We start from the raw sequence: 142,989 nt of genomic DNA, 5'->3' as shown, positions 1-142,989 counted from the left end.
ATGAACTGAAAGCACATCAGCAAGAAATATGTATGATAATAAATTAACAGAGAAGCTTCTATCCTAGTAAAATTAAAATGCATAAGACAAGCCTTCACTTTGAGCTCTGCTGCTTTGACCTATAATGTCCTAGCTCTCCAGCATTTGAGAAACATTAAAATGAATAAATCTATCCTGGCATGAGAAGGGCTGTTAGCTGGGAAACACACTTTTTCCATGGTAAACACTCATGCCCATATTAATGCCAAATAGGGCAGCTCCTTTATGTCCTAGCAAGTCTTGTAGCAATTCAGTTCAGAGGGTGGTCAAGAAAGAGCCTGGAGATGGAGTGAGTTGCTTCCGAAAGGACAGAAAGAACAGCGAGACCACTTGTTTCTTGGAGGCTCTGTATCCTGAGACTGAACATGATTGTAGCACCCCTTCTACAAACAGTGGCAGTGATAAAAAGGATGAGGACTGGTTAACAGTTTATCTTGGGTCAGGTGAAATGGCATTGATCAGCTGTTAGACCCTTCTCCCCTAGATAAGGTTTAAGCATACAGAAATGTGGGTTGATGGCCTTACATCATTCCTAAATAGATTATTCAAGTGGTGTTTGTTGAGTATTCATACCACTAGTGCTGATACTTGGCACACATAAAGCAAACTAGCCCCATCGATCTCCCCTTGCACAAGTGCTTTGCTAACAAAGCAAACATTTGCTCCTAGTAAAGGTGACGCCAGACTTCAGCAGTTCCCTGGAAAGTAATTGTTTGATTTTCTTTCATGCAGGACAACTCTGGTAAATATTCATAGAGCCTGAGTCACTAGAAAACTGTTGCTGTGACAGCTTGATGCATTATTCAATCAGCAGCATTTAATCTCCAGACAACTTTGTTCTTTACACAGCTTTTTCTAAGTAGTATTTCAATTTTAGTACAGAACTCCAAAATTCAAACAGGACATAATACACTCAGCTTAAATATATATTTATTCATTACAGTGTCAGAAAATGCTGAAAATGTGTCAATCCACTGAAACCACAAGACACTCATATCTAAAGGTTTTATCCGTGAAAGACTTCAAGATTTTTCTCATGCAGCGTTCCAGCTTTCATTTTCATAAGACAGATTGAAACAAAGACACAAAGTCTTTCAGAGTCACTTTTTCATCTATATTTAGGTAGCAGTTAACACTTTTAGACTGCTGAGTAACAGGATCCAAAAGCAAGTTATTAGTAATGATTATTACAGTTATGAACATGCACAGGGCTTATATCATTAGAGTTTTCACAAGACTTTGTGTTTAGTGCAGCCACTACAGGCTTTGGTATCTCCCACCAGCTGACTGCATCTGAAAAAGAAATAATACTGCTAACGTCTCCACGCCCTGCTAACACAAGGTAGGGAGGTTTCACTGGCTTCAGCTGAGGTTCCATCCATTGGTTTGCAGATGCAGAGTGACCCCTGCAGATGTCAGACTAGCAGAGTATCAGAAAACCTCATCTGTTACATTCTTCCTATAAAAGATGAGAATAGAACATCTCTATGATGAACCTGAGTTTTATAATGCAAGGCTTTCACGTGCCAGCAGAGGTTGGTTTCCATTTGGTCAAGAGTGCCTGCCTCACTCGCTATGTAAAATTTTGATGTGTGTGCCAAGCTGAAAAGTTCTATTCTTCCAGAGTCTCCTTGTGAAGCTTTGATTAAATAAGGAGGTGGCATCTTGTAAATGCTAACCTTTTTGAGATCTGAAACAAGTGCTTTGGCTTCCAGAATTCAAAGTACTGAATTAATAGCTGTGTCAACCCTGCAGCACAAAGCAGCAGTATAATGAGTCTTACAACATTCATGTTTTCCCTTAGCTCTACAAGGCTCACAAGCAATGACTGGAAAGTCCCCTCAGTACAGCTAATCCAGATATCTGGCTAGGAGAGACAGGCACTCCTGCTCATGGGCCTTCCCTGCTGCATTCCTGGCAGCTTTTGCCAGCATTCCTTGGACTACTTCCTTTTCTCCTCTCCCTGAGACCAGCATTTAAAGCTTCAGATCCCTGTGAGCCCTGGCTTTCAGCCTTAGGAACACAAGACTGCATCAACCCAGGAAGAGGGAAACCAGCCCTCTCTGCATCGTTTTCTCTGGTCCTACTTCAAAGTCATTATTTCTCTTATTAGTCAACACAGTTTAGGTCTGCGCACTCAGGAAGGATAATCCCATGAATGACCTTACACATTACATATAATCTTGTCTACCTCTTTCTGCAGAAGAAATTCACAGGGATTCCAACTGTATCCCAACTATAAATAAGAAAAAAATGAGCAGTTGCCAAAAATACAAAGAAGTAAATTTGGACAGAAGGCACTACTGACGGTCAGTGGTGGAGATGCCACAGTCATTACAGTGCTGAAGAACTCAAACAATCACAAAGATTGTTTCCACAGTGCTCTAACACTCACTGAATTTCTCTGTAGAAGATACACGCAAATGAAGAACCATTAAGTTCTCCCACTGCAATCATTGGAGGTTGTAATTTTTTGACCTGCAGTGAGTTGCACTACTCAGGTATGGGTACATAGATAGATACAAACAGATCTCCATCAGAGACAAGGCTTAAAAGTAATGACAGATTTTCCATCAATGTTGATGCGCAAAATATTCAATTAAAAATATATAATTCATAACATCTGCTGTTATTATCATTGACAAAGTGTAAGGCTTTGATAGTCTGTTTTTCCTCAATGCTGCCATATATAAATGCTTCATACACTACCTGTAGTGCCTCTGTTTTCCTCCCCCAGAGAACAGACACTCCTACTCCCTTTATCCCACATAGCAAGGCACAGCCTAGTATTCCATCCAGTAACTTCTGTAGCCTTCAAACCACCCTGAGAGAAGCAACAAATAAACTATCAGTTGATGATGAAGGCAAAAACCATATGACTCTGTTGGAGGTAAAATGGACCTTCTGCCCCTTCTCAGCGTGGTAACTACAGGGTTAGGTGCCATCCTGCTGTTATGGGAGTGACTGTTGGTAGATCTACATCAAGCTACAGTGTATGTGCTGCCGGGGCCAAATGTTCTTAGAAGCTTGAACTGAATCATTATGAGTTTAATGTGAACCCCAGAGGGCCCTGTCTGCAGAGAAGTGGCAGTAGCAGGCAACAGTATCACAACATACACTATTTTCTGACTATGATGGCACTCTTCTGCTCAATCTAAGTTGCTATGCCAACAGATTCACCTAAGACACTTTCACATTTCAGACTTACTGTAACGAAAAAGCCCTGGCCAATTCTATGTATAGAATGTATAGTCTAAAGTTGGTGCTTTCTTTTCATTTTTTGGGGGGGTTATTTTTTGTTTGCTTGTTTTTAATTAACAGATTATTTTAGTCCATCTCCTTCTTACCTTCTGGGCTTTTATTAAAAGTCATAGAAATGAAAGATTAAATGAGGTAATGGTCCTTAGGATGCTTTGAAAAAGCAGGCTGGCTCTATCATATCTCAGATCAGTTATGAGTTACCTGCTGTGTAGCCCCTTAGATGTGGAATTCCTGGAGGAGGAGAAGAAGGATTTAGTGCAATGTGCACCAGATGATCCAAACCCATGCTTTAAAGTACTGCAAAAACACCAGACCATTTCTCTGCAATTATTTTATCCATGGTCTACAGATTTTCAAACAAGACTTCATTTGAAGTGAGCAGGTACAAATTATTAGCCATTACAGTCAAGAATAAATGCCCAGCTCTGGTAAATTTTCTCTTCTGTATTTCAATAATTATTTCAATTCCCACTGCTCCAGTAAAAGAAAATTAACTGCTGAGGGTTTTGAAGCAATGTTCTTTCAGCTCACAATTGTTTCACAAAAATCACTGCCCTGTGAATATGAAAAACCTAGTCAAACTTTTACTTTGCCTTTTTTTCTCAGTAGTATATCACAGTGAACTGTGGAACTTACAGTGAACTGTGGACTAATTTCCTGTCCATCTCCCGTGGATTTTCTGGTGTTTTAATACTATGGTTCCACACATATTGCAGCCCTTCTGTCATTATGGATGCCCTGTTCTGATATGTAATTTCATAAAATTCAAAGCAACTCAATTACAGGACCTTGGCCTCTCTTTCAATTTTCATGAAAAACATTTAACATCGAGGGTGGAGACAAAATGTGCTCAACACTAGCTTCAATTTCTTAAGAAACCAGAATAGAACTGCCGGGGGGGGGGGGGGGGGGGGAAGCAGCAATCAAAAATACTCCAGGCAATCACTAGATGGTGCTACTTAGAGGAAATATAGTAAGAAGGAACTTTAAGACCCAGGAGCCATCTCTAAGCTGGAGGCCACATCAAAAAGACTCCCCCACGCCCTTTGTAACTTCGTAGGCCACTTTTCCCACACAAACACACTACTTGCAGGACCTGGTGAAACTCCTTAAATGCAAACGCAACTCCCCTTCACTTTCTGAGTTTAATTCAAACTAGCACCTGAAGAGCAGCAGCCACTGAGAGCTCTGTGGTCCAAATGGAGATCAGAGACAGACTGAGGTCCAGGGAGCTCACACAGAACTGAACCTCTTCAATAGGGCACTTCTACCAGCATCCCTCATAACCCTGACTTGAGCTTTCAGTGCATGCAGCCTCATGAGCAGTTTCTGCTTTCCCTCAAGTTCAGCAGCATTTCTTAACATGCACTATCATACAGACTATTCACTAAAGCTACAGAACCTTCACAGTTCTTATAAATGAAGATAACCAAACCTGACTTCACCATTACACGTCACAAAGAATTTGTCAAATCACGTTTCTGTAACCAAAGTTACATCCATGTTGCTGTGTGGCACAAGCTAGAACCCAGCTAGCTCTGAACAAGATTGTAATTCAGCATTTTGCCAGTTAACAGGATTGCAACACCTAATGTCATTTTTCTGCAGTGGGTCAATGCACTCTGTGCTGTCTCAGTCCTCTACCTGGCAATGAATCTGAGTTGGTAAATTTAATCCCCACTGCAAGGCTAAATAATCTGTCTTTCCCCTCCTCTATCCTACCTCTCACTCCCCTGTGCTTCATTCTTGGGGGAATAATATTAGCATTTATGGAAGTAAACACCTCAGGGTTCTGCTAATGTGCTAATGAGCTACAGCCTTCCACCTTCAGATCACAAGCATGAATCATATTCAGCTCAAAGGTAAAAATACTGTTTCTAGCAGAAATTTGATATCAAGATGAATTCTAGTTCCAGCTCCTCCACAAATTCATCTTTATGCTTTTTGTGCAGTTGCATTTTTCAAGTCAGACAGGGCTTTGAGTTCAGCTCTGACCCCCAATTGCAGCAATATCAAAAATAATTTTGATACAGATTGTCAGGATATACAGAACTATTACATTCAGAAAAGAGAAAAACAATTGATTCTTTTTTATGTAAATTCTATGACTCTAATTCACAGAAGTGCCCAAAATACTTAGGTTTTTCAGCAAAGAGCTACAGAAAGCAAAATCTGTATAAATATAGAGCCATAGAATGGTTTGTGTTGGAGGGGACCTTGAAGATCATCTAGCTCCAACCCCTGCCACGGGCAGAACCCCTTCTATTAGACCAGGTTGCTCCAAGCCCTGTCCAACCTGGCCTTGAACACTGCCAGGATTGGGGCAGCCACGGCTTCTCTGGGCAACCTGTGTCAGTGTCTCACAACCTCCACAAAGAAGAATGTTTTCCTCATGTCTAATCTAAATCTCCCCTTTGTCAGTTTCAAGCCATTCCCCCTTGTCCTGTCACTAAAGCACCTTTGTGCTTCAGACACCTTTGACACTAAAGGTTCCACTGTGGCCACATGTTATTTAAATGATCCAATTTTGCTTACAGACCGCAAACAGCTACAACTGATACATATTAGAAATAAGTCATGCAAAATCAGAAGAACTTGCTTTGGGAACAATAACAGGGAACATGCTTTTAAATTCCAGCCTCTGCAAACCCCTACAGGGCTTGTGCTTTTTTTTGTTGCTAATGTAAAATCACAGTCTTAAACGCCCCAACGTTGCTCATAGTCACTGCAGAGGTTCATCTCTTCCACAGGAGGGAGCTTTTCTCTTGCAAAGTTGACTGAATCTTTTGTAGTTCTCATTTTGGAAACGTGTAGGAGCTCTAAACAGTTCTGGAGTGCCCCACGCCTGACAGCTTCCACACAGTATTAGCAAAGTAGATTCAGAAAACGAAGAACACCCCCCAGAAAACAAAAGATCAAGCACTTATAAGATAAACCATTCTTGAACCTTTGTGTTATATCACACTGTTACTCCTCCCCCTCATGCAATTACTTACATAGAAGAAACTGAGAATGTCAAGTCCAACACCGTTTATATCCAGACATATCTGATATATATAAACTTCACTCATGTGACTGAAGGTAACAGCTACCCAGACAGTACTAGAAAAGAAACAATAAACCATGGCAATTCAAAGAACAGAACATCTTGAGAAGAGATCTGGCCTAATAGATGAAACAAATAACTGAATGCAAATTTGAAAATATATTTTAAAGGACACAAATGAAAGCAATCCTCTCTCTGGACAACCATTTATTAATGCAGCAAGTGACATAAGCTTTACACTAGGGTCAGCCTGGATGGCTGCTTTTTCCTGAAGAAACAGATCACTTCCATCATTCAAAGTCCTTAAAGGGCCACACTTGGTCCGCAGCTCTGAGCTGCAATTTCTATCAAGGTAGCACTGTGCTATCATCACATTTCACAGCTGCTACTTCCATTACTATTTCCTTAGCACAGAATTACAAAATGCAGAGGTGACAAGCCAAGTGGGAGCAATGCTGAAGCTGTGCTGTTCTTGCTATCTAATAGCTGGAGGATTTCATACTCCCTACTGTCTAAGTTCTAGTCCAGGGGGTATATCCTCCTCCTGATGTGTACAGCTAATTCCCATCATCAACAGTGGGAATAACACATGCACACAAAGGGGACAAGGAGCCCGTGAGGCCTGTTGTAAGTAGTAATTTCAAAATATCAGGGTAAACATATTTTGCATGTGATAGCTATTAAGCTTGGGCACCAATTTCTGTATTTAAGAACGCATTAAAGGTTTGTACACTCAAAGCACTACAAATACCCTATTTGCCTCATTTCTAGCTTTGTACTAGGCTCAAGAATTGGTTCTGCTATGAGTAACTAACTGCTACATAAACAGATTTATACACATAGATCTAATCACAGATCAAAGCTCTGTGGAGAAAATGAGGTAGAAAGGATTACGCAAAATACATCTGCTCCAAAGATCTTACAATCTTGATGTATGACTAGCCACATAAAAAATAGCACATGCTGAACTCCTTCCTCCTATTAAAGTCATAACTAAAAAGAAATATTACAAGGCTTCCCTGTCTTCAATACTTGCTCTATTACTGCAAAGCCAACTATGGTATAAGCATGCAGGCTGTGTTTTGGCTTACACATGACCAACACTAGTAAAGACAGATTCAGCTGCAGGCCATGGTCAGCTAAACAGAAGGCTAAATGTTGAGTCAGAGAAGTAAGCTCTGCCCTGATAACTTAGTGGTGTTAACTTTTCTTTAATCAAAGCCCAAGCTAATATTTCACTAAAAAAAAAACCTACATCCAAACAACCTGCAGAGAATGTCAGATCACACTCTATGCTCAGGGTAGTTTTGCAGAACAAAACTTTCCCTGTTCACAGATAATTAACCCTGCAAAATGATCATGCTATATGGTAAATGTAAACTGCTAAATATTAATAATGAAACAAAACAGGCCAGCCACAAAGTCTGAGAAAAGACTGCAAGTCCCTACACAAGCAAAGGCAACCAGAGAGTTTTGTTTGTGTAACACTTAATAAGTCCCAGAGGGAAAAGGGACAGCTGTGTAAAGCTGCCTTAGCTGTCCCTTTATTTTTTCATCACGATCATATCTGTTGCTTATGTTTCATAAACTGAAATGTCCAGAGAGTCTTCTGAAAGATCAGTGTGAATAGCGATAAAGCTTGAACACAGAAAGCAGGAAAAAAAGCATCCTCAGCGATACATTTTGGAAGGCAGCCGAGATCATCTTGGAAGGTTAAATCTCCTTAGCTCAAGTAAAAATCTTTACTGAGGAACACTGCATTTCAGCACTCATTTGACTTACTTTAAGTACAAGGACTGAAAGTGACTGACATCAAGTTTCACAGTAGGACTTGGAGCTTCAAAGACAGTGTGTCAATATTTACGCTCATTCCATGACTCCTGTTTCTCTAAGTAGATTTTTCCCCCCTAACATTTGACAAGAAATTATGGACTTTTTAAAGATCCTGAAAATAATCACTCTCTCACAACTGGAAACTGCCACTGAGAAACACAAAACACTGGAGTAGATTATACTTAAGATAAAGAAGTAAAGGGCAGAGTACAAGGCATGTAATTAGAATTCAAGTCGGGGCAACAGGATTACTTGGTTTCACTCCAGTTCCAATAATCACTCTTATAAACTGATCCAGAATGTTTCAAACAAAGCTAGATACCTAGATACATAGCTTGATTTTCAGAACTGCCAAGCATCTATCTGCTTTACTTGCTTTGAAAGAAAAAGGGACATCAGAAGCCTTAAATCTCAGACAATTCTGAAAAGGGAACAATTGCCCCTTGTCATGAAAAGCATTTCCTGATAAAGATTAGAAAAACACGTGCCAACTAAGAACTCACCAAAACCTTTTCATTTTCAAGCATATTTAGCGGCAGTGAAATATTTACACATGAAAAGTTCACTGGAAGTTTTGGATGCTTAATTTGATCTATAGCTGTAAATTTTGTCACAGTGAATTTACGACAAAAACCTGGTTTGGTGAGCAGAGCTTCACAGTTAGTATGTCATTACTAAGACTGTATATAACTAAATTATAGCCTACTTCTGCATCATGCTTGTAAAATTACTATGGATTGTAGACATAAAACTGAAACATCAAGTGTGGGGTTGTTTTCTTTCTAAGTATTGCTTTCTAACAAGATGAAGGGTTAAAATAATTATTTGCCTCCCTAAGGTCCTCTTGGCCTCAACCCTTTCTCTAGAAAAAAGACATGGTAGGGTAGAATCCTTACCAAGCTACATATCTGCTTATCCGGGGAGTACCAGATCTTTTATCCCAACACGGTTCCTTTTTGTGCCACTCCTGCAGAAGAGACATACTACAATTTTAACTAAAGAAAAGGGGATGTGACTGAAGAGTCCAACTGCAGTCTCAAGAGGGCATAATTTAACTCCTGCCTGGCACAGCGAGAACAAGAAGCAAGTGTAGAAAACCAGAACAGTTATCAGGATGTTTCTCCTTCAATTAGACTGCTGTTTGATTGTAAAACTTGAACTTGGGCAACTACAGTGCCTCCAGCTTAGGGGCAAAGGCAATACATTGATATGGACACACACTTTTACGGAACATGGAACATTCACAGGGTGCCTGGATATCATTACAACATGCATGAAGCTTTACAGGAAGCATTTACAGAAAGCATTAAATACTTTTAAAAGAAGTTTTATGATCCAGTGTGGCTTTAAGGTGTTTGACCTACTCGATAAAAGAGAGCATTTGCAACATTCTAGATGACGAACTGCAAATTCTGAGTAATGTGCATCTGTGAAATACCAATGGACATAAAGACGTTCTTGTTTTCCATACTCTGAAGACAACAAAAAAGAGCAGAAGCCTGTAAAAGCACCTGCATTGAAGTGTAAATAGCTAAAAATTAGAATTCTCCACAAAAATATCTGATACTTAAGAAAAAAAAAATTAGAAAGCATATGGACATCTTCACTGAGATTTGAGACATACTGCTCCAAAGTGGAGCAGGTTTGCTGGCAGGACTTTTGACCCTGCAGGGTACTCACACTGGAGCAGTCTGTTCCTGGACTGTGCCCTGTAGAAGCAACCCATGCTGGAGCAGGGAAGAACTGCAGCCTGTGGGAAGAACTCACACTGGAGAAGTTCATCGAAGACTGTTTCCTGTGGGAGGGATCACGTGCTGGAGCAGGGGAAGAGTGTGAGGAGTTCTCCCCTGAGGAGGAAAGTGCATTAGAGACAATTTAGGATGAACTGACCACAACCCCCATTCTCTGTCCCCCTGCACTGGTGGGGTGGAGACAGTACAGAAATCAGGAAACCCATGAAGAAGGGAGGGGTGGGGGAAAGGTGTTTAAAGATTTGATTGGTAATAAATTGAACTGATTTTCCAAAGAGGAGTCTGTTTTGCCCATGGTGGTACTTGGCCCATGATCTTTTCCTGTCTTTGTTTCGACCTACAAGTATTTCATTGTATTTTCTTTCCCCTGTTCAGACGAGGAGGTGGAATGACTGAACAGCTTTGGTGGGCACTTACCATCCACTCAGGATCAATCCACCACAGTAAGTACTGGAATTATTCCAAATTGCTTTTAATCATGTCTACAACAGAAAATAAAACTAAAAAAAGGATGAGCAAAAGTAATTTGCCAGTAGAAAAAAGGGATGAGTCAAGTTGTGGCAAGATTTCAGACCCAATCAGGTTCACACATACCATGCTGAGTCAGGCCATAACTCTACTGTATCTCCCAATTCCAATACTGTACTGTAAACTTCTTGCATGTACTTGCAGCACACCTTTCTCCCAAATACCAGTTGTCCCAACTTTTCAGGAAGTGTAAACCTAGGGGGTGAGATCTGTCTATAATACCAGAAACAAAGAAGTTTGGTTTCCTGGGCCCTAATATTCCATATTTGGTTGACTGGTCTTTAAGAAGCTGAATAGCTGGCGAATGAAGTTGCGAAGCCGCTGTCCATCATATCTGAAAAATCCTGGCAGTCAGGTGAAGTTCCCAATGACTGGAAAAAGGGAAATATAACCCCCATTTTCGAGAAGGGGAAAATGGATGACCCGGGGAATTACAGACCAGTCAGTCTCACCTCTGTGCCTGGCAAAATCTGGGAGCAGATTCTCCCTGAAGGCATGCTAAGGCACATGAAAATCAACAAGGTGCTTGGTGACAGCCAGCATGGCTTCACTAAGGGGAAATCCTGCCTGACCAATTTGGTGGCCTTCTATGATGGGGCTACAGAACTGATGGACAGGGGTAGAGCAGTTGATGTCATCTACCTGGACTTGTGTAAAGCGTTCGACACTGTCCCACACGACATCCTTGTCTCTAAATTGGAGACACAGCAATTTGATGGATGGACCACTCGGTTGATAAAGAACTGGCTGGATGGCAGCACACAGAGAGTTGTGGTCAATGGCTCAATGTCCAGCTGGAGACCAGTAACGAGTGGTGTCCCTCAGGGACTGGTGTTGGTACCAGTCTTGCTCAACATCTTTGTCGCTAACATGGACAGTGGGATTGAGTGTGCCCTCAGCAAGTTTGCCAATGACACCAAGCTGTGTGGTTCAGTTGATAGGCTGGAGGGAAGGAATGCCATCCAGAGGGACCTCGACATGCTTGTGAGGTGGGCTGATGCCAGCCGCATGGAATTTAACCATGCCAAGTGCAAGGTCCTACACCTGGGTCGGAGCAATCCCAGGCACAGCTACAGGTTGGGCAGAGAAGAGATTCAGAGCAGCCCTGCGGAGAAGGACTTGGGGGTGTTGGTCGATGAGAAAATGAACATGAGCCGGCAGCGTGCGCTTGCAGCCCAGAAAGCCAACCGTATCCTGGGCTGCATCAAAAGGAGCATGACCAGCAGGTCGAAGGAGGTGATCCTGCCCCTCTACTCTGCTCTTGTGAGACCTCACCTGGAATATTGTGTGCAGTTCTGGTGTCCTCAACATCAAAAGGACATGGAACTGTTGGAACAAATCCAGAGGAGGCCACAAGGATGATCAGGGGACTGGAGCACCTCCTGTATGAAGACAGGCTGAGAAAGTTGGGGCTGTTCAGCCTGGAGAAGAGAAGGCTGCGTGGAGACCTCATAGCAGCCTTCCAGTATCTGAAGGGGGCCTATAAGGATGCTGGGGAGAGACTCTTCATTAGGGACTGTAGTGATAGAACAAGAGTAACGGGTTAAAACTTAAACAGGGGAAGTTTAGATTGGATATAAGGAGGAAATTCTTTCCTGTTAGGGTGGTGAGGCACTGGAATGGGTTGCCCAGGGAGGTTGTGAATGCTCCATCCCTGGTGGTGTTCAAGGCCAGGCTGGACGAGGCCTTGGGTGACATGGTTTAGTGTGAGGTGTCCCTGCCCATGGCAGGGGGTTGGAACTTGATGATCTTAAGGTCCTTTCCAACCCTAACTATTCTATGATTCCATGAAACCTTTTAACACAATTGAAGCTTTTAATACAAATGGAAAAATAAGGTGCTGGTTCTCTACAACTTTTTGGTGTTTAACAAAAATTAGGTGGATATATCTTCCCTCCTGTAAGGATAATACAGAAATCTTTCTTCTCTGCTCTACAGTCTGTTTTCATACAGGGATCTTACTATTTTGGAAATTCTGCTGGTCAAATGTAGCTGATAATCACTGCATACACCTTGTTCCTTAAAGCTAGCTAAAAAAAGGCTTCTCAAGATGTTAACACAGTAATATTACTTCCCTTGGCCACATTTTTTTAAAGCTCAAGCAGTTACTGGTGTTCACACCAGCAAAAATGCAGCTAAGATTTTAAAACAAAAAGGGGTGTGTGGGTGTGGATGTCCAATCCAAACCAGTTATAATGTAAGCTCCACTGCAGCTCACTATTAACATACCTTAACCCTCATCTGGAAGGACCACATTTACCCTTTGCATCTACTCCTGAAGAAGTAACAGGACTCCAATGTTCCAAAAGCATTCTTTTCCACAACAGTGCCAGAAACGTAACGTGCACAGTCCTTTTAGGAGGCTATCAGATCACTCAACCTGGCTGATAGATGAAAACCTTGCACAGTGCAAACACCACATACTGAAGGCTGCAGACTCCAGTTTTCTTATATCTATAATCTTTTTTAAACAGTACTTGGAACACTCGCAAGATGTTTTTATTAGAACTGCAATCAAGGACACATCAGCTATAATGGAACAGTAAAATTTAACTGCTGCCAACAACATTCTGCTTTGGTCTACAGTCAGTTTGAGCTTCTGCCCAACATCCACTTGCCATCAGACTCCATACAGTGACACTAAGCTGCTTTGTCAAGAGTCTTACGAGTTTATTTTGCTTTTACTGCAACTCTTCACTATGCAGTTGCGCAGTAGTAAACATGCCCTTAACATTGAGTGGAAGTTTGGCAACAACTTGATTGCAAATGTAATCTACAACAGCTACAGAAGTTAACCAAGCCAAAAGCAGAGTTACAGCTCTTAAAAACTCTGACTATAAATGGTTATACAAAAGTCACATTTCATGCTGGAGCTTGCTAGCGTGATTAGTAGTGCTAGCGTGATTAGTGGTACACCTGCAATCATTTCTCTTTTTGCAAATATTGCAGAAGTAATGTGGATACCCCACTACCTGACTATCTTCAGATCAGGTAACAGTGCAAGAAGAGTAATAAATCAGTGGTATCACTTGAAACATGTACTGTTAAACAAGTGAGCACGTCTCCATGGGATCAGGACCTTGGATGGTGAAGTGATGATCTAAAGCGTGCTGCAAAATAAAATGGCACCATAATTTTAAAAGTTCAAACTGAAAGCCTGGTTAATGTAGCAAATAAAAAGTAAAAGCTTCCATCAAGTTTTAAGAGAAATGTTTTAAAAGCTGAGTCAGTAAAGTTTTATAGTTATGAAACACATTCTATTGCAATGTTTTATAAGTCAGAGAGCAGCTGAAAATGGAATACGTCTGAGATTTATTTACAATTAGGCTACAAAAAATAGCCAGCTACTCCCCTTGCTGATATTAAAAGAAAGCTGCAGTAAAAAGATGAGGCTTCTCTGAAAGCAATTATCTAGACAGAGACGAAAAGAAGATAAAACTGAAAATAGAGAGATGCAGTAAGTTGATTGTAACAGAGCTCCTGAAGTGAACATTCTGATAAAGGACTGCAGCCACTTTTCAGAGGTGAGCATATAAGAAGAGACATCAAATTACCACTCTTTTTAGCAGTTTCTTTTCTAGCAACAGCACTTGGTATAAGCAGTAGATAGACTTGCCTCAGGAATATGCTCCTAAAGTCACAAAACCACTTCAAAATTAAAAATTAATACAGGTTAAATAATTTCCTCACTTAAAATGGCTTAACTCCCAACCCAATACCTGGTTTTCAGTGATTTCAGCTACAACATAGTCAGACCCTAAACAAGTAGCTTCAGCAGCAGTTTTGTAATCAGCTTAATTTGTAGCTGTGTCTCCCCACGCTTACACAATCGCACATTATCTACTCTCCCCAGTTCCTCACTAATGTTCATGCAATCACATGGTCAGCCAGATCAGAAGAACGATTTGGTGTACACTCACTGGGGGGGGGGGGGGTGTGTGTGTGTGTGTGTATTTTTTCAGTCACATTAGCTCCCTGTTTCCACACACCTGCAGTCACTGGAATACTGGAGTGGCACAAGGGGGAGGTCAAGAAGGTGTAGCAAGGACGAGCTGTGCCTCAATCATGTGAAGCTGCACTCTGATACAGAAGTTCAGGCCTTGGCTCACTACAGTATTTGCAACCCTCTTCAGCAAAGCACACTGACTTGAGGCCTCAGTTACTATGGTGATGAGCATGAATAAATGTTTATATATAATTTAATTCACCCTTCAAGAAAGCAGTTGTCCTTCTCACAGACAGCTACTCTTTAACTAAACCGATGCAGAAAAAGCATTAAAATTTTAAAGCTTAATATTCACTACTTTTCATTAGCAAGTTAATAATGATTTAAACCTATGGCGAGAACTAAAATAAAAGCACATGAAAAATTAGTGAATAAGAATCCGATCTCTTCTAACATCTAAACTGCTAAACTCCCTAGAGATGAAGTTAATGCTTGGTTTTATACATTTTAAGGCTTGCTTAAGAAAAACAGGAATGATTAATAAAACTCACTCTTTAACAAAGCTTAAGAAATACTTACTGAATAAAAAATTAAAGTGCAAGTCCTTTTCTTCTATGCAATCACTAAACTAAATCACCCCTACTTGTAAAATATAAACAGTATTTCCTAACAATAAGCTTACTGTAAAAGCAGTAAGCCAATATAAACAAGTAAGTTTAGTCAAAATGCTTAGTTCATAAACTCATGAGTAGCTCACTTCCTTTTCAAAAGATTATGAATCACTAATTACTGTAAAACCATCTGCCACAAAGATGAATATTCTGCTTAGGGTTTGGGGAACCCTTTGTCATAACATTTATATATATATATATATATAACTTGGAATTTTTTTTTTGATTAAGCAAATCTAGTCCTAAAATATAATCACTAGCCATGCTCCTTAGCATCTAATTTTGCTTTAAATTTAAGGAATACTAAATTCAGAGTAGACAAGATGATTTCTTAGGATCAATGACTATAAAAAACAATGACAAAAGTTAACCAAAGACTGGATTCCTCCCTGAAGAAAAACAAATAATTGGCAAAATGCAGCAGAAACATTGCCAGATGATGAGCTGCCTCATTCTTTCCACTATGATGCCATCTGTTGCCAGCTCTTTCCTGTCCACATGCACTACACCCCCTCCAACTCTCAGCCTGACCCAGATCCAACCCTGGTCTCAAGTCTGACCATGAAATCCAGCTTTACTCACCCATTGGGTGTCAATAACTACACCTGCGGCTGGAGATGGTGCACTGGGGACAGTGGGAAAGAAAAGAGGCTTCTACTCCCAGCCATCTATTACAGCTCTCTTCACTCACTGAAGTTGTTCTCTCCTCCCCAGCCTACCAACACAACTACACATTATTCACTCCTCAGCCCAACTGCCAGAATAATTAACTTCAGAAAAACTTTAAGTACATGAAACATTTAAGCTAAGAGGGATAATAATTTAAGAACTGAGTTAGGAAGCTGCCACATCCAGATTCATGCAAGTAGATCATATGTGGGAAACTTCCAGTATGAAGGGCAAAGCCAACAGCGTATACCCTTCTTTTACTGCAGCGTGGAAGGAACCAATGTACACACCTGGTATCTACCCACACTCTTAAACCTAATGGTGAATCTTAACCCTAATAAAATCATTAACATTTAGTTATCCTTTACAGTTAGGCTGTAAATTTCCACAAGGCAAAGACTTTCTCTATGCCTTGCACATATTGTTGATAACACAAGTGATAATAGGAAGATGTACAGCTGATCATGAAGAAGCAGAGTGTAATTTTGACTTGCTCTAAGAATAGGCCAAACACCTTCCTACAGTTCGCATGCAAATCTATTACTGAAGACAATGCAGGTATTTGAGGGAAGAAACTCAGTTTATAATCTGAATAGCTATTCAGGGATCATCCAAATCAAACCCAGATCTTCTCAAACACCAAGGTTTACAGCTTTATTATCTTCTATAAAAGGATTTTTAAGTTACAAGCATTTACATATTTATAGAAGTGATCTCAGTTATCTAGTTACTGCAGAAGGCAGTAACTGGATAATTAGGTCAAACTAAATCCCCTTTTATCCTTTAAAAAAAATGCGTCACTATTAATTCACAAAATATTAATTTATATTTACAAGATAATCTGTGGCAAGGGACCAGATGCCCCAACCACTGCAACAAGAGCTATCAGTTGTGCTGAGAGCCACATAAATGGTTTATTGTACAGCTCAAAGTGCATATTTTTATTAATACCTTTAATATTTTGAGTTGTTTTCAAACTTTTATGGTTCAGTCTTAGGGATCCTGTTTAAATGAAAACATGAAACAGTAAAGACTTTAGTTGAGTATTAAACTGAATTCACCATGAATTTAGACCATAGTACTGAAACAAAGAAAATATGCAGCTTGTATTTTTCTCCCTTTTAATACCTGACATTTTATTAATGAACTATTCTGCTTACCTCTTTTATGCAGATAATTAAAAAAAAATAAAAGTCCCCTAACACTGCTGATATTACACTTTGGAATTATTTTCAGTCAAGAAGAACCTGGGGGATTTTCCCCTTCTATGACAAAGTACTTAGGCTGGACATGTCAAGCAATGATGAATTTACCACATTTGAATATCATGTACTTTAAAAAGTAATTATGGATTATACTTCATAAATATAAATGCACACATAAATACACTATGTGTTTGTATAATAACTTCCAAAACTTCCACCTAATAGTGCTATTGCCTTTCAAAAAGAACATTTCAAAAGAGGCCTTGAAGTTTACATGCCCACCTGAGATACTAAGTGTGTAAAGTCACACAGCAAATGAATGACAAATCTGGTGGTAAAAAAATCCTCTATTTAAACTCAGTGACGTGAACAGCGTATTAGTGGAAGTGTTCCCAAAGTGACATCCAGAAAAAGCATGTACACTAGAAAACCTGTCTTAAACTTTAGGGTTAACACCTACCCACCCCACAGATACTAAAGTGATCAATTTGTTAATACTGGTAGCAATGAATCACTGAGGTCCTGATCAAGACTTGTCATCCCCAATTCTACAAGAAGCTTAATACTGAAGTGCTTAGTAATTCCTTAAAACAGAACAGAAATAACAGGGTGTAAGCTAAACCTGATGCAGGCAAGAAAGTCTGGACCTGGTCCGTGGTCTTCATCAGAATAGCATCAGGCAGAAGCACATTGCTACAGATAAGGACACATTTGACCAAAGTGTGGTTCCTGAACAGAACCACACACCATATGTGGACATTAAGGATGCTGGAGAGCCTATATGCTAGCTCTGAGGGAGTGGGCAACTGGAGCTACCCACAGCAACAGTCTTTCACTGATCTGCTCAGGGATTCAGCATGCTTCCACCTCAATCTCATAGCTCAGTGGAACCAGACAATCCCTGGGAAACTATTTTCATCTCGTAACTGGAAGTTATTTGCAGAGTTATTCCAACACAAATTCTCTCAAAATACAGATTTCATAGAATGGTTTGGGTTGGAAGGGACCTTAAAGATCATGTAGTTCCAAACCCCCTGCCACAGGCAGTGATATCTTTCACTACATCAGGCTGCTCAAAGCCCTATCTAACCTGGCCTTAAACTCTTCCAGCGATAGGGTATCCACAGCTTCTCTGGACAACCTGTTCCAGTATCTCACCACCTTCACAATAAAACCCCGAACTGTCATGAAATATACAGGAGAATACTCAAAGCTGGCTACTCATGAATGGAGAAACTGAGCAAACACACTGGCTAATATAATGCCAAGAAGTCAGTATTTTAAGCTTGTTATGTTCTATAGCATACATCTACAGATGTATGCTTTCAGTTAGAGCAAACACCCACATATTCAAAACAGAATACATGTTCACTAACAAATTAACCATTTGAGCAGTAAAATGTGCAGTGACTGTTACTAAAATACCAATAAACTAAAGGACCTGCCACTGGAGAGGCAAATTCTTCCTTAACAATTATACAAACCAGATACCTAATTGAACACTGTACAAACAAGACTCCTCCTTCCTAACAGCAGTCCTTCTCTCTTCCCTGACCTTAAGCTAAACCCAATAATAGCTGCCACTGTATTTGATCAGCAGAAGACTGGGTATGTATTTCCTGGTATTGAGGCATTAGTTAGTCCCTTTTATCCCATGGTATGATTACAGGATGCAGACACAGGGAATGAAAGCCTTCAGCTGCTTGCTACTGAAGTGTTGCTCAAGCTGAAGAGCTCATATCCAGCAGGGCAAGACAGTATTGATGACCTGTATTTATTCTTTACTACATATGCCAAAATCAGCAAGTAGCATGCTGTCTCACCATGCCATGAGGGGTGTTTCTCAGAATAGTTTCTATTTGCAAGAGGGGCAGAACATAAACATTTCCCAGACATGTCCTACGCTTTTAGCTCTGCTGGTTAGCAACAGGAAGGTAGCAAAATACTCCTGTGAGCACAAGTCAGCCAAAAACCTGCAAATTACGTCGACCAAAAAGCCACTACAGTGTTGTTTTTATTCTAGTCCAAAACTGGTGTGAGCTATAACAAGACAGACACTGACTGCAACTACACCAAGGAGGTTTGTTAGACTGCCTGTATTGTCTCATCCACAGGCTCTACAGCTACCTTGGGAATAGTGGGCCCAACAGAACTGTATACACCTCAGTAAATCTTCACCTGCTTTCAACCCATGCAGTTGTAACATTACTCATAACATGCTTATTACAACTCTAAACAAGTTTCCACCTTTTTTTAATGCTGAGATTTACATACATTACAGAGGTCTCGTGACATTGTGAAGTTAATTCACCTATCGGTGCACTAACTCTCCATTGCAATTTTACCAGCTATCCCTAAGTCTGCAGAAAGAGTCACGTAATAGCTTCAGCTGAATGGGAAAAGACATGAAGTTCTTTAAATCATAACATAAATTTTTCAACACAAATAGTTTTGTCTCATTAGTATTAAGAATGAGATAAGAATAAACTGAATATTCTGATAAGACTAATCTGAACTACTCCTTTTTGTGTGATAATGTTTTCTTAAACCTCTGGTTTGGTTATTTATGCATAAGCACATACACGAAAGCCACAAAATGTTGAGTTTCCCACCAGCTGAAAACCATTAGAATCACTACTGGTCTTACTCTTCCTGCATAGACAAGGCTTACAGGAGTGGGTTTTTAAAATTAAATTTCATGTTAAGGACAGGCTGGAGTATCTCTTATACCATATAAATGCTGCCTACCTAAACTAGGGACAGCACATTTAAGTAAATTATCATCCAGTGGAAAAACTGTTTGGGCTGTTGTAGAATTCTAATGGTGGTGGGACATTTTCCAAAGAGCAGAATTCTTCCCTATGGAAAGAGGGAATAAAATTGTACTGTATGACTAAGTCACCCAATATTTGATGGTATTTACTTAGGAATTTAATTTTCATTATGCATGCCTGTCTGCAGGGAGACAGAACTAGTGGGGCGTAAGTCCAGTATGAAAATATGAGCAAATGTCTTTATTCTGATTTTTTGAAATATCCTCTAGGAACTCTGCAAGCCCTTCTTGAAAAGGAAGATCTTTTTTTTTCTTGTGGGAGAATTCAGTAACAGCATGACTGATCAGAAGCTAATGTAAAATCCACTGAAGTTACAAATCCATCCCACACCAGCATGTAGATAGTACTTTGCCAAATAGGTAGGAGGCAGAAGCATCATGACTTACAGCTAACCACAGTTACAAGCTGCACCCCATCCCTGGCAAATGCCCCCTTTAATTACGCAGCCTCTTGCAACATGGAGGCCCAAAGACTTAAATAACACAAGATCATCAGATTAACAGAGATTAACATCAAGTCCAGCCAAGTTATAATTCCTGTAAGGAATTCTTTAACCTCTGTGTAAACCAAGAGCTCCCAGCAGCTGTAATAACTGTAAAAAAAAAAAAAAAGACAGTTGTGGTCTTTTAACTACTCTTTCTCTAAGGAAGAAGAGGATGCCAGTAAACAAAATCCTTTTATGACTCCTTAGGTGACCATACTATGTTAAAAATGCAAAGACCAAGCATTCACTGGCAGAGTCTATCCCTTCCATCATTAGGGTGAAAGGATAAAACCTAGGATGTCAAAACGCTTTGGATTCAGAACCTGAACCTACTTTATGGGAACAAAACACAGAATCCTTATCCAACAGCATGAGAGTATTTTCACTCTTCTACTGAAAGATGTGGAGCAGGACTGAAACTTCACCCACCACCTAACAGCTGAGGTGATTTTCTAGTCCCATGCTGCAGATCCAGAATATCAGAAGACTACCATGGTAAGAAAAAGGCAGGATCCAATGATGATTCTAACACCAACAGACAGGCACAGTTGACAGACCAGGTGCTTTGCCGCTCAAGAAAAGAGCATTACCAAAACCAGTTTCACCATGCAGTTTCACTACAGTAGTAAAACCTGTCACAACTGTAAAAATACAGGCAGTATTCTGTACTAGAATCACATAAGTTCCTTGGGCGTTCCTAGATGCACTTCTGAATTCCTGTGGGAAAAAAAAAAATCACAACCTATGGCAAACTGACCTAGTTGGCAATGGGGTATACTTCCTCCTAGTTCTCAAATTGAAACTTCAAACCAGAGTCCTCAACAGGCAGTCCCAAGAAAGTCTCTGCATGGAACAGATGCACAGAGCGGAGAATCACACATGCATGGTGCTTACCCCAGTGTTGTCTCATCTCCTCAGCTGAGGGGGCTCTGAACATTTATATGAATACACGTGATCATGCTGCATCATGTTTCCTTTGAAAGTCCTAACAAGCAGCTTAATTCTTCACACAGATGATAGCTATAAATTAAAAGAGATTACATGAGCACTGAGATCATGGTAATCAAAGCTATAGAAAAATGCATAGCTAAGATGGATACAATCTACCATATCATAACACAGACAGCATTTTTTAATGCAATTATTGTCTCTTCCATGACAACAGAAAGCGTTAATAGACAGAGGACTTCACACTAAACATATTCATTAAACTCCCCACAACACATAGGGATATGCTAAAAGGTACTCCACATGACAACAACATCTATTTTGATTAGGTTTGAGAGAGTCGGGTTACTTACTGGTATTCAAAATTTGTCCCCAACTCAAACTATTAGAAGATCAACAATCAAGCAATTCCCCATTTTTCTCTCTGCCACAAGTAGAAATTAAGACCTTTTGGCATTGTTAAAGTTCAGACTCTGCTGTTTCACTATTAAATTATCATAGAATGGCTTGGGTTAGAAAAGACTTTAAAGATCATCCACTTCCAACCCCCTGCCATGGGCCCGGACACCTCCCGCTAGACCAGGTTGCTCCAAGCCCCATCCAACCTTGCTTTGAACACTGTCAGAGATGGGGCAGCCACAGCTTCTCTGGGCAACCTATGCCAGTGTCTCACCACCCTCACAGTAAAAAACTTACTGGTCTAGCTTGCTGCCCGAGTCATCACCTTCAGAATTTGTACTGGTCCAAAACCTGAACCAGTCAGCCAACACATGACCAATGATAAACAGGTACCATCTTAAAATTACTCAAGTGATTGTTTCCACAGATTGAAGTTACATACATTAATAGCTCATTAATATCCTGGGCAGGCCAACCTCTTCTGCAGAATCAGCTACTACAAAAGATAAAAATTTCACAAGTCAGATATATGCATATCTCTAGCAAGTTAAACAAAAGCAATAAGCCTTTACAATAGTGGTAGACAAGCACATCAGTGAAAAAATCAAACACTGCACTGGTGCTCACAGCACTTACCTCCAGCTGTTGCAAGGTCTTTGAGCAGTCAGCCCACAGCTCTTATCAGAGTTCCCCAGAACAAATGTCTTCAGAAAGATGCTGCCAATTATACCAACCCTAGCTACAGCTGGATGCCATCAAGAAATCTTATCAGCTGCTAGGCAAATAAGATCACTATATGAAATTATTATGCAAACAGCACAGTCTCAAGAAAAATGTAACCTTTTAGTGTCAATCTTTCTTGCAAATTATTTCCATATATTTGTTCTGCGCAGCACTAGTCGATACAGTGATATGATTACAGGCACAGGGTCAAATATATAGAAAGCATTTTTACCCCGTTTATCCAGTTTATTTTTACTGGTTTATTCTAGCCAGAACTGGTAGTAAGTCCAGGAAATCACAAGACCACTCTTTATAACTCAGTTAAGGGGAAAAAAATAGTGCCATGCAGGGATTTTCAATCTGTGGCTTCCAGTCCTTGTGGGCTGTTAATTACCACAAAGAGTTGAAAAGGGTAACTGAAGAAATAACCCTACTGTCAGGTCATTTAATTCACACCACCTTGGGCAGCAGGATCTACAGATCCAGAAGCATTTACAACCACAGCTTCATTAAATGCACATATGCTAGAGACAACTATACAGTTGCACTTGCTCTAGCAATTTAAAATCCCAGCATTCTGCAGTGATGCAAAATAAACCAATGGGTAGCCAAAGATCACCCTATTAACCTACAGCTTCACAAGACTTCTGTGGCCTGCACCTTTCTTCTGGTCTTAAGGACAGTCCTGTTCTTCATTTTCTAGTTAAAGAGAGCAATGTTCCCCTGTGCCTCTAGCTCTTGCATTTGACCTTTCTTTTGTTCAGCTGAGCATTACTGGGTCTGAGAAGTACCATCTCCTTCCCTCCCAAATGCTGGCAAGTCATACATGCTGTCACAAATACGCAAGAAAATAAGGGCAGACTCCCTTTCATTTCTCTCAACTGAAACGACAGATGTAGGTGTAAGAGAGATAAAATAAGAGGCACTTTATCTTTCCAGTCACTTGGCAGCTCTAGTCAGTATTGTGTATCTTAAGATTTGCTTATTATTCTACCTGTTGTTACAAACGAAATGAAACGAATAAATATAGTGCATCAGTTTTACAGACATTAGAGTTCATTTTACATCATTAGAGTTCAAACATGCTGAGAATGGATGGTTTTCATTTCCATCTAAAAAGGCTTCCTCCTTTGCTCACAAAGTACAGCTTCCCTGCCCACTGCAGCTGAAAGCACTTTACCTCCAGGCCAAAAAAAGGTGGCTTTCCTTTTTTCCTTCTAGAGCATTAAAGAAGAGTTTATTTTTAGGACACACCTACTGGAACCCACATACATATGCTTAAAAACCATGTATTTTCAAGCTTTACTGCACTGTCCCAAGACTTTACCTGCTTTCCTGGGAAAAGCTGCTTACAGCCTGTTAAGGGTCAGGGTGGAAGATTATTTGATTAGGTGGCAGCCCTCACCCTGAGGTTAACAGAGAGATGAATGCTCCATACAAATTGCATCCAGCTATGTTTTTGAGTAAGGGATGTTTACATAAGGACCAGCACAAGGCAAGACAAAGAAGGATACACTCAGGGGATCACAGATTCATGCTGTATTAAAAATAAAGAACTAAAAATTTAGTGACAGATAAGGTATCACAAATAGCACTTTAAAACAGGCATTCTAAGACCTGCAGCTAGAGTCCAGACACATAAGCAGGAGCATGGAAATTGTTTTCCAAACATTAGGTCAAGCCCTATGCAAATCACATCATTATTGTTAATAACACTGAAGAACCCAAACAGGTACAGAGTTTACATATGTTTATTTCTCTGTAGCTAAAACAGCTTCCAATTATATGGGTACAAATATTTATCCTAGTTTGAATGGCTGTAATTATGCTGCAGAGAAACTTTACCAAACCCAGAAACTGACAAAATACAGAGTTGTCTGAAACTTAGTCTAAAAACATATTCAAGTATCAGTATTTCCAAAATTGCTAGCCAGAAAATAATACAAATTGTTAAATGCAAGTCATGGTTTTCAGCAGACTCTAATCTACTCACTAACAAATGCCATCTTACATTTTTAACACCTTTTAGAAGTCAGATATAAAAGAAAAGCTCCTTTGACAAATATGCACAGCAGAAAGGAATTAAAAACTAATTAGCTCATATTTGTACTGCATCTAGAGCTTCAAAACTACTAACAGTGACATATCTGCATTAAAAGACAAAATTTGTATTTTTTTCTAAGTTCTTGGCTGTCTGTACTTGCAACTTAAAAACGTAACAATTATGCTATTATATTCTTCATTTCTGTTTATTTTAGTCCCATTACATTATGCAATAGAAATTCTAGCCATATTCATTTAGCCAACTTCATTTAGCTGATTTTACTCCAAATTTGCATCAGCTAGATAAGCCTGCAGCGACACAGATGTAAGCAGCAAGATTTGTTTATATCAGAATTTATCTGTCTTTTGGAGATTTTAAGTTGTTCATTCTTAGTTTTTATTTTTTTGGCTTGAGGTCCAGTCGGTTTTAATACTAGCTTTCAGTGAAATTTAGGAATGTTTTATTTCTAGACATCCTAGCAACTAGAATTGTTTTTTTGGGGTTTTTTTTTTTTGTTCCCCAAAAAAGAAAAGTTGTCCTAGCCACCTCTACCTGTTAATAAGAAAAGGCAGGAGATCCCTTCCCTGTATCAGGCCATTTCACCATGTACAACCTCCCACTGTGGCCAGGCCCAGATTCTTACAGCAAGGCCTTTTTTGCTGACTTGCTGTTAACTTAAAGCTTACAGTCATGCCTCAGTGTTTGGTTTACTTTTCGCTGGTGCAAATTACCTTCTGTTCTCCACTGCTTCGTTTCACTCATCACCATGTTCTCGATTTACTTATTTTATTGCTAGATTTTTTTCTGCGCAATCTCCTCAGTCCACTCTTCGTTCTTCCTGGTCAAGCTCACTCCTTTCTGCAGGTGTGAAGGCATGCTGGATATCAGCTTCTGAACAGAAGCCTCGTCAGTCACTAACAGTTTCTAAGAACTGCACATTTATTGCTGCACTTTGCTTCAATCTGTTAAATGAGAAATTCTGATCTGTTCTTGAACTTCACAGTCACCCTTTATTATCTACGTTCCGTATCAGGCTTCCATACAGGAGATGCCCCTTTTCTCTTAGCATTTGCACATCAGCAGTTGATGTCAAGATTCCAGGTTTCTCCAGGAAATCTGAAGGTAACTTGTGTTAGCCCTTGACCAGCTCAGACTCCCACAAACAGGGCAACAATGATGCAGCAGCTCCTTTTCCAGAAGGAGCTGAAGGGAAGGAAAATTACGATTTTAAACTGGAAAGCTCATGCTCAGCTATGGTCCTGAAAAAAAATTAACCTGGTTTTAAATCAGTACTTCAGCCCTCCCTTTGCCTACAAATTAGGTTGTCATTCACCTTGAACTTGGAAGAATTGACAGGCATTTCTCTGGCAAAATACGTAGCTATTGTGAGCCAAGGGTCAAATGCCCGAAAAAAAACATCAACATGATACTGAATCTTCTCTTTCGCAGTACTAACACAACAATATTTTATATGCAATTATTATTTTCACATCACCATTTGTCACGGTGTTATGTGCTGTGTCGTGGTGCTCCAAAATAAACACATTCAGCAGAACGAGCACAGAAAGAAGAGCAAAAACAGCTAAAAAGAACATAAAATCAACCAATTTTTACTCAGTATTTTGCTCTGCCCTTCACAGAGGTTTTTGAAGGTGTCATCTGGCCTACTTAAAGCCTTACAATATAGAGAGATCACTCCCTGAGGGGCAGCCTTACTTATGCAAGCGGTTGCATTGCCCTACATCTTGCCTCAAAGGGGTTACTGAGACTGCATCTTTCATCTTCATTTGCGTTCAACTCTATCAGTCCTTTTACTTTGCAAAATACCCAGGGCACAAAGCATTAGCTACCAGCATCAAACCACAAACGTACACATAAACACTTTCATCACAGCACATTTCTTTTAGTTTTATGTAACTCATTATTAACACTCTAGAAACACGATACCCCAAAATCTGTGAAGTACTGAGCATCTTCCAACCTAGATAGCCTTTTATAACGTAACATTAAAACCCTGAGAAAACAGCCAGATGAAGAAAGGAGGCACCACTCACAGCTGTGCTTCCACTGGCCACCTGTGCTGAACATTCTGCATGGGTTATTTTCTTCCACAGACAGCAGAATCCACACAAGAACAAAGAGGGAAGCTCGAGCACCACGGGCTCCAACAACCTAAGCAGGGTGTGCGTGGAGGAACACAGCCAAACAGCAGCTCTGGAGCACCTGAGGGAACCTCTCCCTGGACAGAGACCTCAGCAGTAAACACAGACCTATCTTGTGGCAACACTCAACATGCAAGACCCTCTAAAAGGAACCACCACACCACTTCCTCCGCTCTTACAGAGCCCAGCACAACGACCACCGCTTCCTCGCACCCCGCCCGCCCCGCCGCCATTTTGTCCTCCCCTCCTCTCTCTTCCCTCCCCCGCCTCGCTGGCTGGCGTCACCGTGCGCCCCGCCCCCTCTCGAGGGCGGTGCTCGGCGTGGCTGGTACCCGGATGTGGGAGGCTCCGCCCCCGCCTCCGAGCGTTAGCGCCGCTCGCGCCCCCTCCCTCGCTCCCTGTGCGCCGTTGCGGGTCAGTGCCAGCCTCTGCCGCAGTGAGGGGAGCTCAGCCGAGCCGAGCCGAGCCGAGCCGGGCTGAGCCAGAGCCGGCGGCAGCGTCGGGCCCGGGGCGCGGCGGCGCCAAACACGCAACAGCGAGACCGGGGCTCGGTGGATTCATCTGTGGGGGAGACGCCTGACACCCGCCCGCCGCCATGGTGAGGACCCTCCCTCGTTTCTCCTCCCCGCAGACCCCCCGCTCCCGCCCCGCCGGAATATTCCAGACCCGGCTGTGCCGTGCCTCGGGGGTGAGGGGCGAGGCAATGGCCCCGCGGCCTGGCCCGGTCGCCGCTCCGCTTCGCAGCTGCTGCCCTGCTTCTGACCTGTCTCCTCCGCCTCCCGCCCCCGAGCCATCCACGTCCTCCCTAGGGCGAGAGCCTCGCTGGGCTTCCCCTTCCCGCTCTCCCCGCTGGCCGCCGCTGTGGCCGTCCCGCGCCTCTCCGGGGGGTAGGCACGGCCGCCCGCTTCCCTTCTGCCGCCTACCGCCGCCGCCTCGCCTCCGTGTGCCCCGCCGCCTCCTGCCGCCTCCCCCCGCCCCGGCAGCGCTCATGGCGCTCGGTCCTTCCATTCCCCCCGCCTCGTCCTCCGGCACCCCCTCACCTCACTCCCGCCCCCAAACCCGCTTCTCCACCCCCCCCCCCTTCCCCTCAGTCCGGCCCCCCCTTCCCCTCAGTCCGGGGATCGCCCTCCCCGGCCTGCGCTTCATTTGTTTTCCAGATGTATCGGCGAGCCCGGCATTTTGGTAGCGATGTGCTGTGGGGGTTGTTTTACAGTCTCAATGGGGTTCCCTCCCACCCCCCCGCCCTTGGTGCAGCAGCGTTTCTCTGTTCGTGTGCAGACCGGAAAGCTATAATGCACGTAGCCCATGGCAGGGAGACAGGCTAGATAATGTATACTTTAATTGGGGCGCGTTTAGAAAGCTGACACTTCAAATATGATAGGCATGTGGGTTTTGAGACCGCAGGAAGAAGGTATGCGGTACGTTCAGGTGTGTGTATTTGAGTCGCTCTGTTTTTTAAATCATGACGATTTAAATTTCCCTTTTGCTGCCGTAAAATTAACCCAGAGATACAGTATGGAGTCCTGTAGTATTTTACGTCGACACTAGGGGTGTCTCCTGCTTTTCACCGCTGCCAAGAAATCAACGCCCTTTTTTAATAAACATTTATTTTAGCCTAAATTATCCAGTACCCTGGCTTCAGGAAGACTCTGGCAATATCTTGGTTTTACAGCTGGAGAAATAGAAGTGGTGTAAACTTTTTCGTTCTTAACCCGTTAATAGCAAGGCCAGCTGTTTATCACATTTCACATTAGATCTCACAGAGTCGAAAATGGGTTTCCTTTTGGTTTTAAGCAGGGGCTTGCAGTCTTTCCATTAAAAAATAAAGTTGCAGCAGAAGCTGATGTGCTGTGCTCAGTCTGTCTTTGCATGTGCACTTCAATGTCTGTTAGGCATGTATTTGGAAAAATACTTTGAAATGTATAAAGGTTTGTTTTCAGTTGGACACTAAACCAATGTGTTTGCTGAATGCCTTCATGCAGTCTGGGATTACATTAAGACTGTGAGAAAAGAAAACTTGTATTTTGAGAACAAGGTATTAGTGAAATAAAGACTTGAAAAAAGTTATGATTAAAAATTGTTGCCGTAGTTGCAGTACTGCTAATTACTGTGAATGTATAGATGAACAGTGATCATCTTCCACACAGCAGTTGTGCTCATGCTTTCATTAGTTGGGTCTTCCATGCAAATTTTGTTCTCAAAGACTTGCCTGATACACTAATATGTATAAACGTGAAGAAAATGTTATTTAATCATGATGCCTGTGTTAGTGACCTTTAATGAACCTATGATTTACTTTGTTTTTTCCTCCATTCTGTTGTAACTAAACTTGTCCTAGCATATTTTGGTGGTGCAATAATGTTGACGATTACTTTGCGATTTCTTAAACAGTGTTTGTGTCTGATCAATTGCAGTATGCAAATGCAGATGCTGGGGGAAAAAAGGTATGCTGGATATTATCTCTACCAGTAAAGGTGTTTGCTCATATAAGCAGTAACTACACCAGGAGAGTCTTCACTATAGCTGTATCAGTGTGGTGGGTCTGATAACAGCTGATCCTGGATGCCTCATAGTTTGAAAACCAAGCTTAAAACTAAATAGCTGATAAACATTAAAAAAAAAAACCCTTTTAGCTGTCATTCTTTTTACTGTCACTACACTGTGGATGTTGTCACTGAAAGCATTCACTTGTAATGAGATAGACCTTGTTTCAACCTTTACTTAATTTGCAGAGAGCAGTTCTTTTTCACAGTTTGAAGTAACATTTCTTTTGTATTTGTACAGGACTGGAGAGCTGTCAGTTATAGCGAAGGAATAGGTGAATGTATTGTGTTCATAGTAGGTAGCTTACGATAAAACATAAACATCTAGTGAGTCAAAGAATGTAGTGCTGGATGTTTTGCTGCAGTCAGTTCTAAAATAATCTATTGACAGAGCGTAAGATGATGTGTCCATTACATAATGGTAGAAGTAATGTTGATATGCTATTTCTGTCAGAGTTGACTTGGCAAGTTTTTTCTGTGAGTAGTATTTTCTAGGAAAAGGTAAATAGCACAGATAGGTGCTATTAAACAATCTCAGGTTTGGATAGGTAAATTCTGTTTTCTTTGGGTGGTGTATATTCTGGTTTCATATCCAGCTCTTGAGCTTTCTAATTGTAGGACAGAAGACAGAATTCCTCAGGAGTCACCCCAAACTGTTACATGGTGCACCATCTTAGCTAGACTATTCAGTTGTTTTGACTCACTTGAGTAGCAGTGCTTCTGGTGCATTTTCTCTAATTGAATCTAATCTAACAGTGTTTCTAAACTACTGAAGCCTCCTGTTCCAGCAGAACATTTTTCACAAGAAGCCAGAAAAAACCCAGAAGACTGTCTTAAATCATTGTTTACTGTTTACCAGGGATTGTATTAAGTAGGTTGGTTCTTAGCCGAAGAAAAACCTAGTTACTCCATTACCAAATCATTTCGCAGCTATCATTACAGACATCTGAAACAGTCAGTTCAGTTTTGTGACAGGTAGCAGGAACTCAGAGGCATTCGGGTAGTCCATCTTGTGCCTGACAGCCTACTGGTGGTCTTCCACCACAGGTAGAATAACTGGTCTAGGATTCAAAAAGCACATGTTTAGGTCTGAAGAAGTATTTGGTAGGCTTATTTAAGCCACTTTGTTTAAAAAATATATTTTATTTTGGAAGTAATTTGTAGAGGCACAGAGGCCCAGTTTAAATATGCAAGTTAACCCTGTGATCTACAGATCCTGTTGGTGGAGGAGGAGACATTTTAAAAACTAATTATATTTTTTTCCACTGTTACTGCAATAGAAATAGATTTCTGCCTTTACATGGTTAAACAGTTTAACAGGGAGAAATGAAAATTGAGCAGTTGAGGGGAAAGTGGTTTGTGGTGGACATGAATCAGGATCTTCAGAATATTCATTTTCTAAGGCATCTGACTTAGCACTGAAAGGGAAGGTTTAAAGAAGTGAGTTTAATAACATCCAATTTGTTGTGTTTTTTTTTAATTCATATCTTAAAAGAGATGGGACTGTCTTCTGTCAATCGGTGCCAGAAAGGGAGGTCTTAGTAGTTTTGTTATTTCTGGGGAAACAAATGAGGCAGAAATACCCATTTTAGTGCTAAACCATTTCTTGGTCTCTTGCTGTCTCTTCATTTCACTCATTTTTGTATGTCAGAAAGGTATATAGGAAGTTTTTAAAGTGTAGGCAAGCTACTATAAGAAAATTATTTATCAGTTTTGATTGACATAATACATTCAAGAAGCAATTAATCTACAAGTGAAGATTTTACAGCTTGCTTGTAGCTAGGCTTTGAGACAGTGCTTACCTGGCAACGTTGCAGAAAGAATAGCTTTTTTTAATTGTACTATTAAATATATTGCTTAATAGTATTCTACTGTAATTCATAAATTGCACTGGCATAATATTTTTCAACATTGCTTTGATTTCCCTGCTAGTAAAAGAAATCTTTTACTTTCCTGCCCTCTTTTATTGCCTGTGTTTAGCCGAGTTTAAGAAAATTGTGCCCTCTCCTAAAATGTTACAAGTCTGAATAGGAGTTGAACATGAAACTATTAAGACTTTGGTTTAGTTATATGAAATGGTGACCAGAAAATGTGTTTGTAGGAAAAACTTTCTTGTAATTTGAGCTAATATATGACTTCTTGAAAGCAATTTGGTCTTTATTTCCTTGCCACTCCTCTTTCCTCTCAAGCCTGTTCTCCCTGCTCTGGGTAGTATCATTTGTAAACTTGTAATTGGGAGAAAAATTACACTGCGTTGTTCTTTGTTGATCGGCAGCCAGTTCATTTAGTGACACATTTCCCTATTTTCCATCCTTTTCTTCTTCTGGCCAGGATATTTTTCTCTTTTCCTAAGCTTTATTCCTGTGTGTTCCTTACAGAAAGACCACAGGGGCAAAAAGGGCTGGCTGTTCCCGTGCTTCCTACATGCTTTTGCTTTGCCAGAATCATCAGCAGAAATGGGGAAGGTGCTCCTGTTGAGGCCCTTGTTATGATCATACTCCTCTGCTTCTGGAGGAGCAAGCACTGGGGGAGTCAAGATTGAAGTGATGAGGAAGGAATGATGAAAGGCATAAATCTACATTGAGAGAGGAGTCAATAGTGCTTATGCTTAAAGGTTTCACAGTTGGAACCTTCTGAGTAGGATATAGTAAGAAAATAAATATCTCATTTTACTTGCCGCTGTTAATTAAAACAGAAAAAAAATTTGGAACTCTGGGGAAACTGTAAGAATTTTATTGGCTGACTTGATTATATAAATACTTAAATATGTTCTTTCTTTCCCAAAGACCCATAGGAGCTTACCTTACTGTGCTTACCTTACTGTACTTTCCTGAAGCTGGTAAATGTTGTTCTTGTTTTACATATGAAAAAGTTTGAGGTCTTTGTGAGGTGTAATAACTTATCTAAGGCCCTTTTTATACATGAGTATGTGATGTCAGAAATGAAAATTTGTAGCTCTGAAAATAAGTCTAAATCAAATTAATTGCTAAAGTAAATAAATCTTGAGGTCTTGGGGCTGATGAATTATTGGAGTTAGAATGCAGCCACCAGAAAATATGCTGGCACAGTCCATTTGGCTTAAGGCATGTGGTGGTGCTCAGTAATTGAAAGCTTGGGCATACGCAGCCTTTTTTCAACATCTCTGTAGCAGCGTTACCCACTTCAAGTGATTTCTTTAGAGATTACACCTGGAAATGGGCTTTTTATATCCCGTAAAAGCTTTTGAGTTTCTTAGATGTCAGTGGCCTAAAATAATCTCAACACCAGCAGTTTGAGAAAGATCTGCTACAAAGATTGCTTTAATGTGCTGAATGAAGTGGGACAGACTTGGATATGGACCAACATCTTTTAATCTGGGGAACAGATAAATCTTTCAGTATGTAAGTTCAAGTATTGTAGGAGTATTTTCACTGCTGTTTCCCTGGACCAATGATCAGGAAACTTAAAGTATTTGAAATTCATGATTTCGTAGTGATTTAAATACAGGACTAGAAGCAATATATTCTGCTTGATGTATGATGTAGCTAGATTGTTTTGGTCACTGTGTGAAATTCTGTATTTCCTTAGGAATATTGAATATTGAGATCAGTTTAACCAGGGCTGAACTTAAGCTATGGCTTGTCTTCCTATTTAGGCCTGTTCTATGTAATCTGAACGGGAAAAGTCTGTGGCAAGGTTATTTCTTTGTTAAAGTTTCAGGTGTTTCTAAGAATAAAACCCACATCTCTCAAGTAAAGTAGTTTTTGGGGTGACAGTTCTTTTAAATAGGAAAATTTAATCTTAGCATTTTAATGTAGCTTTCTAAATGTGTAGCTTGAAATTTTTAATTTGGTACCTGCTTTTTTAGGCCTTTTCCACAGAGACCTTTAAAATGTTTTATGTGTTGCTTTTTAGATTGTACCTAGCGCAGCCACAAGCATGTTACTACTTTAACTGCTTGGGAAGCTATGTAGATGGTGCAAAACAGGCTGGAGACTATATCTGACTTGTTTATAACTTGACATTCAGTTGGCTCTGCTATTGATACTCCATTCCACAATTAAGGAAGAATCCCTAGTGATATATATAATCCTTAACTGCATTAAAGAAGTCTCAGAAACCCTTTAAATGCTTTGGATTAAAGGACAGCATTGCTCATGAACTGCCAACAGGAGCAATCTTGGCTTCCAAGCTGTGAACAGGTTGTGTGAGGAAATACTCTCAGGTGAATATGTGTGAAATCTTGTGTTGGTGGACTTTTTTTAAGTAAACTCTTTAAGGCAAAGATCAGAACTCCCTTAGTAAGCTGATACAGTGCCTATTTTAAAAAGCTTATGGAGTTTGAAGTTCGCAGACACTTTGTATCATGGTCCAAATTAGGTAAAGTAAGAATTAAAAAAATGTAGTAAGGCTTTTGCTAAAGAACTTAAGTAACAAATCGGGAAGGATAGGAGAATAGGGGATGGGATAGCAGACAGGAAGCCCAGAAGTGAAGGCCAGGATTAATATATTTTTGTGAAGAAGCCCAGCTACTGGAAAAATGGTTTCAGCTGTGATTCTCACAACAATATAATCATAGGATCATCTTGAAATGCTGTGGAACTTCTTTCTGTGGTGTATTTGTGACAGATACGGAGTTTTTTTTACTGTTTATTTTAAACAGCTAGAAACGTTGGTAAGGAAGACCTCAGCTACAGTGCTTCTCTCTTTTTCTGCCCCTTTTCTGTTGTCACCCTGAGAATAGCTCCCTTTTGTACATTTATCAGGTGTTTGGGGTTTTTTTAATAGGTAGTGAAAGACAAAACTGCTGTTTCACTGCTGACTGCATGGTTTCTGAATAGCATCGCTGAAGTTGAAAGAACTCCCTTGAATTCCCTGTGCTCAGAGATGCTATGGCTGGCAGAGAGGACTTGAAAAGGAGTTTTTTATTTTTTGAAATAAACTTCATGGATATGGCATTAGGCCTGAGCTTACAAAGAACTTCTTGCATGCTTTGTAGACGTAACGACAGAACAGCTCTTTCGGTGTTGTGTATGTAATGATGTTCCCTTGGGGAAGTTGAATTTACTATTGAGCCACTACTTAACAGGCTTAGCACCTTGGTGTCTGAGCAGTCATGGGTCAGCTTTGTTGATAACACTGGAGCAACATGTCACGGATTTTTCTGATAAAAGCTTTACGGCACGTAGATCTGCTAACAAGTCTAGAAAAAAAAAGGATTAATAGAAATTCTAACCAGAAATAACAAAAAATCCCAAATGAATAAACTTGATTTTTGTATTTCATTTAATGAAACTATCTTAGCACTCTAATCGTTATTCTTCATAGAGGTATCTAGTGAAGTATCTGTTCCCTACATATTCTTAAAGTTTTTCAGGGATTCTCATAAAAATGGGGTTAGCTTTCCTGAAATAGTTCATTGAAAACACTAAGGTTTGTTATTTTAGTAATAATATTAAAGCATTTGTATTTGGCACTGCTGGCGTTAATTTTTTATTTCATATAGTGCATTAAAAAATCAGATTAGTGGCAAATATAAAATTGGAGAGATTAGTAAATTTGAATTGTGTGTAGTCTGGAATGTTAAGTTGCAGCCCTCTTGTTGGTGCGAGTTCACTTTTGAAAAGTTTTCTTTTAAGAAGCCAAGAAAAAATGAGCAATGAGCTATAAGGTGGTCAAATTCCCTTTCTTAATGAGAAAACAAAGTCACATGAGTAAAAGGGACTAAAATTGGGAGGAAGTAGTAGATGGTGGTTTAAAGTTTGGCATTATATGTAGTTATGTAGTAGTACTGTAATGCTCGGTAGTAGGGGCAGAGCAGCTAAAGATTCCAGAAGAATTGGGAGGAGTTGGTTTAAGTGAGAGAGTGGGTGTTTTTTAGCAATAGTTAGATTGTGGTTGCTTTCTCAGAGGTATTGTTTAGCATCTGTGCTGTGTCAAAAATGTTTTGTGACGTTAATCCATATTACCCAGCATCTTGCAAGGCGTGGTTAAAACATTAAGATTAGAAGTGTTCCTTGAGTTGCAGTTCATGCCAGACTGGTGTACAAATACATACGTATTATATGGTGCCTTTAAGGTTTTCAAGCAGTAGTTTTGGAACTACAGCGTATGAAGAGAAGATAGGAAGTCGAAGAAAAACAGTAGCCTGTGGTTTTGTGGGCAGATTATATTTACATGTACAGTTGCATCATTCTTTGCGGAGTGGATGCACTTGTGATTTGTGCTGTGCCTTGAATTTGAATGACTATATTCTTGATTGTGAGCTTCCAAAGCAACTGGTAATTGTTACTGAAAGACAGTGGGGCTCTGCAGGGATGCGTCTGCTTGACTTATTTTGGGACTTGTGGACCCTATAAATAGCTGTATTTTTTTCTAATGCTGCTTTGCATGTGCTTTCGTGCTTGCTTTTATGTAGATTTACATCTTAAGGGAATTTACAGCTCTTCAGGACAGCTGTTTTTAATTGTATTGTTAGTTGCAGCAATTAATAAGCTTTGATTTCTAACAGGATGAAGGAATCTTTTCTTCAGCAAGTGCTGTGACTCTTTACCAAAAAAAATTATGCAAACATCATTTACAGTAATGAGTGGTGTCCCTCAAGAGATCGGTGTTGGGACCAGTCTTGTTCAACATCTTTGTCAGCAACATGGACAGTGGGATTGAGTGCACCCTCAACACGTTTGCCCATGGCACCAAGCTGTGTGTTTTGGTTGATACACTGGAGGGAAGGAATGACATCCAGAGGGACCTTGACACTTGTGAGGTGGGCAGATGCCAGCCTTAGGAAGTTCAGCCAAGCCAAGTACAAGGTCCTACACCTGGGTCACAGCAATTCCAGGCACAGCTACAGGTTGGGCAGAGAGTAGATTCAGAGCAGCCCTGCACAGAAGAATTTGGGATTATTGGATGAGAAACTGAACATGAGCCGGCTTCAGTGTGCACCTGCAGCCCAGAAAGCCAACCATATCCTGGGCTGCATCAAATGGAGTGTAACCAGCACATTGAAGGAGGTGATCCTGCCCTTCTGCTCTCGTGAGACCTCACCTGGAGTATTGTGTGCAGTTCTCGTGTCCTCAACATAAAAAGGATATGGAACTGTTGGAACAAGTCCAAAGGAGGCCACAAGGATGATCAGGGGACTGGAGCACCTCCCATATGAAAACAGGCTGAGAAAGTTGGTGCTCTTCAGCTTGGAGAAGAGAAGGCTGCATGGAGACCTCATAGCAGCCTTCCAGTATCTGAAGGGGGCTATAGGGATGCTGGGGAGGAACTCTTCATTAGAGACTGTAATGACAGGACCAAGGGGTAAGGGGTTAAAACTTAAACAAGGGAAGTTTAGATTGGCTATAAGGAAGAAATTCTTTCCTGTAAGGGTGGCAAGGCATTGGAGTGGGTGGCCCAGGGAAGCTGTGAATGCTCCATCCCTGGTGGTGTTCAAGGCCAGTTTGAACAGAGCCTTGGGTGACATGGTTTAGTGTGAGGTGTCCCTGCCCATGGCAGGGGGGGTTGGAACTAGATGATCTTAAGGTTTTTTCCAGCCTGATCTATTCTACTATTCTAACTATTCCAGAGCCTCACCACCCTAACAGTAAAGAATTTCTTCCTTATATCCAATCTAAACTTCCCCTGTTTAAGTTTGAACCCATTACCCTTTGTCCTGTCACTACAGTCCCTAATGAATAGTCTGTCCCCAGCATCCCTATAGCCCCCCTTCAGATACTGGAAGGCTGCTATGAGGTCACCTAGTTCCAACCCCCTGCCATGGGCAGGGACACCTTCCACTAGACCAGGTTGCTCAACGCCTCATCCAACCTGGCCTTGAACACTTCCAGGGATGGGACATCTGTTTATAAGCTATTAAAACTGGGTTGGAATTCTAATTTAATCTTTTTAGTACACTTTTATTAGCTTGTAGCTAAAGTGCTAGATGTCTCTCTTTGATATTGAATATTAAATATTTGCGTTCTTTACATAAATATGATACAAGTTAGTTCCTGCCCTGTTGAACTTGAACTAAAATAATCTATGGTTTTAATTGCATTTGAATACTATTTCAGATGACCAACTCCTGAATGGACGTCGCCTCAATGTTATGATTTAAAAAAACAAGTCAGTATTTTCTCCATGACACAGGTCATATAAAGAAAACCGTTTCAAGAGTTTGGAATATTCCATTGCAGTGAAAACCCTAATTGAAAGCAGTGTGGTATTTTTCTGTGTGACTTAAAATGGAAGCTGGTAATACCTGGCAAACCTGTTTAATGTTTTGTAAAATTCTTGATATTTTAATTACAATGATTTTGATCCCTTTCTATTGGATCACAGTGTTGGTAGGGCCTGTTTTCAAACTGTGTGACTCATCTTTATTCTTTACTGAATTCTTCATGAGTCCCTGAGTGGCATAACCTAAACCAGAGCTTGTTAAAATGTCTCAATTTAATAGCTGACAGCTGTAAGTTCTGATGAAGTTATTTTCCTTTTGAAAAGGGAGGAAAAAAAAAACAAAACCCCAAACCCAAAGTATTAAGATTACTGTTAACTCTTAGAGATGGTTAGTAATACTGGAATACAATCTGTTTTGCACATTCTGTTTCTATGCAACAATTCCCTTTCAGCATAGTCTGCTTCTTCCTTTGACTTGCACATTTTGCCCAGTTCTGCATCTTTGCTTCCTTGATTGTTTTCTGTTCTTGTCAGTTCATGAAGTCAAATGACTTTTTCTGTTTTCAGATATGTGTCCTTCACACAGTTCTTTGCAGTGTTCTTCAGCCTCTTTTGCGATAGATCCTGAATGACAATTCTGTTTATTGTCGTTTTCCATTTGTGATTTTTTTCACTGTACTATTTCCATTTTCTCTCCTCTTGTTGGGCAGCCATAAAACACTTATCCCTTCTTCCAACCTCAGATGGCCCTTTCTAGCACTAAGTGGTATTAAATTCTCCATGATTTTTTTTTAACTGGGAGGGAAGGCTGATGACAGCGTCTATTTATGCAACCTGTTTCTCTGCTCTTAGACCGTTTGATCAAGTAGCCTGCTGATCTGTGTGACTGTCCTGAATCTGTTTTAAGTCCCTGTGGTTACAGCCTGTCTGAATTGATTATATTCTCTGAATTGGCACTTAAACTTTCCTGATCAAGTTGGACTCTTCTAAACTCTTAGTAGACTGTTGTATACAGTACAGCTGCATCAACTTTATTTTTCCTTCATGCCTTCTCAGATCCATTCAAAAAATACCTGTGCAAGTCTTGCCAAAGCCTTAATCTTTGCAGTTAACTCATTACTGAATACATTGTTAAAATCTAAAATTCAGGATAATTGGTTGGTAGAGAAAGATGCACTGATCACATTGGTTTGAGTATTTCTAACCTCTTTCTATGAATAGGGAATTGTATTCCACTGTAGGATAGTCTTTTGCACCAAGGAGTATAATTCAGTTGTATGATGCAGCGTGTTAGCTTCATTTCTAGAATGTCTTTATTTTCTTTCCCCTCTACAAATACTGCTTGTAGTGGAACGATGAATCTATGTCTGAATCTCCTGAAAAACGGAAGCCTTCTAAGCTTACTAACTGATGCTCATCTCCCTTTTTATTTAATTTTATTTATTTTTTTGCTTTCACAAGTTTACAAGCTGCTTGTGTTGAGAGACCTTTATGAGATACATTGGGAACAAATACATTAATTGGTCTGTTTGTCAGTTGCTGTCTAGGGATAACATGCTCCTGTTTCATTTCCAGCTAGGTTCTCATCTTTCATATTTGCCACAGCCTCATACACATGTGAGATATATCTGATCAGGCACAAAGCAGGCCTGTAGCCATTTCTTGCAGAAGCTAGGGAGGAGGTTTATTTTCTCTACTTGGGATTCTGTGACTATTGCTACTCTCTGACTTTTGGAAAACCCTCTCCTATGAAAAGTATTATTCCAGTACCTAAAGGGAGCCTACAAGAATGCTGGAGAGGCCCTTTTTACAAGGGCATGTAGTGACAGGACAAGGGGGAATGGCTTTAAAGTGAAAGAGCGAAGATTTAGATCAGATACTAGGAAGAAATTCTTTACTGTGAGAGTAGTCAAGATACTGAAGTAGGTTGCTCAGTGAAGTTGTGGCTGCCCTATCCCTGGAAGTGCTCTAACCTTGACAGGGCATTGAGCAACGTGGTCTAGTGGAAGATGTTCCACTCAGTGCAGGGGGATTGGAACTCCATGATTTCTCAGGTCCCTCCCAGCCCAAACCAGGCTATGATTCTGTGGTGCTCCTTTTCTAATGCTCATAGCATTGCTGAAGAGCAGTAGATTCTATTAGAATGGAATAGAAAAAAGAAGTGATCTATTCTGCCTGTACAATTAGGGCTTTCGGTGTTATATGTGATCATCTTGGTACAGACAAAATCAGGAATTTCAGAAACTCCTGGAGACTGAGTCACCCTTAGTTTTACTTACTTTTTTCTGTATTTGAAGTGTCGCAAGCCATATTTTTAAGAGGGTAGGGGTTTTGATTCTATAGATGTTGTTAATGCTTGCCTCTAGCTTCTGAAAATTACCCCCTGAAAAAGTTTAAATTTGCAAGCATGGTAATAAGTAGTGAACCTTTAAATGACAATAATTTCCACAACATACTAAAGCATGTTTACAAACCATTGCAGAGGAAAGGAAGCCTGCCTTTCACACCTCTCATGAATCCAGGGGCGAGAGTACCTCACTGGATCTATTACAGAGAATGCAGCTCATTTTTTGACTATTTCTGTTAATTCTGGGGGGATGTATTTGAGCTACCCATTAACTTGGCAGAGTTTTTACTGGGATTGTTCTAGAGAGCTGTTAGCTGAAGCTCCATAGTTCTTTTTGGTTTTATAGTACCTGGAAGCTGGGAATTAAGTTGGTATAATCGAAAGCAGCCGTATGGGAGTGTATCTATATATAGTAAATTATATTTCAATATGGCTTTAGGTGAAGTTAATATCTTCTTGTAAAATAGCTGTTCTGTTCCTGTTTCTATGTGGGGCAGCCAGTTATTAATTCCCAGTTCTGCTGGACTGTTGTTCTATTGCTTTGTATTGGGGTGGAAGTTTTGAACATGGTCTGTTTTCTTGGGGCAGAAACTTTTATCTCCAAATTGTTGCAGAGAAAGGGAGAAGCTGAAAGTGCTTTAATTGCCTACTAAATATTTTACTTGTGAAACAGGTGTTTTGACTCTTTTGGGTAGTTCTGTCTTTATTTCAGAGATTATAAGATGCTAGATAATATCTTGAGTATGATCTGGTGTAACTGCCGGTGAAAACTGTGACTTGGTTCACAGTCCTTCCAGGTTTTCAGGGATACTTCTTATGCTCTGGCTTCATGTTTTGAGCAAAGCTTTGTTTTCTTTGTTCTGTGTTACTTTATTTTTCCAAATCTGGAGCTGTTTTTTTCACACAAGCATAACACAATTTACTGCTTGCAGTTGCTATGTTCGTGTTTGGCGATAAAGGGAAATGCCTTCTTGGAAATGAAGTGATTAAATCTGAGATGATCATAAGTGGCCAATGCCCAGTTTATATCTATCAGTATCTTGAAGAACAAGATCAACATGATATGTTTTTTGTTTCCCTTTAATACCTCATTAAGTGTAAGTTGGTGTAATTTCTTTGTTATGAAGACGTTGACCCTTAGCTCTGATAATCCCATGGCGCCTTAGTCACTGGTATAATCAGTCACATGTTGTGCTTTCTCTCATACTCTTTGTTATAAGCTTTTGCATTATATTCTGACAAAATTGCTGCCTTTGAAATGCTGTCTAGAACTCTTTACAACTCCGCTTTCATTATTCATGGGGATTTATGGTTGGGATTTTTCTATATATATAATTTTTCATTGATATGTCTGTTGCCTTGTGGTCTTCTTTGTATCTTCTAACTTGTGTTGTACTTGGATTCCAGATTTTTTGGTTGGACAGCATAGTTTTGTTTTCATTTTCACTAGTGTGGTCTTTGTGTAACAACGCAGTCATGGGGTGGATAGATTGGGAAACTTCATTGTAATTATCTTTAAAGTTGAGAAAGAAGGCTGCTGTGGTCTTTGCTTTAGCTAAGGGAATTGAATAAACTTCGGTGAAGAGTCTTCTGTAGTAAACCTAGGAAGAGGTTTTGAAGGTGAAACCAATATGTCAACATAAGTGGAACAAGTAAATTAGCATCTTGAAAACTTTTTTGTGACTCCTCCATAAGCAGTGGAGGACTAACTTGTCATGTGAACTCCTAATTGCATCAGAGCATACTCTGATCTAGTGATGGCAGAACTTTATTGTTCCCCTACTAAAGGTTGAGTTGCTCCAGAATCTTTCTGGGAAACTCCTTTTGGAGAGTTCATTATTCATTTATACACTTAAAATTACAGGCTTCTGAGAATTTTCAAAAGTGATGCAAGCTTTAGAAATGCCAGCTCTGTAGTGATTGCATAAGTAGATTGGGTTCTTGCCTCTAAAGAGCAGTAGCTGGGAACTGCCAAAAGTGAAATTGTCTAATACCACAGAGGGAATTGTATGTTAGCTCATAATGTTAACGCTTTTGTTCCTGTGACTGTTTTTCTCATAAGTTGTATTTACAGATTGCAGTGCTTAAGCAAGATTTTGCTGTGAGAGCTCTGAGCTGTTTTGTCATGAGAGCTTATGATTTCTTGTACATAAGAGGTTTTGCTTTTCTCCTCCATATAACAAAATTGGTTAGTTTTCTATAAATGTGTGTCCTGGGTTCAGCAGTCTTTTTTTCTGCCTCACCTTGTTTTAAAAACTGCAGTATGTTTGGTTTTAGTACTGTCAATTATCTACTTGACATATTGCAAACTGAGAGATCATAGAAGAGAACTTTATTATTCACACATTAGAGATGCAACAATCGAATGATGCAAAGTCTAAAGCAGTTCACTTATCCTTTAGATTTTTACGATGTGTACATCAGACTTGTTGGAAAATTATTTGTGCACACAGACTCGTATCTAGTGAATGGTATTACCGGTATATGGTCTGATTTGATGACTTCTTTTCTCCTCCAAATTCAGGACTAGGACTTTGGGGTAAAGTTGCTTTCCATCTTTGATCCTGCTTTCATCTTATGGAGTTTTACGAACTTTTTCTTTCATGTTTCTATTTGGTCCTTATGTCTCATTCTGTTTTGGGAGGCAATTTTTCTTGGAGGCACCATTTATCTGCGGCTAAGTAAATAATGTTGTATGTCTGTATGTGTAGATACACGATTAAAACAAGTACTTCATCGTACCTTCAAGATCAATTAAGTTTAGATTTTTGCTAGAAGCTCTGCAGTTGTAATTGAGTTCAGATAGGAAACGCTATGGCATTTATGTATATGAATAGAAATAATCCCTGCTATAAATGAACACTTTATGGATTGCTTTTCAGTCCTAAACAAATCGAAAACATGAAAATTTAAAAGGACTTTTTATTGCATTTCAGTAGATGCACTTCTTATTTCTGTGTTTCTTTTAATATTAATAAAGCCAAAGTTTTATTAAAGGCTGAATCCTCTTACAGTTACACTTTTGATTCCTTTAGTTTTCCTGCTTAGTAGAAGCTTTGGCAACAGTAGCTATCTCTAATTCCGGGTTTGCTTCTTGGTTTAGGGCTTCCCTGTGATATCCTAGAATAGCTACTGTGATGGCCTTAAGCCATTAATATCTCATGCTGGAGGAGACCTGTGGACAGTGGAGGATTTAAATAAAGCATAGCAGAAGTGACTGGCCAACTGCCAGCTAGAGGACAAGTGGCTTCCCTTAAAATGACTGACAGAGCTTGAGCAGGCTGGATTAGATGGTGACTAAGGAGTAAATTGCAGGCTTTCCCTAAGGCTTTTTATGGTCTTTCTTGCCTCCTGCATCCTGAGGGGGGATGTGGTGGAACCTGATGTACACCCAAGAGAGAATCATATTCTACAGAATCGTCACTTCTTTTGTTAGGAACAGATTGAATAAATACATCCAAAATAAGGGTTTTGTGGTAAGACTTTTTCATTTTTCCTTTTTTTTTTTTTTTTTTTTACATGTGGCAAAGGGAATTATAACACTTTATGTACTTGCAAAGAGCAACAGTGCCAGAATGCTGTAACAGCTTTAACCTGACTTGATCTCTACTGTAATCCCAAATCCAGCAATCCCCTTTGCCTTGGTTCATTATCTCAGATGTTTGCAATGTAAATGCCATGCTGAAGAATTAGGTATTAATCTTTTTTTGAGTTACTTCAGTACTGAAGGTCACAGAGTGTTTTCTTGAGAGGCAGCATTAACAAATCTAGGCTGCTTTGAGGGTAACACATTTAAAACTTGAAATCTTCTCCTTCCAAAGGTAAGTTAAAATAAGCTGGGGGGGGATTTTGATTTTTTTTTTTTTTTTTTTAGCAGTGCCCTTTTTTGGCTACGGAATACTTGCAGATTTCCTTGATATTTACTGTTGATTAGCATTGAGGTGAGGAACTGAGAATATTCACAGCAGCTGTAAGATCTGTCCCTTGTACCTTTGTAGTTTCACCTTTAGAGTTAAGATCACACATCAAAAGTGAACTCTGACACAAGTTCAGTGGTTTATCAGCATTCTAGTAAACCTTCTAAGACGTGTAACTGAAAGCGTTGGACCAGAATTTACCATAGCTTCAAGGGCTGATGATTACACTCATCGGCAGGTACAGAGGAGAGAACAGTTTATGCTGCAGTCACAGAACGAAGGCCGTAACCAAAGAGGAAGGTGGAATAGAAGAGTATGTTGGCAGGCTTATGTCACTAGTCTTAAACAGCTAGCTGGAATTGTAACAGAGGTGCTGAGGAGTTACGGATGTATCATGCTAGATAGTTGTATCCTCTTGAAAATTGCGGCTGCCAGAAAATAAAATGCCTCTGTCTCCTCAAAGGAAGCCATAAATTGGTTGGACAACAATGTGTTAACTAAATATAACTATATTTTTTTTATCCTAAATGAAACCTGTTAATTGTCATGACATCTTTTAGATTATTTTTTTTAATAGAAAATATTCTTAGACCTTTTAAAGCATTTGACATTTCCGTAACTACATTGTCTGGGCCTTTAAAACATGCTTCTCAGTTTCTTCAACTCTTGTATCCAAATCAACATTTGGATAATGTTTGTGTATGTGAATAGAAGGTAGATGAAAACATATTAGCAATCTCTTGGTAAATTTAGAGTTGTAAAATAACAATCTTTCCATAGGGGTCCAAGTATTAGATGATAGCAGTTTCCAGTTTTTCTCTGTGTGTTGGACAAGTTTGGCTTAACGTCTTCAGCTTGAGAAGCTTCAAGTATTGTGTTATAGCTGAGTCAGAGAAATTAAAAATCATTAGAGAAATTCCTACATAAATTGAACTCTTGAACTAGATTAAATAGCCTTCCTGCAAGGCTTTTTTGTTTGTTTTTTTTTTTCCTCTCACAGTTTTATGGGTTTTCCCAATAACCAACAGTCATAGTTGGCAAAGCGATTGTGTCCCCAAAGTACTTGGAATAACTTTAAAAGCAAGTTCAAGCGTGCTTTGTGTGGTATTTTTTTTTTGTTTTATTTATATATATATATATATATATATATATATGCATATATGCGGGGTGCATCTTAAAATTTGGTGCATGTTGAATCCAGTCCTTGTCTCTGCATACACTGGGAACTCTTAACAGGTCATAGGAAGCATTAACCAAGACTTAAGGTCAATATAGAAATTTCATAGTTTACTTCGGCAAATGGATCTTGTGTTCAGAAGTGCAGGAGGAAGTAACTATAATCTGTTGCTGTAATATTCACCTGTTTTCTGGTTGAGTAAAGAATTAAAGAAACATAATGGGTACTCTTCCATAAAAATACTGTAATTTTTTCGATCAGGCACCTTTGCAAGACTTCTTTGGTAAAGACCATGTTTTGCGTTTCTTCCATGACCCATGCCATTCTGTAAATTCAGTACATGAAGCCATTAAAGTTTGGTTAATAATAAAAATTACTGATTTTAATGGGAAGCTTTACTCAGTAAAGAGCAGGAGAGCACAACTCTGAATGAACTAGCTGAATGCCAGACTCCTTTACAAGTCAGATTTGTGGTCTGTGCTACTTACGTGGTACCATTACTGTTGCTTCTGTGTTTTTGTTCCTTGCCTTTTCCCATGTAATCCCTTGCTTTTCTGGATAACCTGCAAGAATTCCTGTTTAATTCCTTCTGTTGAATTTGTGGACAACTAAATATTCACTCCAAAAGATAACAAGGTGCCCAGATTTGACGCTGCAAATGCCAGAAGTGTAATGAGATGGTTTCCAACTTTCAGATACTATATTGGACTTGTGGACAGACAAGGTGATAGCTGTGAAATATGCAATGGGACTCTTGCACGGATTTGGTTACAAGAAGGAGTGGGGCATAGAGCTGAAGCTGTGAAAATTGTAATTGTTGAAGGTTCAGTAAACTGTTGTCTTCTTTGGGTTTGGCTTGCAAGTCTTGCACCTTAAACTGCTCTCATACTATCTCAGCTTCAGGATTAGAGGGACAAAGAATTAAGCTGCCCCTCGGAAGAGTTGTGTGGGTTTGTTGATGGCCTGGGAAAATAACGTAAGATTGGGAAATATAGTACAGCATATTGCTAGAAGATGTTTAATTTTGGAACTTACTGAATGTGAGCTGGGTATCAGGCATTTTTATGTATTTCTTTAATTTTTTCTGTGGGCCATGTTCATAGAACCTAGGTAGACAATATGGAGTCAGCAGTGAAACTGTCACTGCTCTGAAGTTGCTTGAACTTCTACATGCCTTCTAATATAATGCTCTTGAATTTTTTGGCTTTACTTAATTCTTTTGCATCACAATATCTGACTCAACATTAGTATGATTATAAGAACCTCAGGTAGATTTATTCTGTTAGTATTTGAGTAGAAGCGTTGTGCCTAAAAGAGCTGCTAATTCCGAGGAGATAATTTGTGGGAGTTGCACTCTCTATGCTTGGAATACTCTTGTGCAAAGCGAGCACTTAGTAGTTGCTTTGCATGAGAAAATACGACACCAAGCTTGTGGTGGTTTGTTTGGGTTTTTTTTTGGTGTTTTTTTGTTTGGGTTTTGTTTTGTTTTGTTTTTTTTTATTTGTAGATGTTAAATTCTGGGTTTTGGCTGTTAGTCTGCACTATTATCAGTTCATATTTTAAGTCCAGTCTTAGTTTTGGGTAACTGTGTTGTGATAATCCCAGTTGTAAGTAGATTTCTTTTTTTCCAGTGACTGCAATGAAAAACTTAAAAGGTGACTTAATTACTCTGAGTCAAACATAAATGCCAAATTCCCTGATACTATCTATAACATCTCCTTTACAAGTTTCCTTCTGTAATGTACAAATGAGGTATTCCTGTTAAGTGTATTGGAAGATAACTGGTAACATGTTTTCCTTGATTCACATGCTCCTGTTGGGCTAAGACACTGCTTCTCTGTATTGAGTAATTTTTTTGAGGGTGTTACAGTGGTGGTTTTGTTGTTTTAGTTTGCTCCTTTCCCCCCCCCCCCATTTCTGAATGTGGTAGATGAAGGTGTTTCTCTTGCTGCTTTTTTCCAGTCAGACTTTGTTCTTGTTTGTCTTGTTTTAGGCCATGTTTTGTGTGGTGCCTACAGAGACTGTGGGCACATCTTTCATCTGTGCTCTGGTAAACTCCTTTTAGGCTTCAATTGCTCCAGTAAGTCACATATGAAATATACACATTACAGTACATGAGAGCTTGCATGCTTCTGTGACCAACATCTGATTCAGAAATTGAAATACTGAAGTGACTTGCAGCTTCCTGAGCTTCATCTGATATTAATACATATTTAAAGCAGTGTGGATGTACCTGTGGAATGTTCTATTAATGCAAAAGCTTTTAGATCCTTGATAACAAATACCATCCTTTTTAGTTTGCCGACTTGTCTGGTGTTTGAAGAACATGGTGCTGACCCATGACAGTCAAAGCTTTAGTAACTTGTTAAACAGCAGTCACTGTCACCAAACCCAAACTTCTCTTCACCAAGCTGGCAGTTCTTCATTGTTAAAGCTGTATGAAAATGGCAAAGCATGGAAAATGAACTCAAAGGAGGATGAGGAGGAGGAAGAATTCTCTGCAACAGGTAATTTCCACAAGTCCTTGTTAATGAATAAGAATGCAAAAAGATAGAGAAGCATTTTTGTCTGTGGAAGAGGAAGAAAGGTCTTTTGAGTAGGTTTGCCTACCTTCTGCCATCTTTTTTTGTTACTACTCCCATTCCTGTCCAGTTGTAGTAGTGGATGATGCAAAACACCATTTTGTCTAACTTGAGAACTGAAGTTGATTATCTTGATGATCCCTAGTTCTTCCCCCACAGCTGACATGGTTTGGTTAACTGTTTCACTTGCACACTGTAATTTCTTTCTTGTGATAACAAAGATAATAGTGTGGAAGGTTCAGGAGCAAATATAGGAAGCACAACATGTAATGTCTTGGTAACACCCGGTGAGGTGTGCATGCACAAAAACACGAATGCAGAAACATTAGTAATCGTAGAATGATAGAATGATTCGGGTTGGAAGGGACCTTAAAGCTCATCCAGTTCTAATCCCTCTGTCATAAGCAGGGATACCTTCCACTAGACCAGGGTGCTCCAAGCCCTGTCCAACCTGGCCTTGAACATTGACAGGGATTGGGCAGCCACAGCTTCTCTGGGCAACCTGTGCCAGTGTCTCACCACCCTCATAGTGAAGACTTCCTTTCTAACATTTAATCTAAATCTGCCCTCTATTATCTTAAAGCCATTTTGTTTCTATGTGAAGCTTTGGTGCATAGGTCTAACAGCCATGGGTGTAACAGCCAACAGCACTGTCAGGGCAGTTTGCATGTTTGAGACCATTTACAGCAAGGATGAGCTTATTATGCTTTTTTGTATGTTGCTTCAGAAATAGTAAATCTCTGACAACTACTCTTGTACATGTACTAAACAGATCTTAAGAGACCATTCTTGACACTTGTCCCGTTAATTCATTGTCTTGCTATAAAAACAAAAGCTTTGAAACAGTGTAACTTTAAACTGTTCCAAGAGTTCATTTGTATTTATAGTCACTCGCACACCACCTTTTGAGGACTGTGTTAGAGATGAATCCTAAGCTGACATTGTGGCTTGCTGGCCTTTAAACACAGTTTCTGCTTTTATAGAAGCAGAAAACGAACTGAAGGCTGATACTAATTTAAGTGTCAGCTATTTACAAAAAGCTGTAGATCATGCTGAAAGGTAGCATGCAGACAAACTGATTCAGGAGGTGTATTCTTCTAATGTGTGCTGAAGAACTGTTTTGCAGTCTGATGTCTTACTGTGTACAAGCTGTTTTGTAAAACACTTTCAACTAAGAATTTAGATTCTGTTCCTAATTTTGCTAATTGCGGATTTCCTTTTTTATTTTCTATCCACAGCTCTTCATGTCTTTCACTAAGAGGAAACTTGTCAAGATAATTGCACTTAACTATCCTACCTTGGAGGAGCATGTAGAAAACTGATTTTAAGAGATTAGTATTTGAAGTAACTACCAAAGAAAGATAAATCAAGAAACATTACCCATTTTTATGGGTAATTTACAGAAGAAATACAGACTTAAGTCCAGTAAGAGTTTATTCTTACTGGCTTATCCAGTCTTATCAGTAAAAAGGCACAGCTGCTGAAAAGGAGAAAAAGAAGATAATCATAGAATCATAGAACAATAATTGGAGAATAAAATTGAAAAGAACATTTTTTCTTAAAGGAATAAACTACATGTTCTATAAACTGAAATACTTTAGTGACATATTTTAACTTCTCTCTAGTAAAATGGTACTTCTGCAGTATTCAGTGTTTGGTCAGCATTCTGTTGGTAGACTCTGGACTGTTCCTTCATCTGTAATTGCTTCTGTGTATACATGATGATTTTGCTGCTGTTTAACCAGGAATAACTTGAAGGGATCTAGCAGCATTCAGGAAAATGTCAAGGCTTCTAAAATAATAAGGCTATTCAAAGTATTTGTAGTATTCCAGCCACTTGTTCTAATTGTGTAACTCAAGAGAAGCTATTGCCACTCCAGCAGTGTGATAGTACTGCTGTCTAGATGCAGTTGAGGAAAACATGGTTTATACTAGGCTTAGGTGCCAAGTAAATCTGCTGTTGAGTGTTGATGCAGTAAAAGCTATGTTTCTTCAACAAACCATGTGTCAGTCATTTCTAAATGTGCTAATATACTGTATACGTAAAGATACTCTTCATGGTGAGGTGTTCTAAGTATACATCTGGCAGGAAATACTAACGTTATAATCATTTTTTAAAGTTGGCAATATTGTATTAGAACCTTGTTACTTTACAGTCATTTGTATAAATTGACTTCTCTGCATCGGAGGTGAAATGATGTGCTGTTAGGAGATTTTACAGGGACTTTTGTCTGTATAAATTAATATAGTTTGAAAACTATAAATAAATACATCTGTGAAGTGTTACTTTGCTGAACTACTACTTACCTGTTCTTAAACAGCAAGAAAATACTTGACCTATTTAGCACTTGTGTTTCAGGGCTTATATTGTATTTGTATTTCCTAGAGCGTGTACATGTACTGATTGTACTTGGGAACAAACAAGTGACATTTTTGTATTGCTGTTCAGAAGGTGATGGAAAATGCCTTCCCCCCAGACCCAAATCATTAATCTTCATCTTTGAGGATCAGGTCTTTGGCATAGAGGAACACCTTTGTGTTTGTCCAGGTCACAGCTGTGCAAACAGGAATCTTGGCATGAGTAGCTTCGACATTTATTTATACAAAAGGAAGAAAAAAACAGATGAAAATCTTTAAAACTTAGACTTTTGGATTCTCCTGTGAAGATGGACACTTGGCAGATCATAGCAGGTAACTACTTTTTAAAACGCCTTATTTGAATACTGTGTAACAAATACTGAATAATTGTGTGGGTTTTATATTTTTACTTACTAGATTTTTCTGTGTTTTTGTAGATATCCAAGTTCCAGTCCTGGATAGGTAAGTATTCTTAACACTTTTTAGCAGTAATTTACGCAGAAAAATTAAGCTGAGGTTTATTCACTTTTTCTTTGTTCTCCATGTATTTTTGATACGTCCTTTAGATAATTTGATTATGGCATCTAGATGCATAGTAAGACTCCTTATGAACATTACACTTAGTTTGTGAACAGAAAAAAAGTTATTTCTGTGTTTTAATTTTTTGTGCTCAGTTTTCAGAAGCATTTTATGCTTCTAGGCAGATTGCTTCTAGCAGCTTTTACTAGAAATTAACTGTCTGCCAACACTTGAACAAGGATGCAAGTGCCCTGAACAGTCTTCTAATGTAGTTATGATTGTATATTTGTGTGTGCATGTGCATAAGTGCACTGGTTTTAATTCAACTTTCTCCTTTAATTTGCAGCTTTCCAGTCTGGTGTTTTTCTTGCCTCTTCATGACCTCGTGTCTTGAGCAGCCTAGCTGGATCCCCTGGTTCCTGTTTCTTCTTGTTTCAAAATTCTGCTTTCACCCATTTTATACCCCCTACCCTTTTATATCCATATATATACACTAGGCTTTTACTACCTGTTTTGGTCTTCACTGGTTTTTCTAAGACTTTGGGTTCCATCCAATATTTTCCACATGGCACTGTTGTGTTGGATTCGATGCCACAGTGGAATAAGTTTCTCTTGTAAATATCTCAGTTGGAGATTTCAGGAACCTGATGGTCCTCCTCTGCATTCTTATTCTGCTACTTTGTCTTGCTGTAAGCAGACACTGGAGAAGTGAAGGCTGTATCTTCTCCTGCTCCTCTTACAAAGCACATGGTATTAACTTTTTAAAGAAGCAAGAGTGCTTGTGGATTGTGGGGGATAAGTGAAGTGAATGTGTTCTGGAGGTAAAAAAAGCAAACAGTCCCCCCCATCAACACATCTCTTGGACATGTTTGGATTCATGAGATGTTCTGCTCCTTCCTGTCCTTATTAGGAAATGCAGACGCATGCTTCCAGGCTAAATGTAGTTCCTCCTTTTTTTTTTTTTTTAATTCCCCCTTCTATCAAGTAATCTCTGTATTTTTGTTCAATTTTGTATCATTTTTGAGAGGTCCTCCTGTGCAAATGCTCACCTATGGAATCCCTTGCGCTCCACATTGCAAGAGAATCACTGCTGGATAGAATGTGTCTTAGACTCATCTTAAATATGTTTTGCTTTCTTGTATAAAACACTCCCTTAAAAATAATCTTTTGAAGATGTTTGGTTATGAATCTCTTCAGTTACCTGTTCACTTCTTTGCTGACTGATTATGAAAAAACATTAAGCATGTGTGTACTGTGTTCTTCTCTGGTTCAAAGTGAGGCCTTTGGGAAAAATACCACCTTTTAATTTTAGTGTCTTTTGGCGTTTGTGTTGCAGTAGTTGCAGATTTCAGGATGCGTGAATTCAAAGTGACTGTACCCTCAAAGTTTGAACTTTTCTTCCTATGACTGTGTTGTAGTGCAGCAAGGATTTAAACTCTTAGTTTAACTTCCCATTCAGCTACAAAACAGGAACATACTAACATAGTCTATTGCAAAAATAAGCGTAAAGCTGGTATGTCTGAATTTCTGCTCATGTAAACCGCTTTTTTGCATCATTCTTCCTTTGTGAATCTTTTACGGGGGGAATGGGCAGGTGGCTGAGAGGAGAAAACATGCTAGTTTTCTTATCCTTACTGAGTAACATTTGTCATCATGATTCATAAGGATGTGACTCTGTGAATCCAATAAAATGGTAAAGCACATTATGCGAAGTTTTGAAATTAAATATTATTCTGACATGAAAAGTAGCGCTTGCACAACATACAAGCTGTGAGTTTGGGTTTTGGAGCGTAGAATATGGGATTGGAGTTCTTACTGTGTGGACTGCTGATATTTTCATGGGAACTCTCATCAGAGGAGACCTCACAATGCTTTTACATTTCTTTGTATGTTTTGGTAACATAGACCTATCCAAATAAAACACTGACCATGGTTGTTGGATTTAAAATACACATACACATTTAAATAACCGTGTAACTTGTATTGCTTGAGATCTTTACAGTACTGAAACTTAAAATAGTTCCTCTAAGCCAATTCAGGAATAACAGCAACTTTGTTCTTTTTTTGTGTTTCAGGGAAATGAGGCAAGCTACCCCTTGGAAATGTGCTCGCACTGTAAGTGTAATTGCTACTTCATATTCTTAGGTTAATCTTATTTGGAGATAGACATACACAGCTTTCATGTATCAGTTTCCTGCTTGAAGTGTTACTCACTTTATATACTAACCAAAAGAGTAAAATTAAAAGGTGAAATATTATCCCTAGAAATAATACAGCTTGTGCTGTTGGTTTGTAAATCAAAAAACAGTCCATCTTAAAAAAAAACAAACAATGAAGTGTTACAACCAGTAGCAGAACTGGTGGGGCTTCTCCAGCAGCCCCAGTTCCACAGAGATGTTGGTGGTGTGGTGTGTGCTGTGTTAGGAGTGAACTGTATTGCCTGAGCTGTCTTTGCACCCTCAGAGGAAAGAGATGGAGGCTAAACGAGCATTTCTTTCCCTGTGTGTGCTTGCAGCCAGGCATTCAGGTGAGAAGCCCCTTGGTGTTACTTGCTTTTGGCCATGTGAGTCTAAACTTCATTGCTCTGTCTCGTGGGGTTATTCTGCCCTGTAAAAATAACAAAGTATTGCTTGCTTAAAGCTGCCCAAAGAAAGGGCTGTCTTGTGAAATGTCCCTGTGGTGTTATGCTTATTTTTAACTGCTTTTTTAACTTGAATATTTTTCTTCAGCACTAAATCATGTGTAGACCTGTGTATGTGTGTATGGGCTGCCTGATAAGATTTCCTCGTCTTTGGTGAATCAGATCTTGTTTATAAACAAGATAATAAATTCTTCAAGATAAGGAATGTTTTCTAAATAACTTTCACAACATTAATCATAACTGAACTCCAGCTCACAAAAGTCAAATGGTAATAGAAAATAAATGATCACGGAGGAATCTTTTTTCTAAATACGCTTTTCAGGGAAATGAGGCTTCAGTAATTTGCAAGTCCTCTCTGCCAATACACATGTCCACATGAATTATAATTTTGAGTCATCAGTTTGAAAACACTTGAGAATCTTGTCCACAGCACTGCATTGCTGTGTTATGCTCTCAGTGTATGTTTTGATAAATATGGACATGTGGGTGGAAGTTGTGTATTTGATGAAGATTTTGGTAGTCTTTTCCAGAACTGTGTGTATCACAGCTGGGAGACTGCACCATTGGCCAGTTTTTCTTTACGGACAAACTGGCTTCTGAAGATTTTATTTTTTAACTAGATACATCTCTGCCAGAGTTGTAAGCAGTGTGTTGCCATCCTTAACTTCTGATTGTAGGAAAAGCTATGGTCATTGGTACCAACTGCCAACCTAAAGTTTTATTAACTGAGCTTATTTGACCCCTCTTATTGCAAAGAAAGAGGAGATTTCATCATCACTTTCTGTTGTTAAACTATGTAGAGGATATCGTTGTGTAAATCTGAGATTTCACACTTCCAAGCTTTTTCTGCTTCAGTGACCCTTCTCACAGAAAGTGAGCTGCTGCTTTGAGCAACCCAACTGCATACACTAGGGAAGGTGTAGTTACCACAGGCATTTCCTTTGCTTGATTGTGCCTTATCACTGCAGTGATAGGTCGAAGGAGGTGCTCTTGCTCCTCTGCTCTCATGAGACCTCACCTGGAGTATTGTGTGCAGTTCTGGTGTCCTCAACATAAAAAGGACATGGAACCATTGGAACAAGTCCAGAGAAGGGCCACAAGGATGATCAGGGGACTGGAGCACCTCCTGTATGAAGACAGACTGAGGAAGTTGGGGCTGTTCAGCCTGGAGAAGAGAAGGCTGCGTGGAGACCTCATAGCATCCTTCCAGTATCTGAAGGGGGCCTGTAGGGATGCTGGAGAGGGATTCTTCATTAGGGACTGTAGTGATAGGACAAGGGGTAAGGGGTTAAAACTTAAACAGGGGAAGTTTAGATTGGATATAAGGAAAAAGTTCTTTACTGTGAGGGTGGCAAGGCACTGGAATGGGTTGCCCAGGGAAGCTGTGAATGCTCCATCCCTGGTGGTGTTCAAGGCCAGGTTGGACAGAGCTTTGGGTGACATGGTTTAGCGTGAGGTGTCCCTGCCCGTGGTAGGGGGGTTGGTACTAGATTATCGTAAGGTCTTTTCCAACCCTAACTATTCTATGATCACACTGTGCTTAAAAGATTTTGCATGCCTGAAAAGCTTGAAAGAGCTTGTTTGTTTTGGGACACAAATGTGTACAGTAGCATGTCCCTAAGTCCACTCAGTATGTATTCACCTTGTTCTTCAAGTATCAAATGTTTGTGCTGTTTCCAAGTACTTGTTATTGACAAGAAAAATGCTTTCCAGGGCAAGACCAATCAATGTTTAAGACCATTTGATAGAGTCTGAATGGTTAGCCTTTTGGGAAGCTGCCAGTAATAATGTCTTTATGCTGTCAGCACGGTGGCATCAGGTCACAACCTCTGCTTGGTGGTGCAGTCGCTTTTTTGGTATCTTGTTTTATAAGAATAATTTTGTTTTAAATTTGGCAGTTCCAGGAAGCAAATTCAGGATACTATGCAGAGGATGCACACTATTAAATAGTTGAGAATATTATTTTTGCCCTTCATTTTAGAACATTTGTTCTCTTCAGTGGGTGAATTGGGATTGTTGGAGTCCTTAAAGAGTATGGACTTGCTTCTCGGCTGTGCTGCGTCTAAGAAATCACTGAAAATCTAATACTTTTTTACCTGGTGGTAATTTGGCGTCAACCAAGCAATATAAAATTAACCATGAGACAATTTTATCATAGCAGAGAATTGGGAAGAAAACTGTTTCGTAGTAAACAATATTTTACAGTACAGTATCTTGTAATAGAAAACAGTTTATACTATAGTATTTGTAGTATAAAGAGTTTTATAGTATGTTCTGGTTTTAGGATAAGGAGGCTAGTATCTCTTCTTTAACTTAGGAAATTGTAATTGACACATCTGAAGTCATGAAAAGGATCAGGCCAGCTGCATGTAAGCATATACAAGACAAGTGGTCGAGTGTGTTCTCAAGGGCGTCATCTTTTTGAAATCTGATCTCCAAGACTGAAATGGCTGTCTTGGCTGAGCTCTGAAACATTATATTACTGAATCAGACCAGACTCTAGACAGAGGTGAGGGCTTTTGCTGAAGGTCTCTTTTATTTTGAGATCTCTGCAATCCATTTTTATGGAGGGGAGGGAAATACTCATTTTTTAACCTGGGAACATTTAAAACCAATTTCAGAGCATGTTTTATTTACAGAAATCTTCTAATACCTTAGCAATAATCTTGTTTATAATGACCTCATCTTTGAAAAATATGTGGAAACTCAACTATCTGTGACTGCACTTTGGTCTGGTTTTCGTTATTTATAACTTTCAGCCAATAAGCCAGTATTTTAAGACTACCTGAAAACCAGCCTCTTAAATACAGGTTTAAAAGCTTAGGTAACTACTTAGATTTCAGGAGTGCTCAGCACCTCTGCCGAGAAATATCCAGCTCTTTGAAGGTTTGTATGCTTCACAGATACCTGTTAAAGTGTTGTGCATTCTGCAGCAACGGATGTACAGTGCTTCTGAATATATAAGCAATTTTCCTGTTAAATATCACTGCAGTGGATTTCAGAGAGATTTGTATTTTTCAGATCTTCTTTGCTTTGGGTTATCATATTAATGGAAAGATAACCATGTAACTTAACATTGTCTGGAAAATATGATTACATTTTTTGACATCACTTTTTTTTTCAGTGCAGAGCACTTGCTGCACTCCAGAAATTTGTTTTTAATGAAGCTTTTTGAGTTGCCACTTGAATGCTTTTTACAGTACTGAGCATCAGTTGTGTAAATAACAGCTTGAAACAAACAGTTATTTTAAAACATAGCATGGCAGGGGAGTTGGAATTAGATGACTTGTGGTCCTTTCCCACTGCAACTATTCTGTGATTCTATAATGGATCATCCTCTGCTGTTGTGTTGGGGGAAGGAGCAGAGGATTCACTTGTAGGTGTCAATATATTAGTATCCAACTGGAAGGAAATTTTGTGTACTAAAACGGGAGCTAGACAGAGCATTTGCGTGTAATTTCTTGGAAGCATGGAGTCCTTGCATTTAAACCTGATATATGCAAATGAATGACAAAGCAGGTATTGTTTGCTGTAGAATTTTAATACTTGGATGGAAGAGGAGTCTTTTAAAAATATGGATAGTTCTTTAACAAAAGATCCATAATACTGGAAATGCTTAAAACCCTCCATCTTACTGTGTTAGTTACAAGGTGAGTGAAATTCACAATGGATTATGAAATAAAGTGTGCTTTAAAATAGTGAATAATTTGATGTTTCTACAGGGCTGCCAGCAAAGCCTTGTAAAGAAAAACAGTTTGCAGGTGTCATTTCCAGCCAGGTAAATTTGTAAGCTACCATTGGACACCTGATTCTGGTGAAAAGCATAAGGTAGCACAGAGCCTGGTGTCAGCTGGTGGGCAAAGCACAGGAAAGGCTAACTTGAGTTCGAGGCTAGAGGAACGCCCACTGCAGCCAGAGCTGAAGGAAGCTCAGTCCCCTGTCGTGAGTCAGAGGCAAACTCTGCTTCAAATGATGTAAACAAAGCTTGAGCCTCCTTATTTTGCTCAAGGGATGTTACTGCCCTTTTTACACTATTGTGGGCTTGGAACCTCCTAGAGTAGAACTTCCTTGGATTTCCTAGCGTTTTCATCTCTGTCCTGGTCTCCTGAGCTTGTCTTGTAAAATTCTGCTTGTTGCTGCCACCATCAGTCCTTCCAGCTCGGAAACCTTTACTGTATCTGAACTGTCTTGTGCCTGGTGTTTCCCATATAGCTTCAGGGTGTTTGTGTGGACATGAGGTTGTCTGTAAGGAGCCTTCAGAGAAGGAAAAGAAGTGTATTTTGTTCAGGCTCTGAAAATGTTGTTCAGTACTCTGCTTTTCAGTGACATGTTAAGAAAGACTGCTGCTAAACACTGAGTTAAAAGTGCTCTTGTGAGAGGGGCACACCATCATAGATGAGGGCTGTTGTATATGCATATTCAGGGAGGAGACTGAACAAAAAATAAATAGGGTATTATTGAAATCTGCTGTTATACATAAATGTTGGGTTTTTTTTATTAAAAAAAAACCCAAAACCAACAAATAAAACCAAAACCCAAACAAAGCAAATGGAACAAGCCCCAAACCCCAGAAAACCTACATGGTTTTCGGGTAAGCTTATTCCAGGAAGAGAGTCAGTAGAAATTATGGCTGTGACTCGAGGAAAGAATAGACAAAACCAATGCAAATTGAAAGCTTATACTCAAATGCTTTCAGCCCTTATTTTATGTTCTTACTTTGTTTTTAAAGCTATTTCACAATGACGAAGTTGTTACTGAAATACTGATTTATCTTTTCTAAGCTTGTTACATTTCTGCTTGTAGAAAGGATTTTAAAGGTAGGTGAGATGCTCACAGTGTATTTAAGGAAAAAATAATGAAATTGTTCTGATAGGAAATTCTCATAGAGTCAGTTATGAAACACTGATCTGCAGATGTTGTTTTCATCCATATGTTAGTTATGAACGGAGGGTTTTATGCCCATGAACTGTTAAAGGAAATTTTCCTGTTCCTGTAATTACTTTGCTTTTTCCTTATTTCCTCCTCCAAGTACTCTCCTCCAAAGCGTGTCCACTGCCAGAAACAAAACACTGGACTAAATTTGATATTTGGTCAGCTTTTGGCAGAGATACTAAGTTTTTCTTTACTGTTCTTGACTTGCTTTTTCCCCCCAAGAGTAGAACTTCTCTCAGATCACTAGTGTAGGCAGATGCTTTGCTTAAATGTTTCAGGGTTTAAAATGAGAAATTTATAATCCCATTTCTAGTAGGAAATGCTGCTACAGTTCTGTACCTGGACTGTATTGTAGTTGAATGGATTGACTGTATGAGGTATCCTTGTATGTGGGTATATGTGGAGAAAGAGAAATGAACATTTTCAAAGTATGAAGACTCTTAATTTCATAATTCAGGCAGTCATTGCTTTGTTGCCCTTCAGCAAAACATAAAAGAACATTCTTGAGAAATAGTCTTACGTGACCTCTTCTCCTTGCCATCCTCTGATTCTTGTTTTTATTATCTGTAATCTTGGCCTCTTTGAGTACCATCTTTAGCAGAAACAAATCAGCGTTTTAGCTTCTCTTAAGCATTGCTGGTTTGCACATTTTACTATCTGGCTAATTGTGAATGCCAGACTGTTTGAACTGTGGTTCTTGTGCCCAGCCAGATGATGGCAGAGTGTGTGTCTTCATTGTAGCATTCATTTTAACACTGTGGTGGATCAGTTTCAAATGCACCAGTAAACTTTATTTTATTTTGTTAAATTTTATTCCTTACTTAACTCATATTGGTAGGTCCCTGCTAGGGATAGGTCAGCTCGAGATACAAAGTACCTTTCTGGCAAAAGTTTTTGTAGCACATCTTGCATGGAAGATTTTAGCTCTCTGCTTCAGCAGGCAAATGTGATGGCATAGTTGATCTTGTCTGTCTTCTGTGCCAGCTGGAGTAATTTAAAGCTGTGGACCAGTGTTTGACTGACTTGCATGTGTGGTAATTAGCTTCAGTTAATAGCAGAACACTGACAGAACTCTAGGTCTCACTTTCAGTCTTTGCTTATATATTTGTGAGGAAAAGTAGATGGGTTGGAACTAGATGACCTTAAGGTCCTTTCCAACTCTAACCTTTAGCTCCCAAACCAGGAGATGAACTGGAGTTATGAAACAAGACTTTGGTTAATGCTGCTTCTGAGAAAATTATGCTGGTAATGCCGGCTGGTCTTTAGTCCTGGTGTTTTACATCCCGATTTGTAAAAATGGCATTCTTGTGTTCTCGTGTTAGGGTTTTCTTAAGTGTAAGTTAGAAATGTTTCAGAGCTTGCAGTTCCTTAACTCTTTATAGTTTGTGCGGTAAGGTAGAAGAGATGCATCTGTGTTAATGCTGCTTTCATTTTTCTCCGTTCTGATTCTGTGAAATGGTAGAACTATAATGTATTTGAGGTTGCTTAGGTGGCTTAAATTGTTCCGTTTTAGTCAGTGCTAATCTTAATATTGGAAGTGGGAGTTCACTGATCTGGTAGGAGGATGACAGCACGTTATATACACTACAGGTAATACTTTCCATTTGCTGTTTAGTTTTATTAAAGTGAATTTGTTTTTTAAAGAAATAATTCGTGTACCTTTTGTTGCTCTTGTTTTTCCCACTAGGAGATAGTTCTCATGGCTGTCACAGGTCTTATTTCAGGGTTTCTTGGCATGAGATCTAGATGCAATTGCAAACTTCTGATTTCAAAATAGATCATTTGAGGGATTTGTGTTTACGAAATAACGGTGAGTTACGTGAAAGATGTAGTCAGTCTTGATTTCTGAGTCCAGATAGTGAAGCAGGAGAGTTTTGGTTGGACCAGGATAACATGTTAACCATGACTAATAAAAGTCGAGGGAGACTGATGTGCTGGCTGGACAAGTCCTTATATGCGTTATTGTAATATAGGTATAAATTATGTCTATTCAAACATGCATTTTACATTGGAAAATGCATTTACATATGTTGTGTGACAAGCCATGCTTAATGTTTTTGTGCTTTTTCAAATGTTGTGAGGATTTTTTGGGGGGAGGGACATTAACTCCTGTGGGAGTTGCAACTCTGGAGTAGAGCTTGCAGTAGAAATGAGGTTCCCATGTTCACAGCTTGCCAGGGTGCCAGCTTTGTATTAAACTCCAGTGGGTCCAACAGCTTTCTGGCAGCAGGGCAGGGAGTGAAGGCAGACTGAGCCAACCATTTCAAAGTCTGACTCCATTTACTGTTTCAAGATTGTGAGGAAAATGGAAACCCAAGAGTTACTGTGGGCAGAATCAAGAGTTGGCAGATACCTTCAGTATATTGGTAAGAAGCAGCATTTTGTGCTGATGAACTCATAAGCAACTGTAGAGGCTAATTGTCAGCTTTGCTTTGCCATTCTCTTTATACTGTTGCCTTTTAGTCTCATCATTATGTTCTATACACAGCTTACCCTGTAGTGGTATGGCACCTTTTGCATGATCTGGGAGGGAAGCTGGTTCTGTGTAGTTATGCCAACAGTAATGTGCTCCTGATCCTGCAGTGCAGTGTCGTGCTGTTAAGGGCACACCTTCAGTCATGTACTAGGCTACCACGTAAGCTGGTGGACACAAAAGAATGTAGCTTTACTGTAGTTGAGAGCCTAATTAATTGAAATACCAAATTGCAGACTAGAAACCGAGGAAAAAACTTGTAAGCCTCTGCAGATGCTGTTTAGCCTTATTTTTATAGCCCTAGAGGCACAATCAGATCTGTCACTTGCTGGTACAGCAAAGGGGAAGATTGTTCTGGGAGTACTGAACCTTTTTTGCTCTCTGCCTCAGCAGTTGGCAAAGAGTTACCAAGACTGACTAACAGCAGCATGTCAGAATTTACTATTTAGGCAAAAAAAAAAGCCTAACAGAAGATCATCTTGTGCTTCTGGATTTCTTGCGTGTTCTCTGCCTTTCATTGTGAAATAGCACAGTTGTGAACATCTCTGGGTTTGTGTCTAGTTGGTTTTTCAAGAAAGATACCGAGAAGTTTAAGTGGAAGTTCACTACTGCTTTGGTAAAGGATCATGTCTTTGAATAGGCTACAATTTCCAAACGTAAAGCTCTGCATGTTGGCTTGACCTTATGTATTGGAAAGAGTAAGTGCTGTTTGGTTTTATGCTGCACTTTTACAAAAGACAAGGAGGTGTTAATATGATGGAAAGTGGAGCTGGTGGTCTGTATGTGCCTTGTAGAAGTTGAGAAGCAATTTCTGTTACTATTGGAGCAAATGCACTAAATATATCTCAGAAATGTTGAGGAGACTATTCATGTTGCCAAAGGCATTGGTGTAGGGAGTTGGAAAGCTGCAGGTTCTATACGGTGTGTTGTTTACTGTGTGCTGGGTGCTTTCTAGGACTTCGTAGGACTCTTGGTTCCTCCTTCATACCCGAACATGGTAAGCAGTTAATGAACTAACTTTGGCGTTGTAACTGAAGCTGCTGATAGGGAACTTTCTGGTTGTTGTGGGGAAAGCTTTTTCAGCTTTTCAGTAGTAACAGAGTACAAGATTCTTTTTAATCATTTTAATGTATTCACAAACTTAGTCTGTTCCTGGCAAAGTCTGAAATGTAAGGTTGAGATCCTTTATAAATTGCAGAGGATAAATAAGTGGTGCTGCTGCAGGATCTGAAATGGCTTGGAAGTTCTGGAACAGCAAAAATTGATGTGTGCAGGTTGTGGCTACAGGTATGCCTGCTTCGTGCTTGAGATGGATTAAAAAACTTATCTTGGGTCTTGTCTGGGTGATGTTTTGAGTGATAACTGGTCAACAGTGGGACTGTGTTAACCAACTTCACTTGGCTTGCAGCCCAAGAGATCCCATGTTTGGTGTGCTGAAGAATCAGTAGTTTTGCTAATATGCTTACTAATAGATTTTCTGACGTGTTAGCCTCGGTTAGCTGTAGTGCTACAGCCTTCAAAGAAAACTCCCTCTCATCCTTAATTTCTTCATACCTGGTATTTGTAAGAGCTGTCTGACTAAGAACTAGCTAAGCACCCTCAATCCTTAAACATGTTGTGTCAGCATGGGGTATCCAGGGAGTCACGAGGCTAACTGTATTATGGCTGATGCAGGGAGGAAAAAAGGTAAGGCTTATTTAGAACAAAAAATGGAAAGGCTTGTGTTTGTCTTCAGTTTGATTTTATCTTTATAATCTTCCAGGAGTGTTTTAATAGTTGTAGTAAACTAGGAGAAATTCTGGTAGGAAGGCAATGAAATGTGCATTGTGTTTAACTGGCAAAGGGTTTACCGAAGCCTTTCTGAGAATAGGTGTTGGGTTTTTTTTTCCCTTTCAGTTGATGCTGATGAAATCAAACGGCTAGGAAAGAGATTTAAGAAGCTTGATTTGGACAACTCTGGTTCTTTGAGCGTGGAAGAGTTCATGTCTTTACCTGAATTGCAACAGAATCCATTAGTACAGCGAGTAATAGATATATTTGACACAGATGGAAATGGAGAAGTGGACTTCAAAGGTAAGACATGGTGCTTTGTGTCTGTTTATCAGGATTTCTAATAAATGGAATTTCTGGAGCTTAAGAATTCAAATCTTGATTCTGGTGAGAGGAGAGGGGAGGAAAAAAACTTGTTAATCAAAATAAGGTCCTAATTGCTTGTGGAACTGAATTCCAGTACAACTAGTTTCTCTGGCACATTAGAGCGCTCCTGAGCAAAATGCTTAAAAAAGCGTATTGTTTAGTCGTAGCTTTCCAGGGTATACTCGGTTAGGACTGCTCATGAAGTATCCCTTGAAGTGCAGTAATTCAGACTCTTCATTGTGGTGCTAATCTGAAGTATATTCTTACGCTGAAGAGACTGAAAAAGTGGGTAGACTGTGAGTGGTGTGTCTGTCCAGAAGCTGTACTTACCCAAATGTTCGATCTGTCTTTTCTTGGGAGTATTTTGAAAAAGCTTTCAAAATTGAGGAAGTGGTCCAGATTTTTCTGTTGACACTTCCTGTACAGGATTATTTTAGGTAGGCCCTTCAAGTGAAAACTGCAAGTTTTGATTTAGTATGTTCTTCCAAAATTTAGACTTATCTTAAATACTTGCGATTAGACGGGCCAGCAGATTAAAAGTCTTCACTGTTGGTTGGTGTTAAAACAGCCTCTGACCCTTAGAAGTGATGATGTTTGTAACTTCTGTTCAAGGTAATAGTATCTCTTGTTGCCCATGACATAGGAAGACAGGCTGAGAAAGTTGTGGCTGTTCAGCCTGGAGAAGAGGAGGCTGCGTGGAGATCTCAGTATCTGAAGGGGGCCTATAAACATGCTGGGGAGGGACTCTTCATTAGGGAATGTAGTGACAGCACAAGGGGTAATGGGTTAAAACTTAAACAGGGGAAGTTTAGATTGGATATAAGGAAGAAGTTCTTTACTGTGAGGGTGGTGAGGCACTGGAATGGGCTGCCCAAGGAAGTTGTAACTAGGTGATCTTAAGGTCCTTTCCAACCCTAATTATTTTATGATTCTATGACTAGAAAAGGTTAACCAGTTTTTAAGTGTAGAAAGCTCTTCAATCTCACGTCTATTACAGGCTGACATTTTAAATAAAATGTTAAAATATAAAAGCTACTAACCTTTACAAAACCAGTTAAATTTCTGTAGAGAGAACTACAGTGTAACTAGAATATTGAAGTTCTGAGACTTTGTCTTGGTATCCGCTTCCAAAGCAGTAATTGTTGTATATAATTGTTCAAAATCCCCTTGTGAAAAATAAGCAGTGATAAAAGATGATGCTATATTGTATGTGACATTGAGCTGTGATTAATATAATTATTGAGAGCTGTCCCTCTTGGGTGGGAACAGGAAGTTGTCAGAAACAATTTTCCATGGTGAAATGATGCTGTTGCAGTAAGTGGCAGTGAATGCTGCTGTTGTCATCTGGCCAAGTTTGGTTCATTTAATTTATTTATTTCTGTCAGATGGAAGCTTGGAGGAAAAAGACAGTAAAGTGGAATAGGGGAGATTTAGGTTAGATGTAAGGAAGAAATTCTTTACTGTGAGGGTGGTGAGACACTGGCACAGGTTGCCCAGAGAAGCTGTGGCTGCCCCATCCCTGGCAGTGTTCAGAGCCAGGCAGCATGAGGCTTTGAGCAACCTGGTCTAGCGGGAGGTATCCCTGCCCGTGGCAGGGGTTTGGAACTGGATGAGCTTTAAGGGTCCTTTCCAAGCCAAACAATTGTATAATTCAAGAAAAGCAAAATTACATTTTGCTTGTTGAAAGACCTAAACATTTTATTTGTTTTAGGTTAATCTTAAAGCATAATGCTAAAATAGTCCAGTCAGCATTTTATTGATAAATCATACCTGGATTGTTGATTAAATGTCACAAAACTTGTTCAAACTGGAGTAGGCCTTTCAACCTAATGCTGTATTGCTGCACCTCTGTATTCTTTCTGACCACAGTTTAGCTTCTGGTTTTGCTCTGTTGTTACCTTTACTACCCAAAACTCCCAAGAAGTCTACTTACAGGATCTTAACCAGACACAGCACATCCCAGGGTTTTATTTTCTTGGCAACTCAGGGGTTTGCTCCTGGAATGGCATCATTGTTGTACAGTGTTAATTTTCCTTTTTTTCCTATTTTTCAATAGCAAAATAGATTTTTTTTTAAGTTGTTTTAGAACAGTTTTAATTTTTAGTCTAATTCTTGCTTTAATTTGAGAAAATAATCTTGAGCTGTAAAATTAGAATCCCCGTTTGAGTAGCTTTAGTAGAGATCTTAAGAGTTTTAGGTCAGATTCTTACGAAAGTCTGGCAACAAAATTATTTAAATACTGGTGTGAACAAATCTGGTCAGTGAGCACAGTGTTGGATTTGGAGTACTTCCTACTAAAGAACACGTAAGTATCAAAGTATGGACACTTAAATGTCACAAAACTTTAAAGATTTTAGGGTAATTTAGATCCTTCTTACAGTTTCTAAAAAGTTCTGAATGTTTATGTCTTTGGTTTATTAAAAAAAATACACTTTTTGTAAATGTTTTTCTTGTACTCTAGAATTTATAGAGGGAGTCTCCCAGTTCAGTGTCAAAGGAGATAAGGAACAGAAGTTGAGGTGTAAGTATTTTGAATTTTCCTAAACAAAATTTTCTTAGTTCTCCAAAATATGCTTCTGTTGGTCAACATTGAGAAACCGGCAAATCCAGTGGGAAATCATGAAGGTAGATTGTACGTGTTTTGCACACAGCTGTAGAAGAATTCGCCAGTGTTCTGCGGGGAAGGTTTGAGGCTGCCTTCTGAATATCTTCAGTTGCTTCCCATTCTTTTTTACTTCACAGAACTGTGTAATAATGTGCTTTGATGTTAGTCTTACGCTCCTGTAAAGCAGATTTTTTTGCTGCTGTCATAGAACAGCACCAAGTTCTTGTTTTGAGAACTGTGTCTGAGGAACACAACGTGACCCAAGCCTTCGGAGTGTAGAAGGGATGGGTTCATGCATGGATGTAGTTTCCAATAAGTAATAAATTCAGTGTTAATGCCAGATTTGCAGCAAAACAACCAGGTGGGATTTTGATTAATCTATTTCCTGGAAGGCTGTTACTTTTTGTGCTTGTAAATGAGCTGCTACGTGGGTGCTTTACCTTGTGGTGGTAAAGATTTTCCAGTTCAGTGTTTATAAAGTTATTTTACTGCTGATGCTAGAACTATTTCAGCTGACAACTCTCGAGTGAGGTTTTTCGTTTAAATTCCGTAGTAGCATTCATTATATTGTTTCTGATGGTTCCAAGGCTGTCAGAAATCTCACTTAAAACATAGGATTTTTCTCAGTTTGTGCAGGATTGTGTCATTGCTTAGTGCAAAGCACATGAATGTATATTGCTCTTTTCTGACCACGTTTGTTACTTAAAGTTTTACATACATCTGTCTTCTGCAGTTGCTTTTCGCATTTATGATATGGACAAAGATGGGTATATCTCAAATGGAGAGCTCTTCCAGGTGCTGAAGATGATGGTTGGGAACAATCTCAAAGACACTCAGTTACAGCAAATTGTAGATAAAACCATAATTAATGCAGATAAGGATGGTGATGGAAGAATATCCTTTGAAGAATTCTGTGCTGTAAGTAACCTCTAAAGAAAACTTCGATAGCCTTTAATTCTAAAAGGAGGAAAAATGGTAAATAGTATAAAGGGTAAGATTATAAAAGCAGAGTGATTTGGCAATAGTCACTCTTTGACACAGCTTTATTATAGGTGGCATTTTTGTCTTACGGCTTCCAATAGAACAGTGTCTTTAGGGTGGATGAGCCAGTCAAGAATAGGTTTCTTCAGGATGCAGACTTTCCCCTTGAATCCAGCATGCCTGAAGAGATCACTCAGAGCAGAGGAAGTTTTACAGGGTAATTTCTGTGTCATTTTATACCATTCTAAACACAAGACCAATCCTAAACTATTTTTGTATATAGACAAAAATGCCTGACATGAAGACATATTAGATTCTAGTCTCTCTAAAGATGTGACTGGCTTGACGTAGGAAGCTGGTTTTCCTTGTTTTCAACAGTTACTTGATTGAAAAAGAAACGGCACTTTTGGTTGTTTTAAATGGCTGTGGCTGTGTAATGGAATACATGGGGTAAAAAAAAAATCCAGAGCACTGTGGGCAGCATGTCCTGTTCCTGAGGGTAGAGGTGAAGTGCGTCAAACCATCTGAAAACTGTAAAACCAGAGTGCTAAAACCATGAGCACAGCACGTCTCGTTCAAAAAGTGTCCTGTCAGGGGTGCTGTGGGAGGGGAGAAGTGTATTCCACAGAGGTTAACCTGTAGGTTAATCCCCCAGTCTCTAAACTGAGTGTCTGCTCCAAATCACCCTTCAGAAAGGTTTATCTCTGCACAGTGTGGAGAGGTCTGGGGAGATTATCACCATCTGCAGAACACAGGGGTTTTACAAGGGCCAGGGTAGCAGGATTTGGGTCAGTTACAAGCAGGGTAACAGCTCAAGTGCTGCTCTTGAAAGGGACAAACAGTTGAAAGGCACGTTTTAAAAACTTTGGGTTTTACTGAGCAGAGTGCTTGAATGTAAGTAGCACTTGAGGCTTGAACTGGTTGAGTCTCACCCGTGTTGTATGGTTGTTTAATTAGTTGACAACAAGTTTTAAATTTAAATCGAAACACACTAAAACTTGAACACTTGAAAATGGCAATAATGAATGTTTTCATGTTAATTTTAAATGGTGTATCAATGAACGTACACCTGGGTTAGCACTGAGTCAACAGGCACTCAAGCACTGCTTGTTTCCTACTCTTCAAATTTACTTCAGTTCAAACATAACTCGTTCATACTTTCATGATCAGTGCAAGCTTAAAGGAAAAATCCTGCCCTTTCTACAGACTATTAAAATAAAAAGGCTCTGTTGTCTGCATGGTTTTTTTAGTAGTTATTTTTGTGACATCATGTGAAAACCTGGACATTTGCAAAGAACTCAAAGACTTGCAGCCTGCAAATGCCTGCATTAGTGAAATACCTGTTTCTTGCCCTGTTGTCTTCTAACCGTCCATCAGATATAACATAGCCTTTTCTTTTGTCCTCCAGCTTCTGCCCAGACTCCTTGTCTTGTACTACGGCTTGATTTTCCTAGCTTATTGGGATTTTAGTTTCTTCAGTTTTTGTTGACCTCCTGACAAGACGCCTTTCATTCCTATGATCTCTTGTTCTTGCAGTTTAGCTTCTTGAATTTTGTGCCATCTAGCTACAAAAATATTTATGTTTGTCACATCTGGCAATATTATTTGGCCTTTGAAATTTGTCTCCATTACAAGAGCTCCTCTGACCTCGCACCTTTTCCTTTCCTTTCTCTGTGCATGAATCATGTGCCTTTGAACACTGGTAATTCCTTTTTGGGTGCGTGCAGTTTTGTCAGCAATCTTGCTGCCTTTCCTAAGGCCCTGTGCAGAGGCACAGTTTTACAGGATGTTTCAGAAGTCAAGTCAGCGTTTCATTTAACATACAGAAACGTAATACGAAGTCAGAATGAGTTGGAGGGGAAAAGCCAAAATGGTGTAATTTAGACTGTTTTTCAGCCCCCTGAGTGTGTAGATCGTACTAATACAACTACTTTGGTTCATACATAATTTATTCATGTATCTCGCAGTGCTTGAGATGCAAATTATTTTGGGGAGGCCAGGGAAGTACTGTAATTATGATCACCCTGAGTGCATCTTCTGAATAAAGTGTGTTCTTTGTGTGTTGCTGATTTTTCAGTTCTCACCTACTTACAAACAACTTTTCTTCTCCCAGGTTGTAGGAGGCCTAGATATCCACAAAAAGATGGTGGTAGATGTGTGACTCTGTAGGGCACCACCCAACACTTTTGCTTTCTTCTCCATCTCTGAAGATCTGCTCAAGACGTCCAGCAATGCTCTCTGTGTATTTAAATGGAAGTATTTTCTCTGTGAAGCCACATTTTCCAACATGAGCCTCATGAAGCCAACTAAGTGTTATTGAACTTTTATTCTCTCAATAACTCAGTGTAGCACTTTAAAGTCTGAAGGACAGCAAAGATGGAAAGAGCATATCAGTGTGGTGGAGAAAGGGAAGGGGTTGGCTTTTTAATTTATTTTTCTTCATCTTTTATAACAAGGAAATATCTATCTATATATATATATGTGTGTGTGTATTTATATATAGATATATATGTAGCTTTCTATATGTAGTAGCTAGGTGGGCTTTAATTTAATATACTTGATTCAGAAACAAAACTAGAGTACAAAGTGCCAAGCAGAATATTAACAGTTCAATATATGGATATACATCCTTACTTTTATTTCACACAGTTTTATATATATAGTAGAAGAATGTAAAATTTTAACTGGGTGTTAGGTCAGCTCTTTTCCTTTTCCTGTGACTGTTCAGATGTTTCTATATATTGACTGGCTGACAAAGCATTGCTTCTTATTAATTCACCTTAATTACATTTTTTGTAACACAGGAGACTAAGTTTATTTATACCTGTTAATATATTACCAGGGACTGTGTCTCTTTGCTAAATAACTTAGTACAGTTCTACTTAATATGAGAATATAGTTTAATGCTACTGCCAAGAACTAGCCCTCGTGCATATAGTAACTGTGGAATGCTTTGATGGCCGCTAGATTTCGTCATCTAGGAATTGGGAGCAGTTACAGCTGCCCTGAAGCAAAGGCAGATCTGCTGTTCTGGATTCATTTTAGATAACAGCTGCTCAAGGTGTTAGACACATCCATGATTTTTTTCTTGTGCTTAGCTTAATGAAATTAGGATTGATGTAACTCTGCAGGATTCCCATCTACTTATTTTCTACAGCACTTACATTAGAAAATGTTCTTGCCATTTAAATTCTGTTTTTCAACCATGATAGTTTCCCCTCTGCGTTTAAAGAATACTACAGGTAGCATAAATAACTGGTAATATTTTATATATATATATATGTATATAGGATTCATACAGGGGGAAAATCTTGTTAACCTATGCCATAGAGGAGGAAAACTTCACACTATCTAAATTTATACCTCTTGTGGTTCTCCAGTCCTTTGCCTGGGGAATTATTTTCTTTTCTAGATTTGTCCATATCATGATTTGTAACGGATGGTAACTTGATATATTTGTGTGATATAAAAGTAGTGAGCCATGTTTTACAACTTTATATCATCCCTTCCCTTTTCTGCAGTGGTACTATTGGCTGGAAGAAAAACATTTGCTAGATTTTTTTAGGACAGTTCATCTTTCCTGTATAGTAGTTTTTCTATTAAAGAGAAAAAAAATTGTTTTATAATCAGCAGTGGGAAGTGCAGGTTGTCTGAACCTACTTCAGTCGAGCACCTATCTGCCATAGCTGTTCCTTCAACTGAGTGCTGCACATCATGGGCTCTGTCTGTGAGAGAGAAATCCAGGTGCTTGGTGTCCTTGCATGACATAAAGTTTTGCATGTAGATCGATTTGAAATGTTCCTCTTGTTTACATAATTTGCATAATTTAAAAGGTAAATGTTGCCAAACTTTGGTAAATGTTAATGTTCAAAACAAAAATCTCCACTACATGTAACTTTTCTTCCTCTGGATCAGTACGTGGTTTATAATCCCAGCCAGTGGTTGTATCTGTTCCAGTGTCAACTGCCATGTGCTCTGCTTCGAGGGGGAACTAGTCTTTTGTGAATTTTTTGTACATAAGTATTTGTTACAAACATTTAGCAAATGCTTTTGATTTCTCTTACTTGCTTGTGCATATCTTGGCTGGCATTCTAGAAATTAGTGCTTATGTTATTTCCTTAGGGGGGTTGGAAGGGGAGGGATGAGGTTGGTTGGGTTTTGTTTTGGTTTTTTTTTTCAAATTTTTTTTTGTTCTGTTTTTTTCTTCTTTGGGGTTTTTATTTTTGGATTATTTTTTTTTTTTCAGTTTGTGTGGGGAAAACTGATTTATGTTGAATGTTTAGTTTTTCCTCTGCATGCTCCATCATACGTTGTGGGAACTATAAGAACCTTCATACTACATGAATACAAAATAAAATATTTGAACCTTGGCTGAGCTGCTTCAGTATTTACCTGGATCTTCCCTGTTCAACTTGAAGCAGCGCTGCAGCCTGCTCTAAAGAAAACAAAACTGCTGTTTGTAGTTGTTTGTTCCCTCTTCAGTTATAAAGGTTTACTGGAAAACAGCCTCCTGAATAATTCCGGGCTTTATTTCAGTGTTTCAGGACCACTTATGTGTGTGTTTTTACTAAAGGCACATCTGGTTCTTTTTGCTAAATGTCCAAATTAGATAAAATACCTTGGTTTGAATCCTGCTAAATTCAGAATGGTTGGGCTAAGTGGAAAGTGGTTTAAAAAACAAAGCCCTAACCTTGAATGTAGGTGGAGAATTAAAGGCAGCTCCTTTCTCAAGGGAAGGTGTGAGACCTCTGCTGGTGGAATTAATCCTCGCTGTAGTAGGTACATCCCTTACGGAAGCCGTTTGCTATTGCTCTTTGTAATGCAGTTATCTGGGCCCTCCTCTGCGTTTCTCTCTTCCTTTCTGCTGCTTTTGGTATGAGCATGCAGCTGCTTTAGGGTGAAGATCAGGTTACTTTTGTATGTCCTTCCCTCACTCTCCCTTCTTATCTTTTGAGCTAATTGAGATGAAAGGACATAAGCAGCTAATGAACAAACAAAATGTGCTAACCAGGTAGTGCTCTTCTACCTTCAGCTGCTCAATGGACACGATCTCCCCTGTGTAGCTCATACTGCCAGGAGCTGTACATTTAAGTAACATGGCAAGTCTTAAACCTTGTAGCAACTGAAGACTTGAATGAATCTGGCTATAATCAATAGAATGCTTTGGGTTGAAGTGACCTTAAATACTGTCTAGTTTGAACCTTTGTGCCACGGTCAGGGACACCTTCCACTAGACCAGGTTGCTCAAAGCCCTGTCCAGCCAGGCCTTGACCACTGCCAGGGATGGGGCAGCCACAGCTCCTCTGGGCCACCTGTGCCAGTGCCTCAGCACCCTCCTAGTGAAAAAATTCTTCCTAATGAAGTGCTGCACTGGAAACTTGAACACCAAGAGAAATGTTTGCTCGATTTCCTAATGTTTTTGGTAATCTCAAGTAAGCTTTTTCATTCAAAAGCCTGAACTGAAAATGTGCTAACCAGCAAGAGACTTTGGAACAAGTCTGGCTTGTTTAAATTAAATGGGGACGTGACAGGTCTCTTGTCTCTCTACTCTGTTTCATGCACATAGCATTTTAAGAAGGCAGATACTCGGCACTTGCCAGTTCTTTTCCTCTGGTGCACTGGCAGGTTCTTGTACCTAACCAATGGCTCTTGGCTTCACAAGGCTGCCTTATACAGACCATTTTCAAGAGAATTAAAAAAAAAATAAAAAATCTATAGGTGCAGATTCTAGGATTAGGTGTAGATACGGTATTTACCTCTCTCATCTTACCGTTTTCATGTGCTCTTCCATAAGTAGCAGCGATTCGGTGGGTAGCTTGCTTTTGAACTTTGTGTTCCAGTTGACTCCTCTTTCCAGGAGGATAATGAACTGATGTGTGGTTATAAACACTCAACTATGCTGATTCCCTTTAGGCTCAAAACGTTAAAGGCTTTCTGAAGTTCTGACAGCAGTTTCTTGATACTTTGATATTCAGAGTCAGTAATGAAGCATGGTTTTGTTTGAGGATAAGTAAAATCAGGTATTCGTACTTCTGATAGACACAACCACTTTAAAATGACTTTTAATGACTATACAGAAATATCAGGTGTGTTGAAATAGGGCAGCATGTCTGAAGGAAATCAGACTGCAGGAACAGTCCCAGTTTTCTTCTGGGCTTCCAAATCAAGGAGAAGACTGAATGCTTCTGTAGCTCCAGGCCTCTTGTGTGTACAGAAAACGCAACTCTCAGCCCTGGTCCTTGGTGGTGCACCTGTGCTGCAGCTCAGAACCTTTCAGTTGCTCTGCTGGCCACTGCCCTAATATTGCCATAAACTTTTGATGGAGGACTTCCTGCAGAAGAAAGCACGAACTCAGTCAATAAACAAGATAATGTGCGTGTGTTACAGAAATAAATGTTTTGCTGTCACGTCTGTGATAAGCCCACAGCTGAGAAGGATGGTCAAGGTTAGCCACCACCTTGCAGCCTATGGTTGCAAGCGCAGAGTTAAACTACTGGTGCCAGTGTGGGTTGGGTTGTCCCCTTTGGCATCTTCTAGACAGTGCATTCCAAATAGCCTGCAGGGAATGCTACAGGCTGAATCAAAGAGCAGAAAGTCTCTTCCTCCCACACCCCAGACAGGGCTTTGGAGACAACAGAATCAAAGTGCTGGGCTCCCTGATTCTTACCCAAACAAGACAACTCCTAGCAAGCTACCTGCTCCAAATGCAGCTATGGGCCACCAGGGGAGAAAGTTAACACAGCACAGAAAGCAGTTTCTCAAACAGCAAGATATATCTGTATGCAAAGGAGAAGATTAGATAACAGGACTCACCTAAAATTAGATTGCAAATTGCTGTTCGTGCCATTTTAATGTTCTGAAAAGATCCCAAAATGTGAATTTTTCTGTAAAAACCAAAGTAGCAGCAGTTAATGAGGGGAAAAAAACCTTCTGTTACTACATAGTTAATAAAGCTGGAATTTCAGATTAGTGTACTAGTGCCTTTTCTACACTTGTAAATAGAAACAACCTCAAAACCAGAAAACCTGCAGTATAAACCCTGTGCTGTTCTAAATCCTTTTTAAAATAGATTTTTACAATTTGAAAGTTTAGCAGTAGCAGCTTTAGGAGGAAAAGGTTCTAGGGTCAGTGGGTTCAACTTGGATTACTTGTAAGAAGTTGTGCTTTGGGGCATTACTCAATTCTATGTGTACTGGTAACACCCATCATTCTCAGACCAAAAGGTCAAATACTCAAATAGCATTTGTTAAAAATAACACTTAAATGATTTGTCTTCCCACTGCTCTACAGCAGTTGCATAAAATCTAGGTTATCTTTGTTCCTGGAAAAGGACATGGGTTAGTTGGGGGATTGTGCTCTGCCCAGGAGGAAGTCAGTCAATACTTACGCGTCAGCGAGAACGATTCGTGTCCTGGTTACGTTTTCTATAGTGAATTTTGTTTTTCCACCTTTCCCTGCTATTCTCCCTATTGCTCTTGACAGATGATCGCCTTTCAAAGGTTTGACTAAAACAAGAATAACATGCTCAGTGTAACAGCAGTGGTGTGTATTTCTATAATGCTTGCCTTGCTGGAAGCAACTTGGTGTAAGCAGCACAAAAGCAATTTCAAGTGCAATATATAAATATCTATAGTCACTAACGTTACTAGAACTGAAAATTGCATCTGCTGCTAAGTGTAACCATGAGGTCTCTGGCATCAGAGAGAAATTCTGATACAGAACTGCTGCAGAAGGCATTCCCTGTGTTACTGAGCAATTACTATTGAGGAAAAAAATAGCCAAAGTGCACTCAGCTGGCACCATTAGAAATAAAATAGATCAGCTTCAGATGCTCCAAGGAATCCCACAAATACATGAATTAATAGATGTTTCTGCTGTCTACTTCCTACCAGCTGCTGTCAGGATTCTGAGAGTAGCAAAGCCCATTCTAGTTTAAAAATCTAATGGATGCATTCACCAAAATTCTCCCTTTCACCTTTAAAACGTTTACCCTGTGACAAGAAAAATCAAATCTCTCTGATAAAGTGATGTACTTTCAAGGATGGAGGTTTGAGGGGCTTTGTTAAGACATCTTAGAAAAATTACAACCCTTTCAAGCCACCTGTACCCAGACAGTAACTGTGTAATGAAGTTTTTCCTTAACCCTGAGGGTAAGTGACATAACTGGAGCAGGGGGAAAGGAACAAAAACAATGTACTTGCAGATGGTACCCACAGCTACCTGAACACCACAGCACAAACTACTTACCATCTGTAACTTCAAACGACTCTAGAAAAAGATCATCTAATCTGACAAGAGCAAGAGCATCCTAAAATAAAGAGATCTGTTATCAGCATGAGCGTTGCAGTACCACAACGGAGCTGAAAGCTCACATTTCCTTTATATAAAAGGACAGCATCAGTAGTGTTTCTCCACTTAATGTATCAAACAACAGCCAGCACAGGTCTGCAGCAAGGAGCAGCTCATATAATACTGCGAAGAGTGGTTTTGTTTGAGTTTTTAACAGAGCAAAGGTTATGGGCAGCAAAATGGAGAGTCCCTTTACATGCAGAGCACGTCAGGGCCAGATTACTGCTTCATGCTTGCCTCTTGCACACAGCTAAATATGTCCTCCAACTTTGTAATTTTAATTAAGTGATGTTTGAAGGTTACTTTCTTACTCTGCATTAGCTTAAGAAATTAAGACTTCCACTCTAGTCACAGTTTCAAACATTTATGTCTAGAAAACCACCTGAGGATTGTTATTTCTTCCTGTAATTTTCAGGGAAGCCAATGAAGCACTCTCACAACCTGGGAGTTGGGAGACTCACCTCTACTTGAAACCCAAGGATAAATGCTTTCACAAAATCAGCTGCTTTTGTTAGAGCACTGAGATCCTTTGTCTCTTGGCAAGTCTGCAAGACAAGAAGTTACATTTGCAAATGAAGGCTGTGCAAGTAGGGTCAGGACTTGGGAGGAAAAAAAATCTTGGCGATACGTTCTAACCATAAACACCTACATTCAGGTGACAGTGCTGTACCGTGTTTTACTGGCACTAAGGTAACTAGTCATGGTGCTGTTTTATAACAAGAACAAAGCATCAACTACCACAGCCTGTGTTTGGAGGGGAGGGAAGAGAGAAACTGCTGAACGCCCTCCCCACCACACATCTGACTGAGAGCCCTTTTATGGGAGAAAAAACCAAAGAACACAAGCTAAATGCAGCACAGAAGAAAAAGAAGTGGATGGTGGCAGGAAACCCCAAAAGTTGCTCTAATGCCAAGAGCCTAGAGATGTTTCAGCGAAACCCAGACAGGTTCAATAAAACATATGAATTCAGATGATATTTAGAACAGGAACAAATTGACCTGGAGAAGCAGCAAGTATTGGGCTGCTTTAGTTTTTTTTCTTCCCGTGCCAGCACACCACAGGATTTGCTGTTAGGGGCCATTTATTTTCAGTTCATGTTTTAATACTGGGCCATTCCTCTGCCACCGTGGAAGAGTTTGTGTATATCTGCATTTACAGACCGTAACAAGGACAACTTAGGAAAGAGCAGCCTTTGAAGCTGTAACAAAAGCAAACCAAGGAACAATTAAGGAAGACAGTCATGTTGAGAGCTGGAGTATGTAAAAGCTCTTCTGAACTGTCATTTACAGCTTCTGCACCAAGTCAGAGAAATGACAGAAACGGATTTTAAATTCTCAAGCATTTTACATTCCTGACAGATAAGGGCAACACTAAATGGGCTTGAGCAAGAATAAAACCGCCTGGCTTTCTACCATTGATGCATACCAAAAAGCACTGTTGAAATCCCAGGTCTCTTCTTTCACCTGTGCAGTTTCTCAATGGAACTGCAGGAGTTCCTGCTGTTCCCTCCCTTTTCCTTCAAGTCATTTCTCTAGTTGCTACCATCAAACTTGTGGTAAGATTTTAAGGTTCGGAAGAAAAATTACTGTTGGTGTCTCTGTTTTCACTCTTACATTAGAGGATCTCCTACATCAACAGTGCTAACACAGTAAGCTGTACGTCAAAGGCACAGTGTGAGGTTTAGCTACACGCTTGAGAGCTACTATAAACACTCCTGAGAAGGTGTAAGAATAAAGTGAGCAGCTACAAGAGCTACAATTCTATATTGGTGTCTGTATCCTAAGCTACTGCAGTGCAATCTGTAACACAAGCTATTAAACGACCAGCCCTTATCTTCTGCCACAAACAAAAGCCATTAGGTTTGGTGCCCCCCTCAAGACACTGTTAGCTCAAAATTGTGACATAAGTATTTAGTAGCCTTAAAAATCTAAAAAAACATTATAATCCAAAATCACATCTAACACAAGGAGTAAGAGTCTTGGTAATTCTTAAGCATGTCATTTTCTCCTATAAAAACTGACACCCCCCAGTCTTAGGCTGGCCCCTTCTAGAAAGGATTAACACTTTCAAACTACCTGCATTAATAACTTGCTTCTAAGCAGAAACTAACAAATGTGACAAGATTAACCCCCGTGAGGATTTTTTGGTTAAGTGAAACCGTGCAGTTTCCATCTTTCCAAGCATTATCTGGGATTTAGAATGCTTCTCTAGTCTAATACACAGAACAGGAACACCTATGAGAACAGGCACAGTGTTTCCGGTATCGTAGAATCATAGAATAGTTAGGGTTGGAAAGGACCTTAAGATCATCCACTTCCAGTCCCCTCACACTAAACCATGTCACCCAAGGCTTTGTCCAACCTGGCCTTGAACACTGCCAGGGATGGAGCATTCACAACTTCCCTGGGCAACCCATTCCAGTGCCTTGCCACCCTCACAGTAAAGAACTTCTTCCTTATATCCAATCTAAACTTCCCCTGTTTAAGTTTTAACCCGTTACCCCTTGCCCTGTCACTACAGTCCCTAATGAAGAGTCCCTCCCCAGCATCCCTATAGCCCCCCTTCAGATACTGGAAGGCTGCTATGAGGTCTCCACGCAGCCTTCTCTTCTCCAGGCTGATCAGCCCCAGCTGTGGGAAGCAGAAGGAGTTCTCTTTACCTTGATTTCCACGTTCCTCGTTTTCAAGTTAAACCTGATTTGAAGTTGCAAGTGCTCCACGATAGGCGTGTATATTTTCATCCAGTTCTCTTTCAGCGGCGTGTACCTGTTGGCCGGCACGGGAACCTTCCGTATTTCGCCTTTTCCAACCTAGCGGGAAGAGAAGGCCGTGAAGGCCGAGCTCCGCGCACCGCTCCATGTGCCGGAGGGCCGACGGGCTGCCCCGCACGCCCCAGCTCCTCCCGGCCCCGCACAGGCCAGGCCGCGTTTCCACGCCCGGCGCCCCGCGTACCCGGAGCGCTTCAGCAGCCACCGGCGGGAATGCCGGCCTCTTGCTGGGCCGCGGCTCCGCTGTGTCCATGGCGCTCCCCGCCGCCGGCTCCGGCTCCTCCCCGCTCGCCGCCGCCGTCGCCCGCCGCTTCCTCCGGTTCCGCTTGGACACGACGCTGGTGAAGCCTCCGCCATCGCCCGCCGCCTCAGCGTCCGTAACGAGGCACGGAGGGGGAGCCATCGGAGCGGGAGGGGGGGGTCTTGCTCCAACCGCCGCCCCGCGTGCCTCCACACCGCCTCGCCGGAACAGCGCCACCGCTCACTTCCGCTCGCTGCGCCCGCCCCCTCCGGTGCCGGTAGTGGTGCGCGGTGGGGCCGGTGCGCGGTGTGCGAGGATGTCGTCGGGGCTGGAGCGGCCGCAGGTGGTGGCGCACGTCCAGCACCCGCTCAGCTACACCCTGTTCGACTGCAAGTGGGTGCCCCGCAGCGCCCGCCTCCTGTGCCTGGGCAGCGCCGCGCGCGGCACCGGCGTCATCCAGCTGTACGAGCTGCGGGGAGCCCGCGTGGAGCTGCTGCGGGAGGTGAGCGGAGGGGGGGGGTCCCGTGAGGAGACTGCGGGTGTCTGAAAGGGGCCTGTGGGAAGGTGGGAGCGGGTTCGCGGGTGGTGGGTTTAAACAGGGAGAGGGGAGGTACGGGGGGCACCCGAGGGGAAAATGCTTTACCTTGGGACACTGGCGCGGGTTGCCCAGAGAGGTGGTGGATGCGCCATCCCTGGAGGCGTTCAAGGCCGTGGATGTGGTGCCGGGCAACCTGATCTAGTTGAGGATGTCCCTGCTCGTTGCAGGGGGTGGACTGGATGAGCTTAGAAGGTCCCCTCCAACAAAACCGTTCGATCTTTCTCTGCTTCTGTGATCCTATGATCCATGCTGCAGGGATGAGGCCCGCCAGGCCCTGCCGTGGGGCCACAGCGCCGGCCTGATCTCGGCTGGGATGGGGGACACGGGCGCTTGTACAGAGCTAGCTGGTTAAAAAACTGAAGGATAATCGGTACCGGACCCGGTTTGCCTGTTGAATTTGCTGTTCCTGTCAGTCATGTCGCCCTAGGCTGCCGTGCGTTTGTTGCCTTGTTGCCATGGCTTGCGTTAGAGGGAACGCTGGAGGCTCGGCTCCGGTTGTGTTTGGTGTTGGGGGATTTCATTGTTTGGTTTTGTGGGTTTGTTTGGGGTCTTGGGGGAGGAGGGTGGGGTTTGTTGCTTGGTTGGGATTTTGTTGTTGTTGTTATTGTTTTGGGGTTGTTTTTTTTTTGTTTTTTTAACTACAACTGACCTTTTGGATTTGCTGATTTTCGGGGTAACAGTGCCTCAGGTCCATAGAGACCCGCAGGGCACAAGCAAATAAGCTGTGGGTCTGTAGGGCCGAGGCACTGCGGGTACGTACGCGAAGCTGCTACGGATTAACTGCTTAATTCTGCCGTCCTGGTGTACCAGCGGGGCTCTGGTGTCCCTCTCCCGTCCTGGTGTACCAGCGGGGCTCTGGTGTCCCTCCGCGTTGTATTTGCAACTCAGCAGAGACAGCAGCCTCTAATGAGCATCATTATTGAGCTGAAGTGAGATTTGTTCTGTTTTTCTAAGACCGTTAAGCTGAAGTCTGTTCTTTGTGCAAAGAAATAAACACAAAGTGTTTGCCTTTGATAGCGTTTCCATTGCGTATTACCCCGAATAGCCTGCGTACATGTCACCGAAATCTGTCACCCCTGGACTCGCAAGGAAGTGCTCCTGCAGTCTGCAGTTGTGTTGTTTATTAACATGTGCTGACACAGAATGTATCCTTTCTTTACAAGATTGAAAAGGCTAAACCTATAAAATGTGGAACTTTTGGTGCTACATCTCTGCAGCAGCGATACTTAGCTACAGGAGATTTTGGTGGAAACCTTAACATATGGTAAGCACGGGTATTCACTGGAAGCTTTTTCACTTCATGTTGTACTTGTCTGAACCGATATTTCTGTGTGTGGCTTTTATGTAAGATGCTCTCTGTGCTGTGCGTGATTGAGATCCGGTCATAAGCTTTGCTGGCCGCTGTGTTTGGACCATGCCTGTTCTGTAAATCTGCATGAATTCTGCACAGTGGTTTAATTCAGTCTGTTCCATTGGCATCTTCTGTGTGCAGCGACGAACACCTCTTACAGTTCTGCTCGGTCCTCTTCTGAAAAGAGGCTTTGAATGGATGCATGAATACCAATTAAGGTAACCTATACAACAACCTAACCTGTGTAAGAACCTAAATCTGATGTCTAGATTAAATACAGATTTTTAATTTTGAATCTTCAAATGTTTTTTTCAGGTCCCTGAATTATTTGTAAATTTTATTTGATAATCAATTTGCCACAAATTTAAGTTACGTGGTCAAAAAGGGGGTGTTCTCTATATGGTTGTTTTATTGATAATCATAGTAATAATATCTTTCACTTACAAGGAACTGTTGGTTCTGTTTTGTTGGAATAGCAGCACGGATTAGTCCCTAGCTGAAATTTAGAATAAAATTCTGAAGGATTCTCAAAGGATGGGAATCGGCAAAGAACCGTAAAACCCCCGGTTGGATGCAGCTTGCATTTGAAGAGCAGGAGTTAGAGCTAGGTGGGGATCAGTGAACAAAGTCATTTTATATACTTAGAGAGTACAGCTAATTAGAGTGGTTTGATCTGTGGCATGATTCATTTAAAGCCCAGCATAAAAACTGGTTCTTGCTGTGCTGAATCCCACAGCTGCCTTTACAAACAGGGAAGTCCAGAGCCGAGCAAAACCAGTCTAAAGCCATAGCCAAAGAAGGAATCAGAGACTCATGGTTCGTAATGGTGATACCCATATTTTGGTCCCACTGTTAATCTGAGTTTATATAATTTGTGCTCAATTTCCTCTCATTTTTAAACAAATCCCAAGTGTCAAGGAAAATGCTGTGTTATCTGTTCTTTTTCTTTCTTGCCTAGGAATTTAGAAGCTCCTGAAATACCAGTGTATTCTGTGAAAGGTCATAAGGAAATCATAAACAGTATAGATGGTGTAGGTGGCTTAGGAATTGGGGAAGGTGCACCAGAAATTGTCACTGGCAGTCGAGATGGTGAGTCAGTGAACTCTGAAAGTCTTTTCAGTTGGTCTGAGAACTCTGATGGCAGGGCAGAGTCTGCCATCTGAACTAGTTACAAACCTGTTGCAACTAGTTCCTAGCTCTTCCTATGCTGTCCCATGAATCTTGCTTGGGACAAATTTCCTCTTAATTCTTTCAGAAGCTGCAGATAAGCAAAAGAAACTTGTCACTGAGACAGTAAGAATACAAATGTAGAATAAATGCAAAATGATAGCTAGAGAAAATACATGCTGATCAAACACTTTTGCTTTATTACTTTGTTTGCTGGGTTTGGGTTTTGTTTGGTTGTTTTTTTTGTATCCACTAAACGCAGTCAGGCTTTCTTTATGGAGAGAAATGCTCCTGTGTTTTCAATGATCAGGCTCAAAAGCAAAGGCCTTCCCTGGGAAGATTAACACAATGTGTCAGTGTATGCATAACACAAAATCTGTTCTCCTTCTTTCCCAGGAACTGTGAAGGTGTGGGACCCGAGACAGAAAGATATGCCTGTCGCTAATATGGAACCTGTGCAGGGGGAGAGCAAAAGAGACTGCTGGACTGTAGCATTTGGTAATGTATGAGATTATAGCCATTCCTTCCTGTAATATGACTTGCTTTGATGATTATCAGAGCATTTCAGGATGCTATGGAATAGCTTTTTTTTTTTGTATGGGCACATAAGTAGCACATTTTGCTTTTCAGCATTGTCAGATTTATGTATTTTTTACTTTTTCCCAAAAGGAGCTGATTTTGTGATAGTTGGGTTTTGGATTCTTTCTCCTCCCACCTTTGGTCATAGTTTGTGGTTGGACTTGATGATTTTGAAGGTCTTTTCCAACCCAACTGGTTCTATGGTTTCACTGAGAAGCTGTGCAAGCTTTATTTCTATGCCTAGGAATGTTAAAAACAGTATCTTCAGCTGCATGGTCCTGAAGGAGTGTAAATGTTTTGTTGATGAGAGTGTAAGTGTTTTGGTCAATGAGAAACTTAACATGAGCTGGCAGTGTGCGCTTGCTGTCTAGAAAGCCAACCGTATCCTGGGCTGCATCAAAAGGAGTGTGACCAGCAGGTTGAAGGAGGTGATCCTGCCCCTCTACTCTGCTCTTGTGAGACCTCACCTGGAGTATTGTGTGCAGTTCTGGTGTCCTCAACATAAAAAGGACATGGAACTGTTGGAACAAGTCCAGAGGAGGCCACAAGGATGATCAGGGGACTGGAGCACCTCCAGTATGAAGATAGGCTGAGAAAGTTGGGGCTGATCAGCCTGGAAAAGAGAAGGCTGCGTGGAGACCTCATAGCAGCCTTCCAGTATCTGAAGAGGGCCTATAAGGATGCTGGGGAGGGACTCTTCATTAGGGACTGTAGTGATAGGACAAGGGGTAACGGGTTAAACGTTAAACAGGGGAAGTTTAGATTGGATATAAGGAAGAAGTTCTTTACTGTAAGGGTGGTGAGGCACTGGAATGGGTTGCCCAGGGAGGTTGTGAATGCTCCATCCCTGGTGGTGTTCAAGGCCAGGTTGGACAGAGCCTTGGGTGAGATAGTTTAGTGTGAGGTGTCCCTGCCCATGGCAAGGGGGTTGGAACTGGATGATCTTAAGGTCCTTTCCAACCATAACTATTCTATGATTCTGTGATTCTATGAAATGTTGCAGCACACAAGGAACCAGTCGCTGTTGCACTGTAGTTCCAATTATCAAACATTAAAGCATTAATTTAAGAGAAGATCTATGAAGCTAAGAGCTAATAAAAGACAACAGTGATGCTTTATCTGTGCTCTGCATTTTTCTTCTGGAGAGGGCAAGCTGCTTGTGTTCTACACCAGCTGGTGTTTCTGGGTTAGCTCCATTTTTGTCTCCAGAGTAAGTTTTACGAACTGCTAATAAGCGCATGGATTGTAATTACAGAATTGATAGTAAGGACATGACCTTCCCTGGCAAGAAGGTGCAACTCTAATACTCATGGCTGTTGTTATCTTTGTCTTCTGCTTTGATGAATGGGGAAAAAAGTGCCCTCATATTTTCTTCAATTTATTTCAAGTTGCTGAAGCCTGAGCCAAGGCTGGGTTCATCTTGAACTACATGCTCTGGGCTAACTTCTTTCAGACACTGCTATGTTTCCTTGATCCTGTCAGCTGAGAGTTTTTTGCTTGCAGGCTTCTGTGTTTGTCTTGTGATGCCTTGGTAACACCCAGGGCTTCTCGACAAGTCTGTGTCTGCAGTAATAGCTCGTGCTTGAGAGGCTGGCTAAGGAACTGCTGAACCACTTTATGCTCCAGTGCTGCTGTGCTGTCTGGGGAGCATGGTTGAGAGCAGATAAAGTTTTAAGAGAAGGAATGTATTTAATATAGGTTTACAAGTGCAGAACTTTATGTGGTTTAGGCAGTTTTTGGCAAGTGGAATAAGAGTTTTGTTAATATTTTAAAAGAAACAGACTGCCAGGTTTGAAGCTGTATTTTTCTCTACCCGTCAGGTTTGAAAACCAGACAATTCTTTAAATCTTAGTATCCCAATAGTAATATTTTGCTGACGTAACTCTTAAGTTGAAATTGCAGGTTTAGGAGGTCTGAAATTTACAGATTAAAGAAGGTTCGTGCATGCTGATGAATTCTTTCTCTGTGTCCAGGCAATGCTTACAATCAAGAGGAACGCGTTGTATGTGCTGGATATGACAATGGGGACATTAAATTGTTTGACTTAAAAACCATGTCACTAAGATGGGAGACCAATATTAAGAACGGGGTAAGGAAACTATAAAAGTATATTTCACCCCAGGTCCTATGCAGGTTCAGCAAATTGTAGCCCCCAGATTTTTGGTCTGGACAGCACAGGGTATTTTTCAGTGGATTTGTGTTTTCAGGTGATTGTTATTTCCAAATTGGTGATGTTGTCATTGTAAAAAGAACCAATGGTTAATACATATTTACAATTAGCAAAACTTTTCCCCTTTTTTTTTTAGCAGTGGCTAAATTTCAAGGCTGAATGTATTTTTATATATTTCCAGGTTTGCAGTGTGGAGTTTGACAGAAAAGATGTAAATATGAACAAGCTGGTGGCCACGTCACTTGAGGGAAAATTTCATGTTTTCGATATGAGAACTCAGCATCCAACCAAAGGTTTTGCTTCTGTTTCAGAGAAGGTATGGGGAGACAGGATTTCTTAGTAAGAGACAAGCATTTTGAATATCTGCTGTTGAAGAACTACAGGTCTAAAACTATTGTCTTTGATAATGCCCCTGTAATTGGTACAAACTTTGTGGCAGCATGGTTGATGTGGCCCCTGGTGCAGCAGTGAAAGGGCTTGTGTGCATCAGCTGCCAACACTCACCCAGCTTTCCTCCCTTTTATAACCTGATACTTGGGTGTCTCTGGGTTCTGTTGCAGTTGCACCTCTGTGCACTCAGCTCTGCCCTTAATCTGGGAGTCATGTTTATTAGAGGCCATATTAAATTGTGATGAGCATGCAGATTCAAATCTTAAAATATATCCCCCAAAACATGAGCCCTCTGCAAGCACTTTTCTTCCTGCAGTCACCAGACCTCATATGAGACACAGAAGAAATTTATTTTTCTTCAGAACAAAGCATTGTTGGATTGGGATATTGAGGGTGAGTGAAAAAGTCTATTGGAGAGACTTAGTGGCCTGCAGGCTCTTAAATATGGAGAACTCTTATAACCTTTTTCCTCCATCTGTGACCACTGCATTGATTAGTTTCTTTATAAAACAGGTTGTTTTTTCTTTTCTTTTGTTGAGGTGGGCTTTTTTGTTGTTTTGTTTTCGTGAACACGATCTGATGATAATAAATCTGGAGAAAAGGAACTTTTCTGGTGAAGTTCTTCTCTAGGAATGCCTAAATTAGAAAAAAGCTGAATTTCAACATCTTTATTATTTTCCATACCACCATTCAAAACAGATAAGACGTTGGAAGTACTATCATTAGATGACACAAAAGTATTTACTGAATTAGTGTTTGTGATAATCAAAGTGTGAAAATGGCATTCGTTTCACTCACTGCATTTAAGCTTTTCCTTTTGGATACTTGCAGACAGATATGCAGTAAGTCAGAGTATGCATGTTGGGTTTATTTCCCTAAGTGATTTCTGTTGCTATGTGATCTTGCCGTGCCCTGGCTAAGATGTAAATTGGAATTGTAGATTGTTTGCACTATATTCCCTTCCAGTAATGATTTTAAGAGATGTCAGAGAGTGAAATTAATCTTGTGGTGACTGTGTCCCCTAAGAGCCCTTGGCAATCCTGTAGTTCCACAGCAGTTCCAAAAGATGTGCCTACACAGCCACTTCACTTCTCTCTAACCTTGTTCATGTGGCCAGTCCCAAATAAGCTGAAGTATCAGTGAGTGGTGGCCTTGGTAGGGATGCTGCCTTATCCCTGTGGAAGACCAGGGTGTGTTGGAGGCCTGACTTGGCTTCTCCTGTGTGGGAACTGGCCGCTCCTGTGGCAGCAGGTCGGGAGGCATGTTCATGAGAAGGCCAGGTTCTCTTCATGCAAATGATTGCTGTTTTAATTGCATCTGTAAGTGACTTCCATACAACACTGATTTTTCTTTATTAGGTGCAAAAATCTACCATCTGGCAGGTTCGACACCTACCACAGAACAGAGATATATTTATGACAAGTGGAGGAGCTGGGAGCCTTCATCTCTGGAAATAGTAAGTGATCACTCTCCAGTCTGCAACAGGGGCAATAAGAAACCAGCCATTTAATGTTTTAAGAAAGAATCTCCCTAAAAATGATGAGTTAGGGTCCTGCTTCCAACCTCAGAATATCTCGTTAAAATTATTGCTTACAAATGCAGCAGAAAGGGTAATTTTGGGGCCAGTACTTGATCTGGAAGCTGCATTTTTGGGTGACATGGTTTAGTGCGAAGTGTCCCTGCCCATGGCAGGGGGGTTGGAACTGGATGATCTTGAGGTCCTTTACAACCCTAACTATTCTATGATTCTATAATTAATCCATAAAAGAATGTGACAGCTGCACAGGTGAATTTTATCCTTGTCAGTTTTCTTAATATAATCAAGATCTAATTATATCCTTGGTTAACAAGGTGATAAATGGAAGAAAACTGATTTCTTAAAATTCTTTCATGGTACTGGTTATGCCTGAGAAGAGCATTGAAAGCCTGGACTTTCAGTGATTCTTATGTTTGCATCTTCTTATGCTACATGGCAAAATTATTCAGTCATCCTAAATGCAGTGAAATAGGTGTGCTGTTTCAGAGGGATAGCTGAGATAAAATTCTCTTACCTGTGGCAAAAGTCAAACAGTTTAAAAATGAAGTGCTATAGGAAAGAGCTGTCAGGATTCAATTCAAATGAGGCTTCCTGCCCCATTTTTTCTTTCATGAAATATTTACTAAATATGCAGTGTGGATATAGCTGGGTATGACAAACCTGGTCTAGTGGAAGGTGTTCCTGCCCATGGCAAGGGGGTTGGCAGTGGATGAGCTTTAAGGTCCCTTCCAACGCAAACCTTTCTGTGATTCTACGATTATTCATTATTGTTAAGGCATTTGTTTGCATCGCCTACAGAACAGAGAAAACCTTTCTTTTAAAAGTAACGAGGATAATGACGTGTTTGTATCAGTGAATTCTAAGTGCAAGTTTTTGTTTTCCTTATTGCCAGCGAGTACCCAGCTCAGCGCTCGAAGAAGGATTCTGAAGGAGCCGAGATGGGGGTGGCAGGTTCTGTCAGTCTCTTGCAGAATGTGACTCTGTCAACGCAGCCGATTTCTAGCCTAGACTGGAGCCCTGACAAAAAGGGACTGTGTGTTTGTGGTGCCTTTGACCAAACTCTGAGGGTGCTGATAGTCACAAAGCTTAACAAAGTTTGACAGGAAAACTTGAATTTCCGATGAGAGAGCAGAGTAGTCTGCAGCCTGTAAATATGGGAGGGACAGCCCTCCTCTTCCTAATTTAATTTCTCCCTTACTAAAAACTGGATTAAAGAAATAGAAACCAGATCTTTCTATTGAAAGTTGAGATATATGCAGTGAGAGTTGTCTGACTGATCGTGCCTCAATGACATGAAGTTGCCTGGGCACAAAGCTTTTACCTTCTAGAAATGTGAATTTACCTTTAAAATAAAAGGTACCTTTGTATTAGCTCAACCTGTAATTTCAGAAATCACTTTAAATTGTTTGTGTTCGGTTTAATCATAGTGTAAATCTGTTCAGACTTGTTAAATAGTTTGGCTTTTTTATATATAGTATTGTCCATATGCATTCATGCTATGGAAACTGTTATATACTTCCTCACAGAAAGTCTTTATGTTATTGGCTATATTAATTAGAGGATTTGTTAGATGACTTAGTTTCTATACTATGTGAAAGCATCCTATAATGAATGCTGAAATATTCAGGTTCAATAGAGTAAGCTTTTTATTGGAGATCATATTGAAATTAAACTGTTGAGCAAAATGCACCTTTCTGTTATTTTTAGTTTGGTTTTGTGACAAGTTTTTATATTCCGTTGTTTTTATATCTGTTCACAACTTGGTATTTTGCAAATAAAATTATACGAAGTGTTGTCTTAATATGAACAAAAAGTATGTTATTCAAACTTCGAGAGATTTAGAGAAGGAATGTGCTTGTATAGGTTTACAAGAACAGAACTTAGATAAAACTGAACTTATTTTGCAGCAAGTCTCTAAAACTTACCCCCATTGGGAAAAACCAGCCTATCTTTTTTTAATGAACTCAGTATTTCTTCAAAACCTGATGTCCCTGAGTAGCTTTGTTACCATAGTTTTGCCTGAACTTCACTTTGTAATTCCCTGTTATCTCCAGTGTGTTTCTTTCCTGATTTTTACCAGTGTGTGCTGCTGCCAGTTCTTGTTAGCAGGCATGTCCAGTTACTGTCCTCCATTTGTGGGTGTATGGTGAAGGGTTTCCTAATTTCAGTAAACTCTAATGATTTCACTTGTCACATCTTTGGTATTAGCTTTCTGCTGACTTGTATGTGCATATGCAAGTTTCAGGTAAAAGTATTTCACTTTTCCTAAAACCACGTTGTGATGGGAAAATGTTGGCTTTGTCCAGGTTAACAACAAAAAAAGCCCCTGTGGGGCCATTTGCGAAGATGCTCTGTTTTCTTCAATTTTGGAATGAGGAATTCCTGTCTGACAAGTTCAGGTCAGTTGCATTAATCCTAATCTGGGGACTGCTCCTGGAAACTAGAGGCTGGTTTGCAGAGAGGTGCTAAAACCTTATGTTTTTACTGGTCCTGCCACCAACTGCTGTCCAAGCAAGGTGCAGGAGGAAGAGGAAACAGCCAAAGATGAGGCAGTGTGGAAGCCAGAGGCTACTGAGAGTAGAGAGAACCTGGGCTTAAAGGAGAGGTGAGGAACGACACTGTGGCTGGGACGAGATAGTGAGACATGGCAAACATGCAGACCCGGCACCTTTACCAAAGTTTATCTGCCTCTTCAGTGTGCTGGGGAATGCAGAGTCCTCTACTGCAGCGAGTCCCATGTTAGGGGGTGGGCAGGTCTAAAAGGTCCACATGGATCCAAACTGGACCTTGCTATACTTCTGTGCTACTACAGTGTTACAGTTATTTATAATAAGAAATTACAGCTTCCCAAAATCTAGAAGCACAGCCCCTCCAAATAACAGCTTGTGTCAGAATAATTATATTGGGAGAGCTTAATCCCAAATTTGAAAGGGAAATGAAATGCAAATTTGCCTGTTATTGTCGAGCAGCTCTGTTTCGAAGCGTATGAAGGGACAGAGTTTGGGCTGAGAGTCTTTGGACTTTTTCTGTCATCCAGGATTCCAGCTAAATACAAGTGAGAGAAAATTGTCCTTAGTGACTCCTGGGTATCTGAATTGATTAAACCAGCTAAGGACAAAGAGGGAAGGCACCTGTGGGTAGAAAAGGCTCACAGGCTATTAAACCTTAACCCTTGTGGAATGGAGAAATCATTAATGCCTTGTAGCAGAGCAAGGCCAGCAGGAAAATTGCAATAGACCATAAACTCAATGTGTCTGTGGAAGTCCATGGTTTTAATAGGTCACTGATCCTCAGCTCTAGCCTCCCTTCAAATTTAGCCTTCTATCTCAGGTTTAGCAATGACCAGCAGGGATGAAAGCACAGTAACCAATAGTAATAAACTGGAAGGTGCATGAAACTGTTAAAAAGCTCACTTGCAGTAAAGCAGCCTGTAGGTTTGACCAGTGGGAATCTGTCTCCCTGTGAAGGAGGCGTCTTGCTTGGCAGCTTGGCACAGGGAAGGTGCCCCAGCATGGCCAGAGCCATGGGGATGCCCTGGTGAGGGGGGTTCCCAGTGCTGTGAGCTGGCACCAAAGCTGCTGAGCCCAAGATATCAAGATCCCCGAGCAAGGGCTAATGAGAACTGACCATCTGTCAAGAACGTGCCGTGCTAACCTCTGGCGCAGGTGTACGTGCAAGTTACACTTTGGCTTGGCAAGCAAGTGGCAGGTTGTGTAGCATCTTAGATGTATGTAGGTCTGCAAGTGCTCTTCCAAGGGATCTAGGCTACATATTTGGTGGAAGGCAAAGATTTATGAGATCCAGCTGTCCTCCTTAAGACTTGATGCTTTGCTTTCAAGCGTAATATTTAGTATATGTTTTTTTTGACACAAGTAATCCCATCTGCTTGCGTGCATAGCACAATGCTGAGAGCATATTCTGAACTAATTTTAAATGTTGTCCCTCTCCAGGTGCATCCCGGCAGGAGGGAACAGGGGAACTACTGCTCTGCAATCTTGGCTGCAGCTTTGAAAAGCTGGCAGTGCGCAGTTCAAAGAATCAATTCAAGTGCTTTGAGTCTAAAATCACTGTTCAAAGATGGCCTCCGTTAGCTTTGTGCTGTAAATAAAATATACCCACCAAAAGGTATGCTGGGCACCAGAAATCTGTGGAAATAGGGTTTCTGTCTGAATCAAGCAGAGACTAAGGGCAGAAATACAGGTACCTGTGAGGGAAAACAAAATTCCTGAGTGCAGCACTGAGCTCTTGGTGGTATTTCTATTATGTACTTGGCCTGCAGCAAAAATGTCCATTACACCACCAACTCCAGGGGTAGCCCCTATTGAGCCTGCATGATGGTGATCCAAATTAGAGCAAGGATTAATAAACAACACTTCTTAAAGCTCCATAGACCTCAAGAAGCTGAAATGTGTGTTACATCTGGGTACCTAATGTTGGGATTCACACCATTTGTTGTTTTGAATATCAGGGAATGCATTTGCCTCATGAGTAGCTGGTCTGATGAAAATACGTGATGGTTTGCAAAGCAGGAGTTTGCAAAAAGCAAAGAGAGCCGGAGGGAAGCACAGGTGAAGGGTAGTGCTGCCCTTGTTCAGGGAAGGTGGGTGGCTTTATCTGTGTACCTAGGAAATGAAAGACAGTTCCTGGCTGGAGAGGAAAGCTGTTGCTAGTGCCTGTACTATGCTGCGTCTCCTCAGCAGATTGGATTTCTGCTTCTCCCAGGCTAAACAAGAAACTTAATCAGACCAAAAGCTGCCTATGGCAACCTAGCCTGCTCTATTTATAGTCCTTTCCCCTCTTGCTCAAGACTGACACCTTGCCTCTGCAGGCTGAAGAAGCGTGCTCTAAATAAAATCATAATGCACGGGGCCAAATCCTCTGACGCAGCGCTCTGGAAAACCCCTGCCTTGCCCAGGGCCAGGGAGTGGAATGTGCTACTGAGTTTAGTGGCTCTGCCACAAGTGACCACATTCAGACAGTATATCTGCTTGACAGCTACCGCTTGTTTCCTGTGCAGACCATCCCTGTTTATGGGCATGACTGCAGCCAGAATACAGGTACGTGTGACGCAGTTGTGGTGGTTGCCCAAATCCTCAGCTATTACAGATCAGGTGGGTTTTCTTTCTTTCACATCAATATAGTGAAATATTTGGCTCTCACCATTTGTACGGCTCCTTGGAGATGACAGCCCTCCAAGGTTTCTGTGCAGGTGGTCCGTATTTGGCAGTTGTCAGTGAAAAGGCAGGGACCTATAGGGATAGCAGGGGGCCTATAGGGATGCTGGGGAGGGACTCTTCATTAGGGACTGTAGTGACAGGACAAGGGGTAATGGGTTAAAACTTAAACAGGGGAAGTTTAGATTGGATATAAGGAGGAAATTCTTTCCTGTAAGGGTGGTGAGGCACTGGAATGGGTTGCCCAGGGAGGTTGTGAATGCTCCATCCCTGGCGGTGTTCAAGACCAGGCTGGAGGAGGCCTTGGGTGACATGGTTTAGTGTGAGGTGTCCCTGCCCATGGCAGGGGGGTTGGAACTTGATGATCTTAAGGTTTTTTCCAACCCTAATGGTTCTATGATTCTATGAAGTTTTGCAGGATCCTGCAGCAAAGGGGATCATAACAGAGTATCTTTTCCCTGTAATCCTCTTCAGTGTTACACTCTTTACTAGTTGTTCTGGACCAGCTAGCAACTAGCCCAGTAACTTGCTGGTGGGATTCAGGACTATAGCATGAGCAGGAGGTGTTCCTAATAGGCAGCCTGTGTATGGCAGCCCTGCTTTGGAGACCAGCTCCATTGAACAGTGTGATCATGAGCTATGCCATTTGGTCTCTGAGCCAGAGAACAAGCCTGGTTAGATTAGTATTAAAGCTACAGCCTCCAGGACAGATGTGTCTGCTCCAGTTTTCTCTACTCCCAAGAGATCTCCTTCCCTCCTGACTGTACTCCCCTGCCTCCACAGTGGTAGTAAATCTTTAGTCACCATCTCCAGATCTGCGGATGTGGAGAGAGAGCTGGGCTGCAGAACCATGTGGAGGTACCTCTAAGTTCCCTCCTCTATTGAGCATGGCAGTAAAAACAGCCTGTGCAGAAGGCACAAACTGGGGTTCCCATCCCAGACCAATGGCTTCTCGAGCTCTTGTCAGTGTGCAAGAGGCCACCCAAGGCTGCCAGCCTCTCAGGATACTTCCTGATCAGAACATTATGCCCTGACCTTCTTAAACATGGCAGTGAAGCTGAAAGTTTTTCATCGCTCTGAAAAGCCCATCAGCAACATAAATAATGCAAGCACAGGCAAGCTCTACTGAGCTGCTTGGGATTTGAAGGTTATGAAACATTTAAGATATTCTCTGAAGCCAGAGGACGTGTGGGCTGCAGAAGGCATTAAGGCCCTCAGAACTGCAAAGCAATTGAGCCCTAATGGGACATCTTTGTGTGGCAGTGATTCAGAAACAGTAGCTCAGCCTGATTACCAGATTGCATATAGCAGTTGCCCACTCTTTGACTGATCCAGTCTTGCAGTTGAAACTACTTTCAAGTAAATTACTGGTTAAGTCTACAAGTCCCAGCTGCTTCCAGTTCCTTCTCTTACAAGTGCAGGCTGCTTACATGAAAACCCACCATGGGCAATACTTGTGTTTCATAACATACCGAGGACCTGATTTTTTTGTGTGAACATTTCTGTCAGCATAGAAATGCTGCTTTATCCTCACTTAGCACAGATGTGAGGCGCAAAGCCCTGAGCTGTTCTTATTTGTAGATATGCTGGGAGCACTAAAGGAACTGCACCCTCTTGCCCTCTTCCTTGTGTCATGGAGCATAATGGAAACATGCACCTCTTATACTACAGTTGTAGCTGTTTCTGGCTCTGGCTGGAGCACCTCTCCTATAGAGACAGGCTGAGAGAGCTGGGATTGTACAGCCTGGAGAAGAGAAGGTTCCAGGAGACCTTACAGTAGCCTTCCAATACCTAAAGGGGGCCTACAAGAAACCTGAGAGGGACTTCTTACAAGGACATGTGGAGACAGGACAAGGCTGTCCTGGCTTTAAACTGATAGAGAGGAGATTTAGATTAGATATAAGGAAGAAGTTCATTACTGTGAGGGTGCTGAGGCGCTGGCACAGGTTGCCCAGAGAAGCCGTGGCTGCCCCATCCCTGGCAGTGTTCAAGGCCAGGTTGGACGGTGCTTACAACAACTTGGTCTAGTGGAAGGTGTCCCTGCCTATGGCAGGGGGCTGGAACTGGATGAACTTTAAGGTCCCTTTCAACTCAAACCAGTTTGGGATTATGCTGGGATGTTGCTCCAGCCCATCCTGCATCTGTCTGCCAGAAATACTTCAACACTAGTGATGTCCTCTATATACTGAAGGTTTTCCCTCCTAGTCTCTCAATTTTTTGTCTTTTGCTTATTGATTTCTGAGGCAGAGACAATTTTCTTAGGAATATTTCCAGCTTGGAGCACTGTGAGCCTCAGGTTTCTAGGCAGCACTGCAGCAATAATGAAAAATACCAATAAAAGGTAGGTGCAGCTAATGGAATCTGTTCTGTTCAGCTGCATCCCATGCTAAACCTTTCATTTTCTGAGTCATCAATCTTCCTGCAGAGATGACAGAATCTCTCCTTCATGCTTCTTTCTGGCATAGCTCAACCAGGCAGGACTTTCTGGCCTGTTCACCAGATGTGGAAGATAGACCCTGCTGCCTTACAGAAGTACACACTGGCATGGGCCTGTGGCATCTTCATATCCAGTAGTGTTTTCCCTTTCTGACATTCACATTCCCTTCCTCCCACAGCCTGCTGTTGCAGAGTGTATGAGAAACATAAAAGCAGCCATACTGGGTTAGACCAAAGAGCTTTCCAGCTTCATAGCCTGCCTCTTCAGGGGCTATGTCAAGATAAATAAATGTAAAAAAACCCTTTAAGATGACAACTGCAATTTGGGTCCTAAGTTTAATTTACTCCTAAAGTTGTCCTAGGCTTTCCACTAAAATTAAGTTGGAATATGAAATATATGGTTCTATTGAATTCATGCACAGAAGCTAACAAGTAAGAATGGTGGCATTTAGAAATAAACCTCAGCTTCTAATACAATTTACTTCAACAATCTTAGGGAGAGAGACAGCTATAAAAAATTACAGCTTTCCACACTAATTGGAAGAAATGCAATCTTAGAACAGCATCAGAACAAATACTCTACACATGGTAGATTGCTTTCAATTTATTTCTACAGTTTCCATATATAAATGCATATAACCTAATAGATATATCTACATTCAGCAAATAAAGCTTTGTATGTAAAGTAACCAGATATGGTGGCCAGGACTTCACCACATCCTGTCATTTAATCTAGTTGGCATGAACACAAGCTCTTTTGATCTGTACTAACTATCTTTATCTCAGTGTAGATCTCACCCTCCCTATCTGTTATGTCAAAAAAGCTTTAATCAGAGGGTTTAAGCTAGTCTTATTGAATTATATTATTTTTCCTCCCTAAAACAAAGCTACATCAAACTCAGTTTCCTTCTTTCCATGTACTTTCACATCTGTATTTTGATTAGAAATGTTATATTTTCAAAAGGGCAAAGAGTCTGTGTTTAGTAGGTTTAAAGCCCTCTAATTTAATTTGAGTGCAGAAAAAAAAAGAGATTTCCAGAGCACTTTAACTGAGAGGTGAGTCTAAGTTCACTTGGGCTTACGCTGCCACATACGCTGTCCCCAAATCCAGCAAACTGTATCACAAGATGGAAAATTCTGGAGGTTACTCTTCTTTTCCAGTGTCCTAAGTGTCACTGCTATAGGCTTTTAAGTTCCTGAAGATGTGAGACATTCCTGTGAGTTAGCCTCAAGACTCTATTCCCCTTCTTACCCTATCTAGTGGCACGACACAAACCTGGCAGCCAGATATCTTGGGCTCTCATTCTGGACTCACCATCTGCCTTGTAATAAATCACTGTAAAATGTCTATTCCTGACCTGCCTCCCTGCTCCCTGCATATATCTGGTCTCTGTAGAATACAGGCAGAGGCATAACTTACAATGAATATGCCATTGAGCCACGAAGCTGCCTGTAACTGTCCTTTTGTGAATGTCTGTCTTCTGACATACCAAAGGAAACATCAGATACTCACCCCTCTTCCACTGAGTGGCAAGTGCACGTAGGCAAGCAGGTACTGGCCAACAGATGGATATTCATGCTTCAGCTTACTCCTGCTACACCCTCTTCTGGTAACTTCCTGGTCTGCCCACACAGAGCGAAATTTATTACATTACATTGCAAAGAAACAGGCCTCAATCACAAAATGCCTACCTCAGAAATGCCCCATGCGGCTGAGATCCTTCAGAAAAAAAGTGTACTACATATGTCTCCCAAACTGGTCTGCTCACTCCAACCTGGGATTTTAAAAGGTACTGTCTCACACTCTGCTTTTTAATGATTTTGGCCACAACTTGACTTTAAATATGCCTGGTCAGGAACTGTTGTGAAGTGATCTGCAGCTCAGGTAACACCGGTGCAGACTAACTCACTCCTGAAATAGTTTCAAATGTGATGTTGCACAAGTTTAGACGAATACATTTTTAAATGCAAGCTACAGACAGAGGTAACGCAAAATTCCTCAGTTTAGTTTCATCACAGTGTAGCTGTACTTTGACTGACTTGATCTCATTTAAGTCTGCTTTGGTTTAGCATTTTCAGTATGCTTGCTGAATCTCTAGAGGTTTAAGACACAGACTCACAGGATAAAAGGGCAGGTTCTCTGTGCTTGGATGTACTGGCTTTCCAGTAATTGCCAGAAAGGGCTTATGGTGGACTCCTGATAAAAGTGTCTACTTAGAAAGGCTGAATTATTTAATGAAGTAGCTCTGCTGCTCCCATTAAAGCTCACATTAAAAGGCCAAAAAGAGTAATTAGTGTCAGAAGAAGCCGGACTTGCAGACAAAGCAATTCTACTGCCTCATTTTCTCCCTTAGGATGACTATAGATGCCTATTACAACCACCTTTTGCTTTTGGTCTGATTTTAGCGTCTGTATTTTTATTCTGCCGATGATTTATTAACCCTTCTGTTACAAGTAGGTTCTAGCATCCTTGTTTGATTCATAGCAGATTCACAGCAGAAGAACTTAGGCTATTTGTTTTATCTTCTATGTGAGTATCTTCAAAAGCTTTTTCAGGGGCATTGTTTCTGGGAGTTGGAGTTGCCACAGCTCATCTGTAAGTCAGGCTGTGGTGCTTTGCATGACCCAGGCTGTAGGGCATAGTGATTCCATTGAGGTCCAGACTACAGGATTTGGCCTCCACATCTACTCTACAAAGAATACTGACTCTGCAGGAGTCAATATATAGTATGTACAATGAATAAGATACATAATAACAAAGGAGTAATTACATTAAAGATGCCTGTCACTTCGACTACTTTGGAGAAAATACTCAGGATCGTTTTCTGTTGTTTTGGGAATGACAGAGAAAAATCAATAATCATTCATAGGCCTCTCAAATGAAACAGCTTCCATTAAATGCCAGATGGCAATAGAGCTTTTCTTGGATAGATTTTTTTATAGATATCTGTACATAAAATCATAATACATTTTTAGAGTGGCACCAACACAAAACAATTGAATTACATGAACCGTATCTCAATCAGGTTTTGGCTGGGATAAATGTAAATCCTTAACTCCTCACTCTTTGCTCTTGAAAACCAAACAACCAACACAGCCATTTTAAGCAGAAAAGGAAAGCTTCAAGAAATTCCAAGGCTTACAGCTCTCAGTATAGGAACTCCAGTTAACTGAACAGTATAAATCTGTTCTACTTTGCACCCAGAAGCCTATCTATAACAAACGTAAACCACTAGAAGGAGACAGAGAGCCACATTGTACTATCATGAAATTCTCTAAGTACAACCTGTACTGCATTAATGTTCTACGTGGTTACAATCTTCTACAAACAGTTGGCTGATTCTGAACGTTGATCAACATGTGTCACATTTTCCTTTGATCTTGTAACTGAAACAAAATATTTGGTTTAGGAAATAAGACTGGCAGAAACTTCTACCGAACATTTGGTAAATCAATTAGTCTGTTAATCAACTTCCCTCTCTGTATTTCCCAACCTGTGACATGTGAATACCGAGGTAAGAATGAACTAAACATATGTCAAGTGTTCTGAGGTCCTTAATAAACACTTGGCACACTGAAAGTGCAAAGTGGTGCTTTCTTTAGGAGGGCAGGTCTTGCTATTTCTCTGTTTCCCTTCATTTGTTGCATTTATTTTTTGAAAATACAATCTCTCCTAAATTCCCTTTAACCTACAGTAGTTGTTCTAGTAAAAATGAACAAGAAAAAATCATTAAGACTATGGTTTTTGAAAGTAAGAAATGGTTATGAAAATTCAGAGAAACATTTTATTATTACAATGAAATATTAACAGTAAGCATACCACTCCCTACCCAAGTGGTTCTACTATGCATACGTGCATCCCACAGACAGCTGAAAGACTCTTACAGAATCCCCGTGTTTGCTGCTTTCATAAACACTCTGTTAGAAACAAGTATCTGTATTATTTTTGCAGCCATTTTTGGTTGAAACTGAAACCCTAAATCTCTGCATCTCCTGGAGGAAAAGGAGACGACAAGATGTAAACAAGTAACGACTCCATCTGAAGATCTTTAGATATACTTCCAACCGGGAGTAGGGCGACTCTCATTTGCAGCTCATACTGATTTAATTAGAAGAGACATAGTATAGCACTCAGATGTAAACCAAGTTATTAAAAGGAAGCTCACTTTTGCAACTATTTTGAATTGCACAGGGAGGTACACTCAAGCTACATTAAGACCCCACACTTGTAGTCCTGCTCTCCCTATGAGTATATTCTTCCCCCTTCACCACTCTTGACCTTGTCCTTCCTCAGACTGGACCTGTTTTCCTCTAGAAACCCTGATGCTGAGTAAGCCAGCTCTGCACATTCCCCCCAGGCAACAACCAGCCACAGTCTAATCAGCCGCATGCACTCCTGCATAACCTGTAGCTGAGAACAGGCCCTCTTTAACCACACTGAAAAGTTCCCGTGATCCTATCTCGATCTGCCTTGAAGGAGAGAGGCTGCAGGCTTGATTTACAATGATGTTCAGCTGGAGCTCTGAACAGAAAGGAGGCGAAAGAGGTCTTTGGCTAGTAATACCAATACTTTTGATGTGGATGCTGGCTTCTGTTTTACTCTTTATCAGAATGTAAATCTGTAAAACGTGGATCTTATCTTTGGGAGCCACAGCTGTGTTTGTGCAGGCTTCCACTCGGCAAGCTCCTGCAGTGCAGAACTACTAACCCACTGCATTTTGAACCCAGATTTATTTGCTGAAATCTTGAGAAGAAACAGGGTAGAAATCACAACCAATAATGCTGTTAGAAGCCAACCCTCATTTGAGGACTAGGTGAAGACAGGCAACCTGTCAGAAACCGCTGAGATGCCTCCCTGTAAACAAGGGGTCTCCAGCCTTAAGGGACCACCTCTAAAACCATGTTGCGCCTTCCTTTTCCCAGGAAGTACCTGGAAACATTTGGGAACAGCTGGGGCATGCCGGCTGTTTACCCCCTCCACTTAAACGTGCTGCGAGCCGAAAAGCACGTTTTCTGCCTTAAAACAGCGGGCCCGGTTCTCGCTCTTACGCACAACAACCACTCTCATCATCGCGCCCAGCACCACACCGGCGCTCCCCGCACTCCCGCGTAACACCCACCCGTCCCTCCGCTTCCCGGGGCCGCCCCACGGCGCCGGCAGTGGCGTCACCGCTGTGCGCCGCAGGAAGCCCCGCCTACTCGTCGCTCTCCGCGCGCCCGGAGGTAAGAGCGGCTCTTTTACCTGCCCCCACCGCCGGGTGGTACGGCTCGGGGTAATGGCGGCGCAGGGGGTGAAGGCCTGCGTTGGGGTAGGGGCTGTTCGCGGTCCGTAGTGTGGCTCGAGGGGGGGTTCAGAGGCGTTTGGAGAGCGGGGAGTGCGCTGTCGGGAGGCAGGGCCTCTGGTGGCTGTTCCCGGGGGGCTTATCCCCGCTCTTGAGGTTACAGTCTGTTGAGAGCCGCGGAAGTGAGGGTAGGGAACACGGTTCGTGTCGGACCGCGGCAACCGAATGCGTTCGGGGAGTTGGGACAAGTGCTCAAATCCACTATATCGTGGCCCTAAAGGGTCGGTGAGATGCCTCATCTTTCACAGGAGTGTTTTGGTTATAAAGTGTTGAGAAGGCTTCGGTTTGCACACATACCTATTTCACCTTCAAAGCATGGGATCAAGGAACCCATGTGTGACCTGAGAGCCGAGTCAGGCTTCCAGGGGAGACCTAAGTCAATGTGACACAGCCCAAGTTGTTCTGTTGTCACTGCCCCAAACACGTGGATGACCCTCCATGCCTTCCCAGAACTGAGGGTCAAGTTGTGTGCTGTACTAATTTTGCTAGCGAGCATAAAATCAATTTAATGCATCACTTATTTAGTTACCTGTAAAAATGAGATAAAGGCTTTGCAGCTGGGGTCATGGTTTGAGGATGGTTGTAGGTAGGAAGGCTGTACCATAGGCAGTAAGTGGTTAGGTTCCTATTAAAGCTCATTAAAACAGTGTTGCATCTTGAGCACACCAAGAGCTTAGTAATTGTAAGAAGAGTGCTTTTCAAAGACAAGATACAGGTTGTATATATAGGCTGTAGTTAAAATGGTTAGTGTTATTTCCCCTTAACTGAAAGGCAGGTGATGGTTTAGGTTATTAAGCTCAAGTGTTTTGTGAAAAGGTAGCTCTCATTACGGTTCTCTTATATTGCTGCAAAGGCAAAGATGTCCCCTTGCTTATGCTTTGGTCACAGCTGACTGCAAGCTCAGTTGCTGCTAGCAATTTAAAAGGGACTTTCACTTGCAAATTAAACTTTAGATTATGCTAATCTATAGACTTCATTTTTTTAAGCAATAATTGAAAGACTTGATTGTTAAATAAAATTGAGGGGTGCGTGGCACATTTCTTGGCTTTAAAAATATAAAAGAACACTGCCAATCTAAAATACTTGGATATTGCTAATCCTGGCGCAGTATGGCCCTTGCTAAAGAAATCAGAAAGCACTTAACACAAGGCCATACACCAGAATGTGAGAAACTTGGAAGAGATTATGAGAATTCTTAGGCTTCCTATCGGAAATGGGGTGCAGGAGTCACACAAACCTTTTTGCTGAGCATGTTTCTTTTTGAAGTGGTTTAAGATTTTTAAAATGAATTCTTCATTGGTGTAATTGGTTTGCGTGCATTTAGTAAAGATTATTTGTTTGTAATGACAGCAGTAGACAATGGTAGGATGTACATGCAGTGGTGAGCCGAGAAGAACATCAGTGTCTTTAAATAAACAGTGCACTGGGAGCTCCTCCATCTAGGTGTTACAGAACTAAGCTGGAAAAGGCAGCATAGAAAGAAGAAACAGAGGTGACCGAGTGGTAATACAGTGAAGCTTGATTTTGTTAACTTTATAGATGATATGATAACAGACTGTGAAGGCTTTGAGACTGCAGACTTTATTACCTTTGTTTGAGCTGTCTTTCTTCACTTTATTTGCTTTACTCTGTTGCTCGTGCGGGCTTGCTATAAAGCATTCTGCTGGGCCTCAGGATACACCTCATGTTTAGTTACCTCTTCCCACAGGCAGTGCTCCCTACGCCTGCTGTTCTGCATAAACTCCATTTTTCTGTGCTGGGAAATTGCTCAGGCTCCTTTTCCCAGCTGCCTCTATTATCCTGGTGCTTTGTTCTCCCTTCTGTGCCAGGCTGTGGTTACTGCCATACCTCTCTTCCTGTGCCAGGCCAGGGTGCGCTGTTGTTCTCCATCCCACAATGTTTTATTTCATCTCTTTCAATCCCTGTGAAAATGACGTGTCCCCAAATAGTTTTCCCTAGTACTCCCTCACGTCTGTGATTTTGCACATCCTTTTTGTTCGTGGGTAGTAGTTGGTCTCCTTTTTGTCAGGTTATCAGCTGTTAAATTCTCTTTAGGGGATAGGTAGGAGAGACTTTCCCCGTTTTTCTCCTGCATCAGTAAGATTGGTGCTTACAACATCCCACAGTTACTGTTCAACAACAACAACAACAAAAGGATAAATACACTTCTCATAGCTGAACAGAGTCTTGTTAGCACAGTCAAATATAGACTGGGGTTGCTAAAAGTAGAGAAAGGTACTGTTGCATGAGGTACAAAGGAGGTTAGCAGTTTAAAAGGATGAAAAAAACTCCTTGGTTTTAATTCTGGATATTCATAGTGCTGATACGAGTGGAGAGCAGCAGCAGATTTTAGAAGAGGTACTGAACTCCATGATTTAGAGCACACAGGAGCTATAGACTGGAGGTGGATTATTTCGTGTTCCCTGCAAATTTGGTAGGACAGAAGTATTCAGTATTAGTTGCTGTCATGAACAAAAAACCACTGTGTGTGAACTGTTTTGTTCAAGGAGAGAGTATTTTGCTGTACAAGTTCTGGTGAGATTCAGTGCAAACAAAAGTGTATGTTTTAAAGACCAGTTTAGACATACAAATATAAAATCACTTTAAAGCCCAAGTCTTGAACTAAGGTGTGGTGGCATAGTCTGAATGTGAGAGCTTTCATTAAGATGTCTCACTAAGAAGTGTTCTGGACATACCTGAAGAAAGCTGGTTTTATCATTGTAATCACTAATAGGTGTACTCACAGGTTGGAGCTGAACAAGAGCCAGGGGATACTGGATTTGTCCAGAAGAGGAAGTGACTGTCATCAAAGATGTGTAATCTAGGACAGCTGAATACAGAGAATAAAAACGTTTTGCGAATCATGCAGGCTGAGTTGAAGGTTTCCATCAAAGCTGGTTTGTGTGGATATAGATGGGTCTGTAGTGAATCCGGGTGGTTTAAGCCAAGCTGAGATACCTGTTTTCTCACATGATATCCACCATGGGCTGAAGTGTAAATAAGCCTGAAAAATATTATTCCCTCCCTTTAAATTTTAATCTTAGAATCGTAGAATCAGCTAGGTTGGAAAAGACCTTTAAGGATCACCAAGTCTGACCTTACCCCAGGACTTCCCAAGTCCACCACTAAACCATGTCACTAAGGCCCTCTCCTTTTATCAGAATAACTTTGCTAATCCTTTGAGGCTCAAAAGACATCTCAGTGGCATCAGCAGGAGCCTGATGTCTATGAGCTGTGCATGCTGAGATGCTGACAAGCAGAGCTTTGAAAACTGGGTTAAAAATGATTGCTCAGCTGTTGCCCATTTATAATACAGTGCAAATTTGGGTAACTACCATGGCTTAAGTTGCAGTATTTTTAAGGGGATCAAGATAAGCCTGTTGGTGCATACTTGGTATTTCATGGTAGGCTTAATTACTTTTGCTATGGAAATCTTTCTTGCAGACAAAATTGTGAGTTGCAAGCATGCTCTAACTAATTGTAGTAGCTTTGCTCTCCAGTTGCCCCAAGCTGACTTGAGAAGCATTAGTAGCAAAACAGATCTGTGGATGCAGTGATGACTAGTGGGCAGCTAATTATTTATTAAGCAGCAATAATGCTGATGAGTGTCTGTCACAGACTAGAGCCTGTTATATTTAAGCCTTTGTAAATGTGGAATAAAGTGGATTTCTCTGCCCAAAAGAGGTCTGTCATCAAATAATTTAGTCACGAATGCTGCTAGCTTTAAGATGCCTGTTGCTCTGTTGTCCTCTAGCCACAGCAGTGAACTACAGTGTTAGAGCAGAGGGGAGATCTCTGCTGTACACATCAGCTACATTAACTACAGGTTGTGAGTCAGAGCTCAGGAGAAGGACAGCGTCAATTTTCAGGAGCTGACAGAGATGGTTTGTCAAACTGATGTTGTTAGTGCATTTGTTTTGAATTTGAGAGCGTTTTTATATGCTCCAACCAAAAGGGTTTGGGTTTGTTTTGGTTTTCTGTGTATAATCTGTAAAATATGCATGAAAAGAAGGAAAGTCTAATCTGAGTTTTGTTAGATGAATTATATGAAAAAAATCTGAGCTCAGTATAAAGACAAAGACTTCTACTGCTTAAGAAGTAGGTAAGAATTAACATGAGGTGTGAAGAAAGTTGCAATATTAAGCAGAATGAAATTACTTTGTCTCCTGTTTGCATGTACAAAATATTTAGAATACGCTGTATTTATCCTGAACTTGCAGTTTTAATTCCAGTTGAAAGCCATGTGTATAATATTAACACTGAGCACTTTTAAATGATGTCTTTTGGGCTTTCCTGTTGCCTTGTTGATATATGCATGTGGCTTCCATTACTTTCACCATGCATCTTCAGCAAAATCTCTCACAGAGGTACCCAGGGTCTAATTAGAGTTTATATCTTTCAGTATGACAGACATAGTTTTGCTGTGGGGGTGGGCAGGAAAGGAGGTTTGGTTTTGCTTTTTAAGCTGTCTGGCAATTACTTTCTAAGGCTTGTGTTAGAACACCAGATGTATTAAAAAATTATTCATAAAAGCCACCTGCAAATTGTCTGCAGTTTCCCTTTTTCCTTTTCTTACCTTCGTATGCCAGTCATGGGTGTGAGAGGAGTCTGCGGAGTTCTTCTCTTCATTCTCCTGAAAGATAAATGTGAAGATGGAGGATTTTGCAAGTTGTATTGTGCATAATCATCTGCATTTTGTTTGTTTTTATTTAAACGTCCTCTATATAGCATTTAACTCACTTTGATCTTAGATCAAAAGCCAGATTAGCACTATGGCAAATTGCTTCTGATTTGTCACTTGTTTAGACTTTCTACAGTCTGCAGAAGATAATGTATTTTCTCTTGCTTTCTCTTTTTCTATTTGTGTATTTTCTGTGTTTTGTAATGTCTGATATTTACCTCCCCTCTCTGCAGGTTGAGTGTGTTACTTGCTGTAGTTTATACTATGTTGACTGGAGGGAAAACAAGGTGTTCCTTGCTTTCTGTGCAGAAGTTTACATAAATGTAGTTATGTTTCTGAAAGAACAAGTATTTATTCAGAAATTTCGGGATGTTCAGATGTAGAAATTCATAAGACAGTTTTTGATCAGACTTAAATAAGATGAATAAATTTTCCCATGAAAATTGTTTACATTTGTGATTTGAAGTCCTTTTCTTCATCAGAGATACTTCTCTTTTATGCTGTTTTCCCAAAAACTACATGGCAGTTTTTGCAGTTGGGATTAAAAGGGATAATTGTTTCTGGTAGATTGATGTTATGAAGTCACACCACATTTTTCATTGCTATTTGTTTGCCTTGGTGTCCTTAATCAAAGTGGGCCTTTTCTCTTCTGTTTTATGTTTATGGGTTGTGAACTTTGCAGTCTCAAAATTATAGATCTTGTAAAGTATTATCATTGTGCACACCACCACAAATGTGTTCTGCATTGTGTTATTACTTGATAATGAAAATGCTGTCTTATCCTCATTTCCTTTAGCTTTCCCCATTATTCACATGCTTACCCAGCAAGTATTTTTGTAACTTCTCTGAATATTCTTCTGAATGTTTGTACTGTCTTTACTTTTTTAAGTGGGGTCTCTGTGCCAAACAAAATTGGTTGAAAGCAAATTCATCAGAGAAATCTCTTCAGGAACGGAATTATATTTCTGCTTGTTCAAAATATATGAACACTTGCAAAACTTTGAGGAAAAACTTGTTTGTGATTTAATAACTGAGACAGAACTATTGAGGGCAGTATAGCCTTTAGGTATGTTTAGAGAATCACTGATGTGGTCTTAGTTCCTCCCATCCTTGGCTTTGTCATTCTGCAGGTGGACTGTGCAGTCTTATGTGTTGATTTTGGCAGACACAGTTTTGTGGAGTTTCCGGTGTACACGTTTCCTAATGTAGTGTAAGTTTGCTCTTGCTGATTTAATGTTATCAAAACTATTTTAGGCTGTTGACTGCTGCCTTATTGTTGGCATGTGCCAACACTGTAACATATCCTGCTTGGAGATTAGTAATGCTGAAACAACAGTCTAATGAAAAGAGAGAGGTCCCTACGCAGCAGGAGTAGGAACTTGCTAGTTCCTGTTGAAATGAAAACACAAGTTCAACAAATTCTTCCCCCTCCCTGGGCAGAAGGAGCTGACTTATCATTGAAGGACCCTGTACACAGGCTGCTGTGCAGCTTTGTTCCATTGAAGGCTGATGTTCCATTGAAGGGTTTTTTTTTTTCCCTTTCCTTGCCAATTGACAGTGTCAAGTAAATACTTCATGATACAAGGGCAAACTTAATTCTTTCTTGTTCATGAGACAACAATCATAGCAAAATATATTTTGGACTGTATCTGTTATTGTTCTGTCTTCCTATTCTTTCTCTGCCTCATTCTTTAGGTCTAGCTTGGGATACTGGAAAGAATATCATACATGCACTAGTGACTGTTTATCCTTGCAACTGCTGTAAAATAGCTTGAGTTAGTTTTGATTGATAACACATTGCTGCTACAGGTTTTTGTTGTTGTTTTTTCTATTCCTGCTGCAGTTGCTGGTGTTGATTCTCTGATAAAGGGAGAGAGAAAAGCTGGAATTTATCACTATGTTCATGCCTGTCCATCAAATTAAGACCATAGTAGGTTAAGTATTGCAGTGATAGGAAACTCTGTAGAAGACTGGATTGGATTGCACTTCTCTCCCTGTATGTGCGAGTATAGTAAATGTGTATTGACAGACACCTTCTAACCAAGCTTAACTTTATTAACACCAGGGAAAATCTAGTTTCTTCTGTAGCCTTGAATTATTTTTTTATGCTGTGTTATATGACTAAAATTTAACAACATTGTTTCCACACTTTAATCAACCTAAGAAGGGTTGATTATGTCCTGGTTAGGACAGAATGAAACACAAACAATACTATTGTAAATGACAGAAATAATTGTATTGGCTTTTTGCCTTTTTGTGGGTAGCATTTTGTAGGTCCAGCTCAGCTTTCCTGCTTGGGTCCTCTCCGGCTGACTTAAGCAGTATTTACATGTGTGAGTTCCATGCTGGGGTAGTGAAGGGACCTTCAAAATGTCATGGTTAATATTGTCATTCTGTACTTGATCTGAAAAACACCTCTGACCAGGATGAAAAGTCAAGCAGCTGAGTGGGATTATAATTTTTAACTATGCAAACAGCAACAGTGAAATTGGACTTGTTAACTGGCTGATCCTATTTGCATCAAAAGGAGCATGACCAGCAGGTCGAAGGAGGTGATCCTGCCCCTCTACTCTGCTCTCATGAGACCTCACTTGGAGTATTGTGTGCAGTTCTGGTGTCCTCAACATAAAAAGGACATGGAACTGTTGGAACAAGTCCAGAGGAGGCCACAAGGATGATCAGGGGACTGGAGCACCTCCCGTATGAAGACAGGCTGAGGAAGTTTGGGCTGATCAGCCTGGAGAAGAGAAGGCTGCGTGGAGACGTCATAGCAGCCTTCCAGTATCTGAAAGGGGCCTATAGGGATGCTGGGGAGGAACTCTTCATTAGGGACTGTAGTGACAGGACAAGGGGTAAGGGGTTAAAACTTAAACAGGGGAAGTTTAGATTGGATATAAGGAAGAAGTTCTTTACTGTGAGGGTGGTGAGGTACTGGAGTGGGTTGCCTAGGGAAGTTGTGAATGCTCCATCCCTGGCAGTGTTCAAGGCCAGGTTGGACAGAGCCTTGGGTGGCATGGTTTAGTGTGAGGTGTCCCTGCCCATGGCAGGGGCGTTGGAACTAGATGATCTTAAGGTCCTTTCCAACCCTAATGATTCTATGATTCTATTCTATGATTCTATTTCTGGAATCATGCCGGTGTGATTAAAACTGGAGTTGCAGAAAAGCTTAAGTAGCTTCGCATTGGTTTTCCTCCCAGTATTCCCCCTGTTTGACCTCTAGGAGACAATATAAATAAAAAGAAACCTCTTTCACACATACCATGCTCTTGCCAGGAAAAGGGAATGATCAAGTTGTTATCTAGAAGAAACTCCAGTGATGCAACAGTTGTTTGGTCTTTCCTTGGTGTTTGCACTGAGCGTGTGGCTTGGTGTTCATAACTGAAGTGCAAGGTCTCCAACTTAATTCAATTCCCTCTGTAGTCAATGTCTGGGTAGTGGGATTACACTGATGCTAAGTAGGAAGGACTGCAGTGTTCCAGGTGCTGCCACTGTCCTAATGTAGCTCACCAATGGGCATGAAAATTATGCTCTTTTCTGACAACATTTACAAAGTTGTTGCTCAATCAGTAGGAGTTGTAGGAAATAATATATAAGCAACATTGACTCCTCATGATATGGGATTTATGATTTGAGAGGAATTAAAAGTATCAGTTGTAAGCCAGCTGCCAGATGGCTTGGCAGTAGCCATAACATGTTACCATGAATGCTGGGATCAAAAAGGAGTGCTTTGGGATTTTTCACCTCTTTGCTTATCTCACAGTTGCTGTCTCTACAAGATTTCCAGAGTATTCTGAAATCCCCAAATCAACTCATCTTTGTCACCAGTAGAGTTACATTGCAGATTATAATACCCTATTGAGAATTAAGAAAACTGGATGCAGGTTCACAGGAAGAGTTTCTTGGACCAACTCCTAAATTTAGCACTGGAAGATTTTAACTGACCTTGACATAACTGGTGCTGCATAACCGTTTTAAAGCTGAAGTAATGTCTGTTCCTAAGACGGGCTGAAGCCATATCTCTGTTGGTTTTGTCTTTGTTTAGTGTCCTGCCTGTTGCTTGCTATAGCTCTTTATATACTGTGATTTATAACGTGCTTCTTTTAAACAAGCAAATAATTTCTTTCCATCACAGACCATAAAAGCTTAATACTGGTTTGGGACTGTTACAACAGTAGATAATACAGTCATGTCATTTGTAATGCTCCTTCATGCCATTTTGCACAGCAGTTAGGCGATACCCATGAAATTATAGGACCTTTAACTGTGTCACTATTGACATTATCTGCCGGAACTCTTCAGAAGTAGGCATTTCTTACAATGTTTAATGCATGTATAATAACGTTTTGTATTGTAAAATATAGTCTTTTGACTCTGTAGAGACTTAAAGAAAAGGATTATTAGTTTTGTTTCCTCTTTCCAGATGGAGGCGTCAGATTATACCAACCCAGAAGAATACCCTACTGAAATTCATGATTATCTTGCAACATTTGAACAATGTCTTGGTTCTGTAGAAGAGATGCTGAAAGCAATGATGTTGGTTTCTAGGAGTGACCTCCAAAAGGTAGGTAATGTTGCTTTTGACAACCTTTTTGTTACTAATACAAGAATATCTGGGAATCCCAACTGAAATAAAAGAGCCTGTTAGGCCTGGCCACTGCACAGACACATATAAATATGACACTTTCTATGCTTGATACCCAGTATTTGAAAATCTTACCTTTCTAAGATACCCAGACGATCTTACAAACTAAACAGTGAAATACGTGCTCTTACAAGCCGAAAAGCGATGATTCTACCAGTGAGTCATTTAAGTAGAGGACATCCTAGCTTATTCCTGACCTTCCTTAAAGTGCATGCTGAGTGCTCTTTCATAATGGAGAGGTTATTCACACCTTTTTCTGAGACGTTTTCACAACAAACTTAATGGAACTTTGTATATGCAGTAGGATATAAAGGTGAATTGACAGCAGTGAGAATTGATCTGATTCTAGAAGTCTAGACTTGCAGAAGCTGGTGCTTAAAAAACAGCTGTCTCCTTTAGCTGTGTTATAAGCCTAAGTCTGTAAAATGTGTTTTTTGCTCAGGGCATAAAGACAGAGCAAGGTACAGACCGAAGACTTCATACAAGCTTCTCTATCTTTTAACATTTAAAGCCTAATATGTAATTTCTTTCTCTAGGGCAAGAAAAAGCTAGCACATGAGAGAACTTCTTTATCCTCTGAGGATTTCTAACACAAATAAATCATGAAGAAAACAGTCGTTACAACACTGATCTTTTGACAGTATCCATGTTAGAAGTAGTGAGCCTTACAATGATGTTATCAGAGGTTCTGGAAATCCTATAGGACTAAAATAATAAATTGACTTTGACAGTCAAGGAAAAAAACCCCCTCATTACCTTTATTCTTCCTTTGCTTTACAGCCCTAAGTATTCCAGCATGCGTTGAGCACAGTCTACCATGTGTAGTTTTAATGTTCATTGACTGTAGCATAGTATATTCACATTTGGGCTTCAGCAATCTTAAGACTTCTTTTTCCCTTCCACTGATAGTAACAACTATTTTGAGTTAAGTTTCTGTGGAAAAACAGGAACTTATTTCTGACTATGGGAACAGTAGTCTAAGAGCTATGTGCCAACAGATATTTGTGCTTTTGGCCACCTGGGACTGTGGCATCAGACAGGGAAAATTACTGGAGTACTTGGAGAGAATGGTTCTGTGATGGCACAGAAATAGGCACAATGTGGTCTTAGTGAACCTGTGGTGCAAAAATACCTCATTCAGTGTGTACTTCTTTTATGAATACATTCATAATTATAAAATGTGCAAATGTGTTGGGTTTGGTTTTGTTGTTTGGTTTTTTTTTTCATTCTAGTTAGAGCCTCTGGAGCAAGCAAAGCTGGATTTGGTTTCAGTGTACACGTTAAATTCATTGTTCTGGGGTAAGTATGCGGTAGGAGGAAAAAAGTATTTATGATGCCATTTGAACACCTTCTAGACAGCTGCAAACATTAAATAATCATATTTCATAGCAAAATAATTAGAAACCTGTAATTACCCCAAGGATCCAAATTATTGCCATTTGTAGAGTAAATGATGTTGAAACTCCAAAAATAGGAATTTACAAAAGCTGACTTTGTAACTGCATGAAGATGTTTGTTTTTTCCTAGCAACATTAACTATGTTAGATTTTTTTTAAATTTAGCTGCAATATTGATGATAATAGTTTGTCAGATAATTTACACCATTAACTCTAATTGTTACTAATGGGTTTATGTGGAAATTAGTTTTCCTATGTGACTGATTTATGGGGTACTCAGTCATGACAGCCTTCAGATTTAAAAACTTCATGTTTTTTATCTTGTAGTATACTTGACTATCCAGGGAGTCAATCCAAAGGAACATCCAGTGAAACAAGAACTGGTAAGATTCTCACACTGCAAGCACTGCAATATCGTACTTGCCCAGGACAGTTAATTCTTATAGAAGTAAAAAAAAAATTATATCTATGGTTAAAATTGATGTTGCCATAATAGCACGCATATGCTACGTAGTGTTATATAACTGTTCATGTGCCCTGCTGCGCTCTCTAAATTAAGAAAGTCATATTTTTAGTTCCAAATGGTACTGTTTAAAGCAAAATTGTAGAGTCTGCTGAAATTAGAACAAGAAGATAAATGATGTCATCTTTTCTTTTCTCCACCTTTCCTTGAGAATTGGATTCTGAACAGAGCAGCTTTTCACTTGTATCTGCTAAATGGAAAAATGTTACATGTCTGATAATAATTTATAACTTCCAGTACGGCATTTTTTTTATAAATACTTGGAATCATGTTAATCTCTGAGGCTGTCTTTTCTTACTTTTGTATGACTCTGAAAGTGTAGTGTGGTTGATTTACTAGCAAAGACGGGAAAGAGTTCCCCCCCTCTTTCCAAGTCCTCCATTAATTCATTTTCTCAGCAGTAAAGAATTCAGTTCAGCAACAAAGCTAAAAGCTTTTTTGGCACCAGCTGTATGTGTATTGTCCAGTAATTCTGCATTAGTGACATATTTACAACCTACAATAAATCTCTTAGGTTTGTCTTTATATTCCATTTAGATGCATGACTACAGTATAGAAGACCGCTATCTTGAAAATTCTGCTGACTTAAAAAAATCAGATCATTTAGCCTGAAGAAAAAATAGAAATCAAAACTTACAACTCCCCATTTTAATTCCTGTATAAATGAAAATACTAAATCTGGGCAATCATAAAATGCTTCGGTTAAATATAATCCTTGCCTAGGCAGTGGAACAGAAGATGGGACTCAAAAATGCAGAAAGATATCCTGAAAAACAAGAATACTTCTATTTTTAATTAGGTGAGGTTTTCAGTAGCCTAGACTGTATCATATTAAAAAAATTGATCAGTTAGTATTTCATGAGCTTTCAGTCAGTTTCTTGTTCCTCCTGTATTACATAGTGTCTGAATATTGTGTTAATTTAGTGATACTAAAAAATAAATTCTATCTATTTTGCTGTGGATATTTTATGCTGGTATTTTTTTCCCAGTTAACCAGTTGTTTTAAGTCTGAAGAATGAGTGAATTACCACAGCCTAGATTCTTATCCAGTTGTTTTTTTCTTTTACAAGTATCAAGGTGAATGAATGCATGTTCCTTCCTTCCAAGAGCATTGTGATGTTCTCATTCATGTGGAAAGGGAGTAAAAAAAAAAGACTGCTCTGTGGTGATTGTTTTGTTTTTAGAATTGCTCTCCCTGTATACATACATGGAGTACGCAGAGATTAAAACTATATTAATAAACTCACATTCAAGCTATCAGAGTTCATTTCTTTTGTCACGTTGACATTTGTCAGCTCCTTTTTCCCAGGTTGATACATGTAGGTTTGCCATCTGTTCTCATTACTCAGTCACCAAAAAAAATATTACAGCTTATCATGATTTCAGACCCTATAAGTTCTCCTCATTAAAGCTATGGTTTTGATACAGAAAGAGTGGCCAATTTTTTGACAACAGTTGCTTATAATGGTCATTTGAGGAACTGAAAATCAGTTCTGTCATGTAGGTCATGTAACTTGTTCCAGATTCAAGGAGCTGTCAATGGTTGTGTGAGAAATGTGTGAGTTGCATAGTATTAACATTTTTTTAGTTAGCAGTATCCATAAATGTTCTGCTAATGCACATTTATAATTCAGGTATCAGGTAGAGCGCTATATATATATATGTGTATGTATACATATGCTACTGTTGTTTGCATTACAGAAACACCTAGAGTTGAAGGCCGTACTATGTAGTCATGAAATACATTAACCAAACTTACGTATTTTATACAACTACCGTAAGCGTCCCCTCTAGTCAATGAATAGAAGCAGGCACTTAACAGAGGATAATTCCCATGTTAGAGGTTCAGTTATGCAATTTCCTTTACTGGCTGCGGAAGTAGATGAGGAAGAGTAGGTACGTAAATGAGACTGTAAGCTGGGAAGGTATGCGTAGGTGGGGTCAATCCAAGTCATGCTTCGTCCAAAAAATCCTTAGACACCAAATGACTCTGGGGAGGCTAAGATAGCAAGGGAGTATCCACTTTATGGAATGGCAGTGGAAATAGGCATTATTATTATTTATGGTCATAAAAAGAAACTTCTGATACAGCTGGAAATTCATAAGGCTCCTTATATAGGTTTGCTCATAAGCTCCCTTGACCATTTCAGGATCTTAACCACAAGAGTTCGGTGTAGGTGCATATGTAATGCTTGTGACATCTTTTATTTTGAGTTAGATGCTTTGTGGCTTTGCTTGGACATGCTGTTTTGTTTTTTTTTTTATTAGACAGTAGTCAGGCAGTATAATTTATATAATGACATTTCTCTAAGTATGTCAAATCTAAATACTATTTTGCCGTCTTTATGTAGGCCAAATTCCAAATTGAGTTCAGTACTTTGTTTTCTAACTTTGCTTGCAAGAACAATTCTCTCACTGTCAATTAGATGTAGTCTTCATCTCTGTAGGAGTTCATGTTCCTATGACAGTGAATGTCATGCAGATATTAGTATAGTAGGTACCTGTGATGGAAAATCTGCTAAAGGAGAAGCCTCAAGTTTGCAAGAAGGCATTTGCAAAGAAAATCCTTGTACATGTATTTAAATGATTGTATTTTTCTAGATATTATAGAATTGTAAAGTGTGGAGAGCTTCTACTCATTGATTTTCACAGGAATTTTGGGACAATGGTGTGAAATATTCTTCTTCTTTTTTTCTTCTCCCCCAGGAGAGAGTAAGAACATACATGAACAGGGTCAAAGAAATAGCAGAAAAGAAAAAGGCATCCAAACTTGATAAAGGAGCTGCTTCTAGATTTGTAAGAAATGCACTCTGGGAACCAAGCCCTGAAAATGAAAAGAAAAACAAAGGCCCTGGTAAAGGAAAAAAGAGAAAGATGGACTAAATTTATGCCTCTCCGTATATAAATTAGAGACGTCTAGGAACTTACCTTGAAATGTGTTCTGCATACTGCATGCACCTTGTGGAGGTGCTGTACAGCAACATCTTGCTTAAGTTATAGGTAAGAATTTTTATAGGATTGTATTTTGTTCAGAACACTTGTCACACGTGATCACATTGTATGTGTATCTAAAAGTGCCATTTGATGCAAGAGAGGTAACATTTCGTTATTGAAATGACAATGACCTGGCATAGGCTTGCTGGTAATACATACTAGTGATATTTTTACTGTTGGATGAGTAACACTTTTTTTTACATGTCCTTAATGTGAATATTAAAATATTAAATTGAATATTAAAAAGTATTAACCAATGCTATCTAGTCTGTGGTGTTTATGACGGAGCCGTTTTCTTTCTCATTACATCATCACATCATTATGTAAAAGGCTGTATTTGTAGTTTTGTAAGGTTTATTCACTGTGTTAAACTGTTTCAGCTTCTGAACTTGAAGGTTTGCCATATTCCTTTACTTCCTGTTCCCTCTGAGAAAACTGAGTTTCAGGGGCCACACAGTCTGTATTCCACTTTAAGCCACAGTGTCTAGTCAGTGGAAAAGATATCCCCAAAGGGCAATTTGTGGGGTCCAAAAAAAGGAGCAGGCTGGGGACAGCTATTAAAAACCAGCACATGCAGGAACTTCTGACACCGTGAAAGAGAGAAGTATGCTCTGAGGTGGTAGGAGCGTGGTCATCCATTGCTATTTCTGAGATCTTCATCAGGGAAAGCACCCTGTGGTGCGATAAATACTACTACAGTGTCTTACAAGTATTCTGTTATTTTCCTCAATAGGTAAAGTTCAGTCATTTAGGAGAGGAGGCGTGTTAAGTTTCTTCAGAAGACCCTCGGTTATTGTTTTTTTTCAGTATACTGCAAAGCAAAACTCAATGATCTGCCAAAAACTATTTAACAATTAGCAGCAACTCTTTACTTAGGAAATACAGGAAAAGGAAGGAAAAAAAAGGCAATTAATTCACCAAAATGTAGTTTCGGTAGCAGTCTACAAAAGTGGTTGAGAAATATTGTTAGTGTGAAAGACTAAATGACAAGAACAAATGAATCCAGTATATCTATAGCTGAATGATGTACAGTGGATGGTTACAGAGTTGTACTACATCATGCAGTACCGAATGTGGACTAAATTGAATCAGGTGCTAAAATGAAGCTTCTTTTTGAAAGTAAAAGTTCAATACATTGACAAGTTTATTAAATTGAAATAATTGCATATCTCTAGAAACTTTTTTCAGTGACTGGTATGAATTTACTCATTTTCATTTATGATAAACTCTTTGAATAAATACCACTTCTTTCAGTCCAACTAACAAGAATCTGATTGTATTTATGTTCATGTACGTATGGCACTTTTCTGCCCTAGATCTGCAGGACTGCTCATGTAAGTATGCATGTCAAAGACGCATATACATTTGCCAGCTGAAAGCTAAAATTAGAATGCTTTATTTCTACACATTAATGTCATGGTTATGCCAAATGAAAAAGCTGTTGGACTCAGGAGGCTTTTTTTTTTTTGTGCAATTATGATTAAAAATGCAAAAGACTTCAAGTGTGTTCTAGGCCAAAGATAGCAATACACGTGTAAAGCAGTTCTTGGTGTGCTCCACAGGTCTGGACAGAGATTTATTTGGAAGTCTGTGTGTCCTGTCTTGCACCATCTGTGTGTCCTGTCTTGCACCTCTTTGATACTGAAAATGACAGCTATAGGCTATTACAAACAGACTTCTGGACTTTGTGTAGATGTAGAGGTCTGCATGTGCAAAGCATGAGGTTCAAAATGTTAATCTCAAAAACATCAGTGTAAAAAAAGGCCAGGTGTCCTATGAACTAATTGGGAAGACAAAAGGATAGAAGCGATCTGAAGTGGCACAAGCCAGAGCACTTTAATATAGAATTTTTCTGGGAGATAGTGTCTTATGCTTTGAGAAGCATTGTCTTGAGGAAATGAGTAGCTCAGCTTGTATTTACACTGCTGTTAATTAAAAGGGGATTGAAGGACATTTCCATTACATGGTTTTTCTCTTAAGCTTCAATTACAACTTTTGTTTTAAAAGGATAATTTCTAAAAAGGATCATAATTTAGTGTCCAGTAAAGTACACAGGTTTCGTAAGTAAATGTTTAAACAAGAATAATGCAAGTCTATTAGCTAAGACTTACTGAGGTAGAAATCCATCTGGTATAATTAATTATATACAGGTATTTGGCATTTGTCACAGAGCAGTTTAAATAGATGTAACAAATGCAACTTTGTAATTTTTTAATTTTTTTTTTTAAGGTTCGTATCATTCAGTATGGCTGTTCACAGCCTGGGTCTGTGGCTTTGCTTTTCTAGAAAACAACCCAGCCAAATGCCCCACAAACTAAGAAGTGTCACTGCCTGTTATTCACTAACAGCCCTATTAGAAAGAGGCTTGAAATACAAGATCATGAATGCTAAGTGTTTTTTACATCAAGTGTTCTTGGAACATCTAGACTGAGGTCTCCAATGTGAAATGACTGAACATTGTTTATGGAAGTTCCTGCCTCAAAATAGGATGCTGACAAGAATATTTATTGCAGTATCTGTGTGCATTAAATCTATATGAGCCAGTTTATAGAATGGTTCTACAGAGCCTGAAAGGAAAGGAAAACATCTGGGAGACTTCTAGTCCCATTGGTGTAAGTGCTGAATATGGTGCAGAAGTATCAATTCTGCGTTAGTTAATACCAATGTAATGCAAAGAGTTGCTATTAATAGTAAGTTGTTAGTATCACTGAATTAATGAATTCAGATACTTAAAGAAAATAATAAAGTGTGTGTGACACCTCCCTGCTTTGTCTTGCTTTACTCTATTTATTTTGTGGGCTAACTAATATTAGACATACCAGCTAAGAGGAGCACTAAAACTGCTGTTTTTAAGAATGTTTTTAACTAATCAATAAGAAAATGATGTAAAACTCTTAAGTTATGGTAGAAATGTACATGTAGGTGGAAGTCTATGTGGCCTGTCTTGCACCTTGCTAATCAGTGATGCCAAAATTTGAAGGTTTTGGGTTCAGGTTTTCAAGTCAGAAGTTAAAATAGTTTCCATTTTGTTAAAGATTGTAATGTGTTACCTGTTCCTGGAACTTTTCTTGCTTTCTGGTCTTTGCACCAAGAAAGCGATGAGGTTGGGAGGAGCACGTAAAGCTAGCAGCTATTAACTGGAATCTGTTATAAGGCTGCATGAGGAATTTCCCAAGCTTACCAAAAGAATACTTCAGAAAGTAAGTGAAAACACAACTCAAGATTTTAAGCCCCAGTAGTGTAGAAGACCTGACAGATTTTACTGTGGCTGCAAACAAAAGAGGAATCTTACTAGAACTTAAATTTCCACTCTTACAAATGGTAGCCATGAGTTGGGAAGTCAGCACATCACTGGTGCTCATTTCTACTCCTTAAGTACTTTTATTAATGGACAACCTCATCCTCAAAAGTGGATGTTTGATTAAGTCATCTTATTTTTTCCTGGCCTTGAAAATCAATAATAGCATGAAACTTTGTCAAAAAGTATTAGTGTTGCAGATTTATTGGAAATCTTCTCAAAACAGTAATCTGGAATGATAAAAGTTAAACTTAATTCTCACATAATTAAGAATTTTATTGGATTTAAGTAAGTAGACCAAAAGTAACTTTTTAACTGTGGGGTTGGGACCATTACAAACATGAAGGGAAATTCTAGCTTCCATAGTAAATGAACACTTTGCCCAGGAATTGATGAAGACCTGGTTCTTTGGCCCCAGAAGAGACCTTGGTTACTTGGATTAAGGCATCCATCCGCTGTTTGCCACAGGAAAGCTTTTGAGAGTTGTGAACAGCAAACTCCAGTCTATAACTGGAAACACTTATTGGTGTGACATTCTATGGCATAGGGTTCCTTCTGGCAAGATCCCACTGAACTTTTAACTCCATGCAGTTTCTTCTCTACTGCAAATAACTGCACAAACCCCTTATAGCTAGAAGGACACAACTTTCCTGTTTGACACTGCTACAAGCTGGGATATGTGAAACATTAACCCTAAAAAAACCTGAAACAACTTGATTGGAATGTCATTCCTTTCTTCTTTCAGACATGGCTGGCTAGTAATGTATAGCTGCTTTAGAGAGTTGAAGTGTAAGGAAACAACAACAAACTATTGATGCAAATCGTAAATTGGACCAAGAAGTAACTTCAGCTAAACAGTGACATGCAAATCAGGACGTAATAGGAAAATAATGAGACTTTGAAGAAATGTTCTTCAAGAGTAAGTGTGATGCACTTCAAGCCAAAGAAACTTTCCAGCTTAGAGGGCCAAACTAACTGGGTTGCATCCCAAATGTGGGCAGGTTATGCATTTGTCATAAACTAATGTAAAGATGTCAAAACAGGGCGTTAGTTAAAAAGACTACATTTATGTTTCTTAGTTAGAAGTTTACTTGCCAGTAATTAAAAAAAGAAGTGTTAGGTTACAGCAATGTAGGGGACATAATACAGAAAGTAAATAATGCAATTTGTCATTTTAGAATCATATGTGACATATTAGAAAAAAATGCAGTAAAGTTCTGCAGTGACAGTGTAATTTTTCTTTTTGCTAATTTTCTTTAAGTGATATTCCTTGCAGAAAGTTCACTTGAATGCTCTTGTTTTGCAGACCACTCTTAACATCCCTAACATTAGGGCATTAGTGGTAGTTTGGGGTTTTTCTTCTTTCAATTTCTGCTTTTCAAGATGATGTACTACTTGTAATATTTTACTGATAGAACTAACAGTTTGCCTTTTTGCTGACTTTTAACCTTCCCTGTAGGAGAAGACTAAAGATCTATGGAATACTTAGTGCTGGTGATCTAAGAAGCAGACCTTGAACTGCTCGGTTTTCATCAGCTGTACCAAAGGGAAAAGAGCAAAAGCTTGTTTTTACTACTAAGCTGAGTGAATATGGCATGGAAATCTTGTAATGGCAAGGTATCAATTTTGTAAAGTGATATATTTCAGAGGGGATACTAAATTCGACTGTGAATAAAAAGCTTTATAAATGGAACATTTAAGAGGATATCTTTTACTTTTCAGCGTAGGGTTGCCTTGACATGCATCATTTCAATTTGGCAGCCCCAGTAAATGGATGGAAGCAAGTCAGAATGATAATTCAGTATTGCCAAGAGGCTTCTTCTCAGACTAGTGTGGACACATTCCATGGACAAATTTAAAGGCTATATTAAGTGACAGAAAATGGGTCTAATTCAGCACTATGTTATTCCAGCTTAACATCATGACAGTCTTGCTATTTAAGGTACCTAGATGTTATATCCAAAGAGTACATGAACAACTAGATAATTTTCAAGCTAAGGATCACCTCAGATGCATGGTGATGTACCTTATATAGCAATAATCCAGAACAGGCAAAAAAAACACAACAAACTCAGCTGTGCTTGCACATAAACTTTTATAGTAGTAATGCTAGGGGCAAAGGCTTAGCTGCTATTTACTAGCAGTCAGTTAAAGTAAATGAGCAGCTGCTGAGTTATGCGAGTGAAAAAGTTGTCTGAAAACAAAGTAGTGTTGATATTACCTCATTAGATATAAATGTTCATTTATATGAATGTTGTAGCCTTAGTTTCCTAGAATGTTTATTTTTTCTTTGTCACTTGAATGGTTTTTGGCCTCATGGGAACAAATCAGTTATTGTTTAAACCCACAAAGGTGAGAAGAAGAAATACCTTGTAACAAGCACTGTCAAGTTGGATAGCATAAACAATCTTTTTACTTTGTTGCCCTGGACGGACAAGCCTGCTCCCCAACTCACACACAAGACAAAACATGTTTTCTTGGGCAAAGTTTCCATGGAGAGAGCATTTCCTCAGGGCAGTTAATCTCATGAGGTGCTGTCTGTATGTACACACACATCCACCTGTATGTTATCTATCTCCTGATTGGCAGTAAGTTCTTCTCTTGGTGTGTAACAGAATACAAAGTGTGTATTAGTGAGAGACTAATATAGCTGGAGACTATATATAGCATCACGAGCATATTTCTCTATTGCTTTAAATCAGTTTTAACTCTTGATTTCATTAGGGCTGCAGTAGCAAAAATCCAATGCAAAAGAACTGAGAATTTGGCTTTATGTAAGTATGAATGTCTTCATGCAGCAAAAACAACACAAAAAATATAGCTGATTCCAAGTTACTGACTTCCAGTTAAATTGCTTGTGTTAGTAAAAGTCTGCTTCCTGGATTCTTTGTTTACATTTTATTTTTGTGGTTTGTGCTTGTTAAGCTTTGTTTACCTTTTATTATACATAGGGCTTACCGATAATTCCACATAGTGCCTCAGCTTTTTATGGTAATGTTCTTTTTCCTAGAGGTTCATCATTTTGCCAGCTTTTAACTACTTGTTTTGGACTTCTTCACGTTTGGTCTCTGCCATGGCTGAATGCCCAACCACCTCCTTCCCCCCCCTGCCCAAAGGTTGAACTGTTAACAGTTGTTCAGGAACATGGTTTGTAAAGTATAGGCCACATTGGCAACGTTAGCAAAACTTCTGACCATATCTTTCTAAAGGTTGTAACTCTCCTTCATTGAGGTAAAAATTTGAAATGCTTTGTCAGGAGATTAAAAAAAAGTTATCCCAGTGAAAATCTATCCAGATTAGGCCTCTAGAGAAACCTCAGAGAACTGCATCGTAGATACTGGCCATTAATTTGCTTGTGTTCCAGTTTTCCCATGCATGGTCATCAACATTACTGAGCTCCCTGCACAGTTTTGAAGCCACAAATAGCTTAGGGAGGAATATGGACTCTGCAGTTAAAGTCCAATTTATCTTGGATGATGACAGGGCTCTGTAACATACTGTATTTGCAGAACTGCAAATCTACTACAACTTTTAACAGTGCTGGTTTAATGTAGTTTTATATAGATTTCAGATTTTAAAAACTTAATGTGGACAAAGAATGCTCTCATATGTATCTGATTAATTTACATTATGATCATACTGGAATTCAACTTCATACCAGTTTAACTAAAATGGAATTAGTTTGTGTGTCACCTTCTTAAGAGGTAACTCCAGTAAGAGTATACTTCCTTTAAGTATGCTGAATATATTAGAAATCTGAAACTTAATTTTTTTCTCAACTAAAACCATAATGAAAAGAAGGGTTACAGTTGTTATACTGGATTTGTTTGTTTTTTCCTCCTCCCTAGCCCCCATGTGTTCATTTGTTAAGCTGTGGAGCTGCTCCAGGTTTAAGCTGGTAAAATCAAGTCTGGTCCATTTAATGTATTCTTTTTAGCAGGCATTCTTGGGGTATGTAGAATGAAGTATCCTATTTTCTGGAAGGTACTCAGATCATTAAAGTCTTACGAATTTGATCTCATCCCTTATTTATGGAATTACACAGAAGAATTTTGGTAGATGAGACATCTCTGGGCGTAGGTTAGCATTTCTGGATATACCTGTAGCTTAGAGAACAAAATAAGCATGGAAAAACTTTTTGTCTTCTGCCATCTAGGTGAGGTTGTATTATCAAAAAAATTAACAGCCAGATTTTGCCCTTGGATTTGCTTGCACAGGTTTTCATAAGACAAAGAGGACAGATGCTGATATTCTGATACAGTGACTTCTGCCTTGCAGAGTTTACTGATGACATGGAACTTACATTCCCATAGCAAAAAGCCAAGATATAATTGAGCCAAGCCTTCAGTAAACGCACAGTGGTAAATCTGTGTCCAAAAAGAATTTGAGGTTCTAAGTCATTTAAGGCAAAGCCTGTATTGGGCAGCCTGCTAGCCTCAGGAACCTCAGTGGCCATTACCTCATCTGGCAAAGATTTTCTCTATTCAAGCATCTGAGCCAAAGCCTCACCAACAGCAGGGGAAGGGAGGGGGGGGGAAACCCCAACAAACAAAACTACCAAAAAACCCTAAAAGCTCATTTCCAGCTGGTGTTAACTGGAGGGACTTTGCTGGCAGTGTGTGTGTGTATTAACCCATCAGTGGCCCCCATGTTGTTAAGATATCGGAATATTTTTTGAGGTAACTGAAGACACATCTTAAAGCTTAGGTTTTGAAAAGCATCTGGAAAGTGAGCCAGCCAACCATGAGCTTAGAAGTTTGCCATTTTTCTCTCTTTAGTGAATCTGACAGTTCCTTATTTTAGTAGGTTAGCTTACTTGCACAAATTTGAGGGAAAAGCATTTTTCAGTTTGATTACAGCACAACAGAGAAGGCATGTGAATTCTTGTGTTTAATTACCTTTGTGCTTAAAGGTGATTTCATCTGTATTTCAGTCTATCGGCTGCTTTTCCTGTGTCCGCCTTCAAGACAATTCAGCCAGCTGGCTCCTTCTGCCTCTGAAATTAGACTGAATGAAAGAAATAGTGCCAGAAATTCTGCGGTGTTTCTTACAAGTTTGTGTTCCTTGAGCACATCTGTGTGATATTACCTAAATGACAGTAATTGCTAGAAAAACAAGATCTATTAAAGCAGGGAGAACATCTTATAGCAGGTTAAATAAGTTTAAATTAAAAGGGAAGGTGAACAGCACATATATATCCCTTGAAACCAATATGCACTGTTGGATTTCTTTGCAGCATCTGCACAGAAGTGTCTCTCAACACTGGAGAGTCCTCTACACTCCTGCCCCCAAGCCATCCATTCCTCCATCTATAAAACAGATATTTGTTCCTTTAACCACTTGATATGTATCAGCAAGAAGCAGTTGACTCATCAAAGTTGTAATACTACAGCTAGATTTTATCCTTCATGGAATCTAATCGCTGATGGTGTGTGGTTTGGCATGGGTTACCTTGTTTAAATACGTAGGTGCATCATACATAGTTTAACCAAACACAGCAGCCAGGTTAAATGGTTCACCAAAAGACTTATTTGCCTGCCTGCCCCCCACCTTTTTCTTTGTTTTATTTTTATATGAGTGTAACAAAATTGCTCCCCGGAGTGAGGCTGTTACTTGCTTCAATCACTACTGCGCCTCCAGGATCAGGAGCTGAAGCGAAGCCATTTCCTTGTACCTCACAAACCCCACCCAAATGCTATGGCCAACACCTGAGCTCTGCCCCTTCCTCACCCAGTAAAACCCTTCAGAGAGAGACACACACATCCCTTGTACATACTAAAGGCATACACAGCTTACCCTGAATTTGCAAAGGTGTGTGGTTCTTTTTTCTCCTCATCTGCACTGACCCATTGAGCCAAAAGCCATAGCTCACCCTCCAGCCTTGCCCCTAAGCGCCATTTAGCGGTTAATCACTGCCCAGCCCCAGGGCTAAAATGGCGCTTCACCTCAGGTGAGCAGGGCTGTCAGAACGCGTTTGCCTCCCAGCGTTGTTTTGACCTGTCCTTCGGTCCCTCTACAAGTAAAAGGTAGGATTTACTCTATCTTGCACTTAACTCTATGAAGTGAACCTGTGTCACACAGTAGTCAGAGCAAGGAGGTAAAGTGTGGGTATGTTACTGAGGGAAATGCACTTGGTGCTTGAGGAGAACTTTCCTTACAACGTCTGTTTGAGGTGGTGTGTGATAATAATCGCGTTTTTGTTATTTCTCCACTAATCTTCTCATGTTTCCCCAGTATATGCTACGGATGGGAGTGCTGTGGCAGGCTGCTCAGGGTGGTTCTGCTGCAGAGGACCCTGTGGTTAATTGATAATGGCGGTGGCTGTGCCTTTTCTCTCTCTGCAGCCAGCCCCGGAGGAGGTAGCGGCCGAAGTTAAAACTAGGAAAGGAAAGCGAATTTAGACGAGACCTTTGCTATATGGTGCCAGCTACAGGCCCTTTTCGCAAATTTTAGCTTTATTGCTTCTTTTCCACTTGGTGGCAGCAAAGGAACATCAAATAGGCCGGAGGCAGCGGCAAGAAATGCTGGGGTTTTTTAAGCCCTGGAAATCTGCTCCAGAGGTTCAGGGACAAAAACCCCAAACAGCAACAACGAAACCGAAAGGAAAAAGTTCCTCAGCGCTCAGAATCTTTAAAAATACAAAAAATTTGTATTTCTAAGATAAGTGAAGCTGCTGTTCCACCTATCAGGTAGTTGTAGTTAAAAATGCTGCTTTGCTTCTTTTTTAACAAGCCTGTGTAGTAGACTGCACTGTGTCTTTTGACTTTGGCACATATTAACAGCTTTTTATGAGCAACCAGTTAAATTTCCATATGCTCTGCTTAGTTTCTGTTGGATTTCTTGGAGAGGTTTTAAAAATGCTGTGTGTGTATGTGTGTATATATATAATGTAATGTAATCTCTGCACGATTGGAAAGTAATACATTGCCTTCTAAATTCATCTGAGTTTATAGGCCTGTTTCTACTCTCACACCTGTTTTATACTCATGTAAGGCTGCTAATGCTGATGGGTTTGTTTCTAATTTACAATGGTGTAAGCAAGAAGCAGATCAGGTCCTTTATTCTTCATTTTAGGATCCTGATTACAAATACAGAGTGGAAAAGGGCAGCACTTTCTCAACTGCAGACTGGAGGACAGGACCCCAGGTGGTGCAGCGAGCCATGTCCCGAGGACTCGAAAGGCTTTGCACTTCTTTAGGAATGAAGTGATGTGGATTTACCAGAAGGGCTAAGCAGGTGTTGACTTGTCTTCCTTGCTTACTACCCGTCAAGCCTAGCTGGCACAATAAGTCATGCTAGGCATGTTGTTTGAGGTGAGCACATCTGTGCTGTGCCCCATTCAAAAAAATGGTCAAGCAGTGGCTGGTGGCCAGCAGGAATGATTGTTCCTCTGTTAATGAAATGATGCTTGTGTTCACCAGCACAGGATGATAGTCACAAATACCTATTTTTTTTTTTAAGTAACTTTATCTGTGAAGTTTTTTTGAGGCAAGGTCTAATTTTCACAGGTTTCTTTTCTCTTCTTAGCATCTGGTCACTGATGATTTTCATGCCTGTGCTTAAACTAGCAAATGAGCATATCACAGATCCAAGAAACTTGTATGTTAAGTTTTGAATCTCGCTTTCACTAGCACTACTGTAAATCTTGGATAGCCTGACTGTTTCCTGTGGATTTACACCATTAAAATAATAAGGCATTAGCAAAGACTTATTTTAAGGGCTTCCTTAGACCTAAGGTTTGATTCTGGTTTTTAATAAATCTGGGCTGGCTCTAATGAAATCACCAGCATTATATAGTTGTAAAATACCAATGGGGCCATGGACCTTGTGTTCTGTTTTACATTCCTTGAGCAAAACTTCTGGTGATTCACCTCTCCTGCCCCAGTTTCCCCACTGAATTTAGGAGGAATGCAAAGTCAAGTCCTTTAGTTTCAGTCACAGCCCATTGACACATGTAGTTACTTGCATATTGGTCCTTCCTTTTTTCTCTCCAGAATTTCAGCAGCTTGAGTCTCTTTGAAGATTTTTGCTTCTGAATCAACACATTGGTATAACATTACACTGGCTGAGTCCCAAGATGAATTCCCTGTTTGTATCCCAGAGTGTGAATGCAAAATACTCAGTTCCCAGAAGAAGCCTGGTAGAGAATCAATACTAGCTGCCAAAGCCCTTAGCTTTTTATTTTATTATTTTTTTTTTAGATGGAAACCAAGTTATTATGCACATCCATTGAGGAAAAAAGGGATTTTTACTGTTTTCCCTCTCCCCTTTTCTTCATAAACTGTGTGTCCATGCCTCTGGTGCTTCCTGAGTATCACAGAGAGGGCATCAGTGTAACAAGTTAAGTTGGATTCTTGGACATGGACATCAGCCCTCCACTAGACAATGATGTTGCATAGTCCTGTTAAAAAATCCTGTCAACAGCCTTAACTACTCTAGGTTTGTTGGCCTCAAGAATGTTGATCCAGAATTGTATTTAAATTGTTGTTTTAATAATTTTTCTTATTTCAAGCCAAAATGTGCCCATAGCAACTTAAAAGCCATTTGTTTGTCTAAGTACTGCTTTAGTTTAAATAGAAACAGTACTTTTGCTCCAACTGAAGTGAATCTTCTCTGGTTTTGATTCACTTCACTCTCTGTTAATCTTGGGTTTGCTTTGTGATTAAAAGACTGGGACTAAAGCTGGTAGAAACTGGTCTGTAGGTGCTGAAAATACCATAATAATACTCCTTTGATGTTGAGACCCAAGCAAAATTCCCAGTGACTTTGGCAGAGGTTTTGCCATCCTAAGTTTCAAAATCTCTCAGTCTGCTGAATCTGGATGTGAGTCTCTGCCTTGACTGTGGAACTTAATTTACCTTTCTACTTTGTAGTGGTGCTATTTTCATCTAGCGAAAGAAGTAATTGTATTTTTGAAGCTCAGCAGAAAAGCCCAGAACTCCAGTAATCATTGAATTGGTCTCATCTTCATGAGTGAGTGGAAGAAAGGGGAAACAAAGAGCAAAACTTTTGAATGAGGAAAGTATCTGAAGGGGAATAGCAATTTGCCATCTCATGAAAGTTACAGTGAGACTTTGCGATGTTACCTGTGGGGACCTAACTCTCCCAAACCCCCAGACCCCCCTGAAACAACAGCAAACAACCCTCCTGGTTGGATTCCAGCCAGTGGCAAAGAAAACAGAATTGGGAAAAGAAAAGATTAACTCTTTTCACTCAAAAGGTCAGTTAAGCTCAATTCTGCGCTGTAAGTCTCTCCAGCCCTGTGGAGCCACAGTAACATCTGGTAGGCAGAGCACTTTGCCAGTGTGAAGTAGGTTGGTTTTTTTCCACAGTCCCTATGAGGCCATTGTTACTGTTGTTGTCTACTGTAGACACACATGGAAACTTTTTATTTTAAAAAAATTATTAAATTAAGTCCATTAAGGAAAGATTGGCAGCAACAGTTGAAGTGATATAATTTTGATTACAAGTTTATTATGCCTTGATGATGGATGAGTCAAGGAAACAGACATTTTTCACGACAGCACCAGGTTAACTTGCTGGTTGTAGCTAAATATAATTTTCCAGCTGTCTTCAGTGGTTGTGGTGCTAATACCAGTGAGTTTGAAGCTGTGAGTTCTGCTCGTATTATTGCTGGCTAAAGAAGCATTATTTTGAATTATGCCAGTTGCAGATAGGGATCTTCATGTGTAGGGCCCATGTTGCAGATGGAGCAATCTTGAATGGCAAAATTATATTTTATATCACCGTTTCAGCTGTAAAACTAAAGCACTTTAAACTTAAAACCAGTGCTTTAAGAAACCTGAACCTTCTGGCCTAGAGGACAGGACATCTCCCTGCATAGATCTGTCCTCTGAGGGGAGAATGGGAGGGCATGGTATTAGATGATCCTGTATGTGAGGGGAGGGGAAAAGATTTGTGTCAGAGGTGGTGTTTTTGGTGAGGTGGCCTTGCTGATACTGTGATTTTAGGGGAACGCTCTTAAACTATGGTTTTAATGATGTCAGGCAAGGTAATACAGGTTTTAGCATTGTCCCTGTTAGTGTAGCCAAGGCAAAGGACTTGTGATATGTCTCATTCACATTGTGTTTCTTAATATTTATGTAGTCAGTGTATGTTACAGGCTCTTCCCCTTCCTTATGTACAAGCTTGAAGCACTCTCTTTTTGAAGGAATGAGAGCTGTTGGGCCTTGCTTCAGCTTTGATTAAGGACTGTCAAATCACATGTCAGAAAAAGGTGAGAAGGTGATGCTTACATGCTGCTAGACCACCTAGAGTTGCCTTCTAGATGCTGTTGCTTCTTCTTGTGCTGTGCTGCAAGCCTTAACTGGCCTCTTGTACTGTCTGCGGATATTATTTCATTGTCTGAGGGTGTATCTTCTCACCAGAAGTCGCCAGACCATCGGAGTACTTTTCTGTAAAACTGAAAGCTGTAAAGAAGTTCTTTGTGGTCCTCCTGGCTCTGACATTTTGTTTCTATTCTTCAGATGCATCTTACTCTGTTGGGCTCTTGACTGTGATTTTAAAAATGACACTAACCCACTTCTTTTTCTTTTGTCTTTAGTTGGTATGTGAGCATGGAAAACAATTTGCTCCCATAAATGTCATTGTAAGGCTTTTGAGGTTTTTTCCATGTATTTTTGAGTGTGAATCCTTGCAACTTACTTAAGAATAACTAGAATTATTTGAATAACTCCTCCCTTCTTTCACTTTGAGGGGGTTTGCTTTCTGCAGTGATGCAGGCAGGGATAGATGATTGCCAGAGCAGTGTCTTGAAACAGGTATTGTGTTGCATTAGACTATGCAAATAACAGAACAGCTACCTTAAGTTTTAATTTAATTGGCTACCAAAAGTGACCCACACAACTTCTTACTGTTACTGAAGGGATCCATGTCATTTTCTCTGTATGTCATGAGAGGAAGCTCTGGACTTGTGCTTAGTCTGTGAGGTTTATCTTTTTTAGTGTGTATTTTTCCTCCCTTTCCTTTTGTTTCCCTTTATTGTTATTAACAAACACAAACCCATGATCTTAACAAGGTAAATATGATTGATGTTTTCTGGGAATGGGGATGAAGGACAACAATCTTATGTAATCACTAGAGATGAGGCAAAGAAGTTTATCCAGAGCTTCTCAATGACTCCCTGTCAAGGGGGGACCCTACTGCAGAGCAAGCAGTCAGTTTCACTAAGACTGTATTGCAGACAAAGAGTCTCTTGCTTTTTCCAGATTAAAGCAAATGGCCTTCTTCTGTAAAGGCTGACCATTTAACAAGGACTTCTTTTCAGAAATTACTGTCTAAAGATCACAAAAAGTATTGCAATACTCATATGAACATTAGAAAGAATAAAGTAAAGAATAAGGCAAGAAATACAAAAGAATGGAATGCATAACCACTCCTTTCTCTCAGTATTTACCCTGGAGCGTTCCCCTCAGATCATCCTATAATGTCAGTTCTGTTTATTTCTTGAGTAAATGTCTGGTGTCATTTTAATAAATCAGATGAACTCTGCTCAGAGAGATATGAAGCCTGTCATTTGATCATTAAGATTATTTACTATAGGGTATGTAGTTGAAATATAATAGTAATACAGACACACACAAACTTCAACTCCTAAACAGGAAAAATTAATGGATGAAGCCTGCCATAGTGTGTTTTAAGATAAAATAATGTCGACATAAATCAATCAGTACCTAGTTTAGATTGTTGTAGTGGTGTTTGATTCAGAGCCTTCTGAGTCAGTCTAAAATAGTATAGCCTGGTTTAGGTGGATCAACACACTAGATAGGGCTAATTATTATGGGCCATCTGTACATGCCAGGCTTCTTTCAGATACTTTTTCCTGTACCAAATGCCATAAAATGTAGCTTCCAGCTCACAGAGCAGTGTGGGTAGTATAAGGTTGGTTGTAAGCATGTTTACAATAGCAAAGATGTTGTTTTACTCATGGAGTTTGCTTTCTTTAGGGAATAGCAACATGATGTTGCCACGTTATCACCTGAATTTCTTAATTTCTCATCATGGGTGCTTTACATTTTGTCAAGTTCATTTGCATCTTTGCAGTTAAAGTGCTCCTAATAGAGATACATCTCCAGTTGGCTCCACAGGTTGTAGTTAATGAATGTTAAAATTTCGTTTGTGTGCTTCTTGCTTTCAAGCTGCAAATAGTTTTTCAGTACAATATAAATGTTACCAGCATGATTTCTTGAGAGGCCAACAAACACCAACAGAGCTCTGGCAGCTCTAGAACTTTGCAGTTCATGCAGTTTAATCCTGATTGAATTTCTTCATGGATGAGCAAGGCTCAGAGCAAGAGGAAGGCTCTGATATCTGAATGTGTAATGAGATGGCATAGAGAGCAGCCCTCATTCAGAGGGAGGATTTGTATGTGTTTTCTGACAGTGATGTGTGTAAGCTGTGATCTGATGTGCACCCTGATATTGTTCAGAGGGGACAGTTTAGTTGTGAAGGATTGTAATGTTCCTGATACCTTCTTCAGGGTAAGTTTGAGTGGAGATTGGTGGACTAATGTTCTACATTAAGGAGCCAGACTCTTGCCTCTTGCTTTAGGCAGGCTCTGCCTTTGGCCAGGCAGAAGGGAGACATGCTGGTTTATCACAGTGTGTGCTTCCCCACTTGCTTTCTGCAGGAATATTACAGGACTTTAACCCTATGATCCTCATGTTCTCTGAAACAGCCTGGAGAACTAACCTAACCGCAAAGGTGGGGTGAATGCTGTCCTGCTCCCTAGATTTCTGTGAGGCCACTGGGGTGCAGTTAGTGCTCTCAAGCTGAATTTTGCCATGGATCTGTTGTCTGCAGAACCTTGCATGCCTGTGGGATTCAATTGCAGACCTCAGTCTAAGCTGTATTAAGTTTCACAAGGAAGCCTTGTTGTTCAGTCTTGAGCCCTGGTGCAGCAAAGATGTTAAAAATGTACTTAGCTTTATACATGTGGGTAATCCCCATCTCTCCTTCCATGAGAGCAGAGAAGTGCTATTACTAAGGGCAACAGAAGTCACAGTGAGCAAAACATTGACATGTGTTGTAGAAGGAGCTGTTTTGTAAGCCCTCTATCAGCAGCACAGACTAATGCCCTACTATATCTGTAATATGTATGATTTAGACAGGCTTTGGTTGTTGGAACTAAGTTAAGGCAGATTGAGGAGAAAAGAATCCTTCTATTTGGAAAGAAAGCGGCTAAGGTGTTACAATATCCTGTGTTCTTCTGTTGACATTTTCATGTTTGTAAAACCTTCCAGTTTGATTTGTTTATCCTGTGAAATCATCACGGGAATGACATAAAATACCTGGAAAGATTGTTTGACATGAAAGCACACTGTGTGAAATGTACTGGACCATTCTGCTAGTCACTTGAAATAGTAAAAAATTAAATAAATAGAAGAGCGAGAAAGGGAGGTGGGGAAGTGACACAGGGAGCAATGGGAAATACCATTCTAAATTTGTGTGGCCTGGGATCTCTAATGATAGGCTTTTATCCCATTACATCTAATTGACACAGAACTTTATCATTAACAAATTGAGAAGTATTTACTCCCTGAAATACTTGAGACATTATAGTGACTTTCTTTTCATGATGGGCTGTTGAAAGGACTGTTATGGCCTGGCTCACGTGTAACCTGGGAAAATGATCCAGCAGTCTTCAAAGTTAATGAAATGTCATTTGTCATAGGCTTTGCAGGTGTGACTCTGTTTCTGCATTATAATACATGATGGAAGTAAGTGGCTGGATTGCAGGCCACTTGCCAAGCCTAATGCACATTCTGTGAGTGTCACTGGTGCAGCATTGCATAAATCTTACTAATAGTGAGAAGTCTTGAAATGCATGATCTTTTCTTCTAAGGTCAAGCAAGACTACTTCACAACTTAATTTTAGCTTTGCTGTCTCTGCAGTCAGAATGATAACATTCAACATTTGCTTTTCACTGTTCTCTTTTGAAGGGTTAATTTTGAAGAGCTTGACTTCTTTTTTTTTTTTTTTTTTCCTCCCCCTGCCTCCCTCCTTGCTTCCCTCCTCCCAAGAGTAGAGTGAACTGGCTCTGGACAAGGGTTTCTTGGGTAAGAAATTTCTTGGTTTGCTCCCAGGCAAAGCACCATGTCAGAGCAGAAGAGGTGGCATTTATTCTAGCTGCATGACTGGGAAGGGAAAAATTTCCATATGGCCAGTAGTAGCTGTACTAGGACTTCTGCTGTGATGCTGCGAAGGTTGAGATCTGAAAGTTGCTGAAATAACCTGCATACAGCAATGTCCTGTTTGCCAGAGCAATAATTACAGCAAATAGTGGTATGCTCTTTTTAGGGGCCAGATGTTTAGTTGGTGCAAAAGAAAAAAGAAAAATATCCAGCTCCCTTCAGTTTGTCTTGTGAAAAATCTGGTGTGTTATTTCTTGAAAATGATGTTTCCACATGGTTACTGTTGGATTTCTTGTCTGTACTTGTTCTCTCTGATGGAGCAAGAAAGCAAAACAAGGGAGAAGGGTAGGCTCGATTCATTGTGTCACTGATGCACAGAGTTGTGCACAGTTTTCTGAATTGTTTAGACAATTATGCCCAAGCCTTAAAATCTTCCAAGCTTGAAGTACTTAAAATACTTCTTTAAACATCCAATCTGAGGTACCTGCCACAAGCCAGTTCATAGAGAAACCTGGAAATGCTCCTTATGCTTTTCCTTGTTTCTGCTACTGCACATTTATGACCCTCTGTATGATGTTGAATCTCACAAATATGACAGGAACACCATCTTGTTTAATAACCTTTTTTGAAGGAACAAGCATAGTACAGGTCTTTCCTCCCTGTTTTTTATTTTTATTTTTATTTATTTTTGGGGTGTTACTTATTGAAGTATTGCACAGGGATGAAGCCAGTCTGTGCTTCTGAAGGTTCTCATATGACTGCAAATGCATAGAAGTTTAATTTTGCTGAAGGTTTAAGCACTAAGCTTTGTGCCAGTGGGAGTACAGCAGTACCCGATTGCATACACTTTACTTTCTAAGTAATCTAAGATGAAACTGTTCTTGGTATTAAGGGCTAAAGGACATGGATTGATTTTGGGGGTATGTTTAGCAGGATCAGGTCTTGTGTTGAAATCTAGTTCTTACAATCAATTGTTGATCAGTTATATTGCGGGTGCCCTATCCCTGGCAGGTTGGACAGGGTTTGAGCAGCATGGTCTAGTGGAAGGTGTCCCTGCCCATGGCAGGAGAGTTGGAACTAAGTGATCTTTAAGGTTCCTTCCAACCCAGACCATTCTATGATTCTGTTGTTATTTTGGTAACGTTAAAAATATTTTTTAATGATATTTCTTTGTGTATATTCACTAATAAATATACCTTTTAAAGATTCTTTTCTAGTTCAAGAAGGCCACAGATTCTGTGGTCCTGAATTTTGTTTTCCTCCAGAGTGGCTGAAAGAATCTTCTAGGGCTATGTGGATGCTCTACTTTGAAAGAGTCATGGAGATACACCTTGCTATGTAGCCTTATTCTAACCTACACTCCATGAGCCTAATTCATATTTTTTAAAAGTTTATAGTCACTGTCGGCTCTTAAGTAATATGGTGTGTACCTTACAGGGGGACAAGTGAACAAAATACTCTTTTTTTGCTTTCCAGTCCTATTTGCCTCATCTTTAAGAATCTTAGGTTGGACAGAAAATGGAAAAGTTACAAAATCTGTCCCCTGTGGCCCCTCACCTTCCTCCCTCATTGGAGCTGAGATCAAATTTCAAAAGAATTCTAGAAGGATATTGAATTTCAGGTTTTGTTTTCCCATAGCAGTGATTCTGGCCAAAAAGCTTTTTAATCAAAAGGACCAACTGTAACCTTGTTAATAACTAAGAAAACAATGGCCAAAGGGAAAAGACCTGCCAAAAGCTACAAGTCATTTCTGTTGGCAGAATAATTGGGAGATCATTATTTTGGTTGAAAACAATGTGATTTGTATTTCTAATTTTGTAAAATTACTTAATTAATAACATATGGTTAGCAATGCTGATTGCAGAATGGCTCTTGACAGAGGACACATTTAAAGCAATGTTACAGGGGCAAAGGTAGGATTGTGCAATTCTCCAGCAAATAAGGCCATGACTGCTGCTCAACAGATGAGTCTGCTTGTCTTGGGAAGGCATGAATCGTTATAGTGCCCTTGACACTGAAACACAAGTCACTGATATGACGATAGTGGGATACATCTCTGGCCATGGAATCATCAGTGGGCGCAAACTGTGTTAATTCCACTTGTGATGACAAGTAGATTGTTAGAGGAGAATGCAACTGCATGGTTGTGCATGGGAACTTTTGGGTATTGAGAAAGTACTTGGAAGGGAACTTGCAGCCAAAGAAAAGTTGTTTAGGGAATAATGCTGATTCTGCATGAGCTGTGTTCTTGTCCATGTTGTGTAAATATTTAGGCTGGCTTAGGCTTTAGTATGTGTTTGTGTGTATGTTTGTAGGTGGAGAATGTGGGAACATTAGAGGAGAAGGAAAGTGTGGATTTTCCATACTTGCCTGTAAGGAGCATATGGTTCACAGACAAAAGAGTCAGATCCTTTGTTACAGTCCAGAAATGGCAGTCCTTGAGATTGGCCTTATTGCATCTCAGCAGATGCCTTTCTTGCACTGGTTACTGGGTGCCATGGGACTGAACTTAAAGCACAACTTCCCCCTTGCTTGTTGTTTCTTTTGTACAGCCTGCCTCCATTCCTTCCCCTGAGAAAACCAGCTCTCCATGAGTGTTGGGAGGAAAGAGTGGGAGAGAAGGAAGCAGGGCACTGGAGTTTTACTTCTGTTGAAACCATACAGTCACCAAGAAACTTGCTGCAATTATCCAGAACATTGTGGCTCTTGGGATGCCTGCGATTGCTTGTCTGCGATGTTATGTACAGTACTTGATTAACTATTGTTTCTCACTGATGAAGGAGGTTGTTCTCGCTATGATTCAGATCCTCTTCACAACCCCTTTTCTGTAAACCTCTTCTTTTTTCATTATACGATAATAATTATTTCCTTTTGTAGAGCGCGTAGCCTAACACCTATGTACATTGAGTGCCAAGGCTTGAAACCATAATAAGCCAAATGTTCACCTTAAAAGCCATTATTCCAGTCATTACAACACAGTTTATTCCTCTAGAGGACATTAACATCTGAAAATGTGTCAACTAGAGTATGGAATCTATCATGATCATGAACCACCTGCCAACTAATTAGAATACAACATTCTGATTTCCTTACTCCAGTATTAATCTAACTTTTTACAGCCGTTTCTATTTTTAAGTTGTTTTAGTTTCTAGCAGACTGCTTTTGAAGGCCTAAGCAGTATATTCTGTTATGGGAAAGATCAAATAAGCAGGAGGTGAATACGTTGTCCAAGTGCTGCTTAGAAAGGCTCAATCAGTAACACCAGCAATGGCAAAACCACTGGAACTGGGGCAAAAGGAGAGGAAGAGATCTTAAAAACTTCTTTATATAGCTAAGAAATAGTTCTCTCTCTTACTTTAAAAATATACCAGGAGACGAATTCTTCTGCAAGAATGAAAGTGGGTTAAAGCTGGAAAGATTTTTGGAGTATCACCTTGCTGAAAATTCATGATAATTTTTCCTGTAAGCGAGGGCTCACGCCTTGAACTGAAGTGTAATATAGCAGGTTGTGCTTCTGCTTGTTTTTTCAGCAAAACATTTCTTGTCATAGCAACCATTCTGGTATTGGAGCGAAGAGCTTTCTCGAGATTTGAGTAAATGCCATATATGAAAATGACTAAAGGATGCAATGACTTTCACTGGCAAAGTCAGACTCCCTGAAGATATGTTATAAAGTTTTTGTTAGTACCTGAAGATCCACTCAATAGATGATGTTGCAAAATTGTCTTTTAGGGTGTTTCAATTGATTTAAAAAGTGCTATGTGATGTTACAAGGCTGAGAGAAAGTGTTCCTCAGTTTGAAATTGGAATTTACATCTCAACTGAATTCTCTTTCCCCTGCCTTGCACTCACCAAGCTCATTTTGCTGGATGATTTACCATACTTCCAAATTTGTAGAAGGCCTTCATATGAGAGAAACATTTGCAGAGATGTATATTAAATTCTGAGTGGTTAATTATTTACTGTAACAGTGCTGGTAGCTGTATGCTTTGTTCTTCATCCCAGTAATTATTAGTAAAAAAAAAAAGAGATAAATATGCACAGCACTAGGATGAAAATGAATGTTTGGGCTTACCATCAGTCGGTCCGCTCTAAGGAGTTAAAATAAGTCTTAGGCAAATAACTTCAAACTGATGGTTAGGGAGTTGGATGATCCCAGACTAGTGCTTATCTGTTGACTTCTGCTAAACCCCATGGTTTTCTCCAAAACACCTTTTTAATTCTTCAGGAAGAGAGGAGGTTGAGGGAATAATTAATACAAACAGAACTATGTAGAAGACTTAATGGAAAGGCAGTGGCAAGAAGAAGGGGAGAGGGAAAATACTTCCTTTCTTCACTGTGTGAAAATGCAAGACTTTAAAACCTCTCAGAGAAAAGGATCATGCTTCAGAATAACTTCTCAAGCAGGACTGTGTAATAAAAGCTTTATTTATAAAGGATGACTAGGTGTTATACATGTGTTATAGATGTTAGTACATCATTACAAGCCCCCTGTCGAAGGGGCAGCATTTCATTGCCTCAGTGCCACTGGAGATGCCACCGCCTACTGGAAGTGTTATGTGTTGTCCAAGTGGTGGCCTGCAGGTCAGCTACAGGCTTCTGTGCTGATCCATCCAGCCTGCTGGTCCCTTCCCTGGAGGAGATGGGAACAGCTGTTTTGAACTACAGCTGTTCACTCCAGCAGCTAAGCATGTCCTACAACAAAGCCAAAGTGCTGCTGCTGTTGACAGGAGGTGTGTGTATTTTGGGAGGAGGTGGTGCTGAGGGGCAAATGTCTAGGGGTTTTACCCAACATCGTGGGCTCCATCAGATGGCAGTCTGTGGCAGTGCCTTGTTGCTGGCATTATGTGGATGGTCTTGAGTCTACGCTTGGCAGTTACTGCTGTGTTGGAGGAGGGAGAGGCAGGATGCAACCCATGGTGTGGAAATCAGGAGGGGGAAATGTAAACCCAAATCCATTCCATACAGCTGTCAAGGTTAGACCACCCTGTACTATCTACAATAGCAGAGTTTAATCAGCAGTATGTGTATGCCTAGCAGGCAGCCATTAGAGATACTGTGGCATTGCATTCCCTGAGAAAGAGAGCAAGTCTGCCTGAGAGGAGCACAATTTTGTCCTCAGAAGAACCATCCTGCCTGCCTTTTACAAGAGAGGGACATGTGCTACCCCAACTGGTTCAGCATCCCTGAACCCTTCCTTTGGAGAGCTTGTGCCCCACTGAATTCCAGCAGAAAGGTGTTTGGAGATTCTTTGGGTGGAAAACCTGCAGGCATGGGTGGGCCCAGACAGCAAGAAGGAACTCCTGCCCAGCCATCCTGCCAGGACATGTGAACCAGCAGTGATCTAACCTTGTGAAAGTTGTATGAGGAAGGACAATGATAAGAGATCTGTTTCCATGAGGGTAAACACAGCCAGAACTCATGACAGAATCTGAAATAAGAAGTCAAAGAGGTAGTTTTTTTTTTTAGTTCCTTGCTTTGTATGCCCATATCTGGACATACAGAGAACAGAACAGAAAACCTTTTTCCCTGAGCTCCCCTCGGGAATATGCATCTATCCATGCAGGCAGTTTGTGCTTTGTCCAGGGATGTTACTGGCTGTCGATTTCTTCCTTGCTCAGTATGTTGTAAGTCCAAGCCACTGGTATAAATGTGCATCTGCTTCAGGATATGTTTGTATTATTACCTATTTATTTTTTGTACTTGCTGTATGTGAACTTATTCTCTGCTCATCACCAAAGATACTAAATTTTGCAGTCTGCCATCTGTCAGTTTTATGGCAGGTAAGACATAATGGCTGGAGCTGGCCTCCTTGCCAGCACATTGAGGACTCCATCTAACCCCATAAGTAGCAAAAGGAGGAGATGACAGTGCTTGATCCTACTCTCAGCTGTGTTGCTGTGAGCTAGAGCTAATCCCTTAGTGAAGTTACACTTGTAGTATAAGCTGTCCATGGGCTATGAAGATCAGATCTCCCGTATCCTATAGGGAGAGTTTGTGAAGGGGTTTCTGGTTTCCCTGTTTTGGAAAGGGAGAAGGAATCCTGCTGTTAATGACTGCTGTCTGAGCCCTACTAAATTAGAGCTACTTATCTGAGTACAGCACTTATCTAAGTACAGCACAGGTCTTGGCTGGTGCAATAACTGGAAATGTATGATCTAAGTCACATATGCCTATTTGTGGGATCATTTGTCGTCATACAATTCTGCTGGATCCAAAACCTTTTCTCCCAACATTACTCTAGAACAGAGGTTCTGATTTTCTTCTTGCCTAGTGCCATATGTGGGCCACTAGCAAGGGGGAGCGAAGCACAGTGCTAGATGTGTTCCTCGCAAGTGCACAACAATGCAGTGAAGGGGCTGTGGAGAAAACAGCTTCCTCAATTTCTGAGGCATTTTTTTTTCCATGATTTGTCCAATTCCATGAAAGTTTGGGGTACATAATCCCAGTGGGTGACACTTGAAGGTCACAGCATGTCAGGTAATATCAGAGCTGGTATTCTTGTCTGAGTTTATGCAGAATACTTTGGTCTGTACCTGCCAGATCCTATTCTCAGGAACTAACATAAGGCACATCATGTACCCCATAAACAGGTTTACAAACAAGCCCTGTAAACAAGGAGTTGGCAAAGATGTGTGCTGATGTCACCACTGCAGCTCCACCAACGAACTCTCTTGGCTCCATCCCAGTGGAGTAACCTCAAACAGAAGAATCCCACCAAAATACCTGGAAGGGAGTTCTGATGTTACTCTTTCACTCCTGCTAAGTCTGTTTGGGGTGTGTGGAAAATTTCTTCAGCTTAGAAGAATGGTGTAGTGTAATGCAATATCAAGCCCTGTGAAGGTTATCAGCAATATAATCAAATCTTTCAGTGGGACAAAGACCCTCACTGTACAGCTAATTAAAAGTTGTTTCTTCTCCCCCTGTTCCTGTTTGGTGGCCATTATTTAGAACTGAGCTGCAAGGCACTGGAGCGGAAAGTTACCTCTCAATATTTTAAGACTAGCTCTGTCCAAACCCTTGTAATAAAAGAAACCACAGTCTTTCTTTTCTTGTGGGCTATGTGAATGACAGATCATGAAGCTATTTGCAGGTAATTTCTTTCTGCCCATAAGGTCAGTTGTAAGACGATTAGCTAAAGAAACCAACCACATAAACCCCCAAAACAGCAACTCCCTCCCCACTCCCCTCCCAAGCCCCCAAACTTGTGCTTTTTAATGTTCTTCAAGCTGGTCTGATTATTGCAATGGAAGTAATTAAACTCTTATGCAGTTGGATTTTAAATTGATCTTCAGCATAGTTTTCTTGCTTATTACAGTAATATTTTTTCCCTCCTCCTCTTAGTGTCTCTTCATCTACTTCAAAAAAAGGGCCATATATAGGGACAGGAAATCAGTCAGTTTTGAGGCCAAACTCTGTGAACGCAATGCCTGTGATTTCAGTGGCTTCATGGAACAGCGTATGGGGTGTAATGTTATTCCATGTTTGGTACAAAGAAGAGATCAACACCTGTCACCAGCATGTGGGCAATCCTTCCTGGTACAGCACTGCTGTGACTTTTGTTCCCAAAAGCAGGGGTCGGGTAGCCCACTGAGGTGAGCCAGCTACATGGTGATTGCTGGAGTAGGATTGGTCTGTGAATGGTGTTACTAATAGCATTTGTACTGTGGAAATGCCAAGGACCTCTGGCCTTGAAATGCTAAGCATTGCACATACGTAGAGAAAGAGTCACATGATGCTCCCCAAAGCGTGCAAAGTCTGAGGGAGAGTCATGGGGAAGTGAAGGGCCATACAAGGTCGTACAGCAGGCTAGTGCTTCAGCTGGGAGTAAAATTTGGAGGGGAAACTACAGCTATGGCAACTCCCCTACTGCATTTCTTGAAACCAGGATTTTTCCTCTAGACCTAGAGATTGTTCTGCTTATTAAAGTGCCTGAGCAAGACAGCTTTGTCAGGACACCTGCTCAGCTCTTTCCATTCCCTATGAAAGGCAGGTGTAAATCATTTTCCACATGTATAGATAGTACCTGCTAATTCCTGGTTTGTACCTCAGCAGTGCGTTCCCAAGACTGTGGTGGTTGTCAAAGATTATAGTATTGTTGACGCTCTCCTTCACAGTGTAATTTCAGGGAATGGTGTAGGGAATTCTTCCTTCCTCAGCTGATAGGAAGGGAATGTGGTGTATGTGTTTCTTTTTTCAGCTGCTGTCAATGTTAGAAACATCAAGTTCTGTTGGCATGATATTTTTGACAGACCCCTATGTTCTTTTCCACTCCCTGCTGCTTCTTCCTCTGCATGGTTTAACACCAGCAGCTGTTGATGGCACCTTTCTCTTGTCTAGTTTGTAGTGTCTTTTCAGTGGTTACGTGATCTCTGAGAGGAAGTAGCTGAGATGAAAGGTTGGAATTTGAGAGCTTGCTCTTGACTCGGTTTAAAGCCAGAAGAATTTGACATTGAGTATGACCACAGACTGTGCAATATGAGCAGTGATTCTTGCATGAGGCCTGCGACTTCTGGGATACAGCATCTCTGCCTTTTTAGGCAGACAGCTCTATTTCAGTGCCTTCAGGAGCTGGAGAAGGCACTGTGTCCCTGCGTACCAATGTCGCAACTCTAATGGCCTACTTTCCCTTTTTAGAAATTGTCACCCTTCATGTCTCTGAATTTGCCTAGCTTTGGCTCGTGGCCATTAGATTTTCTCATGCTTTTTCCACTAGATTAATGAGACCTTTAGTACCAGAAATACTCCCTTTGTAAGCAATGATCATCTTATGATAGAGTTTAATAGAGTCCAGTGGCTTAACTCATTATGACTTCCAGCAGTCTGCATCTCCATCCCTGCTTTTGAAGGTGGGATAGTGATACTCAGGGTCTTGCCTCCCCTTTTTCCATCGTGTGTTTATTTTGCAAGCTATTTTATGCCAGGGACATTTTCCTTAGAATGGTGTTGCCGAGTTCCTGGGCCGTAAGATCTTGACCTGGGCTGGACTTCGATGAGGGATACAAATAAAATCAAAATAAATATGTTCCAACTCAGAGTTTGCTATGTTCCCCTCAAGTTTTCATTCTCACTCAGTTAAGAAAATAGCATATTCCCACAGTGCTACTGAACTTGAATTAAAAAAAATCATACTGTAAATCATATTTGTATGAATAATTTAATCTCTAGGAAATGCATTAGGGAAACCCTTTCAGATAAGGTTCCAAATTTGCAATAGTAATGATCTAAGAGGAAGAGATTGTTTACTATGAAGTAAATTATGGATTAGAGGAGCCTTTTAATATTCTTATTTAACACCTACTATTGATATATTCATTGATCTGCAGAAGCTGCAGTACTGTAGTATACAAATAAATTAAAACTATAATTAAAATGAATATTATGTACAAGACCCAGGATCTGTGACAATATATATGTGTATATATATGTAGTCTTCAATTTCTTTGTGTCTCCATTCTGCAGTGACTGATGCTATTTTAAGAACAAAAGAAACTTCTCTAGGCATAGAGGTTACAGTAAACAGAGTCATTTGGCTGTTGGCCTGTGTGAGCTGTGGTTGATGCATAGCTTCCATTAGCTCCTTTTAAATAAGTCTGCTTATGATTTGGCCAAGCATGTAGGGAAGGGCCTGGAAGGAAGGGCATCCTTCAGACCTTTCACATTCTCTACCGAAATAAGGTCAGGATTGAAAAAGGACCTGGTGGTGCCGTATAGGATACAGGCAGCTGGATTTTTATCAGAGTTTGATAGCCAGCAGTTCCCATGGAATTGTTGGCTCTGTATGTTTCCTGTGTGTCATTTTGCAGTCTTATTTTTCAGGCAGGCAAAGGCCAAGGACTTCTTCGCTCAAAAAGCCATTATCAGCTAGAATAGTTGGATGCTGAAGATTGTGGAGGTTTTGCTCTTTTGCTGAGGTACCGAAACAGGAGCCATTGTCCAGAAAATATTGCTCTGCTTCCTTTCCTGTTGAAGGTGCAGTTTCCTTTGGGAGGTGCAGCCAGTTACCTGATCTGTACAGGTGGCAGCTCAAAAAATGGTAAAATTCTTCCCAGTGGTTTGAAACAATTGTAAAGTGATTCTGACTGCTTCAGCTTCCTCAGAATCACAGCACTAATGTCTAACACAGGTACAGCATGGTGCTGTAGCAGAGGATCTCTGTAATCCTGGAAGAATCCAGCAGGAAAAGCAGGAAACTGCAGCATGCACTGCAGGCCCTTAGGTGGAGAGTCCCACATTCCTTGTGGATCTGGCAGTGAGGGAGCAGGACCCATGCGTTTCCACAGACTATCATGTGCCAGGGGATCTAGCAAATCCATGTAGGGCACAGCTGCTGCTTCTGTTTGGCTTTTCCCAGAGCACAAGGAAGCCCTGTGTTCCCCTCTCACGGGGAGTCTTGGTGCATTTAGACTCATTCTGTACTCTCAGAGGAAGTGGTTTTCCTTTGAATCTTCACCCTTATTAATTTACTGACAGGAGTGTGATCTTCCTGCCCTTCTGGAATAGCACTGTACAATGAGAAGACATGGGGAGAGCACCAATACCTCAGGCTGAATGGTTGCCTTCGACCCTTCACACAGTGTATCAGAGAGGCTTCCTAGAAGTATGCTTTTCCTTGTCAACATGAGTGCTTTTCTCCATTTCCTACTGTAATATTGTGCTTATAGTGATGCTGGTGTAACTTGTATAGCAATTTTAGGTTCCTCATTGTCTCAGTGGACAATGTGTTTGTAGGTAATTTTCCACTTACAAGCTTAGGTACTGGAGGTTCTTCAGCAAACAGAACCCTTGCCAGACAAGTCATTGGACTATGGTAAGTATTTTGAAATGTTGCAAAATGATTGTGACAAGGATCTGCCACTTTTGTCTTTCTCTTGGTTTATATCAGAAGCACATTGAATGCATGTGGAACTTCTTCCTCGCCAGTTCCTGTCTGGTGGAAAGATTTTTTTTTCTCCTGATTACTGTTAAGCTAACTTTGAGAATCCAAGTAGAGTCATACTTTGCTCTAAAGCAATAGATAGGCCTGGTTATATTCCACTTCAATATTTATATGCTCTCTATATATGTATATTTACAAAGAGATACACTTCTTAAAAATGTGTGTATACACATCCATTCAAAAAGAAAAGTTTTCAGTGAAATGTTAGTAAGACCAAATAAAGCTTATTTTAAAATGGGATTATGCTTTTTGACCCGTTTGTGGGTAGGAAATCCAAAGAACTGTAGATTTGGTGGTGATAGTATCAGCTGAGCAAAGTTTAAATGGTTGAGGCTGTTAAAACACTGAAAGTCATTGAGTCCCAGGTCCACGGGAAAAGTAAGGGATGTGCACCTCAGTGGTTGGTGGGTAAATATATGCTGATCAATACTTGCATCTGTCCCACTGGTCAAGTTGTATTTTAGGGACCTGTTTGTGTGTGTACAGTAAAGGCATTCCAGGTTGCCCAGATCTCTTGGACAGTGTTGGTACTGCTGTAGCAATGGGCCCAGGCCAACCCTGTGTGGCTTTGTGCTGTTGCCAAAACTTTACAGCCTTCCTTGCCATTCCTTGCCCCAGCATTTTAGGAGAACTTCTGTAGTTGTCCATCCCCAGCACTACATAACTCTTGATGAACCCTCAACTGTGTTGGCTCCCACTTAAGATTTTTCCTCTTTTTCACTGGCCTGTTGGCAGCTGGGGGCAGGAAACCAGGCAAGGTGCAGACAATCTCAGGTTTGTGGGCAGGAGTGATTTGTATGGGTGAAATCTATTTTAATGTAGTGTGGAAGAGAGCATAGGAAGGTGAGCTTTTGCTGGCTTCTTGTGTTTTGAACTGGAAAATCAGAGCACTAATTCTTGGACCTGCTGAACCTCATTCCTCTCGCAGCTCCCCCAGCATAACCCAGAGATGTTGTGTGTGCTGTGCCTGCATTCTGCTCTGTAATGATTTATGGCAGAAGTTTGAGAGATCCTGCTTTTGGTTCTTGGTTCAAATACAACATTTATGGCTGAGTTTGCTTGTAAAAAAACTTATGCCTTTAAAGGTTATTTAGGGGACTTTTTTTTTAAGCAGAGATATTACAATAGTATCTTGGAGAGTTTCAGGACTCTCGTTCAGAGTGAGCTGATTGCAAAGTAAACAATAAATGAGTTTGGATCTGAGGAATAGTTTTCGGTTTGTTTGTGAATTGAAACCAGTGAGCTACCTCAGTGAAATTAAATACAGATCCCTTTCTTGACCCAACTTCTGTTATAAAGGAATCTGATTAAAAACAAGTGAAGTAAAATCAGAAAGAAAAGGATGTCTTTGTCACAGCGTTTGCCCAGAGCTCAGGTCCACTTGGGCTGTTAGTTAACCTCAAAGCTGGAATATTTGGTCACAAGTACACAGTTTAGGTGGAATTTCCTTTCATTTGTCATTTGGTGTTAGTCATTCATGCTCTTTAGAGGTTGCACAGAGTATGTATCATCCCTAGGGTCCTGTTTTATGAGTTCACTAAATTAAGCCTGGGGAGTTTTCCGGCCAAAAACTAAAGCTGAAAGCCAGGGTCTCTTGAAGGAACATGACAACAAATACTGAAGGATAACCTTTCATCTGCAGCTTACATTTCTAGTCTCTGATTTTTAGTTTTAGTTTTTTTTTTCCTGTAACTTTCCTCCTTCCCCCTCGTACTCCCTCATGAGCCCTGGTCTGAAGTCATCCGTATGAACTACAGACCACAGTTGCTCTTCCAGATGCAACATACCTGTGGTTCAGGTTTTTGGGGTGGGAGGAAGGTGGAGGAAGTAAAGGAAAACAGAACAAAACTCAGCAGTGTTGGAAAGCAGCTTTCTCTGCTTATTTCCTTTATGATTGCCTAACATTCCCTCAGTAAACAAGGCAAGGGAAGGCTGTTGTGTGTGTACAAGTTATGTTGGGAGCTCCATGCTAAGTGCTTGTCCTGGGTTCAGCAGAAGCAGTCATTTTTCTCATTCTTAGTAGCTGCTGCAGTGCTGTGTTTTTGACTTTCAGCCTGGGAAGAGCACGGAAGGTACATAGTGAAATAACAAGTGTTTTTGGAGACAGAAATGAATTCAGCTTGACTTACTTAGCTGGTGCATGGAAGAGAGAATGTGGAAGTTGCACTGTTAACAAGGTGACCTATTTTAGTTTTTAGGTCTGCCAGACCTATTTCTAGCAGAAGTATTTAAGCCAGAGACACCTAGAGCTGAAAGTATGAAGAGCTGCTGCTTAAGGTAGATGCTTGCTAGTGGAAGTAGAAACAACCCCCTCATCTCCTCTAGTTTTGAACTCTTTACCTTATGGATAGCTGCTACGGA

General features: G+C 40.3%; 4 protein-coding genes and 3 long non-coding RNA genes across 12 annotated transcripts; 4 read left to right on the top strand and 3 right to left on the bottom strand.

The window, feature by feature from the left end:
• Positions 1-1,030: 1,030 nt before the first annotated feature.
• LOC133273267 (uncharacterized) lies at positions 1,031-7,521 on the bottom strand. Its single transcript, XR_009744712.1, has 2 exons — positions 6,297-7,521; positions 1,031-3,531 (listed from the first exon to the last, which is right to left on the bottom strand). It is a non-coding gene; the product is annotated as an uncharacterized LOC133273267 (long non-coding RNA).
• A 19,312-nt stretch (positions 7,522-26,833) lies between these two features.
• On the top strand, positions 26,834-69,962 carry PPP3R1 (protein phosphatase 3 regulatory subunit B, alpha). Of its 2 annotated transcripts, XM_061461504.1 has the most exons (6): positions 26,840-27,141; positions 52,207-52,246; positions 62,074-62,250; positions 64,775-64,834; positions 65,652-65,836; positions 68,013-69,962. In XM_061461504.1, the coding sequence occupies exons 1-6, from the start codon at positions 27,139-27,141 to the stop codon at positions 68,058-68,060; spliced, it is 513 nt and encodes a 170-aa protein (XP_061317488.1). In that variant the 5' UTR covers positions 26,840-27,138; the 3' UTR covers positions 68,061-69,962. The 2 variants fall into 2 exon arrangements, with proteins under 2 accessions (XP_061317489.1, XP_061317488.1); XM_061461505.1 differs by lacking the exon at positions 64,775-64,834 and having other exon boundaries at positions 26,834-27,141.
• A 1,983-nt stretch (positions 69,963-71,945) lies between these two features.
• On the bottom strand, positions 71,946-77,418 carry PNO1 (partner of NOB1 homolog). Its single transcript, XM_061460766.1, has 7 exons — positions 77,200-77,418; positions 76,908-77,057; positions 74,710-74,793; positions 74,147-74,207; positions 73,287-73,404; positions 72,713-72,783; positions 71,946-72,230 (listed from the first exon to the last, which is right to left on the bottom strand). Exons 1-7 carry the CDS (start codon positions 77,416-77,418, stop codon positions 72,163-72,165), a joined length of 771 nt encoding a protein of 256 aa, XP_061316750.1. The 3' UTR covers positions 71,946-72,162.
• Positions 77,419-77,565: 147 nt separating this feature from the next.
• On the top strand, positions 77,566-86,848 carry DNAAF10 (dynein axonemal assembly factor 10). Of its 3 annotated transcripts, none has more exons than XM_061461496.1 (8): positions 77,566-77,758; positions 79,018-79,118; positions 80,164-80,294; positions 80,769-80,870; positions 82,925-83,040; positions 83,303-83,437; positions 84,870-84,967; positions 85,941-86,848. In XM_061461496.1, the coding sequence occupies exons 1-8, from the start codon at positions 77,573-77,575 to the stop codon at positions 86,146-86,148; spliced, it is 1,077 nt and encodes a 358-aa protein (XP_061317480.1). In that variant the 5' UTR covers positions 77,566-77,572; the 3' UTR covers positions 86,149-86,848. The 3 variants fall into 3 exon arrangements, with proteins under 3 accessions (XP_061317480.1, XP_061317481.1, XP_061317482.1); XM_061461497.1 differs by lacking the exon at positions 77,566-77,758 and adding an exon at positions 79,204-79,423; XM_061461498.1 differs by lacking the exon at positions 77,566-77,758 and adding an exon at positions 79,305-79,423 and having other exon boundaries at positions 79,101-79,118.
• A 10,950-nt stretch (positions 86,849-97,798) lies between these two features.
• Positions 97,799-112,434, top strand: C1D (C1D nuclear receptor corepressor). Of its 2 annotated transcripts, none has more exons than XM_061461488.1 (5): positions 97,799-97,881; positions 107,102-107,242; positions 108,556-108,622; positions 109,048-109,103; positions 111,950-112,434. In XM_061461488.1, exons 2-5 carry the CDS (start codon positions 107,102-107,104, stop codon positions 112,124-112,126), a joined length of 441 nt encoding a protein of 146 aa, XP_061317472.1. In that variant the 5' UTR covers positions 97,799-97,881; the 3' UTR covers positions 112,127-112,434. The 2 variants fall into 2 exon arrangements, with proteins under 2 accessions (XP_061317472.1, XP_061317471.1); XM_061461487.1 differs by lacking the exon at positions 97,799-97,881 and adding an exon at positions 97,929-97,967.
• On the bottom strand, positions 102,574-121,061 carry LOC133273257 (uncharacterized). Of its 2 annotated transcripts, none has more exons than XR_009744704.1 (3): positions 120,434-121,061; positions 117,995-118,133; positions 102,574-102,633 (listed from the first exon to the last, which is right to left on the bottom strand). It is a non-coding gene; the product is annotated as an uncharacterized LOC133273257 (long non-coding RNA). The 2 variants fall into 2 exon arrangements; XR_009744705.1 differs by lacking the exon at positions 102,574-102,633 and adding an exon at positions 111,603-111,744.
• LOC133273258 (uncharacterized) lies at positions 113,854-117,228 on the top strand. The gene is made up of 2 exons (XR_009744707.1): positions 113,854-115,437; positions 116,995-117,228. It is a non-coding gene; the product is annotated as an uncharacterized LOC133273258 (long non-coding RNA).
• Positions 121,062-142,989: the final 21,928 nt, after the last annotated feature.

This window comes from Pezoporus flaviventris, unplaced genomic scaffold (genome assembly GCF_033815535.1).
Source record: "Pezoporus flaviventris isolate CSIRO_AGI_PZ_B2104156 unplaced genomic scaffold, CSIRO_AGI_Pfla_v1 ptg000031l, whole genome shotgun sequence".
NCBI classification, from domain to species: domain Eukaryota; kingdom Metazoa; phylum Chordata; class Aves; order Psittaciformes; family Psittacidae; genus Pezoporus; species Pezoporus flaviventris.
Note: the sequence above shows the minus strand (reverse complement) of the source record. Positions and strands in the feature narration are given on the sequence as shown.

Excerpts from the sequence above, each read along its gene's own strand:
- C1D (XM_061461487.1), top strand. The coding sequence starts at position 97,935 with ATGGCGGCGCAGGGGGTGAAGGCCTGCGTTGGG. Across the intron at positions 97,968-107,101 it reads GGGTGAAGGCCTGCGTTGGG|ATGGAGGCGTCAGATTATAC; the intron begins GTAGGGGCTGTT and ends TCCTCTTTCCAG. Across the intron at positions 108,623-109,047 it reads GTTAAATTCATTGTTCTGGG|TATACTTGACTATCCAGGGA; the intron begins GTAAGTATGCGG and ends TTTATCTTGTAG.
- DNAAF10 (XM_061461496.1), top strand. The coding sequence starts at position 77,573 with ATGTCGTCGGGGCTGGAGCGGCCGCAGGTGGTGGCGCACGTCCAGCAC. Across the intron at positions 80,295-80,768 it reads TGTCACTGGCAGTCGAGATG|GAACTGTGAAGGTGTGGGAC; the intron begins GTGAGTCAGTGA and ends CTTCTTTCCCAG. Across the intron at positions 80,871-82,924 it reads CTGCTGGACTGTAGCATTTG|GCAATGCTTACAATCAAGAG; the intron begins GTAATGTATGAG and ends CTCTGTGTCCAG.
- PNO1 (XM_061460766.1), bottom strand. The coding sequence starts at position 77,418 with ATGGCTCCCCCTCCGTGCCTCGTTACGGACGCTGAGGCGGCGGGCGAT. Across the intron at positions 73,405-74,146 it reads GTCGTTTGAAGTTACAGATG|TCAAACCTTTGAAAGGCGAT; the intron begins GTAAGTAGTTTG and ends TTCTTGTTTTAG. Across the intron at positions 72,231-72,712 it reads AATTTGCAATCTAATTTTAG|GAAGTCCTCCATCAAAAGTT; the intron begins GTGAGTCCTGTT and ends TTTCTTCTGCAG.
- PPP3R1 (XM_061461504.1), top strand. Across the intron at positions 52,247-62,073 it reads CTTGGAAATGTGCTCGCACT|TTGATGCTGATGAAATCAAA; the intron begins GTAAGTGTAATT and ends TTTCCCTTTCAG. Across the intron at positions 62,251-64,774 it reads TGGAGAAGTGGACTTCAAAG|AATTTATAGAGGGAGTCTCC; the intron begins GTAAGACATGGT and ends CTTGTACTCTAG.